At 36.7% G+C, this 144,179-nt stretch overlaps 6 protein-coding genes across 9 annotated transcripts; 2 read left to right on the top strand and 4 right to left on the bottom strand.

The window, feature by feature from the left end:
* Nucleotides 1-46,705: 46,705 nt before the first annotated feature.
* colec11 (collectin sub-family member 11) lies at nt 46,706-49,991 on the bottom strand. Of its 2 annotated transcripts, none has more exons than XM_060880244.1 (7): nt 49,834-49,991; nt 49,081-49,229; nt 48,740-48,811; nt 48,280-48,351; nt 48,143-48,196; nt 47,948-48,043; nt 46,706-47,439 (listed from the first exon to the last, which is right to left on the bottom strand). In XM_060880244.1, the coding sequence occupies exons 2-7, from the start codon at nt 49,208-49,210 to the stop codon at nt 47,030-47,032; spliced, it is 834 nt and encodes a 277-aa protein (XP_060736227.1). In that variant the 5' UTR covers nt 49,211-49,229; nt 49,834-49,991; the 3' UTR covers nt 46,706-47,029. The 2 variants fall into 2 exon arrangements, with proteins under 2 accessions (XP_060736227.1, XP_060736229.1); XM_060880246.1 differs by having other exon boundaries at nt 46,706-47,421.
* A 12,584-nt stretch (nt 49,992-62,575) lies between these two features.
* On the top strand, nt 62,576-64,726 carry htr1b (5-hydroxytryptamine (serotonin) receptor 1B). Its single transcript, XM_060879192.1, has one exon. The coding sequence runs from the start codon at nt 62,953-62,955 to the stop codon at nt 64,072-64,074; it is 1,122 nt and encodes a 373-aa protein (XP_060735175.1). The 5' UTR covers nt 62,576-62,952; the 3' UTR covers nt 64,075-64,726.
* A 9,753-nt stretch (nt 64,727-74,479) lies between these two features.
* On the top strand, nt 74,480-91,156 carry impg1b (interphotoreceptor matrix proteoglycan 1b). The gene is given in 17 exon segments (XM_060880011.1): nt 74,480-74,546; nt 76,957-77,178; nt 77,581-77,747; nt 77,846-77,874; nt 79,069-79,100; nt 79,197-79,240; nt 79,336-79,464; nt 79,945-80,003; nt 80,708-81,205; nt 81,377-82,100; nt 82,555-82,641; nt 86,368-86,578; nt 86,675-86,885; nt 88,013-88,198; nt 88,319-88,502; nt 89,448-89,531; nt 90,719-91,156. Coding segments are annotated over 17 exon segments (3,000 nt in total). The 3' UTR covers nt 90,785-91,156.
* myo6b (myosin VIb) lies at nt 91,154-124,617 on the bottom strand. Its single transcript, XM_060880010.1, has 32 exons — nt 124,522-124,617; nt 120,175-120,316; nt 118,594-118,663; nt 118,419-118,492; nt 116,941-117,070; nt 116,729-116,834; nt 116,515-116,570; nt 116,343-116,440; nt 114,865-115,029; nt 114,056-114,136; nt 112,462-112,642; nt 111,045-111,189; nt 107,624-107,781; nt 107,271-107,362; nt 106,984-107,056; nt 105,023-105,150; nt 104,740-104,835; nt 104,257-104,427; nt 103,330-103,368; nt 102,992-103,085; nt 102,295-102,425; nt 102,132-102,209; nt 101,857-101,986; nt 101,356-101,446; nt 101,079-101,229; nt 99,693-99,901; nt 99,156-99,234; nt 97,850-98,010; nt 95,291-95,394; nt 94,911-95,042; nt 94,057-94,275; nt 91,154-92,513 (listed from the first exon to the last, which is right to left on the bottom strand). Exons 2-32 carry the CDS (start codon nt 120,289-120,291, stop codon nt 92,314-92,316), a joined length of 3,759 nt encoding a protein of 1,252 aa, XP_060735993.1. The 5' UTR covers nt 120,292-120,316; nt 124,522-124,617; the 3' UTR covers nt 91,154-92,313.
* Nucleotides 124,618-125,895: 1,278 nt separating this feature from the next.
* Nucleotides 125,896-132,220, bottom strand: senp6b (SUMO specific peptidase 6b). 3 transcript variants are annotated; one of them, XM_060879423.1, is made up of 18 exons: nt 132,179-132,220; nt 131,534-131,683; nt 131,383-131,444; nt 131,077-131,180; nt 130,768-130,923; nt 130,436-130,469; nt 130,026-130,184; nt 129,564-129,766; nt 129,230-129,369; nt 129,025-129,141; nt 128,832-128,954; nt 128,654-128,746; nt 128,363-128,553; nt 127,852-127,910; nt 127,717-127,769; nt 127,511-127,579; nt 126,374-126,524; nt 125,896-126,191 (listed from the first exon to the last, which is right to left on the bottom strand). In XM_060879423.1, the coding sequence occupies exons 2-18, from the start codon at nt 131,665-131,667 to the stop codon at nt 126,054-126,056; spliced, it is 1,986 nt and encodes a 661-aa protein (XP_060735406.1). In that variant the 5' UTR covers nt 131,668-131,683; nt 132,179-132,220; the 3' UTR covers nt 125,896-126,053. The 3 variants fall into 3 exon arrangements, with proteins under 3 accessions (XP_060735406.1, XP_060735405.1, XP_060735407.1); XM_060879422.1 differs by lacking the exon at nt 132,179-132,220 and adding an exon at nt 131,973-132,106; XM_060879424.1 differs by lacking the exon at nt 132,179-132,220 and adding an exon at nt 131,973-132,106 and having other exon boundaries at nt 129,564-129,742.
* A 3,016-nt stretch (nt 132,221-135,236) lies between these two features.
* Nucleotides 135,237-142,187, bottom strand: mapre3a (microtubule-associated protein, RP/EB family, member 3a). The gene is made up of 7 exons (XM_060880137.1): nt 142,047-142,187; nt 140,237-140,359; nt 139,898-140,043; nt 139,484-139,640; nt 138,537-138,673; nt 138,024-138,176; nt 135,237-136,613 (listed from the first exon to the last, which is right to left on the bottom strand). Exons 2-7 carry the CDS (start codon nt 140,355-140,357, stop codon nt 136,545-136,547), a joined length of 783 nt encoding a protein of 260 aa, XP_060736120.1. The 5' UTR covers nt 140,358-140,359; nt 142,047-142,187; the 3' UTR covers nt 135,237-136,544.
* Nucleotides 142,188-144,179: the final 1,992 nt, after the last annotated feature.

The raw sequence follows: 144,179 nt of genomic DNA, 5'->3' as shown, positions 1-144,179 counted from the left end.
TATCCTTCAAATTTTGGTATTTGAACCTCACTAAGCATAACTGCACTTCACTAAGCATAACTGGATATGTGTGTTTTGATCAAATAAGATCAAGACTGAACTTTCTAGCCATGCACATCAGATAGCATGATAAATCATTATTCTTCCATAACAGAATGATTCAATGCAATGCTTCAGATGCATTAAGGATCTTCAATAGAAGTATCAGGGACATTTTCTTAATCTCATTAAAGCTTTAGCTTTGAGTTTATCATAGCCAAGTAAAATTATCTACTGAATAGTGAATGAGATTTAATTAAAATGTTTTCAACAAGTATCATTAGACTATCTAAGTAAGACCATCCACATCCTTCTTTAGGGTATGCATGTGGTACCATCTACATCAATCTCACAGCAAACTTTAGGCTAACTATGTTCCTTCCAGAATAATACATTACATGCAATAATTCATACAATTCATACAAGCAATAGGATAAACATTTTTTTTTCAATAATTGCAAGTTATTGACCTGCACAAATCTGTAATGAATATTAATAAGACCAGAACAATACATGTCTGAAACATTTGAAAATGTGATATATACATAAGATAAATGGATGGTGAAGAAGAGAAAGGCGGAATATTTATAAGCTTTTTGCACATTTTCATGAAGTGCCAATAACTCTGAAGGGCACTCTATATTTATTTTAATTACACTAGCACTATACAGTGACAATTGAGTTACAGGGTCTTTGCCAGTGCTTATTAGTCTAATTGTTATTTCCTTCTTCTCAGGTTGCAGCCGTGTCCGTAGTATTACATAATAACATGTTGAAACACGTTTCTTAACATAACCATTTGGAAGACGTAAATCATGTTCTCATCAGATTGAGAGCTGCTGCCTCTTAAGCACAGGCACTCGTTATATGGACAATAGCTGAAATATCACTACCTAAATTGCTTATGTGAGGTCATACAGGTGAAAGGCACATGTGGACTAATGATCCATATTGGCTTTTAAGGCTATGATATTCATTTCTGGCATCGCTCACTCCCTTATGCAGCTCAGGTCAAAACTGATTGACCTTCCGTCAAGGAAAATGAATTATATGTACTTCTTATTTTATTTGTCATGGAAAAAACATTGCATTGCTAGTGAAACATTTCTGCACATGTCAGCATTTTCCTTTACTTTCATGAACCTAAATGCATGTGAGTCTTTTTTTTAATTCCAGATGTGTTTTGTTCCATTTCATGTAATACCCATTAACCAGTGACAAAATGAACCTGATTTCAGCAATATTTGTGAAAGGTAATCAACACACAATTTGCTAAGTTTACAAAAGTATTTTATTTTTGTTAGCATGGCATATTTGGGAAGTAAATATTCCATCATACAGTATCTATGGGTTTCTCTAAAACCCAAGAGACCTTTCTGTAAACAGCAACGTCTATAGAAATTGCCGGTTTACTGAGAAATGAATAAAATGTCCATTTTATTACTGATTTCCATCAGATTAAGCCTGTTTCTTAATTTGCAAATAAATCTTTCAGTAAGATCGTTCTCTCACTAACACTCAACACCACCTTGCAATTCATTTCGTGTGTACGCTTTTATAACGTATCTTCAAAGCACCTAATGAAGTTGAGTCATATCCACACAACACCACGAATGTCTACTGATTTGGTCCAGAGAAGTGTTCTATGACAAACTGCAGCTTTCTTCCTCCCCACTGAGGGAATTCTGACATATGAGGTGTACCACATTTAGTGAAGCTAATGAAAGTGTTGGCTACACCATTAACCTCCAAGATGAAGGAAGAGGCTGTTTGGTGCAGTCAGATTGGCAATGGCCAATATTTCACCATGGCACACACATTACAAAATGAATAATTAAAATATTTAACTTAATGGTCATATTGGAAATAAAGAGAGGAAATGTGGAAGGGAAGGGTGGCAATAATTCTGTAATCGATTGTCTTAAAAACTAATCCACAGATATTACACTACTCCCTGTAGATAAAACATTGAAACAAATAGGTTTTTGATGGCAGCGCCAAAGTAGTTACGGCCATTAGGTTGGAGAACTCTTGTGATGGAAGTGGCATCCTGCAGAGAAAAGATCATTAAAATTTAAGTGGGAAATTTATACCAGAAATCCACTGACAGGAGAGGGGACATATGTGCTTTTGATATCAGGAACACTAAAAATTAACTGTGAAAAACAAATGTTTGTAGACTGAGAGCTGCTAAAAAGCTTTTACAATCTTAAGGTTATTATAAAGAAATTAAATCCTGTGCAATGGCTCATGATGCCATTTCTATTGAATTCCATATAAGTCTAATAAATCGTGCATCAAATAAAAAGCTGTTACCAATATTATGTCATTAAAATGTCAACTCAACTACACAAGCTATGACCCCATTGAAACATACTGAAAATCCACTGAAAATGACTTAACGACATTAAGGTTTCATGAGAATCCATCAAATAATTACATCTGCTAAGCTACAAAGCTCCATTCTCATTTTCATGGAAATAAAGGCTAAAACATCCATCCATCCTTCCATTTTCTGTAGTTTATCCTACACAGGGTCACAGGGAACCTGAGGTTTATTCCAGGGAGCTCTGGACACAAGTTGTTAGACACCCTGGACATGGTGCCAAATCATCAATGGATAAAATCCTACATTATGGTCAGTTTAAATTCAAATTCAATTTATTTGTATAGCCCTTTTAACAATTCCCATTGTCTCAAAGAATATTTTTTCAGAGAAAAAAAAATACTAAGGAGTAGAAAAAATAAGGATAAAATAAATAAATTAATATACATAATTAAAGTTTAAAATTCATTTAAAAATATTAACTTAAAATTTAAAATACTATATATCTATCCTTTTCCCTAATGAGCAAGCTTGAGGCGACGACAGCAAGGAAATACTCCTTGAGATGATATGAGGAAGAAACCTTGAGAATAACCAGGCTCAGAAGAGATCCCGTCCTCATTTGGGTGACACTGGACAGTAAATAATGTAAATGTAAATAATGTCCTTTCTACAGTACAACAGTTTATAATAGTGAAACGGAGAGCTCCTGAGGAACTAATGGGTCATTTAAAGATGGCATTCAGCCAACAACACATGTCTTTGTAATTAGGGAAGAAACTGGAGCACCGGGAGAAGATGTGCAGCAGCAGGAACTGAACCCCCAACCCCAGAGGTGTTAGGCAGACATGCTAACCACTAACCATGTTAAAACATAAAAGCATAACCTGTTGCACTATAGTCCACTATAAGGGTCTGTTAACTTGTTTGTTAACTACTTTTTGCCAAATGTGGTATTTCTATGTCTTATGGCTTAACTACAAGAAAGCTGGCACAAATGTAACATGGTATCAGTTACAATATTTACATGTATATACAAGTGCATCACTTCTCTTTATCCTCTGACTAAAAAAGTCCACTCTTGCTTGTGGAAAACTAATTTTTTTGCGCCATTTATGTGAAGTGTGAAACCTGTCACATCACGAGTTCCATTTTTGACAGGACAACAAGCATGGCCACACCAGACTCAACTTCCCAGAATCCACCTGCAATTTTATTGTATTCACCTGTGTTTAATAATTATGTTGTGTTTGGCACTGTTTACAAGCTCTCTTTCCTTTGTTACTTTAAGTTCTAGCAATCGCTGTGTTCTTTGTGTCTGTGATGTCAGCGAGCTTACCTTTGAAATAGATATTCCTGACTTCAATTTATGATCAGTGTGCATACTGTGTATTTTCCACTTCTCTGTATCTGTTTTTTCTTTAATTAATTCTTTTCAGAGAAGTTGTGGCATATCAGAGTTGTATCTGCGCCCTCTGTTTGTGAGATGGGTGTAATCTGCGGTACAGGTAACATCTATTACTGTGAGAATTAGTAAAAAGTGATAGCAATGAAACAGAATGGATACACATACTCATTTCCAGGCATGGAATAATGAATATAATACAAAAATTAAAAATATATTATTAGTAGTAACAATTTTGCTAATAATAATAATAATAATAATAATAATAATAATAATAATAATAATAATAATAATAATAATAAATAAATAATAAAATTGAAATGGTTCTTATCTGCACTTGCTCTGTCTGCCTTGAGCATGTCTATAACATATTGCATGTTTGTTTGGTGTACACTCCCTTACTGGTAATCCCTCTGTTTATGAAATATTAAACACTCTGAAGCATTCAGTTATCGTCCCCTTAAAAAAAACATCCTCGAGAGAGTGTGACTCTTAGCAATTATGTGAAAACAAGGCACCGATATACATATGTACAGAACTGAGGTGAACACAGACTGTTTTATGAAAGCGTAAGCAAAAGAAAAAAGAATGCAAGCAGCTGTTGAGCAAAATGGAAAGCACATGTGAGAATGCCATTGCTCTTGTTTCCACTTGGATAATCAGGAGCAGTGTGTGCAGCCACTCGGTAAACACTGGCACAGGACGGAAGTAACTAATTGCAATGCTTTATTGAGTTCAGCCTTGGGATGATAAAAATGCAGCATTGAGATGTGTGTTTATTCCTGTACACTGAAGACTGGGGCTTAAAAAGTCAAATTTGAATTACTTTATATAACAAGCAAGCAGGGCCTTGGATGTGTGAATATATGCTCTCTGAGGTATGATTTTTTTTAACGCTATCTCAGACACTGATTTGATGTCCCCCAAGGCATCATGCTGCTTTGATATTAAATGGAAGGGTGCAGTCAGTGAAGCTCTGGATTAGGTTTGAGCATATGCTGCTTTTTCTGGTTTCACATGGTGTAAAAACCTGTAAAACATCAGTACAGCAATCAGTTACATGTGAAAAAAGGCATTAAATTTAGTTTTTGACTCTTATATTTCTTATATTTTATATATTTTTTTAAATCTCCAGGTTATTATACACTTATTATTGATTATTTAGTACTTTCTAGAATTTATTTAGGAACTACAGTGAAACTAATAGGAAATATATACATACTATATAGATACATACTGTAACAACAGTAAAGTCTGGACACATTAAAACATTGGAAAATAATTGATTTATTTATGTTTTTAGTGCTTATTTTCCAATAAACCAAGATCCAAAATGTTTTGTTCCTTTAAGACAATAGCAATTTTCCAATGTTTAGCATTATTTTATTTATTAATAAACAACTTTAAACAATAAGTCTTTTTCTTCTTAGATTTTCATGTTACAGAGAAACCACGAAGAATGAAGTCTTCTGTCCTGAAAACTATCCTGAGCCAAAATTCTGTGGCTGAATGTATAGGTTTATATTTTAAATAAATATATCAAATTAGTCTAACCACCTATTCATTTATCTAATTTAATCTAAAAAACAAAACTTAACACATTCATCAGAGTGATAAATTTGACATTTTGGTACAATTTGGTACAATGAATGACATTCACATTCACACATTCATGACTCTCAGCAACACAGCGACCAGAGACCGTTCATTTTCCGTGAGAGCTGCCGACTTCCAGTGACGTGAACGACTGCGACCATTAAAAACTAGATGTGGGTGTGTCCAAAAAGTTTAACTTTTTGCTACCAACAACCAATGGGATTAAAGACAGTATAGTGCACATGATCTGTCAAGTGGAAAGTTCTGCCATCCGCTGATAAATGTTATTACTATGGCAACGAGTAGAGAGTAGAGAACACCTACTGACCACTTCATACAGCGAGTTGCAGAGATAAAATCACTGTATGTGTGAACGATTAAGAGTGTGCAGGTGGGGTGCAGAAATGATTTTCAATCAGTGCTATACTGTATGCTTTACTACTCATTCAGTTCTATACACATTTGTTTATCATGCCATTTTACTACTCTTGACATATTACCACTACAAGGTAGATATGAATAAAGACTCTTCTGTGTTCTGGCATCGAGGTGGTTTTAATTTTAACTCTAAAGACCTGCCTTTTCCTAAAACACTTAAACGACCACTAAAAAGCAAGTTGCGTATGCATTTGTTTATAAAATAAGTTTTTCCACCGATCTGACTGATCTAGTCTTAGTCCATAACCTAATGTACCAGTATCAATGTTTATAACAGTTTGAGTACAGTAATTAAGTATATCCTATATATTATATGTGCATATATTTGCTACAAAAGATACTGGATAGCGGTTTTAAGTGTTGTTTTTATAGTATTATTTAAATAGATGTACAGATATGCACATCACATGCATGATGATTGTCTTTAACAAAATGGGTTTCTTTCATCCAAGAAAAAACAAAAATTAATTATTTAGTTTTCTTATAGTTCAGCCAAAACAGGCTGAACATCTGCAATTTACAGGCAACATATACTTTCTTTTAATTACTATTTAATTATCTCAAATTGTTTATTCGTTAGCCAGCTTATAATCACAGATCATCATTTACATTTATTCAGCTGAGCCGTGAAACAACATTTTAATGCCTTCAAGAGCTAACACATATAGTTAAGGTTGTAAAATAAAAAAATAATAAAAAAAAAAAAATAAACAATAATAATTAGCACTCTCCAGAATTGAGCCAAGTTTCAAATTACATCTGGCGGAGGTCAAGATCTGTAGGGCTCAAGGTCTGTGACACAGCTAAAGGGAGCATGTGCACTTGTCTTTGACATTGGTGCCTTCAGCTTGATCTGGACAAATTCCGCCTGGTTGAACAGGTGTTCCTCTTAAACTAGGCCATTAATCTGTCCACAGCTGTCTCTGTGGGATTCAGGGTTAATTATCATTAAATAATCCATTAGAAAGTGTTGGGAAAGGAAAGGGGAAGGTAAACAGGATATGAACAGGGGATAGTGAATGCTGGTGCACTGATGAAGCTAGGCAAGTTTTACTCACACTGTCACATTAACTAGGTTAAGAACTCAACCTGTAATAATATTATAATAAAAGTAGTGCACTACGTCTGTACTGGAGATCTAATCCAGTTATTAATTTATTCCCTTTCCATATATTTTCCCAACACAGTGTTGCCACTTTCACACCCACAACATGTAAAAGCATGAACATTTCACAGCCTTATATATGACACCTATACCTGTGCCTGGATCTATGCAGCATCGGTGAATACTTTAAGGAGCCAATTACAAGCCAGCTCACCCACAGAATCAAAGTAAGCTCTGGAAGTAATGGGCTCAGCAATTATCTGAATCGCCTTCAAACAGTGTTTATGGTGCAGTACAGGAGCCTTATAGTGACTTTCACCATTTTTATATAATTAGTCTGAATAATGAGCTAATAAATGGACAAGTGTGTGTGTGTGTGTGTGTGTGTGTGTGTGTGTGTGTGTGTGTGTGTGTGTGTGTGTGCGTGTGTGTTTGTGTGTGTGTGTGATTATATTAAAAACTACAAGAAGCAGCTATTTTGTTCATTATTATCACATTGATCATGTTGATGGAGGTAATAATGTCATTTTTAGTGTACTGTAAAAAGCAATTTTACAAGTTAGATAGATACACACAGTGTGTCCAAGCCACTCAGTCTATATAAGACTTATTTGTGACTACCTTTTCTTTACTTTTTTACTTAACATATTTATAAAAGTGTCTGTAATTTAGAATATGTTTGATGTATGTATGATGGATGCTTACATGTCTGCATGAATAAATTATAACGGATTAACAAGACCTCATATTAACTTTTAAGATAACAGGGCTAAAGGGTAGGTTTTTTTTGGTTATATGTTAGATTCTTTTTTTTTTTGTAGTTGTTGTTTGTTTATTGCTTGATGTTGACAATGTATTCTTATGGAATATGGAACTCTGGGTAGTCTCTAAAGTTTCACATCTTCTCCCAATGTCCTTTTGGTTTAGGTGACTTTAAATTGTTCTGTGTATTGCATGCATTAATTCCTGAGACGCTTTGGATGCACCATGTATCTGACCAAGTTAAAGATGTTCCTGAAGATGTGTGAACAAATGTGTTGACAAAACATTACAAATGATTTTCTGATATAATCTAGTTACCTTCTGTCTTGTCTTAAAATTGCTGATTTGCAATACTTTAACTCTCCATCCAGAACTTTCAAACTTTCAAACCCTTCTCAAATCTTCATCATTTGTAAACTCCTACTCATTCAGATAAGGCTGAGACATGAAAGACCAATTTTCATAAATTGTCCAGCGTCACACAGGCTTGATCAGTACACAATGCGCCTCCCTGTCAAAATCAGAACCATTTTCAAATTTTGGGTTTGGGGGAAAATAAAATGTCTGGGTAGGGCACTATTATTATGGCAATCATTTCTCTTTGCTATACTTACTGCTTTAAATATGTCTCTAAAGCTCGGCTGGACATTTCCAAAACCACTATCATCTCACACATACTGTGAGACATGCAATCTTCATCTTGCTGGACATGTGTACTGTAGGAGTAGAAAATATTACGGTGTGTGTGTGTGTGTGTGTGTGTGTGTGTGTGTGTGTGTGTGTGTGTGTGTGTGTGTGTGTGTGCTTTGTAAAACCAGTGCTCTGCACCTGGAACAGCTAAGCATATGAAAAGTGTGGGCAAGTACCAAAACACATGGAATGGAGGCATAAATGAGGGCCGTATATTATACCTTGCAGACTTCAGAGTCCAATAATCATCATTGTTATCAGTGTCATTTCAGTTATTACTACAGTATCATCTGGTAAAGTCATCTCAGGTTTATATGACTAACCAACGCGATCACATTATTTGGAAATATAATGCATATGACTAGAAGAGATCCAGGTCTATATCCCATGTGGGATTTTTGTTTTTATTTTATTAGAAATATAAGCAATTTTTATGAGAAAGACAGACATAGCATGAATGTACTTGGTGATCCTTCTAAAGACACTGCAATAGTAGCTGTATTGTAAAGATGGGGTATTTTTTAAAGATGGAATTTTGACTTCGGTTCTTTTGAGACCTTTCCATTAGAGCTTTAATATAAAAACTAATAGTAATACTAAAATATTGAGTTTTAATGTTCTTTAGAGAAACTGGACAAAATACATGAAGTTTAATATTAGAAATATTATTTTCACAAAACATTTAAAATGGCTTGTTTTAACCTGAACAGAACATAAGGGGTCTACAATTATATAAAAGCAATTATAATTAACATTTCCTCTTCAAATAGAAAACATAAAGTGAGCTCAATGGATACACTTCAGTCCATCTTCAATTACTGCCCTATTCTCCAAGCTATTTACAGAGCCTAGGTGCAGAGCTCTTATTTCTTACAACGATACAGCCATCCCTGCCTAGCATGCAGCTTTGATCAGGAACATTATTAGCCTTAAAAGCTGAACCCATCACACTCCTCGTGATCTTTTGTACTGTTTCTTTTTCCAGTCCTAATCTAGAGATGCACAGATGGATACTGTTTTGCCTTGAATTCACCTGTTTCCTGGTTTGCCATTAATGTGCCATTGATGCTGAATGAGCATCCATCCCCCTCTTGTGGTGACTCTTAATATAATTCATTTCCAAACTTTGGCAGCGGTCACTCATTCATTGTCAGACCCATCCCCCTTCCGCTTTGCTGAACACCAGGGGTCACCGTCCATCATTAACATATAGAGTCTTTATTTAAATCCCATTCACTCTGCCATCCATTTTAAAGAGCGATGCTGCCAGGCAAAAAAGGCGGCGTGGCGTGTGGGCCGAGTGCGCCCTAATTTGATCATTTGATCCGATTGTGGAGTAAACAGTCGGGTGATGGATACCATCTCATTACAATGGGAAAGTGAGAGTTTAATTTCCTGTATGTGTTCGATCTTTATTAATGTCAGGAACAGCGGGTTGTCAATTGCATTACGGCTCAGCTCGCTTGCTAGGGATCCTGCATGACACAAACAAGGTCTTCTCACTGAGGTTAGACAACTTGAACAGCAATGCAGCAGCTGTCACTCTCTTTCTCTCTGCCAGAACACCGCGCATTACAGTTGTTCCCTCTGCCTGGGCTAATATAAAGTTTTACTGAAATGTTGAGGAGGAAATCCTCTTCGTCTTCATGTACTGACTAAGATGATTTCATCTTCAACAAAGACAAACATGATTTCATATCATTTCTTCTTTCAATCATCTTTGTCTGTATGTACAGACTGATTAATGGACTGGAATTCTGTTATACTGTACTATCTACACCAACAAAGGTGGTCTTAGACTCTTAGAAATCTAAGAGTTCACAAGCTAAATCTGCATCTAGAAAAATAAAAACTAGTTCATTCTGATAATAACTACATTACACACCCAAAAGTATGTGGACCATCTGCTTATTCTAATCCCTGTGCATTAACACAGTGTTGGTCCGCAAATTTATGAAATTACACTCTTTTGGGAAGGCCTTCCACTAGATTTTGAAGTGTGGCTGTACAGTAGGGGTTTGTGCTTATTCAATTGTGCTTATTTCATCGCAAAGGTGTTCATTGAGGTTGAGTTCAGGGTTTGCAAGGCAAAGATATGTTTTTGATCCATCATGAAACATTGGGCCTTTCGGTTCCAGTGAATCTGTGATTCAGAAATGTGCTGTGTAGCAGAGGTGGGAGTAAGTGACACATGTGCAAGTCACAAGTAAGTCTCAAGTCTTAACCTTCACGTCTCAAGCAAGTCCGAGACAATTTTTGAGAGAGTCAAGTCAAGTCACTGCTTTATGTCAAGCAATTCAAGTCAAGTCGTAGCTTGAGTCAAGCAAGTCACTGGCAAGTCATACATATGTTTGATGATTTAACTAAATGTATATATTAAACAAAGTTAAATCTACAGTATTTATGGACTTTGAGAGTTTTATTTGCAACAAAAAATGATTATATGCATTTATTTTTAAAAGGTGTCCATATCCAGGTGAGTTGTAAATACAATAAAAATCTAAAAATGAATAAAAATCAAAACTACAAAGCAGGGTAGAGGTGTGCATCAGGACTAGGATCCTGTGGGACCCAACAAAAAGGTTAGGATTTAGTTTCATGAAGATAAAAGCAAGTGGTTAGATATGAACTTTGCCGAACAAAATAAAAGGCCACATTCATTAATTCATTCATGCATTTACAGTATTTATTTGTTCATTATAGTTGCATGGTTAGAAACACTGGGCTTGAAATGATCCAAATGCGTTTGTTAGAAAACTTTTTCAAGAAGGTTCAAACAAAAATAATAACTGAATTTGTCAAAATTACCAATATTCTCATGACTTTCAGGAGTAGGCTAGAGTGGAATTAAGAAAACAAAACTATGTGCACAACTCTAGTGTTGAACACACTGAGTACTGTTGATAGCATTCGTCATGCAATAAAATTCTTAGCAGCTGCTGCAGCAATGTAAGCAAACCCATCAAACTGTTCTACTCATCAAATTATACAATTTTGCAGGGCTTGTGTTTGCACTTTAATGTCAAGGATGCACCTGTAGAAGAAGAACGTTAGCAAGTAATCAGTGCTGCCTTGCATGAAAGCTAAGCTTCTGCACTGTTTCCGGGAAAAATACACAAAGATCCATCTAAACATATTTGTTGTTAGTAAATAGCTTAAGGGGGATCTTTTTTACTTTGGGACCAGGAACAATAGCAGCACTGTTTATTTGTGCAATGACCATAAGTGAAAATAAACACAATAGAATAGTGTGAACTAGAGACAGGGGCTATTTTCTTTCTAGCCCAGACTTACATTTAGTGACATACCTCCTAGACTTTGTGTGAACTGGGGTTAATTTATTTAAGCAACACCCACATCTGTAAAACCGTAGAATCATTAGCATTGATTCACAGAGAAAACAGTAGGGGCTGTAATAAACATGAACGAAGGTTACCTTCTTGATCACTCGTTTCTCAAATCCAGGTGGAGGAGAAACTTGAAGTGAGCAAGTGAGTCTCTATGATGAAGCTCTTTGCTATAATACTCAAACAAACCATGGTTTCACAATAGTGACCAGATTTCAAATGACTGAACATAAAACAATAACTTATAGAGTACATCTTCAGGAGATATTAAGTACACAATTAAAGAAATACAATAAATGATCAATGTCCTACAGATGGTAAAAGGTTTAGAATAGCACAGCCTCCTCAATATACGAATTTTCTGAATGAATCTCTTCAGCAAGCAAATAAAACACTTAATTTCACACATAAAGCACATAAAGTCTCCTCTGTTCGATGATATATCATTGTACTGCAGAACATTTACTTCATGCACTTGTAATGCTGATCTCACCGTCTCAAGAAAGATCAAGGTTTTAGGTGCAGGGAATTTGTTTTCCTGATACAAATCCCACAAGATACAGACAGCGGCAGAGAGAAGAAATAATATGAGAAAGAGTAAGAAGTCGTTCCTCTTCAGTGGCTGAGCAAGCCAGGGCCAAAGCTTTGCTCAGCTGGTCTCCAGAGTTATACCCAGAGTGCATGATCATTACCATGCTAAATTTATATTGATTGCAGGAGCCTAAGAGCTAAATGTGAGCTTTTCCCTGGACACAGACACAATATATGGTCTGAAGTGATCTGCTAATCCAACTGAAACATGTGCAGCACGTTCGTCATTGCAGGGTACATTTTAGTCCACGGTATACGATCAGCATCTCCCTTTGCGCGCTGTGCTTAAGTGAACAATTTGCTAAGCTCAGAGGTGTCTATTTAGACCATGTGTTAGGGTGGGGGTGTTGTACAAGTGTAACTTTTTTCCCTGTCTGACTTGTGTGGGCATTACTTGTTACGTGTATAGTTTATACAATTACTCTTGCCATTATGGGTAGTATGATGAATCCCTGAGGCTATTTGGACTCTGGCCCGAGTTCTCATGCAGAGAGGACTCTCTGAAATGCAAGTTGCTTGCTGCTTTTGCTGCTTTTTTGCTTTTTTTAGAGACATTACTGATTAAAGCTCTCATTTCACCACATATCATTTTTATAAAATGGCTCCTATATGTTCAGGGTAGCGTTAATTTTAGCATTAAAGTGGAAAGGCCAATATTAAGAATTTAATATGCACAATATATTTTTAAAAAATAATAAAATAATAATAATATAATAAAAATACACTTCTGATTGTGCTCCTAATGACATAATGAAATTATCTTTCCACATGCATTGCTAATCTTGCAACTGAGAGCTTTATTATAGTCTTCATCAAGACATCCTGCAAGTCAAATTAAGCACTGAAGGTTCTTAAATAATCATTCGAGTCCTCTTGAGGCAAGAACCTCCCAATGTATATTCCAGCTTCAAAAAGCTATATGATATATAGAGATGGATTATAGCTGTGCTTCAGAGTGGGAGCTACTTGCAAGGATGCCTTTGAGATGACAGTTATTGATTTCATGCTCAATGAGTGCAGGCGTACAAGAAGTCTAGCACATGAAAGGATTATATACAAGACTCAGCAAACAGATGTGCTTTAAATATGCTGGAAATAAACGGTAGACAGATGCTGTAAAAAGCTACTCCAGATTCAGATACAGTATCATCAGGTGATGTGCTTCTTCATTTTTTACTTATTTATCTCGTGAAAAGTATTTTGCATTTTTTTTTATTTGTGTATTATTATTATTTTTATTATTTTATTATTTTTTTATTAAGTTTCTCATATGGTCTCAATGTTTTATTTGCACATTTTAGCAAACCTTATCAGAAACCTAAAAGTATAAATGTATTAAAAATGTCATATTTTATACCAAATATGAGTATATTGGGTATTTTTTATCAGCTAGTAGCTTATAACTCTAAGGTTTCCATATTGTGATGCATTTTATATATCAAAGATGTCACCAAAATAAAGATGTATTTATTTTTTTATATAATGCCTACTCCTATTATGATGATCTTATATGAAGCTAGGACAATATTTGTTAAATACCCTTTACATCAGTTAGTAAGCCAAAAAATTGGTTCCCACTCTTTGTAGCTGAAAAAGGTCGGATAGCTCAGTGTGCCGATGTCATAGCTTAGAGAGGATGCCATGCCATAATGCTACCAGGCCAGCTGACCTCATCATCCTTGACATTTAGCACAGTACACAGCACTGCATTTGTCCTCTCTTCCTATAGCTCGACCCTGATTCCTATCAACTGTGTAACAGCACTTAAAGTCTGGGACTTTGTGCTCACAGCAGCAGGAAAGCCGATCCGAGCGCACTGCAATCTATCCTGGGTATCTGAGACTAATCTCTGAGGAAGGCTGTCAAGTCCATGCACGTAACGCTCTGATGGAACGGAGCGGTAAATGCTTCATAAAGCTTTCATAAATATGTAATCGGTTGGCTAATGGCTGTTGCTGAAACCTGTTTCAGCCCCGCTGGGAGTTTCGGTGGAACAGGGGGCTGGGGAATAACTTTAACGTTTGCCTCTGTTGAATTCAACCCTGCTTTGATCTAGTGCCAAACTAAACTACGAAGAGCAAAGCAATTTACAGAAAATTGGGCCAGGTTTTGTACAGAGCTGCAACTTTTATATGGAACAAAATACAGGAAAACAAAGAGATAAATCACAAGCCAAATGAAACCAATTAACCTTCACATTTTGTTCTTTCCTTAGTGCTGGATGTGCCATAGTTCCGATGCAATTCAATTCTAATAATTTTCAATCATGCACAAACACTCATCACAAGGTTTAGATTGTAGTCCAAGCATCCATCTGTGATTTTGTCTGTGCATGGCCTGTATAAAACACACAGTAGATCTATGTGCCCTTGGTTATCAGAGAGTAATGTTCATCCAAATGGCTGTATTTATCCAAAAACCTTAAGTCTCACACACAGTGAGAAATGGTGAGATAAGGGCCCAGAGAACATTTCTCTTGACATTTGCGACAGCAAGCCCATCAGTCATGCTGTCAGAGCCAGTGGCCTGGGCTGGTTTAGGATTTATGAGGAATAATGATGGGTTGAAAATAACAGTAAAGCCTTGCTCATACTTCTGCTTTGGGGCGTTATTACTTTGGTTTAGAACTGCTGTGGGCTAAAATGGGCCTGGCTTGAGATGCTTTTTCTTTTGACAACTGACTTTTAACATATTGTATGCCACAATATTGTGAGTTATCATAGCTAGGAGTGTATAACATATTTAAGACAACACAATTTTCTTTTAATGTGATTGTTTCAAGAAAATGTGACCGTGTTGCATAGAAATGAAAAAATATTTCAGAATACAATATAAATGGAAAAGAAGGCAAATATTTTGGTTGCTTCTGGGGAATTTCTCAAGCTAATAGTAAAGCCTAAATGAACCCATCCATCTATCTATTCATCCACCCATCTATCCATCCATCCATCCATTCATCCATCTATCTATTCATTCATCTATCTACCCATCCATCCATCCATCCATTTATCCATCCATCCAGCCATCCATTTTTGGTAGTGTTTTCCTATACAGGGACAAGAGGAGCCTGGAATCTATCCTAGGGGAGTCAGGGCACAGGGCACAGGGGACATCCTGTACAGAGGGCCAACCCATCTCAGGGCACAATCAGACACACATTTACACATAATGAATAATTAAGCGATTCCACCTAAATGAATCACCATGAGGAAAATATGAAGAATAGGGGAAAAAATTGTAAGTAATTTGTAAGTAATTATTTATTTTTATTTTATATTTATATATTTTATATTTATTGTCATAGTGTATGTACGTACTGTATATAAATGCTGCAGGTGCAGGTGATTTCATGCAGCTTTCTTTCAAAATCTCAAATATTCAAAAATTTCAAAATTGGCAATCGTAAACAAATTGTAATTGTAAAATTACAAGCATAGGATTCTTCTTTTAAGCTACTGCATTAAGACATATGTAATTAATTTCTATGATAGCTGCGCTCATGTTCGATGCATGTGAATTGAAGTGATTGTTTTGGCAAAATGCATGTTACAGTATAATAATGTCACACAACATGCCATGGCCCAAATCTTCAGAAATCTGCAGTAATTTTGAAAAACAACACTTTTTGAAGACAGACAATTTTATATAAGGTATATACTGTAGGATGATAAACAATGTGTAAGATGATATAAAATACATACTGTGTATATACAATATATAATACAACCTACCACCATATGTGACATTCTGAGTAACATTACTGTGTATTCAACTGCCCATGTAAAGTTTGATACTGCAATATTAAAATTTGTCTTCTACATACTTGGCATTGATGATCTGAAACATTAAAGTGTGACAAAAGTGTAAAAAATAAATAAATAAATAAAAATCAGTAAGGAGGCCAACACTTTTTCACACCACTGTACATTACAGCACAGTTTGTATCTCCGAAATTTGGGAGTTGGGGTCAAAGCACAGGGTCAGCCATGATACAGCACCCCTGGAGCAGTGAGGGTTTAGGGCCCTGATCAGGGGTCCAACAGTGGCAGCTTGAGCACCAATCCTCTAATCACAGCCAGAGCCTTAACCACTTGAGCCACCATTGCCCTAAAAGTGTTGAGTTTTATAATATTATTGTATTCGGTATATTTATTTTGATTTTGATTTTGATTTTAGTTTGGGCAGTCATGGCCTAATGTTTAGAGAGTTTGACTCCTAACCCTAAGGTTGTGGGTTCAAGTCTCCGGCCAGCCACGACTGAAGTGCCCTTGAGCAATGCACCGAACCTCAAAACCCCCCCCACCCATAATATGATGTACACAAGTTCTACACAATTCAGTAGCCATGTAATAGAGGCATGTATTAAAGGCAAGCTTCCTTAAAATATAAAACTTTTCCAGTAGCTCTGAGTTCCCATTCACTCAAATTGAAATAGCACTGTCACCTTGCTGAAGTCAGATGAGGGGCTTATCCGATTTCCCTGGCAGTAGTATGGTTCACTATGCAATAAAAAACAAAAGCTTATATTTTCATTCACCATGTGCAATATTTTTTTGCAGACAAAATAGCATAAAAATTCAAGGCAAACCCAGACAGATGGGCTGCTTCCATGGATTTGATAAAGGACTTGTCAGAGAGACTAATAAATCCACACTATCTAAACACTCTTATTGAAGCCTTGTTGCTTGCTTGTGCTGCAGTTTTCTCGGAGTTCAGCGACACCACGTTGTCCGGCGCAAACTAACCTTAAGAGCCAGTTGACAGATCTTGGTTCAAGCACACGGCAGACTCCCCTTTGCCTTTAGAGCAGGAAGTACACAGGAGAGAGCGGCATTTTCAATGCATTTAGATGAGACCTTTAACAAAAGGTCTCTAATGCAGATATCAATGATTCCTGAGAGAGGCTATCAGAGTGAATTTGGCTGACAGCGATGTCACTGCTTGCATGAAAAATGATGGATCCTATTTTTCCACTCCCATGCTCCATTTCTGCAGGCATTACTACGTGCCTGTGCTGGCGGTCATTAAAGGAAGAAGGATACATCTAACTCCTTCAATTGCCACTTTATCTGCTGTTTCATTTGGCTGCCAGGGAGGAAAAGTGGAGGAGTTTAGAGTGTCAGTGATGACAACCTTGTAGCAAAATGCTGGAAAATAATAACGACCTTTTGGTGTTTCATCTAGTCTAGGTTGGTCTTGTTCTCTAAAGGGCAAAAGAATGTATGACAAATAACCTGTAATACAGCTTGTGCCCCTAAACAATTTCCCGTAATACTGTGCCATATACAGCCCTCGTGCACTAAGAGCACAATTTGGCAAGAGGTTTGTTTCCTCGTCTAGTTGATGGAGTGCAATCATCCAGCATCTTTAAGGCCACAAAAAAGTGGAAAACAAGGTTGAGTTTCTTGTTTCATTTCTTGGAAACAACTGACAGAAGCCTGCAAACTGGCCCTAATGTCTATGAAGAAGGGCTCTATGCTGACATGGGGCTTTGCTTAATGAAGTAGCTTTAGGAGGTACACCGTGATGTAGTGCTCAGTGTACCACCCTAGAGGGGAAAGGTAAATTTGCTAAGTTAATCACTTAATGAGGCCAATTAAACACGGAGAGCTCAGGTGAAATGAGTGCCACCTCTGCTCTGAGCCTGCAGCAAATGAGCGTGATTTCTCTCTGTGGGCAAGAAGCACATGGCCGGACATAATCTGTTATCTGCTCCCAGGGCTAGCCACTTAGGTCGTTTAGACACAGAGATGATAAGTGCCATGTAATCCGTGCCAATATTCTCTGTATAACAATAAAACAGCAATGAATGTAATAAACAAATGAAAGATCAACATTTAAGTCTAGGTTTATGAAGCAGAAAAGAACACAAAACATTTATGACAGCTCTGTATTCCTCAAATAATAATATTCTGCCTACCGATACTATACTCTCATGTACTTCCTTTTTATCATTTTACAACACTGATATTCTGTTTTATATCAAACTCACTGTCATATTCTGTTTTGGTAAACAATCCAGTTGTAGTTTCTCCTAAGATCTGTTGGAAATATCATAATTACAGGGTGAGCTCCTTAAGGACTTCAAGGTATGTCAATAAAAAAAGTCATTGCAGAATGTGTCTGTCTTTATAAATGCCTTTAGACAAGTGAAGGAAACTGGAGTAGCCGGAGCAAACCCCAGAAGCGCAATACAAACCTCCAAACCCATACAGCATTAGATCCTACTCAGTTATATTATACAGATGCCCTAGCACTTTGTGTTTTTTTACTCATAGATTAATTTGTGTGTGTTCTCCTGTTATTCAGTTGTCTGTGATTATTCTGAAGACTTCTAATTTGGATGTTTCCTTGACTCATGGACGATCTCATTGGAGCCACCAGTTTAATGTACATTTCTCTCGTCTTAGCTGAATTAACCTTGCTCGCCCTTACACCCAATAATAATCTTCATCAGCATTACAGACTTTTAATCAGTACCTGTTGTTCGTGGCTCATAATATTTTAATATTAATAATTAATAGCAAATGTATGCTACAGTAATTGCAGCATCACTGGTGTCATAAGCGAAATCATTTGGATATGTAAATTATAAAAGTTAGAAAACGAAACCTTTTAAAATCTTTTAAATGAATGTAACTTTTATTTTACACAATTATTCCTAACATTTTGACTATTAAACAGCGCTGTGAGCTCAATCATGGATCACATGTACCATCCTTCTAGACATCTTTAGTATCATATCACCGAACTCAACAAACTCCATCTCCCAGGATACACTGCAAACATGACACACTCTATTCCGCATGACACACAGTTCCTCATTCACAGTCACCCACCTACTGATAGCACATACCTGTACTTAATCAGCCACTACACTCACAGCACAGTTTAAAAGGACTCGCAGTCACTCTGTTCACAGTGATGTATAAGGTCTGTTGTTTATCACCAGACAATACCAAGCCTTGTTACTGCGTTTGATTGCCCGCTGTGACCTTGTTTCTTTAGTTTTCTATTTGTGCATTTTGCCTAACCATCATATTGCTGTTTGTTCATCACCTGACCTGTGCTTGGCACTGTCTTGTCTGTCTTGTCTGTCTTGTCCTGCACTGTTTGCACCAGGTTGCACAGTTGCACTTTATGTGGCTAGGACTACTTACTAAGTCTTTAGCCCTTTCTTTGTTTTATGTAGCACCACAATCCTGGAGAAACGTTGTCTCATTTCACTGTGTACTGCAACAGCTATATATGGTTGAAATGACAATAAACGCTTCTTGACTTGACTTGACTCTTGAACTTTTTTGTTGATCTTTTTTGTTGCCTTGTATGAAATTGCATATTCTCAGACTTTTCTTACCTGACACTTAGCTCACAATGACAATACTGTATTTATTATTGAATATAAAAATATATAACATATTCTTGCTTGTGTGAAACACTTAATAGTAACTTTTATGTTTTGTTCATGGCTTTTTTTGGGATGTAGAAAAGGGTCAAGGGATATTAACAGTTCTGAATTTAACCCTTAAATTAATTTAAATATATTTCTATGTCTCAGAACATTGTGCAAAATAGTCTATTTCCATTTTAAGATGAAACACTGCTTGCTCTCTTTTCCTTTTTTCTGAAACCTTCTCACAATAACTTTAAACAAAATAATAATGCTAATATTATACACAATACAGCACATTAAAATATTCACACATACCTTATCATGAAATGGCATCTGATTTTTTTTTTTGCCTGCGATTAAAGTATAGTTGAAATTAGACCTCCTTTGTCACTTTTATAACATTCAGACAACTTTAGTGAACATGTTCCAACAGTGACCCCACAAAATCTAATATCTTCTCATTAAACAGACGAGAATGAAGCTCCAATCATCACCAAGACTTTGACCAGCGACCATAAGCCAGAGCACTAAAATTATGTTCTCTTTAATCAATTACAGTCACCTTTGGAGTCATATATCCAGCAGGAACGTGACAGGAACAGATAAAGGACAATATTCCTTCTGCATGTTCTGATTGAGACAAAGTTAATCACAGCAGCGAGTCTCCGGCAGGCATTTCTGAGAATGTCATGCCTTCAATGGATTTACAAAGGCATTAAACAAAGCAGATGCAGTTGGCATCTTCTCTGGATCAAAGGCATCACTCAGGTTATAGGAGATTTATTAGAACATGATCACAGCTAAAATCCTCTAAAGAGAGTTACATGTGTGGCAGGTAAATGATGGTCTTCATAAAATTTTATAGCATGGCAATGAAACAACATAAATCTTTCATAAAGACACTGGGACTTCTTTCTATTCTAAGCAGATATTGCTTTGGGGAAATATTAAGAAGGATAACTGAATTTGGACTTGTACTGTATAGAAAAGCATCATCATCATCGTCATCATTACAACCACAAATACACTATAGTTTTCTTTTTTACTTACATTTTCTTTAAAGCTGTACAAGTAAGAAAGAAACTGGAAATAATTTTGAGTTGTTACAAGGGTTTCTAAACAAAACCATTTTTCAGCTAATATTAACTTTTATAACTGTTTAGCTGTCATCTAAAGACAAAGCTTGGATGTTTTTTTAATATGTAAAATATACAAAAAAAATATTGGCAAAATTCCACTGATATTGTTTTGTGTTTAAAAAATATCTCTTGACTCAACATAAGGCACTGATTCATGTAGGGCTTTATCTACAGTAGCTTTAGCAAACTGTTAGCAATTTTATAAAAAACAACAACAAAAAAAAATGTATGATCCCAATATGATTTGAACCCAAACTGACCACAGAATCAGGAAATACTTTTTTTTATTCAGTCACGTTCACTGTATTGCATTATGTACATGTATTAGGACAAATTTTCTGTAATTTCCAAAAACCATTTAATAATTCCTACGTTTCTCGTTAGGCTCTAACGTTAGGTTTTGTTAATGTTTAAAACACCATCATCTGGCATTTCTAAGGATTGATTTCATTACAAAAATCAACACTTTTTTTTTTAAGTTGCCTGGCGTTCCATTCAAAATCCATGTTTTCATTCAGCATAAACAAATGAATTATTTTATGGTCGCAAGTCCATAAAATTAATAAGGACACTGTTGGATTTTAGTGTGAGACTTTTTAACAAATACATTTTTTTCAAATAGTGAAAGAAGGAGAAGGAAGGAATAAATGTCCTGAAAAAAATGATCTTGCAATGTCTCAGCACATATCTTACTAATACTTCTGATAAATAATTCAGTGACATAAACTGTCAAAATAATGAAATGCAATTACAAATACATACATTCATTCATTCATCTTCTACCGCTTATCCGAACTACCTCGGGTCACGGGGAGCCTGTGCCTATCTCAGGCGTCATCGGGCATCAAGGCAGGTTACACCCTGGACGGAGTGCCAACCCATCGCAGGGCACACACACACTCTCATTCACTCACACACTAGGGACAATTTTCCAGAGATGCCAATCAACCTACCATGCATGTCTTTGGACCGGGGGAGGAAACCGGAGTACCCGGAGGAAACCCCCGAGGCACGGGGAGAACATGCAAACTCCACACACACAAGGTGGAGGCGGGAATCGAACCCCGACCCTGGAGGTGTGAGGCGAACGTGCTAACCACTAAGCCACCGTGCCTCCCCAAATACATACAATAATACATTAAATAGAGATGTGTTATGTTAAATTTGGAGAGTAAATTTGATGAGTGTCAGGGTCAGATGATGAGGGTCGGGGTCAAAACAGGCACCGGACTACAGCACTCACGTCACATGTCCCAATTGTCCTCACCTGTGTCCAGTTCCACCATGATGAGCATGGAACTTTGTCTTATTTTGTTTCTTTACCTTGCCTTCTAAAGCTTTGCTCATAGCCTATATTTTTAAATGTGCTGGTTTATGTTCACTGTTTATTTATTCTTCACTTTTTTTAGACTTCACGTATGCACTTCTGCACGTCTTCACCTCCAATCCATGACACTGAGAAAACAGAACCTTGACCTAGGAATCAAATACATTAAAAACCTGGAACTTTTCATGCATCCTCACTGTGTTCCCATTTTCCATATTAAGCATTGTTCAAGTGACATATTTTTAGATCATGTATTTGTGTCAGCATTTGTGAATACTTCAGGAAAATAACTTGATCTGATGCAATTGCCAAATGCAATTTTCAGGTCACAAAGCCATATTTAATATTTCAAAAAGTGATGCTGAGCTTCTCAAAACAGAGCCAGTACAGTTGAAAAAACATGTTACATCAGATGCGAAACTTGATTCTAGTCAATGTGACTGCAGGATGGTAATCATCACAAGCCTCTAAGCTCAGATAGGGAAGAATAAGAGAAGTGCATGCTAATGGGAAGGTTTTTTCCCCTGAGGAAATGTTCTGACTTGGTGTTGAGTCACTGAACCCACTACCCTCATCGGCTCACCATTTTCACACATCACCATATCAATTCTCTTTCTCTCTCTCTCTCTCTCTCTCTCTCTCTATCTCTAGTATTGAAATTAAACTAAGGGACAAGTTACTGGTTCCCATTGCTGTGCTAAACACTGCTTGCTAATTAAACTATAAGAAGAAAGAAATTTTAAGATTCAAGTCTCTCTGGACAATCAAATTAAAGCAAAATTTTGGTCAAATTTAAGCAAGAATCTTATTTTTACTTAATAGTTATGCCTTGATTATTCATCCCAATATGCTGAAGTACTGAGCTACACCTACAGTAAGAGCTACTTTAGAGACCTTGGTATCATCAAGAGTTCATTTCAGTTTTTCAGTTGATTTTTAGACCCTAGTACAGGGTAAATCTATTTTTCTTAATTGATAAATATAAAGAGGGGTGAATGCAGGATAATAGCAAACCAGGTAATAAAGGGTTAATAATGACAATTTTTTTTTTCTGCATGATTTTCTGTGTGAATAATCTCAGTACCTTTTAACTCAACATACAGTACATGTTCATTTAGATCATCTATAGCTGCTTTAGCAACTTAAAATCAGAATTTTATCAAAAAAAAAGGATGATCCTGGAGGTTAATGGATTTATTGAATTTAAAACTACTTTATGCTACCAACTTATATAAAATTCCTGATATTTAAGGTTAAGATGAAGTTAATAGTTGTAGTTTTTTTCTCTTATTATTATTCTATTATTTTAGAATCCTTTATTGTCACTTTCTTTCTTCATTCTTTCTTCACATATTACAAAAAGCAGCAGCTCTGGAGCAGTGAGGGTTAAGGGCCTCTCTCAAGGGCCCAACAGTGGAAGTTTGGCAGTGCTGGGGCTTGTACCTTGACTTGAGCCACCACTGCACCTCTTGAGCCAGTAATTACACACACACAGAATGTCCGGATATATTCAAAGTTAAAATGCAGATTGTAAATAAACCATGGCATGCAGTTCAAAGCCTAGCCATCATTTTACATAGTAAAGCGTCTAGTTGGTAAACAGTAAGTTTAATTTGTTGATCCACTTGGCCATAGCCAATGTTGTTAGATGATTCTATTGGCTTTAATCAGCAGTATCTACTCCAGGGATAACAAGCCTCTCTGTAGAGCAGTTACCATCCTTCACGTGGCGCTTGCTGATTTAGCAGAATGTCAAGACCTCCCCTCCTCGAAAAAGTTCATCAGATTAAAAAAGAAACACATAAAATAATGTATGCTTAATAATTAATAAGTGCCACAGCGAAACCCATCCAAACCCTTTGCTTCTTAATAATTAATTTCTGCAATTAGGCAGCTTAGTGTGAGCTGAGTGTAAGAGCTCATGCAATATTCATAGCAATTCATATGCAGTATATTCCTTATGGAGAAAATTCTATCCACAGCAGGATTCAATAGAAAGACATTTTTTATTTGGTTTATAGCACTCTTTCATTTCCTAAAAACAGTGGGTGGGAGCGTTTCTATGTCCTCTTTGTCTACTGTATAGTGACACATTATGCCTGTGATGTAATTTCTGTGGAGTAATGGAAAATGCATTCTGATGACTTTTACAGTGTGCGATTTGCAACAAAAGGGAAACATTGTGAAGGTTGATCATAAAGTCTATAAGTAGAAGAAACAGATGGAGGGGGAGGAAGAAAAAGTCTATGTGTGTTTTGTGATAAATTATACATTATGTTCATTCTAGCCTGGAAAGCTGTCAATGGAGACTAGAGAAGATGGGACATCACTGCTACTCTGGACACATACACTCACACACACATTTGGCTTTCATCTTCAGACATGATTCAAAACTGGCAGGGAACAAAGCAATCTGGCAATCAAAGCTAATGTGTAACTGGGCAGTGACAACTTCACAAGGCCCATAGTGAGATCAGCAGCTTAGATCATATACAGACAGTGCAGTCTCATCAGTCTGTTAGAGCAGATACTCCATACAATGTATCTAGAACATAATTTGCTAGATATCAGAAGCTTGGAGCAACCCCAATGCCCTTTAATCAGTTTTTCCAGATCCTGTTTTTCATCCATCCGTTCATCCATTTTCTGTACCAACTTGGCTTAAGACACCCTGGACAGGGTGCAAACCCATTGCAGGAGAAAACATCACACACATTCACACACTACGGACAATTTACCGTTGCCAATCTGGAAGAAAACAGATTTTGGAGAGTGGAATTTAAAAAATGAAGTTCCCCAACTGTATGTTGTCTAAAAATGATTGTTGTATAAAATTTGCCTTTAGCTGTAAGGTAGACTTGATCTGTGGCTCATCTTAGAACGCTTAAATATCCTGTTCAACCCTAGGCCTAGTTTTGAGTCTCTTGCTTAAAAACGACATGTTCAGAATAAAACTACAAGGTGTATTTGAATAATTCTGGTACTTAGAATAAGTATACTGTATATATATATTACCATGTGACAGTAAGAGAAGATGGAACACAGCAAAAATGCTGGTTAATAAAAATAAAGGTGGTTAATATAGCTCAGCTTCTTTCCATAGGTCTGGTTTGCTGCATGTGTAGATTACACACATAGTGTACATTCAGGCTTTGTATGCTTAAGAACTTTATAATTTATAAATTTATAATTTTTTTTTTCACACCCAGTAATGGGAGCACTAGGCTGGAAGGAGCTATGGAATAATACATGATATTCTGAATATGTTTCTGAAGTTTGAAATACACTCTTTTCTTCAGTAATTCATCTCCAGTAACTGTTTTTCACACATTCATACATGCATCCAAACCTATGGGCAATTTAGCCTATTCACCTACTTCTGCTTTTCTTGGATAAACTGAAGAACTCAGATGAACCCCACATGAACATGGGGAGAACATGCAAAACTCACAGTACCTCAAGCTCAGAGTCAAACCCAATACATTAGAGCTGTGAAGCATCAATTTCAAGGTGAATACTTGTTTCACTCTCTCTGAAATAAATAAAGATTAATGGAGCAATGAATAAAACATGAATAGTTGTAGTGTAAAATTATTAATGGATTATTGGGAGTTGACAATAAATTACTCAAAGAAAATGAAAGCTTTGAATAAATTCAGGAGAGAAGTTGCACTAATCAAATGTCTAAATGCATTGGGTTCACATATGGACGTAATATAAACAGCCATTTATTAATAGTACATAATGTACAGATTAATATTTTAGGGACTACACAGATGAGTCATAAACATAAACATAACAGCCTAACAGCTATAAATCATGCACTGTACCCCTTTCACCAATGCTTAAAAAAGCAATTTGTCAAATGTTTATTTGATGAAGAAATCGTTAAGCGTCACATTACAGCAGAAACAATGTAATACATGATATGAACAGCAGTCTTACCACAGGACTAAAAAGCTTTATTTTCTTCCACATTTTCTTCTTTCTACGCTGACTAGGAGAACACATAATATGACCACTGTTCAAATTATCAATATGTTTTTGAAGAAACCTGAACAGTACAAATCCCATAATAACGTACAAAATGATCCTGGACCTGGCACCAGTCAAAACACCTAGGAAACATGGATGGAGAAAATGTCTCCAGTGAAGCTTCCACGTTTTAAACAAATACTAGGCTAGAATACTGTTTTAATTGAAGATGTCTTTCTTTCTGACATATTTACATTAAAATAGGACACAGATGAATTATGAAAGCAACCTCAAAACATGCCTTGTGTTATATCCCCCTAAAAAGGACTAACAAACCATGCTAACAAACATCTAGCATCTAACAAACCATGCTAATGTACACTTTTTAAAAATATGTATTACATAATAATAGTAAATTATCCAGGATACAAAGCAATGGCAATTTCAATATACCATTTCAGCAGGACTCTTCATAGCCAGGAGCTAAAGTCCATAAATTGCATGCTTCAACCGTTCCAGGTGCGTGACAGCCCCAAAGTCCATCCAATTGAGCTGAAATATGGGAGAGGATGAGGAAAATATGGCTAATGGCAGTTCTGAAATACAGAAATCAGTCAAGATATTGTAGCATGCTGTGAGCCTTATACAAGTCTTATATGAGTGGCGACGTCTATCTGAGAGAGCGGAACTGCCTCACTTACACTACCCTGTGGAATTCAGCTTGGACAATAGCCATGGGCAGCGCTAATAACCTTCTTATCTACACACAGTTGTAACCTATTAGGAAAAAATTGCTAATACAAGATGCAAGGCACAAAGCTTAGCAGTGGTTTTCACTATCATACAGAGGAACAGGTCTATTAGTAATGAGATCCGAGCTAGAAAATTCACGTTAATGAAGCAATCCACAATTTCTCAATGGTGTGTCATTATTCGAAATGAATAGTCAGACCAAACAGGAGATATGTTAATATAACTATATATAATATAATATAACTTTCAGACACAAGGGAACATAGGTTTAATGTGTAGCCTAGGTGAATTTAACACATACAGTAGAGATTTAGAAGGTACTAGATGGTATCTATAATGAATGGAAGCTCACTCACATTTCACCCATTAGATTAAGTTGTGGAGACATGCAAAAAAGACAGGCTAAGGTTGTTCAGAGAGTATATGAGGTCTCTTTATTGCTTTATCCTATTCAGCTCCTTGGATCTACCCTTGAAATGCTCTGTGGCATCTCTGACCATAGTCCATACAGCCAACCCATATTCATTATAAACATAACATTGCATAAATGTATACATCAAATTACATTTCAGTACAGCATGTTCCTCATTCACTGAACTTGTCTAGTTTCCAGTGTTGTAATGTAACGGAGTACAAATACTTCGTTACTGTACTTAAGTAGAAATTTCACGTATCTGTACTTTACTTCGCTATTTAAATTTATGTCAACTTTCACTTTTACTCCACTACATTTCCTAGATAAAATGTATACTTTTACTCCGCTATATTTCCACTAAGCATCATCGTTACTCGTTACTACAAAATAAAATGAGAAGAAATGTGTGCGACTGCAATAAGGGAGGTTTGGCGAATTACTGCTCCTAGATCGTATTGCATGCGCAGTCAGAGCTGGAGGCATTTATCTATAACGTTAATCGGCTGAAAGCCGCAAATACGGCAACCAAAAGCAGTGAAATTTCACTATTCTTATTACCATAGTTGTAGCACAAACAAAATATTAATGCAAACAATGTCTTGTGAATATTTTTTTTATTAAGGACTGCATTCATTGGACACACTGTTTGTCGTGAATGCACACATACATAAGCTGATTTGATTCAAGACTGGCATCATTACATCATGCATAAAATTTTGGTGTCCACTTTTGCCATTTTAAATAATACCATAACTTTTGGCTTACTATGTAGTCATATAATATATAATATAAAACTATTCTTGTTTAAAATTCTCACTGAGCGCTAAAACCCCCTAAAAATGAAACTCTAGAACCGTCCCTGCTCTTATGCCTACCGAAAAATCACAGAAATTTTACTTTTTACTTTTACTTCAAATACTTAAGTACATTAAATATCAGAACATTACTTTTGATACTTAAGTACATTAAATATCAGATATTTAAAACTTTTACTTGAGTAATATTCTAAAAGGTAACTTTCACTTCTACCAAAGTCTTTTTCTAGTACAATACTTGTACTTTTACTCAAGTATTGCTTTCTAATACTTTATACAACACTGCTAGTTTCACCTTAAAATCAGATTATGGGATAGAACTCCTTTTTCAAGCGTCTTAAATACAATATGAATCAGTATTCTATCTTGCATAAATAATTTTTTATATTTTTTCCCTTTTTTATGCTTACCATGACATTTGGATTTCCCTTTTCTCGTAAATAAGTGCCAGAGACATTTTGTTCCACCTTACAAAAACCTGTGTAAACATTTTTTCATGTAACATATAACATATACTGTGTTTAAATTATGAATATTACAAAGACTTAAGTTTGGAGTACAAAATACAATGAAAAGGCTTATCAAGGGTGAACATATACTGTAGCTTAAGCGTCTGTGAAACATGAAGCATAGATAGATGGGCTATGTTGTCGTAAGTGGTTCAATGGTCCATTGAGGAAATCTGTGTGTCTCAGACTGATTAATGACTATCCTCTCTTTAATAAACAGTAATTGAATGGTAGAAGCTGTATCTACTTTGGGTGGGTGGGGGATGAGTGGGTGCACCCATCTCTGGGGTTGATTATACTTGACCTTGCGTGTAAAACAGCTAGCCTAAGCTGGGCAACTATAGCCAGAAAAAAAACAAGATAAATGAGCAGATATTGTATTGGCATAGAAAAAGGCAATCAATGGAGTAATCAATATGTATTTGATTTTTTTATCACAAAACTCTGTGGAGGAGGATGCTGATTGATCCAACGTGAGTGGACACATCGACATATATAGCAATATTAATTAAGAATTAATTAATTGTTTAGGTGACTGATAAATCATCCAGTACCTCTCTCTCTTTTTCTCATAATATCTATCTATCTATATATTGATAGATGAGAGCTAACTCTAGTTTTCTAGAGGCTGCATTTTTGTAATAACAGATTCATGCATAATTGATATAAGTAGATATATTAACCACACAACTTTATTTGGAGCTATATGTCACTGTAGTACAAAGTGCCATAAGCAAATATGTCTGCTATGCAATAACTCACAAAGACTCCACACTAATGCCACAATGTACATATTACTGTCAAAGTGCTGAAACATAGATCTATTCTCAGACCATAGTCATGTATTACAATGCTGGATAATAAACATGGTTAGAAAGGCACAGAGTATTGTTCAGCCAATATGTGAGCATGGGGAATACACGGCTTCAACAAGAGAATATTTATTAAGCATTGCAGAATGTCAGGCAAACACATGTAATGGTTATTATTCCACACTCCCTATGTGTGCGCCCTACTTGATTAGTCCTTGCATGTCTTTAGTGGATTGAATGAGTGTGACCACTGCAGCTATCTAAAGGCCAACCCCATCTGCCACTAAATCAAATATTGTTTTGAGCCACAATGATGAGGCTGCCAATTAGCTGGCTGAGGAGTGAAGGGAATTGCCACTATTATACCCTTGCCATTCAGCAGATCTATAGCACCTCTGATTCAGCCATCTGTGTATGTGTGTAAATGTGATAAGTAATGAATATGACTATTGATGAGGCCTTTAACAAGGTAATAACTATAGTCCCCAGTCAATAATTATTTCAATAAGAATATCTTTATTATAAAAATGCAGAACACAGCAAAAATTACCAACCAAAACAATACCCAGTAGTGTAATTGTCTTTGTCTGGAATTATAGTTTTCATTAAATAGAATGCTGCATGTTATTGATTGTTTAAATAAGACTCAATATAACCCTCTAATTCAACGTGGTGTGAAATTGCATGGTATTGTAATATTCATTCTTTTGTATGTCTATTAATGTTAGGAGATACGCGCTGTTGAAACATACTGGATAAAATGACCAGACCAGAATAGATGAACCCAGAATCCAGAATCACATGAATACTGCAGACTATGAAGGATTGTAGAGAATGTATTTAACACTATATGTAAGTTTAAAAGCATAACCATTCCAGTAAATTCAATAACTTGCCTTCATAAGACCCAGATTTGGCTCTGAGGTAAGCATCTTTTCCTGATTTGCATACAGCAGTTTTGATGTCTTTCAGAAAAGAGAGACACATTTCACTCAGAACCTATTAGTTCTGGAGGACAAAGCATCGGTTTGATGCTCACTAGGATCCTACAAGTCTGTTGTTGGCTAGACAACCTGTATCTATGGCTTTTTGCATGGCATAATAAGGATGGGTTTAAAAATATAAAACATAATAATAGTCCCTTTAATTTCATTCAAACACCTTGGCTTTCATTTTTTATAACGCACGCATAAGAATGTGCAGTGTTTACCCTCCTCGCCTGATCTATAAGTAGATCCATGTTTGAAATCCTCTCCAACCTCATTTGCTCTGACTGTTTCCTTCCTTTTGTCTTTGGCTCAGATGTCGTTGTCCTCTGAGGTGGATAATTAATCACAGTTACGTTTGGCTCTGCGGATTCTGCCATTCTATGCTATCTCACCTTCTTTTTCAAGCAGAGGTAAATGTGATCAATGCCCCTGTCAAACTGATTATTTGTGTAGAACCTAAACAAGGAGAGTGGCTATTGAAACATTTGTTTCCCTGATGATGCTCTGTGAAGTTCATTTGAAAGTCAATGTTCATGCCATGTTACATTTTTTGAAAGTCTAGGATTTCAGTTTCAAAATAAAATAAGACAAAGTAAGAATCTGTATCAGGAGGGTTAAAAACTTAAATAATAATAATAACAAAATAAAAAGTTAAATAATATGATTGACTGAATTAATGTTTTAAGTAGATAGCATTGAATTGTTTTGTTTCACTTGTGAAAAGACTGAATTGACAAAATGTCCTTTTGTCAAAAGATAATTTATTATATTTACATAAAATGCAGGTGGAGCTGTTAATAGTATAGCAACCCCTAAGTAATGATATAAAACATGCATCCATGCTTGAATATGTACAGTACAGCTACAATACAAGTATTTGTTGGTACCTTTATTTCTGAAAGTGCATTTTAGTTCATGCAATAGACATGTTTTTTCTTGAAATGCAAACTAAATTCTTTACTGCTCCTGACATTCAAAGGTAAGACAATCTCTTCTAATGATAGGCTGCCAAGAGATGCACTCCTCCTGCTACTGGTAACGTCAACAGCACTCACAAACATGGCACACTTTATTACCCCTCTGCAGCAACTGCTGTACTTAACAACAGGCCTCTGCTTCGTGTTTTTTTCTTTCACTTTGTGCCATTAGTAAGGGCATTATGAGAATGCATTGCCACATGGGATGATCATGTGTCCAGAGGACGAGCTGGAGTTCAGAAAGGAGCGCTTTTATTACTGCAGACATCCCTGCCGGTACTAATGTGAGCTCAGGGTGGTTGAGGGAAATTCGACTCCATCACCAGGACTGCTGGCTCCACTCTTATGCGTGAAATGATGGTGGGTTTGACGCGGCTGCAATTACACACTGAATGACCTCATAGGATTTGAGCTAGGTGATGCAAAGAAATGCTTATGAATTTCCTCTATGTCATTAGTGTTGTCAAACAGAACAAAACACAGGAAGGAGTATTTACTAGAAAAAAATATTTCATTGTTATGTCATGTTATCAAAGAGCATACATAAAAATCTAATGAATTTAGTGTTTCACATAATTGTTATTCCTGTTGATTAAACTTATACAGCTTTATTTTTGTCATTTTGTAAGTTTCATTTCAGCCTTCTTTGCTATTTATATAATGATTTCAATATACGTTATTTGATTTCCACAAAACCACAACAATTTCTATGCCAGTAAATACAGTATAGCTACATCCAGTGTCTAGTGTATGAACTGTAGAATACTAGTAGCTTCATAAATTGAGCACTAACAATTTTGACTAATCTGAAATATAAGCCATTTTCCCGTCGATGGCAAATGACATCAAATGCGCATAATGTAACAACACATAAATAAGTGTGAATAAATGAATTTTCAGTGTGAACTCACTATTCACACTATTTATATTCTAAAATACAGTCAAATAGTGCATAAATATGCGATCTTGGTTAAACCTTGTTTTATTCCTGATGTAGGAGCTTATTTAAAATTAGGGTGTCTTAGAAGGCCAAAAATCTTTTCCAGAATCATTTTGTATCCTGTTCACAACACTTTGGTCAGATTATTAAAAGAAGACAGAACTGAAGTTTTCAGTTTTGTACGAATCCTTAAATTTAATTTTTCATTTTATCCTTAAATAGTGTATTTGCTCTTTCTTGCTCATTGTTGTTTTTTAGTAAATATTTATCATTGTATTTTAATTTGCATTTAAATACTTTGTGTGTGTGTGTGTGTGTGTGTGTGTGTGTGTGTGTGTGTGTGTGTGTGTGTGTGTGTTTCCTGTTCTCTAGTTGACTGTGTAGCTTTGCTCTGGGTTATCCAGATTCATTCCACCTCCAGAAAACACACAGGTTGGTGGATTGGGAACTCTAAAATTGCCCCATGCTTGGATGAGTATGTGATTTCCACAATTCCAGGATTTTCAGATTCACCAAACCACCTGACCAGCATAAAGTAGCTACTGAAGATTAATGAATCAATTATTTACATTTATTTGTATTTTAATCTGAATGTTTTGTATTTTCCTTTGTTTCTTGTTCATTGTCTCTGTATGGAATTGTAGCATTGCTGCCTCACAGCTCCAAGCACCAAGTTCAATCCTGAACTCAGCTTACTGTCTGTGTGGAGTTTCCTATGATCTCTCCTTTACATGTCTGTTTCTGGTTTCCTCCCAACTCTCAAAACATACCAGTACTCTAAATTGTCCCTAGGTGTGAATGAATGTGTGAATCTGTGTGCAGTGTGTATTCCCTACTGATATCCAGTTTTACTGAGTTAGACTCTAGATTCTCCTTCAACTGTATGAGTTTAAAGTCATCTCTGAAGATGACTAAATGCATTTCATGTCATATTACTCTATTCCATTTTTTTTTAAAATATCAGTCAGTGTACTATCAAAGAATGGAATCAATATCAATTAACTGACTGTAATCTCCACTACGTGCCCCTGACACATGTAAGCTCTCTCTCTCTCTCTCTCTCTCTCTCTCTCTCTCTCTCTCTCTCTCTCTCTCTCTCTCTCTCTCTCTCTCTCACACACACACACACACACACACACACACACACACACACACATACTTTTGTATGAATTGATCATATTCATTTTATTACTTAGTAGCAAGTAAAGAGGTTTATGGGGAAAATATGAACTGTCAGAAAAACACAAACGCACACACACACACACACACACACACACAAGCACACACACAAACACACAATGCAGTAAAAAGTTTTCACCCACATATCTTCTGTTTGGCTTTATGTAGTCTGGAATTGAAGTGGAAGTTTGCATTGACATCAGGTAACCAGCAAATCAACCAGATCAACTTCAAACCAAAGTCCACAACTTTTAATTAGAGGTACTATGCCACTGTTTGTCCAGCTCTAATTCAAAAAGCCTTTTTCTTTTTGCAACTTACTCTAGTTATCCCTCTTTCTTCTTTCGTTATATTTTCTATTGACCTCAATATTTCACATGTTGAAATTCTTTGTGGCTTCCCAGTGACTTATGTTGTATTGAATTTGTCTGGTTTCAATACTTCCTGTGCACAAGCTATCAATCACTAGAGGGTTCAGCAAACTGATCATTTATTAATGAAAAAAGAACAGCCATGAATTTCTAACTGCATTCGCCTAGTTTTCTTATTTATCATAGCAGATCAAACAATGGGAGTCAAAACAGGCTTAAAAGGGGAGGCGGTTACAGTGAATAACTTATTCGTAGGCAGACAGTGGAAGGTTATTAATGAAAAGGAAAAGACTAGGGGACGTGAACGGAGAAAGTGAGAGAGAGCTCAGTAGGGAGAGAAGTTATTGGGAGAATGATGCTTTGACAGCAGGATGCATGTCTGCATTAATGTTCCCACAAAAGCCAATTTCCCTCCAGCTGGCAGCGCATATCCACCATAGGTAGCAAGGTGAGCTGTTTTTGTCCCGAGCGAGGGGAAGAGAAGACTTAATGTATTATTTTTTCTGTAGCTCAGCTGCTGTTAGTTGACTCCATAGAGAGGCTGCTCTGGGGCACTTCACTGATCTTCGGCTTCCACTAGAATGCACTCCAGGCTGTGGAGTTTGCAAACCCACTAACACAGGGTCTGGGGAATAGCTGAATATTTGGTTCCCTCTGCACTGGTGGGCAAGAAAGAAATAAAACAACAGTCTAACAGATAATTCAACAGAAATATCGGGCTTATCTAAGTTCAACAAAAGTTCATCAAACACTTCCTGACTGAACAAACAAGAAAAAAAACAAGGCTCTAGCAATTGCTTTAATCCAATACTTGCAGGTGTAGAGAGGAAAATTTTCACATGTGAATAAAGCAAAGCGGTAAACAGATACAGTGATATTGGTGATTTTTATTGATTAAATTATTGATTCTCAATATTGATCAATTAAGGATTTATTTGAAAGGAGCAATATCTTGAATGAAACTACAGCCCACACATGTTAGACACAAGTTATTTAGACTATGAAGTTGTAGGGTGAATATGGTTTGAGCCCTGTAGGCATCATGTGTGTTCCTGTCAAAACTGTCTAATCACTGAGAGGCTCAGACTGACAGAGCATCAGTCGATCTTCTTCAGCTGCAGGGGCACTCTCAGCAGCCTGGATGATGCAACAGAATTTACACATAGGATGCCAACTTGGCAATAGTTAAGCAATCATAAAGGGATTTCTGTTACCAGAAAGCACTAATGGTGTTTTCCCACTTCATCACTATTTAAACACAACTAAACAATGTTATTTGGTACCAAAAATTACACCAATTTTAGTCATCACCTTCATGAAGACAGCACTGGAATACACCATAAACTGGATCGATGCTGACACACACACCAACACACATATGCATGCACACATACAGTACAGTACAATTAAACCCACACACACTCTTAGACATGCACACATTGTTCTGTTGGCATAGTCATTAAATTTTCAAATTAAAGCTGTACTTTCTTTTTAAAAAGAAAAGAAAAGATAAAAAACAGAAAAAAAGAAGAAAAAAGAAAAAGGTTTTCCAAATAGCTTTTGCATGTTTTGAACACCCAAATGTCTTCACATGGAAAAGATCTTTGTGAACAACAAGGACAATGTCCTTATAAGGAATTTGGTTCCTGACAGTAGCAAATTATAGTGTCTAAAGAAAACCCACCTGAAACCACAGAAGCCCAGGAACAAGTCCTGGATAATGAGAAACCAAAAGAAGCCACCATGCCACAAACTTTAAAGATATTTATAAGTGGTTCTTATAATCACAGTATTTTTTAATTTTAAGAAAACATCATTATATCCAAATCTTTTCACACTTTAAATTGTTCAGTTCTGCATTTCTTTTTTCCATCAGGATCAGGATTAGGCTGCTCAGGTACTTGTTCAGTCTCTTGTCATTTCTAGACTGGATTACTGCAACACACTGCTGGCAGGTCTACCTATGAACGCAATCCGCCCTGTGCAAATGATCCAAAATGCAGCTGCACGGCTTGTTTTCAACCTGCCAAAGTTCTCGCATACCACCCCGCTGCTGCGATCCCTCCACTGGCTTCCGGTAGCTGCACGCATCATATTCAAAACACTGATGCTGGCCTACAAAGCCAAAAATGGACCAGGTCCGTCTTACCTCAAAGCCCTCCGATCTACCAGCACTGCTCGACTGGTTTCACCATCTCTCAGGGTAAGAGGCAAGTATACTACAAGACTCTTCTCTGTACTGGCACCAAGGTGGTGGAACGAACTTCCCCTAGAGGTCCAGACAGCTGAGTCACTGGCTATTTTCAAGCGGCGGTTGAAGACCTACTTATTCAGGAAACACTTCAACTAGCACTTCTTTCCCTATCTTTTGCATTTAAAAAAAAAAAAAAAAAAAAAAAACAACCTTTGACACTTTTTCATTGTAACTCTGAAAAAATGTTTTAAACTCATGGTATCTTAAGTATGTAACCTAGTGAGCCAGCATTAATGATTCAATGCTAGAGATTTAAGCACTTATGTACAGTACGTCGCTCTGGATAAGGGTGTGTGCCAAATGCTGTAAATTTAAATGTAAATGTGTGGGAGTGATGCAGGTGACAGTAGCTCTGAGACCCAGGAAGCTCCTGCTGTAGCACTGAGCAATTCCCTCCGCTTAACCACCCCAGCCTGGCAGGAGGCACCCAGATGAGCATCACCACCAACCCACCCAACCCAGGAGGCTCCACAAACACAGGAGGCTTCTGTTGAACAGTCTGAAAAAGGCAGGACATAGGCACTAGAAATGCTATAGCTTTCAGTAATACTAAATTGGCTTGGCCTATATAACGAGAGCGGACGTCATGAATATGTGTCAGAGAAAGCTCCATTTAATATGATTGCACTTTACTTTCCCCTCTAGTTCAAGTTCCATTAGTTCAATCATTCAACATTTCTAATGGCAATGAAATAACACACACACAATGCTACTGCTTTCATCTGCTTCCCCAATGCCACCTTCACCTTCACCCAGTCATTCAACCAGTACCACTGAAAAACGTACAGTAAGTACAGTCAAATAACTGAATCCATATATTTCAAAAGCACTGCATTCTTACATTTACAGCATTTAGCAGACACTCTTATCCAGAGTGACTTACATTTTTTTTATTTCATTTTATACACCTGAGCAATTGAGGGTTAAGGTAGCTTGGTGGACCTTGGATTCGAACCAATGACCTTCCAATCAGTAGTTGAACACCTTAACCACTGAGCTACCACATCCCCACATTCTTGATACTAAGAAGCAAGCAAATATTTTAGCAATATAACAGCTAGGTGGCACACTGTTTATAACAGCACTGTAGAATATATGTAGAACATGACATCATTGGATGATGTAAGGGGCTGGAGAAAGAGAGAAATGCATGTAAGGTGTTATTTGGTAGGGGCAAACAGGAGAAGCAAAGGTTGAGATGCTGTCTCCCTCTGGTGGTTGCCAGAGCAATGTTGATTTATGAAAGGTGCACTGTAAACCTGGATTAGAGTGTCATAGTGTATGAATATTTTACACATCTTAATGTGAGTGCATTTCTCAGTGTCTAAGATATAAACTTTACTATGCCGTGCATGAGAATGCAGTCAGAAACACTGTCAAACACTGTGACTGAAAATGCTTGCTCTAGGAATTGCATTGTAATTAAATGTATCAGGGAATAATGCAATTACATAAAGGGTCGACAGAAGAGTAGACTAATGCCTTCTGCATAGAAGTGATGAGGGATCCTTTCCCAGTATTACACCATGAATGGAACACAACTCCATCTCAGGGTTATGCACGCACACACACACACACACACAAACACACACACACACACAGACACACCCCTAGGGACAATTTTGCATAGCCAACCCACCTCTCAGCAAGTTTGTTTGTATTTTTGGGAAAGGAACCAGAAAATACAGAGGAATCCCACATTAACATGAGGAAGAACACACAAACAGTAGCTCAAGGTCAGGATCAAACTAAGAGCTGGGTGGTGGCAATGCAACCCACTCATTCGTAAAGAAAATATGTTTTAAATTACACAGAATATCAGTTCAGATTCAAAAGGACTGAATTGCAGTTCATTAAACTGTGAATAGATCTTTTCTATTCTGAATGAATACAGGTAAATTTAGAGAGATAATGCAGCCAAACATTTGCGCCTTAATGACAGTTTAATGAGACTTTGATGGCTCTTCTATCTTCATTCTACCAAAGATAATTTGCCACTTTCTCCAAATTATTTCCTCTTCTCAATCAAATTGATGATGCATGAGAAGTCTATTAGAAAGCAACACCTATGGAGCAACCACAAGAGCTTTCTCGCCACCGCATCAAATGGCAAACACAATGCCTTCATTTTTCATGCTTAGAATAAACAGATGTCACACACTGTTCTATGAAGCAGTCCCAAACCACACACTGCTGAGGGAGCACTATTTCTCCGACTCCTATTTGTGAGGTCTTATCTTAGTGCGGACTGTCCTAAAGCGCCAAGTGCATACTTACACCCACAACTCTATCACAAACCAATTTATCCTCATTGTGTAGGAGTGAAGGAGGGTTTCAGTGTGCTCCCTTGACGAGAGTGCTCAGCCCGAAAAGCTGGTTGCACTTGATCAAGTGGAGCATGCTTGGAGCTTTGGGACTGCTGGATCGAGATGGAGCTGAGAGGAACTCAATGCCTCCTAGAGACAGTGATTGATGAAGGGAATCTCCCTGACTGCAAGTCCTACTGCCACGGATTGGACTGATTGGAGATGTTATTGAGATTCTGGAAGAGTAATATGTCTTTCATCTAACTGATGCTCCATACGCTTGAACTGCAAAGAACAGAAATCTTGTCCATGCATGCTTTTTCTTTCTGTCTAAGTAAAAGGGTAAAAGAATGTTGGGTGCATTGTAGGTTAGGTAGTAGTATGGTGAGAGTACATTTTACTAAGTATGATCTGAGCTAGATCTCTAAAACGTTTGGAGATGATTTCATACTTCTGGATTATTTTTCTCCTTAACTAAATATCTTTCCATTAATATTGGAGATTTTATCCACTTCCATAGTTCCTTTCATGTTTTCTTCCTTGTGGCGTCTAAGGAAGTTTTTCCTTTGCCACTTGATTTCTATAAAGCAGCTTTGTGACAATCGATTGTTTAAATGTTATGTAAATAACAGTGAATTGAATTGAATTGAATTGATCGCTGCTTTCAGTAACCTCTTCAGGCATCATCACCTTCATAAATGGGAGTGCAGCAGACAGGAAACATTATAATTGACTTTCCCTCCCTCAAAAAACTTTAATCTGTTCATGCACTGTGTCAATCCCGGTAATCCAGCATGTCACAATATTTTTAAGTGCAAGATTTCTATATGTTATACTTAAGACGTTAGTTAAGTTCTGGTGTATCACTTCCTGTCACATTTTAGTGTTTTCCCTTCTCTAACTCACCCAGTTCATTAACATGTTAATTAGCATGAAACTGAATATGAAGCAAGAAAAATAACAGTATGTACAATGCAGTAATACTCCAAAACCAGGATAGAGAAACCCTTACTTAATGGAAATGGAAAGATCTGTAGCTTATATATCATATACATTTGTATAAATATTCTCCTTAAATTGAAATCTCTTATGCATCACTGAGGTCTCTGATTATGTCTTTGTTTGGGAAACAAGACACACAGAGGAATCTGTCAGCTTCTATACTGTAGATGTGTACTTCTGCTTGTTCTTTAGGTTTGGTGTTCTATGTAACAGAATGCATATACTGTAGCATGCACAATGTCCAAGAGGATTCCTAGTTCTGTAATCCCACGTACAGTACAGGTCCCTTTCAAATCCTCATGTGATAATAAATATGTTTAATAAATCCCACCTGTGTCACAGCTGCAGCATGAAGCTGAAATTTCTCTACTGACTACAACAGTGAGTACATTTAATGAGCTGGTGAGTGTGGATTTTGGGAATATCTGAGCTGGATGAATATCTCAACTGGTAAACACACTCTAGTAAACTGATCAGATTCTGAATTCAGAAAGAACACTTTAGAATTTGTATTATTTAAAAAAGATCCTTTGATATTGAATAATGTGAATAATTATGTGCTCAGTGCAAGAATGAAAACAGCAAATGATGTTCTGACTTAGAGTTTACCAAAAGAGCTACGCATTCACTTTTGCCTTAGGGTTTGCCATTAAAACATTCCAACAGGGAGGACACTGAAATTAAAACTCACTTGATGGTGCACGGCTCATTAATGTGTTTCCTCCAGTGTGCCAGGACAATTATTTTGCTGTGAACCACAGGTCAAATCTGTGATGGAGACAAAATGAACAGCTCCCTGCTGAGCGTCCGTTGGACATATTGAGCTGTCATTCATTTAGAGATTTGACATATTTCTGCCATTTTGAAGCTCTAATGGGCAAGCTTTCTTATTTGTGGTTCAGGCATTAAGCAGCCATAAAAAACATAAAAGGTGACCAAGAGTAAGACTGAACCTTCATGCAGAATCAATCATAATTACAGAGAGAATTATTCCATGCACCGTTAATTCTGGCCACATAAATTTAGGTGGAAAAATCATAAAAATACTCTGAAGCATGAAAGACTAAAGGTACCTAGAAAACCAATTTGCATTTACAACTTTTCCCTAAGAGAACAACAGGTGATAAACACCGTCGCAGACCACATTTCATTATGTGATAAACAGACGATAAACAACATTACAGACCACTTTCATTATGTGCACTATTATAAACAGACGACAATTATTCCACTCGAGGCTACACAGCGTTGTCAATAGACTTGTTTGCCTTTTTTCAGCGCTACTCTTATAGGTATGAAGTCAGTCAAGCTCTGCAGTGGTCACACACAACATCGTAATTCATTTACAGGAGTGTATTGATCTGAGAAAGAGAGCCATTTACAAATGCAAGCTATGAATCTTCTTATAATAGTGCTCTGACAGACCAAATCATATTGCAACACTGTTATGGCTATCTGACGCTGAAATCTGTTAGTTATGTTTACAACACTGGCACAAAAATGATCTTTTTTTAAGCAGCATTTCTCTGAAAGACCCTGAAATACTACAGCTATGAGTTTTCCACTGGAAATCATATACAGTGCCTTTCCTCTAATAAGCTGATGCAATTTTAAAAGAACACAGAAAGTTACCAATAATATAGTAATACCTTTTTTTTTTTGTTTTCAAGTTATTTTTTAAGTTTAGCAGAGCATTATTGAGCCCCTTGCACCAGTTTGTAATATAATCACAAGTTTATATTTCTTTCTTCGTGGTATTTTTGTTGCATATGCCAACTGCTGTTAAAAAGAATTTGAGAGAAGTTATAAACTCCTGGGTTTAGCAGATAAGTGTTTATGATGGGTAATTGGTTTTACAGGAGATAAAGATCATTAGAACTATTTGAACATCTAACCTTGTTGATTTTACGTTGATTTTACTTTACAAGCTTTACTAAAGGTTATACAGTACCTAGGTGCAGCTGGTATAACTGAGCTAGCATGGCTAAGCCTGATAGTATTTCACACTTAAAAAGCCTGATAGTATTTCACACATTAAAAAACAGCACAAAGTTTAATTTTTTTGCCTGCCACATTGCAATATTTGCTGTTAACAAATGCAGGATCATTTGTGAAACCAAGCACAACAACAGTAGTATGAAGAAACAAGGCTAAGGCTGAAGCAGAGTCTAGATTCATGCAGATGATCAGTGATAGTTGTTTAAGGTTCTTACTCAGAGTGAAACATATTTTTGAGCCCCAGTCTCTCATACATCATCATCATCAGTGAATGAGATCATGTGAACTACATTCACAGGTGTAATGAATGTGAACAAGGTGGACTATTTAGTGTGTGTGTGTGTTGTAGCAGTAGTAGTAGTAGGCCATGAGATTCCCTAAAGTCACACATTGACAAATATACTAGTGCACTCATATAGTAGGCAGTAGACTGATTTTGAAAAAAACTCACTTAAGTCCAGTCCTGTCTAAAGGTAACACAGAATGTAGGAGAAAGTAGAAGCCAGTGTCCTGTAAGGATATCCTTTTCGGTAACCACAGTGTAAATTAGCCATGTCCAGTTTGCAGACTTAAGCTGTTCCACTGAAAACCAGCCGAGCAGAAAAAACTGTGTAAGTTTGAAACCACACAAGATGTGCTAATATAATAGTCTCCTCTCTATACAGTACATTTTTAAACCACATTAAAAGGTTTTTAATAAAAGTTTCATTTTGCAATTTTGCAAACTGCAAACTAGAATTTTGATAATCAAGTAGACTTTCACACCACAGCTATGTCAAATTTAAGCACGTGTAATTAATTTCTAGCTAACTCCGATTTAATTAAATGCATAATTAACTGTGACATAAACATAGGTGTTTCTAGGATGTGGTATTAATTATTCAAATAAAGATTTGATCAAGGCCTAAGATTACTTGCACATTGTAGAATAGCATAATAAGTTACAAGATGCAACTACAGGTGATGGAGAAAATATACATAAAGCAATATATTAATATAAAATAATATGTTAATACTGTTAGTATAATAATAAAAAGGTAACCATTAACATCCAGGGATGAATTAAAGCGATCTCTTCTTTGCAGTTTGAATTCAACTTTAGGATCAGTGATGTTTAAATCTGGTGATTGAGGAGGCAATGGAAGGAACATGACTCAATTCTAGTGTTTATTAAACCATTCTTGTATCATTATGTATAGAGACATTATAATCCTGGAGTATCTCCAGGAGTGTTTGCACTATAGCATGGCCTTTTAATATATATCCACGTGATGATTGCCCAAATTATTATGGCTCTTCCAATATATTTAGCAGCTGACAGTTGACATGTGGGTTGAATGCATTTGTTGGTTTTACGAAATTCATATGATGAAAGTTGACTTTTCACCAAGTTATATTTCTTGGTTTTCCAGTTTTTGTGGTTGATGCAGGTGGCAGTGGTCAAGCATCAGCTGTGGGTGGAGAGTCTAACTGGCAGGAAACGCATGAAATTTCTTTTAAATAAATAAATAAATAAATAATATTTTATTTTATTTCCAGTGTGTGAGATGAGCAGTACAGCGTTGTGTGTAAATGGAAAATAAAAGCACTGAAAACTGAGAGTAAAAATAAAGAAAAAAAGAAAAAAAACTGTTTGAGATGTCCCAAGCCTGCCTCCCATCTCCTCCTTCCCAGCCCACCTCAGAAACATGTAACACTGCACCTGCAACTTGTGCAGCCACTATTTGGCTTTTTTGCAAGTGCTAATTGTAAGACATTTTTTAATAGCTGTTAGATGTCAGAAATCAACCTAATGTAACTCCAGAGATTCTTCTAGAGCAGGTATCATCATTTCCAGTCTAGAAGGACTGGTTTTTGGATCAGTCTGATGCTTTTCTTGCTCCTAAACTCTTACTAAGCCTGTTAATTAATAGTTAAACAGGTGCTTTTATACAAGGAAGCCATCAAACCATGTTCATTTTTGAAGCATCCAGTCTATTACACACCTGCAGCCTTCAGATTTCAAAGAAGTAAACTATTTTGTTTTGGGTTTTTTGGTGCCCTGAAAAGGAAGCAATCTGCAGCTCTGAATTCATAGGCCTGTAGTGCTATACAGCCAATTTAGCTGTAAATTTTAGATTCACTGAGAGCTTTGGGAAGCACTGGGAAGCTATAACCATTATTATCTATAACCATTGTAATCTTCGTTTATAGCCAAAATATTAAACTGTAATGTCTGACAATGAATTATGTGATTAGGGATTATAGAAGTTAAACTGGAAAATTACACTAGGTTATGAGTTTGCTGAGTTACATTATGGTTCCCTGAGAAGGGAATGAGACACTGTGTCATTTGGAGAGGACCAATTCACCATAGCACAAATATCCTGGACAAAAATGACCCTAGCCAGAATGCTGGACATGGCAATACATTTAGTGGTGTGAGCCCTAATCCCTATTGTCGAAGCCACACAACACATCTCATAGGCCTAGAAGATGGCTCCCACTTCCCAGCACAATGCACTGCTTAGAGACCAGATTGCATTTGTTGAGGCCACCAAAGCAGACGAAAAAGGAAGAGGACTTCTCACATGCTCGACCAATCATCGTAAGTGCAGAGAACCTTGAACTGGGCATAGCAGGTGCAGTCTCTTCTGCTTCGACAGCTCGTGGGGGAGAGTGCAGAAGGCCCGCAGAAAGACCAGATGACCAGCCATAATGGGTTTTTTTGGGACTGTACTCATCCTGAGATCCAGGGTGAGCTTGAATTTGCCAGGAACAGACCCTAGACAGAAGGGGGTGACTGACAGAACCTGCAGAACTCCTAACATTCTTATGGAGGCCAAGACTAATAGCACAGCCAATTCCAGGGTCAGAAACTCCTTGACCTGGCCAAGAGGCTCTAAATCTCGAAGCAGGGGTGGAAAATCACCCTCTGTGCCTGAGAGAGGAGGTTCATCCTGATGGGATTCTCTGGAGAAGCTCAGTAGAGAAGGGAAATATAGGTCTGCAAGCCAGACGCAGATGGACCTGGTCTTGGCATCCAGCCCCAAAGATCTGAGGAAAGAGAAACCCACAGGGGATAGTGGGTCGACTCCTCTAATGCGAACAAAGCCATTTCTGCTGAGTCAAAGATATGCATTATGCCATATGCATTTCACCACCTATGGTAATACCTGCTTCCCGATTATGCTATCTGTAGTGTAAATCATGTTTAACAAGAGAAATACGCTCTCTAAATAGGGCAAAATCTGGTTTGCAAACCTGAATAGTGGGCACATACACAGACCACCCTAATGATTGATGTAGGGGACCAGCAATGGTAACCCCTGAGTTTCAGTGGTAGCCCCAAGACCCCCAACTCCCAAACTGTGTGCGATGAGAGACAGGCACCCTCCCAAATGCCATGGATGGGGCTGTATCCCAAACTACCCCAAGAAGGTGGTTCTTAGAGAACACACTTCCCTGGGTTAAGCTTGAGGCCTAGGGACCTCATATTGGCAAATACTGCATCTCAATGCCTGGCTGCCACATCCCTCGACTGAGCCAGGATGAGCCAGTCATCTGAATAATTTAGTACATGGATGCCCTGGAGTGCAATGATGCCAGAGCTGCCTCCATGCACTTTGTGAGAATGAGCGATAAAACTAGGCCAAAAGGGAGAACCTGGCAGTGGTACACTGGTACGCCCCGGAAAGTGAACCAGAATTATAAACCAGTCCTTGGACCTGAGCTTATAACAGGGCATGAAATTGCCTTCACTAGCACCAACGCCAATTTAGTGGTATACCGCTCATCATTACCCACATCGAGCTCCTCATAGTCTGATGAAGACAATAATAATTCCTTGTTCTGGACGGGAGAAATCGCAAAGCGACCTCCCGGAGCCAAAGTCTGGAAATCTGAGTTGAGAAAAGAGTCTCTTGTCTCTTGTTTCACCTCTGCTAACCCAGCCTGCAAGATTTAAGATCCATGATCTAACTCAGCAGGCTGCCTCAGCAGACATGGGGCCCAAGCTACGAGGCACAGGTGCTTGGTTAAGAAAACAGCCAAGCCGGAGTGGAGCTAACGGAGAATAAAAGTTTTGCAATGCATATAGGTGGCACCCCCGAGAGCCACACGTGCACAGTCCTTTTGAACACTTTGAATCCACACACTTTCGGAACTGTTTGTGTGTGTGTGTGTGTGTGTGTGTGTGTGTGTGTGTGTGTGAGAGAGAGAGAGAGATAGAGAGATTCTCTGTATTTGGTGCATGCCCTTGTTGCTTTACTGACACTGTGTACTTGAGTTGGCCTGAAATCCACAGGTGCAAAATATGTGATCCATTTCATATCAAATCCATTAGAGTGTTGTCTAAGCACATGCTTTAATAAAAGTAATTAGATGTGCAGTTACAGAGCAGTTAACATGATCAATATCACACATTTACAGGCATTTAAATTTGGATCTAAGAATAGTACAGATATTCATTCATTCATTCATTCATTCATTCATTCATTTTCTACCGCTTATTCGAACTACCTCGGGTCACGGGGAGCCTGTGCCTATCTCAGGTGTCATTGGGCATCAAGGCAGGATACACCCTGGACGGAGTGCCAACCCATCGCAGGGCACACACACACACTCTTATTCACTCACACACTCCCACACTACAGACAATTTTCCAGAGATGCCAATCAACCTACCATGCAGGTCTTTGGACCAGGGGAGGAAACCGGAGTACCCGAAGGAAACCCCCGAGGCACGGGGAGAACATGCAAACGCCACACACACAAGGCAGAGGCGGGAATCGAACCCGGAGGTGTGAGGCAAACGTGCTAACCACTAAGCCACGGTGTCCCCAGTACAGATATTTAAGATGCAAATATTAAAGATAATGGACATTTCTTTGTTTTAAAATAATTCAAATGACTAAAACCCTTTTATTTATTTCCCATTATAAATAGAATATTGTACCCCACTGTATATATTTTGTTTATTGGGTTGGTTGTTGTTTAACATCAATTTAAATTTAAACAATTTTGATGTAATACATAAGAGAAATGTGTTACAAATTCACTCTTTAATCATTTTTCTTTAATAATATATTTGACAGTAGGATATTTAGTGTGATATGTTTTATAGTGTGTTTTTTTAATAAAAAAAAATCTAAAAATGTCTAAAAAAAATCTAAAATTCATTCAGTTCTCGCATATGGCCGCTAGAGGGCAGTACAGTAACGTACTGCTTAGTTTCCTTTACGTTATTCCTCCCTAAATCAACAAAAATTGTAATTGTAATGATATAGTTTTATTTATAGCTTAATATATACAAATGAATAGTAAAACATGATAAAGGGCAGTCTATAAAGTCCATAGCAAATGGAAAATATTAGCAATATATTTTTTACAAATGTAATTCCAAAATGTAAGTCAAATGTAAGTCTTGAAAACATGTTACAGAAAAATGTCTACACCATTAGTCTAGAAAAGAAAAAACAATATAAGGAGGTAAACCCTTTTTCACACATCAGAACTGGATCATCTCAAAAATCATACTCTTTCACTGCAAGGCTTCAAAACCCATTAATATAATCCTTCTCTCCAGGGTGAAGTTACTCAAATCTGGTCTTTGTCAAACTCACACACAAAGTACATGGTTAAAGAGCAGGCCACATCAACCCACTCCCCTGAGGAAACGAGCTCCACACAATCCTCATCTTCATAAGCATTATTAGGCTCTCCTTCCCGCCACTTAGTAAAGGTGCTCATAGGTGAGTGCTCCACATACACAAAATGGCCCTCACGCTCCAGGTCGTTAATGCCAATGTACACTCTGCTCAGGCCAGCTTCTGTTATGTAGCCAGCAATGGCCCTGTTTGCACTGGCATCTTTGGGCATGGCCAAGTGCCCACCCCTGCCCTGGCAGTAGATCTCGGCATCTCTGTAACGTTTCTCCTCCTTCACCAGCAGGTACACCTTACCGTCCATCTCTTTAATGCCAGCGACAGCTGCAGGGGAGGGCAGTGCTGAAAAGTGAGCACTGGTATTTCTGTAATCACACTTCAACAGCCAGTACATACAAAAATATGTTGTTCACATAAATATAAAACTGTTACTGATTTTTCTTTAATCAGTCTGAGATCAGGATATTGTTGGTATCGAGTCATTTATGTAACTGACTTTTATTAAAAGAAAAAACTCTTATTATGAGGGAAATATTATAAAAACAAATCCTTTGACTCTTTCCTTTAATGGTTACCATTTGATAGTTTCTGACATATGGCACAGCTGAGAGTAAAAAAAAAATGATTTCATGCTATTTTTATAATAACAAGACGGGCTTTCGTAGTAATAAAAAGCTTTTCCTGTTACAGCATGATGCTTATAGGAGTTTTTTTTCTTCATTGTTTTCATTCATAGTACTTTTATGCAGCTGAGCGTTAAAGCAGAAAAAGCATTAACATAGGAGTATGGCCTGTGTGCCCTGTATAATTTCAGAGATAGGATTCATTCTTTTTCATTACAAGGACATACCTTTTTTAATAAACTTCAGTTCACTTGTTAACTGTGCCACTTGATTATCCATTTCACCAATCATCTTTCGCAAGGGACCACACTCACAGGGGAGCCCTGGTGCAACAAACCAAATGCCACATCACAAATTTATCTAAACTGATGTAATGTCTAAATATTTGTACAATTAAACTACGCTTAAAATTAAAATATCACCTGGGTCTCCATTTTCACCTTTGGGGCCTGGTTCTCCCATATCCCCTTTTAAACCTATAAACAGGTTGTTAGCATTTGTATTAAGACCTTCCAAGTTCAAAAACGAATCACTATTTGAATTTGCTAGCCTACTCCACCTTTTAATCCAGGGGGACCCATTTTTCCATAACGTCCCATGATACCCTTTTGTCCTTTAAGTCCAGGAGGTCCTATTAAGAAAAACAAAAAACTTTCAGCATCAAAATACAAAAAAAAAGTTTATGATTAGATTAATGCAAAAGCTATGAATACCATCAACCTTTTTTTACTGAATAATCACTTAATCTTCATTAAAAGCTGTGGTAAACACTTGTCATCATTACCACATTCTAGCCTTTGCAGTGCGATGACATTTGAACTCATTGAACATTCTGCAATTCTGCACTCCGTAAATGTCATGAAAGCCAGCAAAAACTTTTGTACATATGTTACATCAGACGAATTGCAGTGTCTCCTGTGAACTTAAGTTCTTTCACCAACTGTAATTATCTTATATGTACTGTTATATAATGATTTGCATACATTTTACATTTTCACTAGCAGTCAGTCACACAGTACCTGTCTCTCCAGGTGGCCCCACTCTACCAGGTCTCCCAGGCACCCCTTTCTCCCCCTTCTCCCCGATTTCCCCTGTAACACACACATTTCACTTGAAAAAGGACCCATTATATTTTCTTATCATTATATTGCATTAACCCTGTTCCAACCCTGAAACAGCAATTTACATTAAAATCATTTAGCTGACACGTTTTCCCAAAGGTACAGACATTATCCACATTATTTATTATCCCTGAAGAAGAATTATATAATAGAATAATGCTACAAAAAGAAAACTAGCTATTTTCTGGGCTGGTCGTGTTTTAGTGTTTAGCAATGTTTTGCAGTGTAGTGTAGTGCACCTTTAAGTCCTGGAACAAGGATTTGGACTGAGCAGGGCTCCTCTGCAATATGCTGACCATGAGCTGACTCCAGGAACATCAGACTCAACAGCGTGACCAACACACACATCCCCAAGCTTTCTCCACTCATAATGGAAGTACTATTGCTGCTATAAAATGTATGAACAGTAGTAATGTTTAAATTCTACAATATGTAAATAAATACACTTCCAAATGAGTGATTCAGGATAAAGAAATGGATATAGGTTTAAAGGTTCCATGTGGCATGAAACCACACTAAAAATAACATTAACTTTAGCCTGCATTATATACAAGAAAGTAGTATTAACTCACATTAACAGTGTCATTAAGCAGAATGATCTATTTTGTTTCAGCCAGCAGTGGAAAAGCAAATAATCCTACTAAATGATAGTACTATTTTTTTTTTTTGCTTTTAGCGTGCAAACAAAAGGCCATAGATGGAATAATAACACCTACGCTGACTGGTCACAGAGAGGGACACTGTATTTGCCAGGCAAATATATAAACTCCTCAACAGCTTATGCCATTTCTCTTGCTGTAATCTACCCTCATTTACATGCAGACCAGGTATCAAATGCCCATGAAATAAAAATGTAGGACCTGAAGGTCCATTACCTCAAACAAAAAGTGGTTACTGATACCATAGGATTTATTAAGTCTAATCTGTTCATTAAACCTAAATAAATATACCTTGAATCACAAAAGCAGGACATATTATTTTAAAGAACTTACCACGCATGAGAAACTCTCGTTCAGTGTGTGTTGGTGCAGCACTGCCGTCTTCACATTGCCAGAGCGATGCTTGTGGTCAGCTTGACATGTCTTGTCTCTCACGTCTGCAGCAAGAAGCAAGCCAGAGAGTGAGTTTGTATGTATAAACACACAGATAAGACTAGCTCTGTTTCACTTCTCTCTGATAAGAGCATGCTAAAGCAGTGGGGTCATTGGCAGTGCTGTTCTCAACAGATAGCCCTCAACTCAAACTGAGCCAACATTCTCTGAATTCATTAACTTTCACAGTGCTAGCATGGAACTGAGGGAAGACGTGGTGGGAATGCTTGAGCTTTATTTAATGCATTGGCTAACAACTTCACTAATTCCCCCGAAGTAATATTAAAGTTGATTAAATATTAAATATTACTTGATGCGTGTTAAATAATTAACAAAATAATCCAAATGATCATAATCTAGCTGTTCATTCCTAGCATTGAGTAAAAATCCTCCACTGACTAATATGAACCAACCTATTAATGAACCTTAATCCGTAATTCTTTTAATTTACGTTGATTTGTGTTCATGGTCTGAATAAACATTACTCAGGGCTGGTGTGTGTCATTAACATTTAAACAAATCAATTAATCAATAAATACAGCATGACTTATTCATTTTGAAGTTTTATTATTTGTTAATGTTAACTAATGCAGTAAGTAACGATAGTTAATGGAACTTTAATGTAACACATTACTGATATTGTTAATGCACGAGAGTCCTTGTTAATGGCAAAGGAAAACGTGGTTATAAGGGATCTCACATCTACTATAGATTATTGATGATTGAAAAGGCTGCAGTGTATTTTGTCTCCCACACGGTGACACCAGATGTATGGGGTCCATTTACTCTGTATATTTCATTCTGTATATTTCATATGAACCTAATGAAAAACGGTTGCTTGCACTGAACCTCTCTGCATCTAATAGCATCTCGGTGTGGGGTCTGGGGCTATGGCCATTATGTGGCAACAATCATCTTTCATGTGAAAAAGTATAACTTGAAGATGAAGTAGCTGGTCAGATCATGTTGCCTACAGCATCAATGCATCGAATGGCATCATAACGCTGACAGGGGAAACGTACGATGAAAGAGAAACACAGCAGTAATTTTCCAATGTATGAAGACAAATAGAGAGCAAAGTCACAGTGTAATGATTAAAAGGAGAATTAATTTTGTCACTTAATCCATTTAATACATGCTTAGAAAATGAAGAATGATGTAAGTATTCCTGGCTTATAATGTATATATATGGTGCATACTGTATAATATCTATCAGCTGTTCAAACAGGGTGAATGACTGCAGTTTTCTTTCTCTGTTACAAGTACCACAACCCTCTCTCTCTCTCTCTCTCTCTCTCTCTCTCTCTCTCTCTCTCTCTCTCTCTCTCTCTCTCTCTCTCACACACACACACACACACACACACACACACACACACATACACACACCAGTGCCCAAAGTCTCATGGTCAGTAATTGTATACCAATATGGTCAGTGTATCAGACAAATTGACCATTAACAAAGTCTAGATTAAAAAGTAATTTTTTATTCATGGTAGACTACTTCTATACATATTACATCCAGCAAGTTAATTGGTACTTTATTACACTTGTTGGTCAATTAAAACAAAACTTGTTTAATTAATCTGTTGGTCATTATTCCTGTTACATGAGTACAACTGGTGCCCGAGTCATTACAGCTTCAAGTACATTTGAAAAAGTCAATTTCGCACCTTTTTGCAGCCAACCTAATTTCATCTCTTAGGGTACTTGTGCCATGTTTATTGATCCTATAAATCTCATCCTCCTCACTAAACACTCCAGTATTCGGGTTTTATCTGACAGATCATGAAATTGTTCACAGAAGCATTTACACATATTTACAAATAAGGTGACTAATACTGTAGATGTAAAGCTGAATTGATTTTCAAATCTTATTTTTTGCATGGATTACTGTACATTTATATGTGTTTTGCACTGTCAGGTTTTATATTTGCAGCATTTACAGATTCCTTTATTCAGAGCACTCATAGACGTGCATTCTAATTTCTAACAAAAACACATCCTCGTGCTAGATCACTAGGTCAGGGACTATGAATCCCATCAAATATTTGTAAAATCCATTCATTTTCGATTACTGGCATTTATTAAAGTATATAAAAAAAAATAATAAGGCAAGCCAACAAAACAAAGATAAATTTCTGACAAATAAGACAAATGAGTTGGTTATTACATAACAAATGCTGCAGAATAAATGGAGGACAGAAGATTTAGCGCATATGAGCGCATATAAAGGAAAGGAAGATTAAAGGCTGATATACTATTTCATTTTTTTTTTTTTGTAATATCTCTTTTTTGACGATTTTGACCTTTGCAGGTGCTGTTACACTGCTAAATACCTATTACTGTCATAAAGTGAGCTGAAATAAATTTCACTTCTACCTGTCTGCTTTGTTTCTTTCAGCATTTAGTAGTCATTTTGTGTTTTTCCTGCACATGTGCTTTACCTTATATAGAGTTTTGTGGGCAACACTGAATGTAAACAAGCTGTGTCAGGAAGCTGCTTTGCACTGTGTAGGTGATCAACATGAGAGTATGAAGAAAATAAAATACAAAATCTATGGAAACCTTGCAGACATTTTTGGCTCGGTTATGCTTACGCAAACCTTTACATAGAACTTTAATACAATATTAATAAATGAGACCCATTATGTGCAAGTGCCCTGATTTGTGTAGCTGACCTATTCAAACCAGGCACACGGTGTGATGTGTTTATCATCGGTTTTTAAAAAACATTGTCATAGGCGCTGATGCTTTATTAAAGCACAGGCACTGACATGTTGCAAATGTTATATTAGCTGAATTGCACAACACAGATTAAACCTTTAATAATGATTATTCGTGTCATTAGATGACTATCAGAGCACTATTGTTATACAGAGAACAATAAAAATGTTTCTAGGATGTTCATGAGGGTTAGAATAATTCTGTGATTTAGTGTAACACAGCAAGCAATTTAGCAACCAACATAGAAAATTGTAGGGAAAAAGCTTTGTATGACTTTAATCAAGAAAGTAAAGCAAACTTAATCAAGAAAATAAAGCAAACTAATTCTTTTGTAATGTGGTAAAAATGCAAATTTAGCACAAAGGGTCAAAAGTACTAAGTGTTTATAGACTATATTGTCATTCACAGTGATGCTTCCTGCTGCATTGTGTAGATCCAACACCTTGGCAGGACACAACATGTCTACTAGTGCATTAAATCAAATGACCTCTTCCTAACCCAAAGGTCACCTTTATAGGGAAGTGACACATCAGATTAAAAGCTAATCAGACACCTTTCTCATTATCAAGGTAAGTTTTAAATAAAAATATAGCACTTTATATTATATTATATATAATATTATATATTATTGACATGTTTACATTCCGTTACACTTTAATACCTTCTCGTTATATACAAATTCCTGTTTGACTATTGTGCAATAACATATTTATCTACATATTTACCTATATAGTTCTATCTATATAAATATTTACATACTTATTTATACCTGTACATCATTCACGATAACTGACTTATTTATTACTACTGCCTTGATTGCAATTGTGGATTGTTGTTTTATTTCAATTCTTAAAATTGTAGCTTGCACCACATTATGTGAATTGTACTGTAAAGGCTGCTTTAATTTCAGGGAACTCACTCAGTATAGTGACAATAATATAATCTTAAACCTTTTAAAGTCTATCCAAACAATTAAGTGTCATTAAATTCACTGTAATAAACAGATTAGTTAAATACCGGTATTTCAATTGCATCATAAACTAACTACGGATAAAGATTACAGCAAACATGAATAAATAAATTACAGTTATCAGAGAAATGAAAAATTCTGGGCCAATTACTGCACAATAATTAGCTCCAAGCAAAGTGCCAGTCTGGTAATAACTGCTTCTCAGTGTCAGGCTCATCTGGTTTATTCTTTTTACTTATACACAACAGAATGACTCTGACTGAGAGTATTTAGAGATATCTGGCACCTGCAGTTAGTATCGCAATTAGACTACTTGATTAACTGCACATTAACACACCATAACTTCCAATATGATTAAACAGTAAGTTACATTTAAAAACTAAATAATATTAAATTATTTTTTTATGTTAAAGAGCTTCATCACCAATGTTTGTACCATCCAGGATTACAAATAAATCCTCATAATGTTAGAGATATGATTTTAGAGATATATTTGCATAAACTAAATTATAACCTTTATAAATATTGATAATCAACTGAGCTTTAAAATATATTACATTTTTTTTTTTTACTTTTATCCACCAATTGACCTATTATTGATGTAACAAATAACAAATTGTTTGATACTGGTATTTATCTTTCAGACTGTGTGGTTGTGTCAGGGATCAGCGCGGACTTTTGGACACGTGCGATTGTTTGTTTGTTTTTGTCACGTGGCTGCCCCGCCTTCGTCTGCTGTCTGATTTTCTTCGTCCCTGTCTCCACACCTGTTCCCCATTGTATGATTGACTTGTCTGTGTATAAATGTGAGCCACGTTGCCGATGGCAGGGCGGATTCATAAGTTACGTTTGACCCTTAGTTACGTTTTGGCCTTTGTATGGTCTTCATTATTTATTAAATCCCTATCATTTGAAGCTATCCTGCATACGGGTCTGTTTCCTTCCTTCTGGGGTGTGACAGGTTGGTTATTTTCAAAAAGAAAATATTAATTAAAAATAAAAAGTGTTGACGTTCATGGACCGTCACCGTTAAGGAACATCAGAAATATACGTTGAGGGAACCTTAATGTCAAGCGTTAACAATGCATTCAACTCAGCACATTATCCCAATGAGTTATGTGAGATAATTATGCACTCATCCACGTGCATAAAATAGATCCAAAGCACTTAAAACTCACATTTGCTGTAATGTCTCTGATATTGATTTGTTGGCTTATGCCATTATTTATTTATTTATTTATTTACTCATTTAATCCCTTACACAATAAGTGTGTTCTGTATTGAAAATGACAAATCAAAGTGAAAGAGAGAGAGAGAGAGAGAGAGAGAGAGAGAGAGAGAGAGAGAGAGAGAGAGAGCGTGTGTGTGTGAGTGAACTGTCTGGAATAAAATAGCCAGATTTTGTGTAAATAGCTATGAAGCTATATGAAACTGAAATGGTGAAAGCATTTCTTTGTGTTATTAAGGTTAATGTTTTCACTATGTTTATGATTCAGTTTAAAATGTTTATTCTATATATAATCATGTCTATAAATTTTTGGACATTGACAAAGTTTTTGTTACTGTATAAGTTAAACTGAGGCTACAGCTGAACCTTCACTGTCATTTCTATTGAAAACTGTCTAGTCATAAGCCTTCATCTGTGATCCCCTGAGAAGCAGATGCAACACAGCAGCTAGACATTTAGCACATTCTCTTCTGAAATATGTCACTCTGATGACACTCTCTCTCTTTCTATCTCTCTCTACTTTTTCTCTGTGATGTCTGCCAATGCAATGGCTGACTGAACTGATGTGACCTCAAGGATCAGGACCAACAAAAGAGACACCATCAGAGATTACATCCATACAGTAGAGAGTATATCTTACACACATACAGTATTTAATGTATATAATCCTAGGTTCTAAAAACTCAAAACAAACTCAAACTGTGTGTGTGTGTGGTGTGTGGTATGTGTGTGTGTGTGTGCGCACTCTGGCATGTTTCATTTGTTTGTTTCTTTGTAAGTGGATGTGATTACACACAGGATGGATTTTCATGTGGTTCAGACACCCTGGCAAAAGTCCTCAGAATATCAATGAACCCATCCCATATTTCACAAACAGCAATGCATACCATTAGCCACTACATGTTTGTACACAATGTTATTTTCTTTTGATGAAATGGCAAGCTTTCATTTAAGCACAAAGCTTTATCTCTACAATCAAGTCACAAAAACCTGCAATCCAAGGAATCCAGCATTTTCAGGCAGCATGTAATAGGTGGGATCTGTATTTGAATGTCTGATGATTCATTATTTTATACATTAATAAACCTTTTGCAAAAGGAGAGGTACATTTTCCCTACATTGTGTGTGTGTGTGTGTGTGTGTGTGTGTGTGTGTGTGTGTGTGTGTGTGTGTGTGTGTTTGTGTGTGAGCAGAAGACAGCAAGCAGGAAGAGCTCTAAGGTAATACAACTCCATCGGTTCTCTCATGAACCCACCATAAAATTTGAACAGAAGAATTGATTTTTTTGAAGGGAAAGAAGGGGAAGAGAAACTGACAGAAGGGGGAAACCCTAAACTGAGATGAAGGAGATCATTGTCTCTCCTAATGACTCCAGGATCACTGCCAACTCCAAAACAATTATATATTCCCCTTAAGACAGCACTGATAAAGATGATCAGTCATTTTTGATGATGATGCTGGTGCAAAATCAGTAAGATGAATCTACACTGTTCTGTATTGATAACTATCCAGAAAAAAAACATTTGGAACATTTGTTCTCCACACAAAGCATTAATGGAAGATACGGCCTGTCAAACAGATCGATATTAAAATCTCTCCTTTTACACAATTAGATAAGCAGCAAACCAGGGTGCTATCAACTCTCAATCTCCATCTTTCACATCTAAAATGTCCTGTCCTCTCTTTCAGAAGTGATAATTTTAGCATGGGGGATGGAATGGACCTGAGCAACTGACCTAGAATCAGCTGCTTTCAGCTGCTCTGACTCAAGTGCCAATACATGTCCAATTAGAAACTTGTGCTATATCAACCTCGATTATCACTTTTCAGATGTATAAACACATTTCTAAACTTATTTGTATGTTAATATTTAATTTTTTTTTTAATTTACAGTTATGTAAACCATTTATTAGACCATTTTGTCCAAAGAGGCTTATTGAATACAGAGCAAGATTATCTGTAGTAGAAATGCTGAAATAAAGATGTTATTTATAGTAGGAATAATAAAGGAAATGATCTTATTTAAAACTTTTATTGCCTGATATGCAGTGAAACATCTGAGATGAAAGTAATGAGATCTAGTTTTGATAGTTGGCCAACACAGTTTCATAAAAAGAGCAGCAGGGAACAAGAGGCACTAATGGAACCCATACAGAAACACTTAGGTTATGTAGGTCACTTCCCTTTAGGTCAGCTGTTAAAATCACATGAGGACAAACTAACATATACTGTAGAGCAGTCAGAAAACAAATATAAATGTATAATGTTTACAAAATGCCTCTGTCTATCACAAACGCACTTAGTGAAGTGCAGAGTTGACATATACAAGGACAAGTGCAAGACTCATGTAAAGTGTTTTGATTACTCTGTTTCAAGCAGTTCCAGCCAGACACATAGCCTGAGTATAGATTATATGTGCTGTGCCGTTCTGCCTGGCTTGCAGCATAGTGAGAGAGAAAGAGAAGTTTAGAGGGAGGTGAATGGACATGGGAGTATGCTGAATGGCCTGCGGGGCTATAGGATTTTTCTCTCAAGCTACACACTGGTGAGGGGTTCAAAGAGCACAAACAGTTCCACATTCTGGGCTCGGAGCAAGGTCTTGACCTCAAAATGCTACAGAATTTAACTGGGATTGAAATATACCACAGCATTATAATGAAAAAGTGTCCTTTTAAAAGGTAGCAAACTGTTAGAAAACATTGGATGGTAAGAATACTGATGCCATGCATGATTGCCATGAGTATTATGACTCTTGACTACTGGGGAACAAAACAACAGTTTTTAATATTTAATGAAGTGACTGATCTCCAAACGTTTCTTGTTTCTATGAATTGGTAGGTCTTTCAGGCATCATCTGCTGTTCCAAACAACTTTATCAGATATGATGAGAATCTGTCAATATAAGAGATCAAGAATGAACATGTGCAGTCGCTCCGTGGAGGTTAGCTAGTCTGCTGTAATATAATTCCAATCTCTGAACAATGTTAGAGCTAGGAGCAGATCGGACTTCCATCTGATCATTTCGAGGATAAATCAGTTAGCGCTATCTCATTCTTGGGAGTTTTGCTCACTCTACAGAGAGTACTCTCCTCCCATTACCTCAGCCATAAGAGGATTAAATGTTGATGGATCACAATTTTACTGACAGAGGGCTCTATTGAGTCAAATGGAAAAATATTGCTCACAGCAAATTAGCGTCAGTTTCTTTGTGTGTGTATGAATAAATTCAGAAAATGAGCCCAATAAATAAGCTTTATAGTTGTTTTATTACTGAACACAGTAAAGAAAGCAAAGCTTTCAGTATGAATTTGTTGTATTAGTGCTATTACAGCCTCTCTGCAGCATAACATTACTTTTTGCTTTTTATATGTTATTTGGAATGTTCGCGGACACTATATCTATATTTCCAGATATCACTGACATCCAGAACCGGCAGCCTGAAGATCAAACTGAAGACGATGCTAAAATGGATCCTCCGGCTGATTTCTGAATAATTACAGAATTGATTGTAATAACACTGCATTAGACTGTACATTCTTCTGCACTATTGTAGGAACACCATCGATTTCTAAGGCAATAATGTTCAATTTCAAAAATATATAACATCGTTGTACCATTGATGTCAGCAACACGAGGATAAAAACAGACCCAAATGTAAAAACACAAAACAGGGACACAGACTAGGACACTAGATGACACAAGACGACAACGACGAACGACAAGGATTCCGCGCTGCCATAGGCGATGCGGAACGGTTATATACACATGACAATTGAACACATGAGGAACAGTACTTTGGACTTGTTTTGGCAATGATTTCAGCAAATAATTCAATGAAAAATACAACTTAGGATTGGCTACGTAACAAAGTTCAACTATATTCAATGTTTTTTTAATATTATTATTAACTTGAAGACATTAGAGTTTAACATTTCTTTCTAAAGCCAATCCATATAAATTACTATGGAGAAGCCTATGTTTGAATTTAATATAATTTTAATGAAAGGAAATTAAATGAACCCTGAAACGACTAATTAAGTCATAGAATACTACAGTATTTAAGGACAAGTACAACTATTTCAGAATTTTTTTTTTGCACCCTTCATAAACATTTTCATCCTGAATATGTGTGGAAACAATGTATGTCTTGCTTTTTAAAATTACTGCCACCCGCACAATCAATATTTAATGAATCCACCACTAGACACAATAACATGATTCCGCTTCTATCGCTAATGTTGAAGGCTCTTGTAGATAGATCTTGGACACTCCTTCATGTACGAAATTTCAAGTGATTCTGTATTCTTACGGTTGTAAATGAGCTCAGGCTTTCAACTGGCTTCAAATCCTGTAATTGAGATGGCCATCACTAATCACTCATTTCCTCAGACTAGTTCTGTGTTTTGAAATGATTTTCAGTAATTTGGCACATATTTCTGAGTTTAAATGGCATTTTCATTATGATTGTTTTTGCAAGAAGAGAAATGTGTTTTCTTTGTTTGAGCAGATTTTTTTTAATCAATGTTTATTAGATTTGTTTAAACAAGTGCCAATAATTCTGGCGATGATTTTACACCAAAAAGGTAATTGTGTTACTAATTCACTACGGAGCTGTGTTCTTGATGCAGATATCATATCCGATTTCTCCATAAAGACTGAGTTATTGATGAAACGTAATAACAATATTTGATATTGTTGTATACTGTAATGTGTTTAAATACATAAAATGTAATAAAATGCAATGATTCAAAGCCCACTTCAAGAATCACAGAGATGAATCTATTTAAATTTATCAATCAACATTAAAAATGATTACACACTTATACAGTAGCTGCAGAATAGCTGCAGAGGCACACTGCAATAATCTGCAACCAAATCATAAAAACGCCACAAGCAAATATTACTTTTTAAGCATTTTGTCATATGTGTGCTGTGTTTCTCTGCAGAAGTCTGCTAGTTAATCCAAGCTTGCAGTTTTCTTACTCCGAATCAGAAACACATTCATGCACAGGTTCTCTGACACAGAATGGCTGCATGATTAAATCCTTAAAAATAGTGCTCAGGTTAGACAGCTAAAGGCCCTTTAAAATGGTCACAGAGCACAGAACTCCTGCTGAACATCCAATTTGTATATTTTTGGGCTATTATAATAAGCGTTTGCATTCACTCCTTTAGAGCAAAACAGCACTCTGTGAAGGTCTTTAAAATTCATCGTCCTGGCAGGCAGAGAGCAGACAGCTTGCTATTCAGCCATTATACAGCTCCATCTACCATGCAGACACAGTAGCATTTAGAAAGACAAACTGATCAAATATTTTCTAATTTTTAAACTGCTTGCCCCAAAGCTGATTTTTTTAAGATCCTCTCACCTTTGAATTTGTGTTTAAGCCCTGATAAAGTATATTTGCATAGACAGACAAACCTCAGACATTAAAGGTTAACATAACAAAGCAGTGTACTTGAAATTAATTTAGTTTGTGCTATTTTAGCTAATCAGATTATCTTTATTATCTACATAATTTAGCAATGGGTCACTGAACTGCAATTATTCATATCTCTGGTGAAAAACGTCCTAAATGTGTGCATGAGGTCTTTGTACATGTTCTCTGTACATGCAGGCTGCATGATGATTTTTCTTTTCAGTATAATTAGTTCTGAAATTGTTTGGCAGACAAACTATGTAGAGGGATTTATGTCATATAAAAGAATGTAGAAAGTATGCGACTGGACAGAGCCGGATGGTGACTGCGTAGTTTATTCCCTGACCTGCATGACATTCTCAGGAGACAACGGCTCACTCAGCCCAGATGGTAAGCTTAATTAACATTCACTGTTGTCTTTTGAGTATGTGACAGTGGACACTATAACCTCCTAACACGTCTACAGAACAAGCTTTTACCACAACCTAGAGCTGATTCATGACGGCAAGTAGATTATGGTAAAGGCCTAATGTTTTTTTGCATGTTGTCGCAAACAACACTGGGTTCTCCTTGTCTATGGAACAGGGGACATCGTAATTATCATAATAAACATCATAGTTAATACACACATGGGTGATTACAAGAAGGGCCTGAATGAGATCCAAAATAATTGTTGATTTGATTTTTTTGATTTTTTTGCATTACAAAATAAATATGCCTTTAAGTCTGTATAAATGAACAGATTTTCTGCTGATAAAGAAAATAATCATATGAAATCAAATGACAACAGACATGTTCATTCATTGATTCATTCATCTTCTACCGCTTATCCGAACTACTTCGGGTCATGGGGAGCCTGTGACTATCTCAGGCGTCATTGGGCATAAAGGCAGGATACACCCTGGACGGAGTGCCAACCCATCGCAGGGCACACACACTCTCATTCACTCACGCAATCACACACTACAGACAGTTTTCCAGAGATGCCAATCAACCTACCATGCATGTCTTTGGTCCAGGGGAGGAAACCGGAGTACCCGGAGGAAACCCCCGAGGCACGAGGAGAACATGCAAACTCCACACACACAAGGCGGAGGCAGGAATCGAACCCCCAACCCTGGAGGTGTGAGGCGAACGTGCTAACCACTAAGCCACTGTGCCCCCCTGTATTTCATTTACTGACCTTTAAATCCTTAAATCAGCAGCAGCAACTCCATCTGATGCTCTATGCTCCATGCTCCAAAGTATCTATAAATATTAAAAGGAAAAAGCAGAAATACACAAATAGATAAGGGATCATCTGATGAACAGGGGTCCACATAATGGCACACATTTTATTCTAAATCATATTATGTCAAAAATCTCTGTGAACGGTATGATTGTCTAATGCTCATTTAGTCTGAACCAGGATTATGGCTAAAACAGATTATGCACTTTAATATATTATAATATTATATTATGCAGTGCAATATAATTGTATTATTGTCACTAGTATTTTGTGCCCATGGCAAATAAACTTTAAACCAGACAAAGTGCTATTACTAGTAAAATTGACAGTTTAGTGAGAAGTCTGTCTTAAAACTGAAATAGAGTAAGGTTTTATTTGAAATTAACATATGGCTTGCAAACCAATAACCCTTCAAATGGCTTAACAAATAGTAGTAAAATTTATATTACATGCCCCACATTGTCTTCAACAATAAAATCAAATGCCACAATGTTCGCTTTTAGGGCGTTGGGTTTGAAGGGGTGAAAATAAAAGTTTTTTAAATGTTGTTTTGGCCGAAATGTTTTTCCCTGCATATGTATGTATTATATGTAGTTTTTCCTATATATCGCCCATCCTTTTGATAGTTCAATCCACTTGCATACTGTATTTGCATATTATTTGTAGTATGCAATTTCCTCTGTAAGTAACTGTTATGGGGCTAAAAATCCATACAGGCTAAATAATGCTGTTTTTCTTTCATTATTAATTAAATATTGCAGATTCACTTCAATTCTAATTACAGTTCTATTATATATGACCTCAAAATTAGTCTATTAAATATGGCACTGTGATGCTGTGATCTAATGCTGGATTATAAAAATGTAAAAACTGCTATCTTGTAACCTTTATAATAAATATCTGATGAGCTGAAATTGTTGCTTTGGAGCAGTAAAGCATTAAATGGTGCAGTGAGAATCAGCATGTCTTACTTCTATAGATTTAAGGACGCTAAGACCCAGCAGTGCCTCTTCTCCCACACTGAGGGCTACAGTCATCATCAGCTCTAAGTTCTCCATCAGAGACGGCTGTGGAGAGGCAGGACGCGGACGCACAGGTTTAGTGACACCAGTACACACACTTCTGGGGGGGGAAATGACATTCTGAAACAGGATCAAGAAGAACACTGACCATGGATGCTATTCTGTCGTGTTTGCGAAACTTTTCGGATATTTTATTGTTTATATCTGCACTAACCTGCAGTAACTTGCATGATATATATTTTTTCTCTATTTTTTCATTTACAGAAACATGTTTCTGAAACAAATTGACTGACCATATTTTTTTCGAGATGGTTTACGACCTTGGACGCATCACGCAAGCATGTTTTGTTGTTAAAGCAATATGAGGATAGAAAAGTGGTCCAGGCTGATATGAGAATTAAATATAAAAAGCACCAGTCCGTGTGCCGATGTCTGCTATGGAGCACTTCAATCCTCCTCCAACAAATTATGACTTGGACTCGAATGTCTCCACCAACGCTTCAGATGCGTCAAAAACTGCCGCAAAAGAGCCAAGTATGGCTTTCCAGGCGACTGTAGGCTCTGTTCTCGGTGCCATTACGCTCGCCACGACTCTCTCCAACGCGTTCGTGATCGCGACCATTTCCCGCTCGAGGAAACTGCACACGCCTGCAAACTTCCTGATCGCATCCCTGGCTCTCACCGACCTCCTTGTGTCCGTGCTGGTGATGCCCGTGAGTGCGCTCTACACAGTGAGCCACACGTGGACGCTGGGCCAAGTCGTGTGCGACATCTGGCTGTCGTCGGACATCACCTGTTGCACGGCGTCTATACTTCACCTGTGCGTAATCGCCTTGGATCGCTACTGGGCAATCACGGACGCGGTGGAGTACGCGAAAAGACGCACGACAAGTCGCGCAGCAGCCATGGTGGCCACAGCCTGGGTGATCGCCATCTCCATCAGTTTGCCACCGTTTTTTTGGCGCCAGGTGAAAGCTGGAGAAGTGACGAGCTGCGAGGTAAACACGGATCACCTCTTTTACACCATCTACTCCACGTTCGGCGCTTTCTACATCCCTACACTTTTACTCATCGCTCTGTACGGGAGGATCTACGTGGAGGCCAGGCGGCGGATCTTAAGACAGTCGCCCAAAAAGTTTGGGAAGCGACTCACCTCGGCGCAGCTGGTCTCAAACTCACCAGGATCGGCGTCTTTGACCTCGGCACGGCAGGACGACGCCGGCTCGGTGGCCAGCGACAGCCAGATCAAAATCACAGTTTCCGACTCGCTTTTGGAGAAAAAGAGGATTTCTGCGGCCAGAGAAAGGAAAGCCACGAAAACCCTGGGCATCATATTAGGAGCGTATATAGTTTGCTGGCTGCCGTTCTTTATCTACACCCTGCTGGTGCCCCTGTGCCCTTCATGCCCTGCGTACCCAGAGTTATTCGACTTCTTTACTTGGCTCGGCTACCTCAACTCTCTCATCAATCCCATCATATACACAATGGCGAACGATGAATTTAAAACGGCTTTCCAAAAGCTCATAAGCTTTCGATGTTGTGTGTCCTGATGTGAAAATTCAGGCGGAAAAAAAAGAGAAAAAAAAAAACACTGATGCTGGATTAAATCAACATTTACATAGTCAAAGACTCAGGCGTCTTCTTGTCCGACTTATGCATCATCCAGTGCAAACAGTATACAGCAAAGCATGCAGCAGTATTGTGTGTGTGTGTGTGTGTGTGTGTGTGTGTGTGTGTGTGTGTGTGTGTGTGTGTGTGTGTTGCACTGTGGTCATTTTGCATTTTAAAAAATCACGGTAAATAACTATTATATCATTGCTGCTAAGCAACCGGCGAATATTGAATTGAAACAAATCACTGACCGCTGAATCATCGGTGCAGCTACAATGCAGTGTAATATTTTACTCCATCTTTTCATCCATCCTTGTTTTCCAGTGTCCTTGCTTGATACATTTCTAATTGCTAAATATCTGAACAGTTCAATAAAATATGTCTAGTGGCAAATAAGACAATGTGAAGAAGAGAATTCACATCAGGATGTGTAACGACCTTTGGTGAGAAAAAAATATGAATTCATAACTCAAGTAAACTGTTTTCCCATCTGTAAACAATGTTTGTCATATGTGTGTTGATTCAGTTTGGCCTGTGTGTATTGAATTAAAATGTCAGCAAATCAGTTTAATTCAATGAAAAGTCATATTATCCCAGACAGTCCTCAACAATGTAATATCAAGACTATGGTCTTCAATCTTAAGACACCAGAAAAGGGATGCATGTTGTATACAATACATGTATCAGTGAAGTAAACCATACATAATTCCTATTCAGAAATTACACTCATATTGTATGCAAGGAAAATGAGATCCTTGTTTCTGAAAAAAAAAAGTTTATTCTATTTATTAAAATTGGGATTGGATAAATAAATTATTGCATTTATTTATTATAGATTCAGTTAACCGGCTGTGAAATCTCACTTGGCAAATGACACCACAGTTTAAGCTGTTGCAGATGTGCCAAACAAATGGAAATCGACCGAAAATCCTTGATGTAATTGTTGTTATTTAAGCCATTCCTTGAAGCTTTTTCTGATGTGGATTGAGCAAAAGGTTGCAGAGCTGAGCTCGTGTTTCAGACTCCTGCTGTTATATATAGGCTCAGTGCATTGCAATATTGAACTATTAAGCTTTCTGCTATAAGTGAACAAGAAGAAAGCAATCTAAAGAGGCTAAGTCATTAAAGTTCTATTTTCTTTACAAATATACCAGATTTTGCCAAATTAAAAAGTATTAATGTGTTTATTATGGGAATTGGGGTAGTCCTTCAAGAGCTTTGACCTGTGAAAGGATGTGCTGATGTGACCAATGTGGCCATTGTCCCAGGATAGCCTTTAGAGGCATGCCTAATAGTTGTTATTTATACATATATAAAAAACTGTGGTCCAGTGGAAAGAGACCTTCACTGGCCAGATAATATTTGGATGAGGTCTACTTTCAGCATATTGGTGACACTGACATCATGGTACTATGTGTGTGTGGCAATGTTACAGATGCAGCATTGCTTGCATTTTTACACACTTCACCACTAGTTTGAACACAGTTCACCACTGTATACCTCTTCTGAGAATTAGTCATTTCAATCAGAGTAACTGTTGCTGTCTTCATGTTAATCATGTCAATAAATTGCTCCAGCCAATTATCCAGTATAAACACTTTGGCCTTGGGATTTTCCATTTGGTTTTGTTTGAGTAGCACATGCACAAGCACACTCCTCATCTTTATCCACCTTGCAAACAATAAACTAAAAGGCCTTGAATGAATATGCACAGGGACAGCTTTATTCATGGTGCACAGCAATGACACAATAGCACAAAGAGTCTTAAGTCTTATATCAAAAATATAGGTAAATTATGTTCTACACAGCTGTGGACTCCTTAAAATCTAAAAAAGGTGGAATCATTGCTATTTGGATATGCTTCCTTTGGCATACTTATTTTTTTAACGCTACGTTAGTTCCAATAAAAACAACTTCACATAAATTTCAGTAATATTGCTGGAAGGAAAAATCATCCAAGCAAGACTTGTCACAAAAATATTTTAATTATATGAATTTGTCTCTCACAATAAGTACATACCTGATTTGAATGTATAATCAGGAATATTTCTGTGCCCTGTGCCAATTTATCTTATCAAATTTTGTGGGGTTTTTTCTGCATAAGTTTCAGTAATTCCTTCTGACAAGATACTCATGTGTCTTTAATAGCATTCTACCTTGGAATAATTAATCAGAAAACACATGCTGTAACTATGTGTGGTGGTTACTATCACATGCATAGGACATTTGGGCCAATTTCACAAATTACATATGATATGTGTAGGTCCTCTATAAGTCCATACTCCGGTCAATTCCGTAAAAATACCAGAAATATGTATTTGCTGAAGGCAGTTTGTCTCACAATTTAACAAATAATGACCAGTCATGTCCAGTCTATTTACTTCAGGGCTTTCATCAGTTTAATGGCTATGTTTATGTCTTCCTTGCAGCTCTATACACAATATATAGTATTCACTCACAAGAAATACTCATGTGCAAAAATGACACTTTATAAATCAGCTGTAAATCATCAAACTACAGGCCTGTTATATATTGCATTTTAAGTCCAGTCTACTGTACAAAGAGTACTGTACTGTATCATAAGATTGGTGTATTGATAGATTAAGTTTTATGTTTTTGTCATTTTGTTTAATTATTTTTAACTATATATTATATATTGACATATTATTTCAGTAACATTTGTCTCTGTGTTCCACTGACTGCATCTACATGGCAATTGTCCAAATGTCCCTGTTATGAAAGAAAAGCAGGACTTGAAATTTTGGTAATTGTTTAGCTTTATTAATCATAGTAACATCAGCCAGTGATGGGTGAGCTCGTGTATGTGAAAGAGGGCAGAAAGCGCTTTTTTATGCATGTATTCTGCTTCTATGTAAAGCAGGATGGAGCACAACAGTTCAAAAAGACATCTGGTTTCATATGTCATGGAGAAACTATATCTAACACTTCTCACAACCTGTCCACAATTCTTCAGTGAATCATTAAGATTCTCCTCCCTGCATTCTATTATCTCTATGTGTTTTTGTCCTGTCATTTTTGAGCTGTCTTGCACATCAATTACATATTACCGCATTTTGCCAAGCTAAATATCCACAAGAGGACAGATAAACCCTATAGAGAATTACATGTCCAGTTACAAGAAAAGACAGCCAAAGAACAGATAATTCATGTGAATAAATTTGCCCATGGTGGCTCAGTGTGACAGGTGGGTAGCTTTGCTGCTTCACAGCTCCAGGGTTTCTGGTTTAATCCCGAGCTTGGGTTACTGTCTGTGCTGTCAAATGTATCTATTGAATAGTACTTATTATAATATTACAATAAACTAAATATATGTCTATAAAACAAATTTCTTGACTTTATTACTAAATACAAGCTTAAATAGTTTTGTTGTATTGGCAGATTAAATAAATAACATTTAACATTTGATTTGTCTTGAAGTAAGTTTAATAATCTTATGTTTAGTTTACTGAAATCTTATAATAGGAAATAGTAGATTAGATTCAAGATATTTCACTTGTTTGTGTGGTGTTTTGCATGTTTTCTACATTATTCTCTTGTTTCCTCTCAATTCTCATGCTGTCGAATTGCCCCTAGGTGTGAATAGATGTGCAAATGTGTGCATACCTGGTGTTCTATGATGAACTGTTGTCATGTATCATGTCAGCATCATCTGCTGCTCTTATGAAAGTTTGTCTTCCATCGAACAATTAAAACATTTGTTTAATTATTATGTGTATATTAACATTATTATTATTATTATTATTATTATTATTATTATTATTATTATTATTTGTAGTAGTAGTAGTAGTAGTAGTAGTAGTAGTAGTATTAGTAGTATTAGTATTATTATGTATTTAGGCAAACCCAAAAAAAATTTTCATTTGAATCACACTCTAAACATGGCCCATTTGATCACAGTGACACAGATGCCCAAGTGTAACAACCCCATACTTACAGAATGACACACTGAGATTTCACTCAACATTTTGCTGTCATCATTATAATATATTTTTTTTAAGGCTTGGCTTTTAAGATGTCTACAGTGAACACTATCAGACAAAGCATCCAATCACCCACTTTACCTCTGGTACACTAAAAAGAGAGGAGACATAATAAGATTGTTTTTTCATCTTTAATATCATGCTACACTCTCATGCTGTAGGTGCTGTTAGTGACACTGATTCGCTCCACTTGTCTGTCACCTTCTGTTGTTCCAGACAGGTTCTTTTTCAGCACCTCTGGTGCTAATCACCTGTTATCAGAGCAGAGCTTGCTATCTTGTTTCGTTCTTCACACGGTACTGCCGCTGTGTGACTCTTTGAACAGCAGCTTGGGGATCAGCACTGTGAGGCAGGCTGTTAGACTTAAGGCCAACTCTTAGGGATTAGCAAATCTACATAAACAGCTCTCACCAAACATCCAACTCAAATGTCACAAGTGTAAAATAAAGCAAACAAATAAAACAAGTCCCAAAAATGCGTTATGTGTTTTGGGTATTTTTCTTTTTTGTTTTATTAATTACTAAGCACCTGTATGCTTTACCTAAATAGGAAATATAAAAATATGGCTATGATGGAATTCGCCTGTCTGTGTAGACTGTATTATAAAAAACATTTTACATTTGTATTAATGTGTGCATCTGTATATCATACCATTCATTAAATATTCTGCTTCATACGTCACCCTTTATGGTTATAAAAAAATTATATGTTACAGTTTCTTTTTACACAAAACCTTCAATAACATTTGTTAGCTAAACATTTGCCGCTAACATTTGAAATATTCTACAAGTTACATGTTCAACAGGACGCTTGCCTTATATACATTTCCTGGAGATTGTGGGAAGTAGGACTTCCCATTCTTTTTTTGTATTTTTGAAGATATAGGTATATTATCTAACAATGTCTCTTTTAAAGAATAATCTTATTACCAAAATTATACATGTAATGCATTTTATTAATTTTGGTGGGGAAAAAAAGCTTTTGTTTGGTTTGTTGACAGTGTGGACTCTCATAGTCCCTGCTAGCAGTCTATACACAATGAACATTATTTGATCATGTAGAACATATATAGAAGGGACATTTTTGATCTGGAGATTTTGATCTTTCTTCCCAAGGTCATCCATCACAGGAAGTTTGTCCTTGCCAATGAATTGGTGTAAATTCATACATTACAATTTATATTTAGTATTTATTAAGCTACTTTATAGCAAATACTAAAAGCTCTAAACAAATAAAATTGAACTGACTTAATTAAATTATAAAAATGTCCTTTCTCATGTATGAATGCTGACTAACCACAGTTAATGTTTTTATTAATTCTATAAATGATATACTTTTATTTACAACACTGTTGTGCATTTAAGAGTAAAATACAGCATGAGAAGATTTAACAGATTTTTGAGTGGATTGCGGGTTGTCTTAAATTCATTGATTGTTTTAAATGTTACTAGAGGCTAAATACACAACAGTTTAAATTTTAAAGCAGATTAAAAACAGTTAAAGGAATGATCCTAATCATAACTAACATATACAAACCTCTATTGCACATTGAATCAAAAATAATTTTAGTCACAATGATAACCACTGTGATTACAATATTAATATTTGTTACAGAGTTTAAATATTTCCATGTGAACATAAGCTACATTTAATAGACATTTCAGGAACTGTACATTAAATGAATCCAATGTTTTATACGTGGCAATGAAACAGACTGTACTTCTTGTGTTTTGTAGATTATTATAAAATATCCTGTTTCATCCTGGTGTATGTTTCATAATGTATATGTGTGAATCACTTAGAAATCCCATCACAAGCCTTTTTCTGTGATATATATATATATATATATATATATATATATATATATATATATATATATATATATATATATATATATATATAAAACAAAAGTAAGCTTATTATATTTATTAAATATTCCATTTCATGTTCACTGAAGGACAATGATTACCTCAAAACAACTATTATTTTTATTTCATAATTTTATTTAAATTTTATTTGCATTTAACATAAATAAAATATATATAAATTAACAATTAATACGAACATTGTGAAATATTTATAGGCCTTTCAAATATTTCCAGCTATATTATAAATATTAAAGTCCTTTCCATACAGAAGTCATTACATAAATTGTATAAAACTATGCAACTACAGATTGGTAAAAATCATTGCATTTACTAAATAACTATTTTAGAAGTCCTTTATAACAACTCTATTGTCTTCTCTCCATTACTTCAGTTGGCCCTATATTCACTCAGCTAATACACACCTCATTCTACATTTTTAAATTAATAAGCTACATATGTAAAACAACATTACTGACACTTTTTAAAAAAATGTGGACTCTACAATGTGGAGTGTGTTTCACTTTTATTACTAATCAGGGATAAAGGTAAAATCAATAGACAAACCTCATCATCACTCAACTCACTCTCTTGTCTGCTCTTGTAGTTGAGGCCAGTTGGTTTTAAACAAAATGACTAAAGATATTCTATATCAGTTTCAAAAGACCATACATTATAATAGCATAAATTTATTTTAGGAAGTCAGATATGTTGGTTGATACCAAAGGACATCTTAATACAATTAAGTAGAGACTTATTTCATGAAATTTAATTAATATTCTTTCTTATAGAGCACCTTTTGTTGAGTTTACTCCTATCTGTTAGTTAATGCATTAACTAACAGACATGTAATAACATGCGCTCAGTCTTCTCAAGGTCAAACCGTCTCAACATTACCAACATTTTTTTTTAATTTTTAAAAATGTGGAGTGTATAATGTGGAGTGTGTTTTCAATTTTATTACTAATCACCTGAGGTAAAATTATTTGACAAACCCAGCCTTCGTTATCACTCAACTCACCTGATTTCTTCCTGCTCTTGCAGTTGAGCCCAGTTGTGGTCGTAGCTCTATTTATCAGTTAGTGATTGGTACATGCCTTAACTCATCGTTAGTTCATATTTAAGTGAGTATTAATTCAGCTATTAGTGCGTGATTAAAGTCTTATCATAGTGTGCTAAACTGGCTACTTAACCAGTGTGATCAAAAACATTTTTGTGTTTTGCTAAAATATGTTTATGTTTCCTTAAAGTACAAATGTCAAATAATATTGTTAGAAAAGAATTTTGTCCAAACCCCATTGGGCTGGTTGCTTGAATTGAGCCACATCATCCTTATCCTAAACACATATTGTCCAGTGCTGTGAGTGTGAGCTCCAGGCTGCTTGACCGTGACACTCCAGAGGGCAGTGAAAGAACAGCCTCTGGTGGGCAGAGTGTCCATTTTCACACTGCACTCTTAAAGCAGTTTTCCACTCTCGCTAGTAGTACAATAAATTTTGGATTCTGTTGTGTGTGTCACTGTGAGTGTAAGTGGCATATCTCATTGTGTAAAAACAGCAGCGTTATACAGTATATCATAATATTATGTAAAAGGCATGGTTTTACAATTCTATTGTTGCTACTGCCTCATATAACTCATTATAAACTTCTAATTGGTAGAAGAATGTAATTATATGTTGTTATGTAATCCTCTTTAGAATCTCTTTAGAGACAAAGGCTATCGTTTACAGTTTTTCTCATGCACTAATATAAAAGGACAGATTAGATCTTTTTAAATCTGGAAAGATAAGCAAACTTTTGTTATGTAATAATACTTCACCCCCTGGTGTTTTCAGAGCATCCCATTTGTGAATCTGCAAAGTCATCAACTCAGATCCAATGAAAGATTTCAACTTTTTCTTTTCTTTTTTCTTATAATTCTTACCTAGAAATAAATGAAAAAGAAAAGAATATATTATAAACTGAATTTAATGAGCTGTTGCCTTCATGAAGTCCAGTAGAGTGAATACTCTCCATCTAATAACAAAGATCACCTACTGCAACAACAAAGATCACCTACTGGTGTGGTCGAGAACAAGGAGACAATTTACAAAAGCATTACATACAATTACTGTATGTTCCCGCTGCTAGAGCTGATCATTATCATTAGAGAGGTTTTTTCACCTGTAAGATATCTGGAATAAAGATATGCGTTTAGTGGTTAAGGTGTTGGACTACTAATCAGAAGGTTGTGAGGTCAAATCCCAGGTCCACCAAGTTGCCACTGCTGGGCCCCTGAGCAAGGCCTTAAGGGCGTCTACCAAATGGTCTGGTAACCATGCACTGTACTTTGCACCAGTTTTCTAAATCACAAAGATAAAAGACAAAAGATATCTTTTGGTTATCATACCATAATTATTTAGAATGAGTTGAGCAAACTCTAAAATGAAGGACGATATTAACTGTATCTTGTTATACACTGCAGAAGTTCTTGCTTAGTAGTCTCTGGGCACCACTGGGAATGTTTATTCATGCGTTCATTCATTTACCTATGTATGTACATATCTATCTATCTATCTATCTATCTATCTATCTATCTATCTATCTATCTAATATTGCATTAATATTGGTCAGTATTAGCAAAACATGCATAGGAACAAACGTTTCAGTAAAACATTACAAATTGCATTTAATATAAAATCCATATTCAATGTTGTCTCTCTCTCTCTCTCTCTGTCACTCTTGCTCTCTCTCGCTCTCTCTTCCTCTTACTCTCTTCCATCAGAATTATTTACCTTACTGTTGGAGCAGGCCCTTTTTTTTTGGCTGGTGCTTCGTTATAAGAAGAAAGATCAAATATCAAATCTCAACAGCAGCAAAACAATTCAAGGTCAAAGAAGAGCCTGTTCATGACTTTTGAATGCAAATGGCACTGCTACATACACAGTACTTGAGTTTTACAAACATTTCATAATTGTGCAAGATAGCTAAGAAGAAAAATTACCAAAAGTGACATGATGTACAGTGAGTTTTAGAGAGACATCCTAATAGGCTTTGCCATTTTGATGAGCAAATTAGACCCACAGGGAGTCTTGCTGTTCTAGATGGGGGTTTTGTACCTCCTACTGCACATTGAAATCCAAGCTATCTTGGGCTGGATGGAGGGATTTACCAGTAAGCTAATGCAATCCATGTTGTCATGGGTTTTTGTTCAGTGGGTATCATGCTCACTCGGTTAGAGCTGCTTTTTAGAGGTTGGCTAAGGCCTTTAACGCCATTCATTAATGCTACCTAATGAGCACTGGAAACAACAGAAAGAAACACGTGATGTAACCTACATGCTGACCAGCACATCAGGGTGAGCACACCATTATGCTATCCTTCATTTGCTGTGTGAAACCATGACCAGGGTGAAAGATAAGGTCTAGTTGGAAAGAGTTTTCTTGCTAATCAGCTTACCTTTGACCATAAACAAGAATAAACCTTTCAGTTTCTAGGATTTACTGGCAGGACCAGACTTTATACTCTTCCCATTCATAACTACATTTTACATTTAATTTACTGTAATTATTTATAGGGAACTGAATTATATGTAGAGGATTTAAGGGGTGAAATATGGGTGAAACATACTCTGTTAAAATAACAGTAAGCTCTGTTTTCTACCATAAAATGATCACACATTGCATATTTTACATTTTACAATCATGAAATGATGCATTGTTATATGTAATGTAAACTCATTCATGTAGATGAACCCATAAAGTATTAGAATTCTGTGTGAATGTCAATTTTAGCCAGATTCTTGTAGCAAACGATTGTTTAATAGTGGATATACAATTACACACACAGACACACACACAAACACACACACACACACACACACACACACACACACACACACACACACACACACACACACATATAATGTCCAGTCTCTATCAGAGAGACAGCACACTGTCACATGACACAGAGATCTCACCTCCTCTTAGCTGCAGGAGAGTTTGAGAGTTTGGCATACAGCAAAACGCAAGAAAGAGGAAGACAGACAATACAAAAGAGGCAGGAGAGCTTGCACTGGTCTGGTTAGGAATGAAAGTGCTTTGCTTGACTAAGAGGATGAAGATGAAGATTGTCACATGCAAGCTAATGTAATTTGGATCAAGTGGATGGTACACAGTGGATGGTACACATGACTACCAAACAAGAGTCAGTATTAACCTTCTCACTTCTTCTGATCAATCTTCTACACACAAATATTTATTTTCACACACAGACCGGGTTAGGACTTACATTGCTGATGCCCTCAAGGATCAAATCTTCACACAGGAATCTGCACTCCTCGATCAACTTTCCCTCAATCAACAATTTCCATGGAAAAACCTTGACACTATGTTTGTGGAAACGTTCATTTTGCACTTTGTGGATATAAAATAAGTCACAACATCCTGCATTGTAACGATAACTGGCTTTGAGTCTAAAAGAAAATCGAGACCTACACGATGGCCTTGAAAAGTGGTCTATTCATCACCTTGTTCTTGTTTACCCTCCAAGCCAGTGGAATCAAAGGTAAGCTAGCAGTCAAGAGGAAGGTGTAAAGCTGTTTGCAGAATGGTGTTTGCTTGGTTTATTTGCACCCTGTCGCAAACTTTAATAGAAGCCTGGGAACTGTGCTCCCAGTCCATAAAAGATATAGTGCTACATATAGATATAGAGTTTTTGAGCCATTTATTACTGTACATATGCTGTTATCATCCTTCCTGTTTACAACCATATAGCTTCGCTTCCATTCTTTTTTGTGTTCATTCAAGGTAAAACATTTTTCTACATGTTGTGATTTTTGTAATTTTGTCTCCTTTCACAGACACTCTATCTCACATATAGTGAAAATTGTGCCATATGGATAATTTAATAAGTTGACCCCAGGACAAGTCCAGATATTGTCATCTCCTAACTACGTACAGTATCTTTTCTATTAGTCTCATTGTAGGTATCGAATAATTCATATTCAACATTACTGAATAATGTGCCTGAGGATGAATATTTTAATAATAAGCCAGGTGTTTAAGGAATAGATATATATATATATTCAGAATATGGAGAAATGTTTTTTGAAGAAAAGAAATGAAATGAAGACTTTTCAGAACACAACAATTTAAATGACAGTAGCCCTTACACTAAACATTTGGTTTATAAGACCGTGTAAGCAGCTAAAATTGTAGGAACTATACTGAATGTGTTAAATATTGTGCCTACATGGTTCTGCCATTATTTTTGGGCATTCCATTCATTAGCAGAGTAAAACAATAGGCTACAGTATTTGTTTGGAGTTGTGTGAGACGCTAATCTTTTCTGGCTTGTAGCTGTAGTATGAGGCATTCAAAGCATTCCCAGGGATTAAGAACATTTAATGCAAGAGTGGCTACAGTAGGGTTTTCAATTAAAATATGTAAAGTTTCAGTTACATAAAACTACAAAACTGACAGGATTGAACTTGTACCACAATTGATTGTGTATTTGATATAGCTATGTATAGAAATGTATGTCTGCAACTGGTGAACCAGTACATTAACCATAGATTGTGTAACTGATTCTCTACTTGCGCTTATTCAATCACATGCATTTATGTCAATTATTTACATCAGAGCAGAGACTACAGAATACATGGCTGGAACAAGGGCAGAATAATAAGAATTTTCAGATAGCAATCCCAGATTTTCCTTTTCTGTTTAACAAAAAAAAAAAATCTAATAAAGTTTATGTTTTATATATAAAAAATGATCAACATAGACGTGGGGACTGGGTCCATATTTACACCATTAAATAAATGAGTGTCATGAAATTCTTTTTCTTTTCTTTACACTGTACAAGGTACTGCCATGTTCACAAGCATACTGCCTTAGCCATTAGAAAGCAAAATTGTTTAGTGACTTTGAGGAGAGGGCTTCCACTTGGCTTAAAAGGTCTGGTTTATGAAAGTAAAGTTCACATTTCTCAGGTTCTTTAATGTCAGGAGATCTTATGTAGTGAATCTAATTTCAAAATGACATTTTAGAATAATATGTCTGTATCTGATCTCACGCTAATGCTACTAAGCTTAGATCTGAAGGTGCTTTTTGCTAAGCAGGGTTTAATGCTTTAAGTAGGTTTCTGTTTCTGTTTGGCAGCTGATATTATAATGCAACACTGTAGAGACCCAGTTTTGAATGAATGAACTGTTCCTTTAGTTACTCCACAATATGGCACCTCTATGAGAGGTGAAAGAGATCTAAGAATGGATTTTGTGTCACAGAATAAATAAAGCTATGACCTAATTTGTTAAGCATATTTCTATTATTTTTTAATTCTATTTATTCAATAAAAGCATTAACAAGAAAAGGTACAAGTTAGAATCTGTTTTCTATGAGGTAGCTGTATTGTTTTTCTCCTGAGCAGTGTCTATTATGCTAACATGATTTTTCCTGCAAAACTGTATAAGCACAAAACACTAATTATAATTAAATGGCATCAATTTGCTTACTAATCAGATCAGTCATCAATCAATAAACTAAAAGGATGCTTCTGCTTTATGGTACATATATCATTCTAAGCATCTTACATTATTGCTAATGAATTTTTACTCTCCAGTAACCATCTCTTTATAACAACTTCCAATCCAAGCACAGATTTATACCATGTAACAACTATGACAGTTAAGCTGAACACACTTAGTACTGTTAGACTTTATTGTGTACAATTATAGAAGCAATGAATCATAATTTCACTATCGGGTGTCAATAAAGGTCTATTTTCTTTTTGAAGATTTCTTCTTAATTTCATCTCAGGGAGTATTTCTTAACCACTGTTGCCGCTGGATTGCACACTATGGATCTACATATAAATCAGTATGCAGATTTCTGTACAACTGCTTTGTAACTGTGTCTATATGCAAATTAATTTGAACTAAACTGAATTGAAAAAAGTTTTTTCTTGTCTTTAGATGTCAGTAGGGACCATTTATCAGGGAACAGGAATGTCAAATACAAGAATTTTTATGAGGCCTCACAAGCAACCAGACATCTGTCAGCTGTCCAAGATTCACTTGTCCTGTATAGGCTTCGAGTGAAGAGATCACCACTATTCAGTACGGGGGTCAGAGCATGTCCTCAGGAGAACATGGCAGAGGTCATCGCCAGACACAAATCATACTACAAACTGAGAGGTTGGACATCACATTTTGCAAGCTGTGAGAGGGACAGAACCAAAAGTTAGGGCTAAATTTGTCTCCAGCAAAGCATCCCTTCATAAATCATATTTACCGTACCTGTCATCCGAAGCCTTCCGGGACAGGAAGCTGCATTAACCAAGGCCAAAACAGCAACTGAGTACCAAGAGAGTTAAAAGTAGATTTTTAATGAGTTGATCTTTGTCGCTTTTTTGCTTTTAAAATCTTTTTATATTCCTTTGGGTCAGAGTTTAGTATAGAGTAAGAAACAAATGCTGGAGAATAACAAAGGGAAGTTAATTATTGTAAATGATATTATTAAGCAAATACACAAAACTCACACGAATATTATCAAAGTGTTTTTTGCCATGTCTTAATATTATTAAATGCATATCACAGTCTGCCAGGATGTTGTGTGGGAAGCCTTCCAAATTTTCCTGGACAGAGTACCGGACATGACAGAGTTCCAGCAGTGGGTACATGCCTGCCAGACAGACTCATTGTGTGTAGAGGACTTGGCCCATAATTTCAGCAGCTCCCAGGAACACCTTGACATAGTGGCCAGAGTGAGGACATTCAGATAGCAAACACGCATTAACACTTAAAATATTTCAAATCAAAAACATAAATATTTATTGGAATAATTTTTTTGTGTTATGCGCAGAGATTGAGCATACAAAATGACCAAGAGCAGTAAGTATCCTATATTTATATATATTATATCTATATCTTTATCATATATATATATATATATATATATATATATATATATATATATATATATATATATATATATATATATATATATATATATATCAGACGCTCACTTGTTCTGTATAAAATGATGACACTACATATTTAAAAGAAAAATTGGTGCAAATTCTATAATAAAGTGCTTAGCATGTTCATTAAACCAGATCATTAATAAGAGTAACAGGTGTAGCCAAATGTGAAAATGTGTTGGGAGATTGTGTTGGGTGTTCTACTAACCCAAAAAAAAGACAAAAGGCAAACACATTTTACAGCATTTATAGGTTAATAGCTAACACTTGTGATTGTTTTTGTAACAACAAGGCCATGATATTACTAAATTCAAAACAGGGTTGGAGCTGGAAAGGAGTTCACTGTAAAGAGGTCAACAACCATCTGGGAAATAGGCATAGGGATTTGAAGAAAAAATTATAATCCAGTCAGAACTTCCAATTATTTTCTAAACAGTCTGCCTACCAAAAAAATAACACATAATAAATTATCGTTTACAGTAACAGAACAGTTATGGTTAAGGTTATGCTAACAGTGTAGCCAGATTTGGAAAGGGATGGGGAGATTGTGTGTATGTCGTTCTACTAACCCCAAAAAAAAAGAAAAAACAGCAAGTCCGCCATTCAATTTCATTAGTATTTTGAAATTGATCTCAGGTTTAGATCCTGCATGGTTCTCTGACCATAAGCATTCACAGATTAAATATTCATAGATGAATATTTAAATAATTTATATATTTTGGGGACAAAAAAAGCCAACACTTTCCTTGAAAAGGTGCTAAACTGTACAACATAGGGTACAAAGAGTGTATGTCTCTCATTATCTGAGAAAATCTATCTAGGATCTATTTTTGTCCAAATGAACCAAATAAAATGAAATCATAATTCTCTAGTATTTTCATAACCATTCAATTCAATTCAATTCAAGTTTATTTGTATAGCGCTTTTTACAATTAACAATTAAAGCTGTCTCAAAGCAGCTTTACAGAACATAAAAATAGAACAGAAGGTTATTATAAAGAATAATATAAAGATTAATAGAATACAAAATCCAAGATTAATATTAGATATATTTAAATTTGTGTGTGGTTGATTTGATTTCAAACATGTTGATTTTTTTTTTCAGTGCCAAGACCACATCTGTAGCGGATGAGAAATGTACGCTCTTATTATTATGCTCTTATTTATAGAACATTTGCTGATATTTAATATCTGATGATGGTATTACTTAAATGATATACATGGAAATTTCAGGTTCAAAAACTCCTGAGGGAAAATTTGCCATGGATTCAGAAAAGGTATGAACACCATTGTATTTATTTTTGTATGTAGTTTAAACACTGGTTAGCATACATTTTAAACAAACTGTAGCCTGATTTTTGATTGCCTGAAGACCAAGGTTTCAGCTGTGCAGCACATAATAGAGTTCAGTGTGACTGTGAAGGACCCAGAATATATTCAGCTACAGAGAGACCCTGGCTATGTGCAATATCATGATGCCTCCCACAGTCTTCATGAACAGGTAAGGTCAAACATTTAGCTTTTTTGCATCCATGTGCTGTGTCTCAAACAGTGAGTTGTGTTTTTCACAGATAACTTCCTCCAACATCTCTTTTATTTTACAGTAATTGGTTCATAATTCAACATCCTTTATTTCTGTCAAGCACATTTTACAGTGTTTATGGGTTAATAGCTAATACACGTGATTTATTATTGTGGTTGCAAGGGTATGGTACGTATTACTAAATCCAAAACAAGCTTGGAGCTGGAAAGGAGCTCTCAGTAAAGAGGTCACTAACCTGCTGGGAAATATCAACTAGGGATTTGTAGAAATAAATAATCCAGTATAATCCAGTCATAACATCAAATTCTGTTCCAGACAGTGAAAAAGAACACTTTATAAGCGATTCTATGTAATGGAATGTAATAGTATCTATGCTCACTTATGGTTATGGCTATGCTATAATACTTTTGTGTTCAAGTTGTGTTTGTACTCTTGCAGATGCTGCAAACATTCAAAAATCTTGCTGGGTTTAAGGAAATTCAACTGCTGGGAATTCAGTGAGTAGGTTTTTTGAGTTTGAACTCATCCAGAATTTAAACATGAAAATTGCGCTTTTGATTCCCTTTTCTTTCTCTTTCTGTTAAATATGTAAGTACAGAGCAATTTGAATTCTGAAGCCCTGAGCTCTAATTATGCAATCTTAATAAAATGATAAATGAGCTAATTCAATTATTGTTATTATGAACCACATGCTAACTCTGTATTAGCCACTGTTTAAACGGCAGTAAAGAAATTTGTAATATGTACATGGTTATAGTCCAGTCTAAGTTGTTACTATTATAAATATACAGTCAAGTGCAAACACATTCTGTAATGACAACATTTAAAAAATGAAGAAGAAAATTTTATAGCAATAAAACATTTTGCAGATGCTCCTGAAATTAGAATATATTAAGATATTAAGAGAAGAAAAAATTTTAGTCTAAAAGCAGTTCCTTTTTTAAATTTCACATAGTGTTTATATTTACTCCAGTAATATCTGTCCTTGCCTTCATAACTGTTTTCAGTCTTTTTTGCTAACAAATTTGTAATATTCACCTTCTTCATAGCCAGAAGAACTTAGCAATCTACATTTTCTGATGATTTCTTGTGGCAACTATAAAATAGAGGTGTACGTATGTAATATAATAACTATGGTGTGAATAATAACAGTACTAAAGATGAATTAAGAAATGATTAAATTAATCAATTTCCCCCTTAGACAAATGCGGAGCCCTGAAAGTATTGCAGTGCACTATGCCATGGTGTTTGAAACAGAAGTAGACTCTACAAGAATAGGAACCAAAGGGACAGAATCTAACACAGAAATAGCCCTCAAGGATATGATATTAAAGGCCCTGAGGGAGGATCCAGCCCTGCCTTTGTATATTCGTTCTCTCAGCTTTGAAACAACTAAACAAAATCATTTAAAAGACCTACCAGTGGACAGACCAAGACATCTACCTAGGGTTATTAGTACACAAGCGACATTGGCCAACTCTGAGGACACTACAGAGTCAATTAACATCTCAGAGGAAGAGGCAGCTCCTAATGGAACTCAAGGGAGGGATGAGGAGGGAATAGAGAGCACATTTCCTACACAGGAAACAAGTGAGTATTTGCCTACTGTAACTACATTGGTGAACATTACAAGGTCATCTCCACCTGAACCGAGTGGTGGCCCCAAGCTAAATTAAGCTGAACAAAATCTAATCACTAAGGCTGAATTTAATGACTTGTTTATGTCTAAAATAAAACTACAATGGAACTTACGGGGCACAGCCTGTGTGTAAACAAATCAAACCATTTATTACATGCAAACTTTTTTCAAGATATTCACTGTACACAATCTTATGTATGTTAATAGCCACTTTCTTATATTATTGCTTTGTTTTGAAGCATATAAGAACACTTCTTTGGACTCCCTATCAAAGGTGTCTGAAGTGGAACAAGCTCTTGGAAATGAAATTGCTGCCATGCCCACTAAACTAAACTTGAACTCCATGAAAGATGTAAGAGCATCTACTTCAAATCAGTATTCAGAGAGTGAAGTGGGTGTATCAGATGCTTTATTTAAAGAGGAAATATCATCTATGCCATACTTTACCCCAACTGAGATGCCTAAAGCAGAGGGCACAGCAGGCAATGACACAGTGACTATGGATGGCATTTCTGAAACTCCTGAAGCCAGCAGTTTTACAGAGAGTTCAGAGGTACCTAGTACAAATCAACCTATAGAGTTAATAAGGCTCTCTTTAATACCCAGGACTGAAGGTACCATCCAGCATATGCATTCTGCCTCAATTCCAAAAACTCTATCTTCTGTAGACATACCTCATGCATCTTTGCCCTCAGAACTTCCCGGAAATCTCCTCAATAAGAAAGAACAGCCTATCCAAACCTTTTCTTCTCATCAGGCTAAAGTATGTGACAAGGAGGCCTTTATTAAAGGTTTGCCATCTGAGACGGACATTTCACAATCCTCAGCCCCTTCTCTAGACAAAGATGTCGGGGTGTTTTTTACTCTACAGATTACCAACCTGATCTTTTCAGAGGATCTCTTAAATAGTAGCTCACCTGGATACAAGTCCCTGGAGGATACATTCCTTGAACTAGTAGGTAGTCTCACTTTTTTCAGTGTTTATTGTCTTTAGAACTTACCTATATAGTTTCAGGTTTTCATGATTGCTTACTGTGTATTTATTTTGTCAGTGGGCATTAAAAGATTATAGATTTAAAATTACATTGCTCTTAAATCATTTCTGTCTTTCTTTTTTAAGATCTGGATTGTTTTGTGTTAATACTTTAACTAATGTTACCTAATTACTGTAGTTATAGCTGGAAAAAAAAAATGGAAAAAGGACAGACCTTCAGATTGTTGCTATTGTGTTGTCACATACACTGTATCTATATCCTCAAACACACAAGCTACTGTAGCTATGAGTTTAAAAGAACGGATAATTGAAGATCAGATAATTAAATAGAACAAACAAACCTTCCAGATTAGGTCCAGAAGCATACATTTCTGAAAAGATTACTGTACATTGATTATTATCACCTTTTTTTTAGAGACAATCTTCTGAGTCCAGTAACCTGCCAGACACAGAGTCTTCCAGTAAAAAAAATAAGGAACAGCGGACATTAGCTTCAATACCGGTATCAGTAAACTTTGAGTCATTTATCTCATATTCACTGTTGCTAACAATTGAAAGTAACCTAACCTTAAGACTAACTAACTAACTGGACTGAACTGTTGATTTGTTACCATTAATAAAAGCCAATAAAGTATAAATGGTTAAACAACAAACAATAATGTAACAACAACCTAAAAAAAATACATACCTTATTTCAAGCAGGTGCTTTTTAGTTGTGTGTCTCTATATTGTATATTGTATTCAAGCAAAGACTTTCATTGTTTCATCTTTTGAGATTCCATCCATCAAATTTTGATCAAAGTGTAGTACAGTTGTTTATTTCATGAAAATATGATAAAGAGCATAACAGAAAGCCAATGGTTGGACCAAAACTAGAGCAGAGGAAAAACTAATTTAGCTAATGACATTTTGATCATGAGTGCAATGTTTTCTTATAAATCATAAATAAAAATTATAATTAAAGTCTGTTATAGTGCCAAAAACTCACAGTTTCAAAAAATAGTACTTTGTCTTTTTTTGATAATGATGTATTTGCATTAGAAACATGTATTTTATGAAAGTTCATTCACCTCCTGTAAATCCTCCTGTTAATTCATAATTAACAAAAGTCAGAGTTCAAGTTAAGTCCAAATAATCAAGTTAAAGACAAGGTAAACAATACAAAATAGTGCAATTGTATTGTAAACAGTAATAACACCTAGCAAGTAGCTATAACATGCTTTAACTTACCTTAAATTCCTCAGCAGTTTCAAACTCACTTTACTTCAACTATTCATTTTGTCTAACTACACACACTCCATGTAATAACTGAATTGGCTAAATAGGCTGCTTTATGATACAAATTCATCTATGACTTTAAGGTACTGATTCCTGTATAACATTCTTCATAAAATAAAAATACATGTTGTCAAAAATGTTTTAACCTGTTAAAAGTTTTAACCTTGTTTACTCATACAGTACAACTAACTGCTGCATTGTGCTGGCATTTTTTAAGAAATCCATACTTGATGTTTTTTAATTATTTTATGTCATCGAACTCAACATAAATATGGTGCTGCTATTGATTGGTCTGTCTCACCAAAATGAAACATGCTCTCACAATCCACTTATAAAGAACACCTGTACACATGCACATTCATTCCATTGTCTCATCAGTTAATCTAGTGGCGGCAGCATAATGCAAATAAAATTATATGGATACAGGTCTTCAAACATCAGAATGAAGAAACGTTCATTTTGCTGTTCACTTTCGTTCAGCGTCTTTTGTTGTTGGTGGTATCAAATGTGCTGGTTTGAGTATTTTATCAACTTACTGAACTGCTAATGTTACACACAACAGTCTCTTGAGTTATAAACCAAAATTTTTTGTTGATTAAAGAGGTTAGGGGTAGGGTTTCAGGAAAAGGAAGAATGCATGAAAAAGTACATAATTTGACATTAAATTTTTAGTAAATTCATTTCATCTACACTCTGTACATGTGTCAGGACTCAGCCGAGACTTTTGTCCATGTGCTTCTGTTTATGTTCCGTGCCACATGTCTGCCCCGCCCTTGTTTACTCCTAACCGTCTCTGCACACCTGTTCCCTTCCTGTATGTGTTCATTGTCCTGTCTATTTAATCATCGTCAGTGTATTGTCAATGTAACATCAGTGTACCCTCGTCCTTTGTCCTGTTTAGTTTTTGTCTTTGTACCTGTTCTGTATTATTTATTAAACCCTGTTCAGTTGAAGCTATCCTGTATCTGGGTCTGTCTTTCTCCTCCCGGTGTGACAACATGTAGAAAAACTTTCCTTATTCAGAGGGTTAGCAAAGTAGCAGCACTGTATCATGTTTTGGTTACTGATGTGTGAAGAATAAGGCTGACTATATGAAATGCAAATGATGTGGTATTCTAACGTTGATATCCATAAGTATCATTGCCTACAGTGTATTTGTTTATACTGAACAAAATTGCATTGCATGGTAATACATAAATCCCCACATTTGTTTCTCACCGATTGGTAATTATTGGTTTATTCTGTAGCCTATTATCATTAAGTAAAAATATAAATAATAAATTAAAATAAAGATTATAATAGTTTACTTGCAAAGATTTGATGAACAATACAGAGACAGCGATTTGATATCACTGTTTCTATTCTTCATTTCTTAGAACTTGCAACTTCTTACATCTTCTATCTTCTCTTTTCTAACTGCGAAGCAATCGCCATTCTCTGTTCTTCCTCAATATCTGTGAATCACTAACATTTACATTGACTAATCACACTGCAAACAGGGGCAGAAATAATTGTATTCAATTGTTCTTGATTACAACTGTATAATCATATTATGTTGGGATATTTATAATTTACCTGAGTATTGTTATTAAGGACAACTTACCGTTATGTAATTACAGTACAATTCTAAGAATAAACAAGCTTGTATCTCCTTACATTATTAGACATTCAAGCTATTCATTACACATGATGTAGGTCTCTTCTTCTTTCAGTCCATGACTATATGCTATATACATATATGCTATACACATTTAAATTTACATTTCAGGTTAAAGCAAGAAATCATGTTTAGCAATTTTGGAAAAACTATAATAAATCAATGCTATAGATATTTGTTTGTGTCAGAATATGAATAAGGCATATTAAGGATGAGTACCCCTCACTATACCTCATATAAATGTTTTAAAATGAAGTGTCTCCTTTGCCTGCATGAGCATGAACTCATTTTATTTGAAAAGCATACTGAGGTAGGTTTAGCTAATTTGCTAATATTGGCAGTATTTAAAGTTAGCATGTTTGCTTTGCTATTGAAAGAGTAGATTACCATTGATCCCCGTAGCTAATATTATTGCCTCAGCTGCAGTCAAATTCTAGGTAATCGTGTATATATGGTATAATGAAAAATTAGTAGTAGTTTATTATTTTATTAAATTACATAGTTGTACATTTGATCAAACACCTTATAGAGAGTAAATGATGTTTAAACAAAATGGCATAAGGTTATAAAAAAGAAATGATAGATAGATAGATGGATAGATAGATAGATAGATAGATAGATAGATAGATAGATAGATAGATAGATAGATAGATAGATAGATAGATAGATCACCTTATCAATCTAAAATTAATGAATAAAACAGAAAATGATTTAAACCTAATCAAAATTACATTGTTTTTACTATTTTAATGTAATATTGTACTTTCATATAAGTATATAAGAATATTTCTTTTAGCCCCGATACAGAATCAGTGGTAAGTAAGTGATATACAGTATATGGTGAGCATTTAACATTAAAATGCCAGCCTATAATATAGACATAAACATTTCTATTTGAGAAACAATAGGTCTCAAATGTACAAAAGCTAAAATGTGTCCCTAGCTCCCTTTGGGCGAGAATGCAAACTCATTTGCACAGGTGTAATTTCATCCTCTCTCCAACAACTCATTTTAACTCAAGAGAGCTGTAGACAGAATGATGCAGAAGTACTAATCAAATGCAAACACCTACAATAATTGCTTAGAGGTTTTCGTACCAACTGACAAAAAAATAACACTTTATCTCCAAGCATGAAATTACTAGTCAGTCAGATTATAATTAACTTCTATTTAGCTCATAGAAAAACCAAAGAATGAGTATTTGTTGCCATTTTAGAAAAATTAAAGTATATTTGAGTGTATATACAATTGATTCATGATCCTGCTGATGGATTTGCTATGTCCATTCTTCAGCTGCTCCAATTTCTACAATCCGATCTGATTGGATTTAAGGAGCTACATATCCTCAACTTCCGAAATGGCAGTGTGGTAGTAAACAAAAAGATGAAGTTATCCAAACCAGTGGAGGATAATCTCACCAAGCCTGTGCATTGCATTCTTGACAATTTGATGACTAGTAATGCTGCCTCAAAGAAAAAGGATCGTGAAACTGACAGTCATTCAGGTAAGGAGGTTGAGGATCTCTGTGTTACCAATAAATCTTAAATGGCTATGTGATATTAGTACAACAACAATGATCCACCTTCTTTGTCCTCTCCAGCTGATCATGTTGATCCATGCAAGTACATGAACTGTAATGAGTTTTCTCACTGTGTGGTGAACATGCTAAACAAAGAGGCTGAGTGTTTGTGTGATCCAGGCTACAGCACAGTGGATGGTCTACACTGTCAGAGCATCTGCAACCTCCAGCCCAATTATTGCCTCAATGGGGGACTATGTGAGAACATACCAGGACATGGAGCCAGCTGCAGGTACCTCAAAACCTCAAAAAAGCTCTGAAGGCTCTAAGAAGATGCTTTTTAAAAATAATATATTTATTTACTGTGTGAAGTAGATCTAGGCAACCGGGTTGAAGCTGAGTGGTGACAATGTAGTAGTTACTATTTGATAAAATATCACAACAGATCACGATAGAGTACATTTAGAGTCACAGTGAAATCCAGTACTGTTCAGCAGTAATCAGTTTATTCATGTGTTTTTCGACAAGATTGTCCTCTAATTTCATGGCCTATAATAAAGCCACTTGAAATTAAGCCTGGAAAATGTAGTTATTTGTTGCATGTAAATGTTTATTAAGTTATATGTTCATTCGACAAGGGTATTTGAAAAACCCAACAAAAAATTTATAGTGGACTAGTTAGATATGTTTAAGAATACGAATATATCATACTTTCTGTAGCAGAGATAATGTGTAGTGAATAGAAAACAACTGGGAATTCAGCCTCACAGTGTCAGTTTAAGTATTAAGTTTTAAAATAAAACTAAAAATCCAGTTTGAATTTATTGGCTTTAGATGTTCAAATTTACATTGTTCTTTCAATTAAAGAGGAAATACATTGTAATTATATGACTTCTTTTATTTTGGGTCTTTTTTATGTTTAATCTGATTACTGCTTTTTCTGAAATTTACATTCTGCTCTATTTAAGTATTTTTCTCTACTATTGTTATGACAAGATTTGGATGAGAACTTGTGATTACTTGTGTTTTTGGATTATTACTTTTTTTAGTAGTAGTACTTTTACCTGAGTAAGGTTTATAGCTCCCCACCTCCATTCATGAGCAGCAGTGACATTACTAATTGTCCTGCACAGTCTTTTGTCTTGCACTGTTTGCACCAGGTTGCACGGACACATTTTATGTAGCTAGGATTACTTACTAAGTCCTTAGCTCTAACTTTGTTTTACAGTATGTAGCACCACAGTCCTAGAGAAACTCTGTCTCATTTCACTGTGTACTGCAACAGCTATATATCCTTAAAATGACAATAAATGCTTCTTGATTTGACTTGACTAATAAGAAACCTTATTACTGAATGTAGTTTTTTGTTACTCTTTACTTGTTTTACTCTAACATGTTTAACACAATCTCTGTTTCTAGATGTCCTTCAGGTAAATATTGGTACTATGATGGCGAGCACTGCAGTGAGCTGGTGTCTGTGCCAATTGGCCCAGTGATATTTGTACTCTGTCTGATGGGAAGTCTCACAGTGGTGTGTGCTGTAATAGGCCTGTTAGTGTTTATCAACAGGAGTTGTATACAGACAAGGAAGACAGTGGCACTCGTGTAAGACCTGTCTGTCTGCCTGTCTGTCTGTCTGTCTGACTATCTATAATTATTTATTGCACTGGTGCAGCCTGTCCCTGTTCTGATTTTTTGGTGTTAAATTTCTTTGGTGTATTACAGGCATTCACATTCTCACCTCTCTATGGAGGGAATTATGAGAGTGAATCCAGTCTTTGAGAATGATGATGGTATCTTGACTCACGTGTCTAGCATCAGCTATCCCACAATCACTGACTCGGGGTCAGCTGAACCCTCTGACCAAGGCTCATTTTACTCATTAGAAAACATGCAACTTAGCATTGAGGTAAAGTGCAAAGTGCCAAAAATGTCTTAACTCGATAACTTGACCTTTCAACTAAACAATACACAAGATGCACTAATTATTGCTTTTTTCTTTATCTTAAATGAACTAACCAAGTGCAAAAATTTCAAATTGTAGTAATGCTGGTGTTCACATCATACAATCCTTATTGTAGTTAATGTATTATAACCAGAATGGTTGCTATTTGGTATAGATGTATAATATTGAATAATATCTCACTTTAATGCAGATTAGTGTAAACGAGTAAGTCATTTAAAGACAGAAATGCCTGTAGACTGATAGGTGGAAGATAAATATTTTGATATGTAGTGCAAGTTCTCAGAACTTATAGAAGCACATGCTTTAAAAAAATTCTCAGACAGGTTATATTCTTGTTTAAGCACTGACAGCGCAGCAAGTGAGCATTTCTGACTGCAAAGTGAGCTTATTACATATACGGATGTTTGTAGGAGGTTAATTATTTGAAGCAGAATGAACAGGAAATGAAATATTACCAGTTGTTGTGTGTCCTTGGTTATCTGAAGAGAGTCTAATGTAAGGAAACAGTGTATCCTCACCATTAAATTTAGAGACATTATGAGCACAGTCAGATACAAGGATGGATATTAATGCATGTTTAACATTATCTTTATTTTTTGCATTAAAATCATTGCCCTTAATGAACTCAAATGTTAAAACTATCAAAACCTTAATTTTGTCATAATATGAAGTACCATAATAATTATCAAGTGCACTGTATTGCATCTTTGTTTCCATTTATATCTGTAACTTACGTCTACAAATGATTGTTAACAGCCATTTTGCAGCATGTCATGTCTGTCTAGACTCGTTTCTTGTTTTAGTAGCCTGTACAATTACTTTCCATCTTGCCTATTAATACATATTCTGTAAATGTGTAATCATGGCAGCCTATGATTATTTTCACAGATTCCCAGGCAACTCTACACAACAAGGTCAGAAAAGTTAGTATCAGAAATAGTTGGATTCCACCACTGTATTCCACATGTTCAGGTAAGCTCCCAGTAACAAACCATGGAATTACCAATGAATATTTCAGACAAAATGGCAGAGAAAAGGTTTCCATGCTGATGAGAGTTGCTCAGGATGACAGTACACTAGTGATAAACACTTAAAATATGGACCAGCAATTGTTCAGCTGTTTAGCAACAGTGAACAGCTGCACAAAGGAATGCCACTAACACAATTTTTTCCATTTGGTGTTCTGATGAACTGCCACCTTGAGTTGTTCTTGTATGTATACTCACTAGGGATTATGAGTACATATATAAAATCATGGCCACATAAACCATGTCATGTCAGCAGCTCTGTATAATGCAGTACATAGGGTTATTAGAAAGTCTAAATAACACTTAGATTGGAAGTAGAAAGCCGTGTGGGACTCGGCCTTTATATAATATTAATCATAAATACGTTAGCGGGTATTAACTATATTACCTGTGCTGGAATTATTAAAACATTTTCTTGTTCTGATCATCCTGATAAAAAAAAAAAATTCAACTCAAGTAGTGGGTTAGCTGTGGTGAAAGGGAGCAAACGAAGGTCACTTCTTCTCTGCTCTTCTCTTCACTGCTCATTAGAGAGAAGTGGTCTTATGTATGGAAGCTTCCCTGCATGCTCACCTCACTTCTTTCTACTCACCTACAGTTCTTTGCTCTCTCAATTCATGATATTCAACCTCCGTTCGAGAAGCACACATTGTTCTTATTTCTCAGATTTCTAATCACTGATAAATCCCTAATTAAAAGCTTTCATTTTATTAAAATGAATAGATAAATGCCAGCTAACTGTATAGACAGTATATCTCATTTAAAAAGAAAAAAGTGCTCCTTGGTTTAGCATTGGTCATTGGAATCCACAGCTATGTTGATTTGAATCCACATGCTGAACATGGAATAGAAGAGATCCTGACTTAATGAGGAGGAATTCTGAAAACTGCCTTTCTGTATGAATACAATGTAAGGTGTTATAGTAACAAATAAAAAAGTTGGAAAAGCTGTAAATACAAGACAAATGCGGATAATTTCAAGGACATCAGATAAAAGTTCTCCTAACTGTAAAAGTACAGTGACTGAGTTGTATAATATATTGTGTCTCGATGACAACAATGTTGAATGTTACATTTCAATTCATAAAAAAACATGCATTGTTATAATGTCATTCTCAATCTTTTTTTCCAGACATGGAGCCTGTATAATGAACACAGAGGATCTGACAGTGATGGGTTTGAGGTGACTGTGTTATGACTGTTATTTTTTTAGCCAGTCATAGCGTCTGTGCTGAAACTGGTAACAAATGTCAAGAAAGCATTGTTTAGACATATAATATGATATGTACCCTTTTTAAAGGCGCTTTTTCCCCTCACAGTGAGGTATTTATTTACAAATAGATACATTTGGCATCGTTATTGCTATTAATACTTTATTGTTCAGACACTAAATATATCTCCAGAGTCCAAACAATGTCCCAACAATGTTCAATGTCATTTTAGCTTCTACTGAAATTTTTAGATCTTAGATCTCATAAACTTATATAGGAAAAAAGTCTAGCTTTGCATGTATAAATGTTTCTCACCAATTGTTAGTGTGTTGATCTCAAGACCACAACACACAGGATGAGGATTATTTAATTTTATTATTCACTTTTACAGACAATGAAACAAAAATAAAAATTAAAAAACTGGGCTTCCATTCCAGTTAATTGCTCGGGTTACAGATCTGACTTTTGGTTTATTTAACTTGTTTTTTTTTCTTAATATCACCCAACCAACAGGTGTAAAATATATACAGACTGTACTAACATTTTTGTACGGATTTATTCAAATCCAAAAAAAAAATCAAACTAGTAAAAGTATTTTACGTCTATTGAGTCACTGAAGATATGCTGTTAGAGGACACACGTCAGACTGAATTTACAAGCAATAGTTCTTTAAATACCAATAAGTTACACATCTTTTTAACATTCTAAAGTGTTTATTAATTTTCACATTAATAAATGTGTTATTGTTGTCCTATCAACAGCAGTGATGTGTTATTGTTGTCCTATCAACAGCGGCAATATTTTGATTTGTATTAAGAATAATATCTTAACATCTCAAAAAATGACCTGAAGCATACTGGAATTATTTCTAACATCCAATAAAACGCTTTTAATAAAAGCACTCTAACATGTAAAGCACTATATTTTTCTTGTTCTTTCCTTCGAAGAGCTCAGGAGTTGTCTGTGAAATTCCCCAGTGTGAAAAAGGTCTTGGTTTGATATTACAGTAATATTAACAATGATGTACAAAATGAATGTACTGAAAATCTACTCCAGGAATGAAAAGATTTGCAAGCACAATACTTTACTAAAGAAGTGAACAGAGTAAAATTATAACACCCACAATTTTTAACAATAACAATGGAAAAGACACAGTGATGATGTAAATAAGTAAAGTAAATGAAAAAGATCAAACTCAGTAACCAGCAAAATAGCCCTTAAAATAATAGACAAAACTTTAAGGCATTGCACAGCTCATATTTGCACATTTGAACATGCATCAAAAATGCTAATTATCACAGCAAAATTCATACCAACCCAAAAGAACTGATTTGACAGAATGGATATCAACTCAAAAAAAAAATCTACATTGGTCATAAACTCATTACATACATGAGCATGTAGATACTCAGTGAGACAGAGAGGTGCTGGTCCTTGTGATTAAGATCTGGTGCACTAATTTGTCTGTATACACAGTAAGGACTGATAGAGAGCTACAAAGGACTGAAGCTGCTCTTCATTTGAGCAGGTTCTGGAGCATTGCTGTGGCATAGGTGGGCCGAGCCTGCTTGCTCTCGATGGCGTTCCTTAGATACTGGATCCCCCCGCAGCGCTCCCAAATCTCCTCAAACTGTCGAGGTAGAATCTCTGCTCCACGTTTCCGTGTCAGACCTGTCTCCTCCAGACTCAGCTCACACATCTCCATATCATCCTTTCCTAACAACACAGCACATAACACATTTTTGTACACTTGTTCTATAAAAAAAAGTACAATTTATTCACTATTACAATTTATTCACTATTTATCACTATGTATACCTCATTAATGGCATATTCAAGCATTTTACAACCGATCCAACTTAAATTTAGAATTAGATGTTAACCTCTTTTAAGGTACGTATACACCAGTATTATAAAGTTGCACCATATGTTTTACCACACAAACCACAACAACTCGTAGCAGTAAGAATCAGAAACCAGACTGGAATTCACAAAGAAATAGAGGGATGAGCCACAAAAGTTCTGGAACATAGATTAACCTCTATCAATTAGTTAAAATGAAGAACCTGCTCATGACACAAAACATGCACGCATGGGTCAAGCAGACTGGTGACATGTCTACTTTAATTTACTTTAAGCCGTGTTCCTTTGGCCTACCACCAAAATGCAGGGTTGTATGTAGATTAACACATTTAGTAAACATCTTAAATTCTCAGCTATCATCTCATGTACATGGCTTCAGTGTTTAGCAAATAATAAAGATAAAAAGAAATTGGCCTTGCCACTCCAATACTTTCAGAGATGTTCTATGTGATCATCATACACAACATACATGCTTCCCATTCACTCAAAACTTATTTGTTATATAACTCTAAGGCTAACTGCAATCAGTGTGTGCAGTGCCATTAATAAAGACTCACACAAAACAGGTTTGTAGAGCCCTTCCACAAATTTTCAGTCTGAGTTATATGTAAATTAAGCTCTTAATTTGTGTACATCATCCTTTCAGAGTTCTTTTTCCACAGGGTTTGTGCATTTGGGTAATCATTGCAAAAACAAAAACACAGCTCTTTAATAAATACCCCAAAAACTTTATAGAAAGCATAAGTTGCCAAAAATTAGTTTTAATAAAATTGTTCCTGTTTTAAAATTGGATACAACTGCATAAATGAGACAATATGCATTACATTAGATACTATTCCATGTCTACCTCATCCTAAGCCTTTTATTGCTAATCTTTAATGATACAGACAGCTCCAGAATTATTGTCAACATGGATAATAATGGGTTGAAAAACTGTCTTGAAGTTTCATTTATGTAGTTCAGTATTAGGCAAAACACCACCACGCTGCAAATGCATGACATTAAGTACTGACTGTTGACTTTCTGATTAATATATATTAATACAAGTGCCACTGTAACAAGATATCCCTTTACTTTAAATAGTATGACTGGTAAGTGTATGGTAATGTAAAGAGTCTTCAAAAGGCTTTCTTATAGTATCTCTTCTAAACAGTATATTGAAAGTGGTGTCTAATTGTAGATTTATAGACATGATGACCCCAAGACAGCACCATGTTCTGCAAATCTACAGTAGTGATCCTTAGAGAAATGTTCACATCTTTAGCCTCACTCCTCATACTTCAGACACGGTCTTTCTCACAAACTTGATTTATTTCAAAACGATATCTAGATTATATCTAGAGCTCAGGATTAAAAATGCTTGATTATTCCTCTAAGCATGGGAATCCTTGACTACCTGCTACCAGTAGAATAGGCTGTTTGTCTGGGTGCAGCTCCATTTGCCTTGCAATCCAGGGGCCGTCAAAATGAGCATACCACCAGCCCTTCTTCTTATTCTGTGGGTCTTTATACTGGTCCGCAGGGCGGATGAAAGGGATGCGAAAGTAGCGCTGTTGCCTATTCACGGCAATCTCCTGCTGCCGAGCAGGAACGGGAGGAGCTGGGTTCTGCTGGGCTGGAATGACATTACAAATAAATTTGAAAGTTATTTCAAGCAAGACAAAGTAGAATGCCATAAAAAATAAAAAATCTACTGGTTCAAATCACTATTTGAAGTGTCCTTTATGAATAACAGATTCAAAAAAGAGTAATGACTAACAGCAAGTCAGCACCTGATTCAATCATCCAAAATACTGTTTGAAGTAAGACTGAGAATGTGAGGATATGCATGTGAGCAAGAACAACAAAGGACACATGTTTTGTTTTATGTAGGTGAACACACTTTTCACCAGTAGGAAGTCATTTTCATAGAAGAAAACAGGGCATTATGCCTTTTTAAGATGAAATATCACACCAAAGTTTAATTCCGTGGAAACACTTGTATATTCTGTGAGAGCTGCATCTAGCTTTGTGCTTAAACGTACCAGAAAAACTAATCAAAAGTTAAGAGGCCCGTTAAAACCTAATAAGGATGCACAATACATACATACACAACATCCTCACCTGCTGTGTACTACAGAAATGCTTTCACAAAGGAAATTCTGAGAAACTCCCAATGAGTGAACAGAATCATGCCATCATTCAGAGAATATTGACCGACATGCTGTATCCACTGTGTATTCACTGTGTTCAACTGTTTTATAGTATTACCATAGTCGGTGACGGATTTGGGAGCTCTCTGATCAGTTTCTGTGTTGCGCTTCTTGTTCTTTGACTTCCAGGCATGGTAGACCTTTAAACGTCGATGAAACTCCTCTCTGCATGCTGCCAATAGTTCAATATCTACAAAAAGTGTGACATTTGGATTAAACAAAAAGATACAGTATTTAGTGCTTTTCTAACACTCTAATTCTACCAATAAATACAATAGAAATAAAAAAAACAACAAACCATATGATTATAGTTTTATATTGAATAAGAAAATACAATCTCTAGAAATCTCACACCACATCAAAATGTATTTTTCAAAAAAAATCTCTGCTGGCAGTAAAAATGTGAGAGAAGCAATCAGAAAGCTTCCGCGTTCTTACCACAGGAGGTGTTGATAGCATCTCGAAGCTCTGCATATTTCCATTTGCTCAAGTCATACTTCTTCACCCCGATGGCTGCTTTGCTTGCTTGTACTTGCGGACCTCTGAAAGCACAAAATCGTTCTCATTTACACAGTAAAACAGACAAATGAACTGCTTCTTCACAGGAAATGTATAAAGCAACACTGATCAAATTAACTAGGCGCCGATCGGAAAAGGCCTCACAATTTGAATTTTTAAAATAAAGCTACAGTTTTCTGTCATTAGAAATTACAGAAAGAACAAATCAATATGGCACTGAGAAAATTAGAGCATGCCTTTGCAAATGATGGGCTAGTAGAAGTGCTAGGGGAAGGAAAGTATAAGAAAGTTGTGAGATCAAAGAGAAAGCATGTAAATGCATGGGATTTAGCAATAATGTAAGAATCATGCCAGTCCTTTCTGACAGCTCAATCAATGTAAGAATTTACTGCTGCTCTCAGTTCAAACAGGTTCTATGACACACAGATTCATAATCCCATTCATCTTACTATACCTGGCCTCTGGAGAATCTGTCAGTGGAACAGTTAGGAGATTATGTCCAAAGAGTCAGTAAGTCAATAAGGAAAAGTGAAACAGATGGGCATATAATATAAGCAGGGAATGGTGTTCTTGGTGCTGTGCTCTGATCATTTCTGAGGTATAGGTTAAACCAGAAAGTTTCTAAGATGGTGCTTTCAATTGGCATACTACCATTATGCTATGTAATATAGACCAGTGAACATAAAAACCCAGAGATTAAAAAAAGTATAAATTATGAGTCATTTTTTGGGAGATAAATAGGGATCGATTAGTTTACAATGTAAATGAAGGTAAATGAAGGTCCTTCAGAAGGTTTCGTTAAACCAATTTTTAAATGAGTGTCTTAAGAATTTAGGAGCAACATTCTATTTAGGGGATCAAATCTTTGGATATGAAAAATAACACCACTTTCTAAAAATAATATATAGCATTTTATGTTGTTTTAATGCACTCATAAAAAGTCATATAAAAACAAGAAAGTAATAGTCTGTGTTGCACTGTTTGTTTATATGAGTATGTTGCAAAAAAAGCTGACATACACACATACAGTTTTGTGGACACTCCTTTTGACTCTTGACAGCTGTTAGTAGCAAAGATGCTTAGCTTAGCCTGTCCCACTGTTTAAACCACATAGGTGTCAGCAGGTGTCATGCACAAATGCACATGCACAAACAATTTTACGAGTAGATGACTGAGCACCTCATGCGCCAGCTCTGGAAAAGCAATACCAGACTAGAAGTTTAAATGTCACTGAAGTAATGGCATAAGCTATGATGCTCCACAAAGCTTGGGCTTATAAAACAAGCTGTTTCAGTTTAGGATTGCAAAATTAAGAGCCAAGCTCAGAAGTAGTGCACTTGTAGATTGTACTTTTGTATAGCAGCATACTGAGGTATTAACAGTATTGCCAATGTTAAATATATAACCTAAATGATCAAGGGGGGGCACGGTGGCTTAGTGGTTAGCACGTTCGCCTCACACCTCCAGGGTTGGGGGTTCGATTCCCGCCTCTGCCTTGTGTGTGTGGAGTTTGCATGTTCCCCCCGTGCCTCGGGGGTTTCCTCCCCCGGTCCAAAGACATGCATGGTAGGTTGATTGGCATCTCTGGAAAATTGTCTGTAGTGTGTGACTGCGTGAGTGAATGAGAGTGTGTGTGTGTGTGTGCCCTGCGATGGGTTGGCACTCCGTCCAGGGTGTATCCTGCCTTGATGCCCGATGACGCCTGAGATAGGCACAGGCTCCCCATGACCCGAGGTAGTTCAGATAAGCGGTAGAAAATGAATGAATGAATGAATGAATGAATGAATGAATGAATGAATGAATGAATGAAGGACATATTTAGGTTCATATGAACCAACAATTTGCCCACTGTTTATTGTTGCTTTGTAGCAGAAGGTTTCAGTCTAGGTTGGTGAAAGATTTGGAGGAGACTGGGAAACTAATGAGTAGGCTTTGTCAGAGTGTGTTGTGGTCAGGAGAAGGAGCATTTTGCATTTGTGCTAATCATCACTTCATGTGGACAAAGCAATGCCTGTCAAACCATCACTGGAAATAAAAGAATGAGAAAAAAAAAAGTTGTCTGGTTACCTGGGACCAAAGTGAAAAAGTATTGAATTCTGTCTTTCATTTCTTTAGCAGAAGATAAAATATGAAGCCCTCTGTGCAACCTGTTTAGCTTCATTCATCACATACCTTCACAATGAATACCTACTCTGTAGGTCCATGTGGCAATTGAGAAAGCAATAGGATCTCGGGGGGTGGACACAATGTTCATTTGAATCACAAAGCCTGTTTCCTATCACAAAGCTGTTTACTTGGCTGCAGTTTTGATTTTTTTATGCTGTTTCACAAAAGCAGCACAGCAGCAGGCCTTTTTCATATGGAAATCTCGGTCTGAGAACATCAGCAATCAGTAGAATTTTTGTGGATGTAACATTGCCCGACACTAACTTCAGCAGTGACAGGAAGCTGCGGCTGTGAGTTTGCATATGGTTGTACCTGCGTAAGCTGAGGTCTATCTGAGCCTCATCCTGGATGAGTTCAGTTTCATTCTGAGCTATCCTCATGGCCAGCTCTCTGTCCCTCCTTTCCTGCTCCAGTACAGCTTGCCTTTGAACCTCCTCCTCCCGCTCTAGAGCCAACTGAAGGTCCAGTTCTACCTGCAGCACAGCATACACACACACACAAACAAACACAAACACACATATAATGGCTAAAGTGGCCAGTATCTAGGCACAGAGTCTGGAATATTCATTCAGGTCTGTCACAGAGCCATGGCAGAGACACTGAACAAAGCCCTTACTGCAGTGATATCATATGCCTTTGACTTTTAGGCCTATGACTTTTTAAGGTGACTGAATAAAATGTCTTCCAAATTATATATTCAGTAATTAAAACACACCGGTGTGTGTGTGTGTGTGTGTGTGTGTGTGTGTGTATGTGCCATGTGCGTGTGATGTCTAACAAGCTTGGACTCCAAGGATCTTATTATCACAAATCCTATTATCAGCAGGATTTAAACCGAGACAAACATACATAGAAATATAAAACAAAGCCAACAAACAAATCAGTCATTATGTATCTGTATTTGGAGTAATTATCTGTTCCCAAATATTCACCTTCAACTTGGTTTTCAGCAACATTAATTCATATTGTACAGTGGTTAGCAGTTTTTAATGTGTTAATCATGCTTCCAAATATTTTTTAATTATTTCTGTTGGGAGTAAGTAATTAATTCACTCTGTATAATGTTTATTGTATTCAAATAATTTTGCTTCTTTTGTGAATTTGACTATGTTCCTATTTACAATCATCTCAGGTTTCCCTGAACTTTTCTTTCTGAACTTTCTGAATCTCAAGAAATGACCTCTCACTAGTAGGAAATCTGCAGAGGTTCCTATAAAACAGAAAGCTTCAACAACACACTGTTATAGTTTTAAAGAAGAGCTTGTAAGAAATGGTCTGCATGACTGCTTCGGTGGGAGCTGACCCAGTGGGGCTGACAAGATTTAGACCTCATCTATAAATTGAGCTTGCAACATTTTTCGACTACCTTCAGCATTTCATCAAATTCTGGAATTCAGCTGGTGAAAAACAAAGAAAGTGTTTGACATCCATGACCAAAACAGTATTCAGGCTGAAGTGTTAGCTCAAAACACAATGCAGTTCTATGGAAGTGAACAGCATATGTAACATGCTCTAGACACACCTGAATGCTGAAGGGAACAATAGGGAGCAATATAAGCTGTCAAAAGAAAAATAAAATCTAAAATAAAAATGTATTAAAAAGGTAAATATTTAATACGTGTAGGATTCGTTCATCCTCTTCCCGCTTCTTCCTCTCTTCCTCTTCCTGCTTCCTCTTGTGCTCCATCTCTGATTTCCTGTAGTAATACAGAATATGGAAGAATCTTATGACAATAAAAAAGCAAACAGCAAAATAAAAATTTTCTCAGGTTAAAAAATTATTAGTATTTCATTATAATCGCCCTGTTCAGTAGAGAGACCCACTGTCACATAGTAACATATGTGAATTTAATTAAATAATTTATTAATTAACCATTTATTAAGGCAAATAAATTGTGGTTTCCTTAAAAAAGTCAATGTTTTTTTTTTAATCAGTAAAGCAGTTCCATGGAAATATCACTTGAAGTAAGAGTGAAGAGTAAGAAATAGGTCAACAGTGAAGGTAGATAAATGATGCCAGTGCACTGTTTCAAATGAAAACCATCCAAAAAAGTTCTCCTAAGATCCCTGCTTTAAGGGACACGAAAACTTAAGTTATATAAAATTATAGTGCTGAGTAAAACTCATCTAGAAGATGAGAGTTGGTGAGACTTACATGCGTCGGTCATCTTCCTCCTGTTTGCGTAACTGTGCCTCTTCTTCTCGTCGCTTCCTCTCTCTATCCATTTCTTCCTGAATGTGCTTTAGCCGCTCCATCTCCTCCTCTTCTTGCTTCTTCTTTTGCATAGAGGAAAGCAGCTGCTCTGAGCGCTTCACCAGGTCCTCATACTCCTGTTCAATCTCTGTGCGGCTCATCACTGTAGTCTGAGTGATACAGAACACAAAGACAAACAAATATACCTAGCATCCCTCATCAGTTTGGAGTAAACAGTGATGGCAAAAACACAATTCAGAAACCAGATACCACGAATATTCATTAAACAGCTCTTAAGTTTAATTATACTGTATGCATGCTTTTAGATTCCCAGTAGCCTAAACGACTGCAAATCAACAGGGGAAAGTAACTTCCCCACCCAAACTCCTGGCCATGAAATTCTCAATTCACTCTTTCAGCAAAAGAAGTCAACATGGCAGATTGTGTCAGTAAGGAGGTTAGCTTGCTTTCATATCCTGCAGGTCCTCATTAATCCATAACATCACCTTAGTACTGTCTGGCAGAGGGGCAGAGAAGTACCAAAGGCTTGTTGTTTTTACAGAGCCAACTGAAGCAACAAAGTGGAAAAGATTCAGCTCTAGTGTCAATCAGTTAATCACTGAGATGGTGAGGAGGGCATGGTGTCTGAACCGTACTGCCTATAGCATGCATTTGGCCTGAAATCTGTGTTCAATCAGAGTGAGAGAGAAAATGTTTGGACAGCAAAAAGTCCATTCTAACAAAAAGCCTTAAGGGTTTGGAGTGTGCAAAGACTAGTAATAGAGAGAAGATACAGCAAGATTAGGATAATCATAGCCATGTAATTTATAACAATTGAAGGCCAGTGAAAATATCCCAGGGTTCCATCATGTTCAGTGGAACCAGTCACGCACTGATTTGGTCAATGTGTAGTGTTATGCCCATAGATTAAATTAAAAATGCAACCTGAGTCTGACCAACATCCGATTACTGCTTTTTTGCTTTGATAAATTATTGTAATATATTTTATGCTCTGCTTAGGAGAAGTTAACTGGAGTAAAACACAGAGCTCTGCTGTGGTCTGAGTTCTATTTTGCACTGTAAAGTAATACATGCACAAAGATAAGAAAACTGCAGCAGCAGCTTGAGACAACAATTCATGCACAACATCTTTAGTTTATCTTCACCAGTCCATGGAATGACTGGCGCCTGTTGTATTATGAATGGCAAACTGACACCAGGCCTCCAAGTCACTAAAAGACAAAAGGTCTCACCACAATGTGCCTTGTCCTAGATTAAAAGATTTCATCAATCTTGTATTCACTTAATGTAGTATTTTCTAGAGCACAATGTTCAAATCAACCTCACCTTAATCTTGGTCATGAGGGAGTTGATGGAGTTTGCCAGCTCCTGAATCTGCTTGCTCATCTCCAACTTGCCCTCTTTCAGACCGCTCACAGCCTCATTAAACTTCTCCATTCTCTTCTTCAGATTCTGAACCTTTACCAAACCATCAACACTGCAATGCAAAGAAAATTCAGATCAGGATGGATGTAAACCTACAAATTCTTCTACTGGTACATACGGTTCATGAGTAAATGGGAGATACTGTAAGTATTTTAAAAGCATAAAGACCGGCACCCACCGAGGCTTATGTCTCCTCTTGCACAACCACATGCGGACCGTTTTCTGAATTTTAATGCAGGCGCAGGCCCTGTACTTGATTTTATTCTTCACTGCAGGAGAAGGGGGAAAGAACAGGGAGAATATATTTTCTCATTTAGAAGGACAATTAGGGAGCAGAGGCAAGTCTTTTACTTCACAAATTCCCCGTTGAGTGTTCATGACAAGCAAGAAATGATCAATAAAAAGCCATGTTTCTAAGGTTGTAACATTTTCAAGAACACAGAACCTTTTTCGGGAACTCAGGAGATTAAAATGTGTTTCTACCAGAAGACCTAGGGGTGATTTTATTACGTTACGAACCAAAAACCTTTTAGGTTTCTTACCCTTTTGTGCCTTTTTTAAAAACCTGCTGATAGCTAACAAGCAATTACTACAGATTGTTTTTATCACCAATGGTGCATGACCGGCAAATGTATCTAAGGATTATTTTGTAATACAAGCAGCAACAGTGAAAACTCACATTTAATGACAGACAGTCCACACCACTGGACCTTTTTCCAGCGGCTGCACACCAGCCACTTGTTGACCCGCTGGACCAGCTCTGCCAAGTGCTCTGGGTCAGACCTCATGATCTGGTCAAACTCTGCAAACTGAGATGCACACAGCAGTCACCTTTGTGTTAATACTACAGTCTCTGCTGTCTCTTATTTAATCTATTCTTCAAAAAAATAATTCAAAGACAACTGAAGTGTTAGCTTTGACTATTTATTCCAGCCCTATACAGAGGATGCTCACCTTTCCAGGGCGAAAAAACACCTTTGTCAGTCCAAACTTGTAATCACTGTCATTAAGCCCCAGTGCTTTAAAGAGAGCCTGCAGTGGACATGTGAAATGGTTAGAGACAGAAACTATGTAGAGAAAGAATAAAGCAAATGTAGAATTAAGGAGAAAGACTTACCTTACAGAATAGGCGAGGGTCGAGTCTGGCAAGCTTGCCTGGCAGGTATTGCTTGTACATATTATATAGCTCATGAAAAGGGGCTCGGGAAGGAAACCCACCCTGCATCAGATCTAGTACGGAAACCATTCCTGTGAAGAAGTTAATATCTTGTTCACAAAATGTTTTTTTCCTATACTATATGCTTACTTATGTTAAAAGGAAGCCAAAGTAAATATTCCACATTTTGAATTGAATCGGAAGCATTTTTGCATAAGGTTAGTGAAGGAAATGAGCCTCTGCATACTGTATGCACATCTACTTCTAGCTTGTTGGCCACAATCATTCTCTAGAGCTATTTCATGAGGGTCTTAAGTGCACCAACCATTATTGCTTGCTAAGAAAGACCAAGTGTTGCAAAAGCAGGCTATGACATGTGAAAAAGCTCATTAACAAAGCCCTTCCAGGCTAAAACCACCCCAGGAAGATAATGAAAAACAATCACTGCTCTTCACATTTAATGCATCTACTCAGTGGGCAATGCATATGTTCTGAAAAACAAGTGTTTAGATTGATGAGCTGTCTTTAGTGGTGCCATATATTTGAAGTGATACATTTGAAGCTACACTGACAATATGGAGAAAAAATAATGGATGTTTAATTTGATCAGGACACTGTGTGTTGCATGTGTTTCTGGATACACACAAAGCACTCATACCAGAACACTGCAGCTGGGACAGAATTTGAGCTCCTTCAAACTGGTGGCTCACCATCTTCAGATTGGGCTTCACACAGCGGATGAAGCTGGATCCCTTTGTACACATTATCAAAGTGACAAGTTGGATAATGGTTAGCTTATGCACTGTGTATGAGATGTGTGTTCTGAATATACTATTATCCAACTTCTGAATTCTATTAGGAAGTAAATCTCTTTAACCTGGGATGTTTCACCCAGTCTTAGCCAAAGATTAATGACGATGTAAATAAAAGACTTGACATCATGCACTGTTGGTTGCCAGTGGACAGCATTTTAACAGAATATTTAAAGATACTCACTGTGCTGCAAAGCTTTTCTAGCAGAAGAATCAACTGAGTCTAAAAAAAAAATTGACAGAAAAATGACTCAGCATTTTGTAGTGAGTATACTATACACAATGGGTTTTCTCCCATGCAAATTACATGCAAAAACAGCAGGCATATAAAGCAAGAGTGAAACATGCATAGTGCTAGTGAGCTTACATGTGAATATCTCACTCCTGTGTTACAACAGAACCATACCAATAATGTAAATAGAGAGCTAGTATATGAGAATACATCACAGTGAGAATCTCTGGTGTGTTGTATGTTTACACAGAATTAGAATTGGTGTAAATGTATTCCAGTTTCCTTAAGGCCATGAAAATGAAAGAATGTCATTAACACTATGAATTCAGCACTAGAGTGACAATGCAAAACCAATCCAGACATCATGGAGCTCTCACACAAACAGGAAGGTGAAGCGAGAGCAGAATGAGAGAGCAGTGGTGGTGGCTGGAGTATGTGACTGGGTTTAGACTTGTAATGGCTGGGTGAGACATGGTAAGCTACACCCTTCCCTGGGTTGGAGTTTCACAGGCCAGTCTTACCCAGTTACAAGTTTGAGCCTTTCTCCATCATCTTCTTGTTCTGCCATTTTATCTTTATATTTAAGACATACAAGTTTTTCTCAAGCATGGAGTTAAAAAAAAAAAAAAAAAAAACAGGAGAAGGTCTAAGGAGGTAAGAAGAAGAGGAGAAAGGGGACAGGGGGGAGAAATAGAGAACCAGGTTAAAAGTCAGGAAGTCAAGTTCACATTGTCTTCCACTGAAGCTTATACTTCACTAAAAAGTGAAGGAAAACTCTAGCAGAAACAATTGTCTGCATTTGTGAAGGACAAATATCTATATTCTATAGCCTTATATATAAACCTGGTTGTTTTCTGATAGTTTGAAAAGCAGATTTACCTTGAACTTGTTTCCTACGCTGATGAAGCTGAGTTTGCCCGCCTTCTGCTTAGAGTCCTTTGAGTTTGAGTTGTTCTCAAAGAGATCCCGAACAAACTTGTCCTTCGACTCGCACACAAGGCTCTCCAAGGACATGTGGAGGGCATCATTATTCTTCTCCACAAAACGGGTCTGGTCACATACATACTCAGCATCAGGCAAAGAATGAGGCCACACACATACATTCAATTTCAATCTATCATGGTACATTATCACTTAATACACTTTTTGCTATATATGATTTTCACCATTTCAACCAAGGTTCAAACATTAAAAAGGGTTGAAATGCTGAATAAAAATGGGTATGTAAAACTGAAAGGAAAGGTAAAATGTAAAAGCATAAAGAAATGTTATATTTTATATTAATAAAATACATGCCCCTTGTATCACAATGGTATATTTCAAATAGATAAATGTTAATAATACAAGACCAAGTATACATACAGTCTCATAACACACAGCTCCTGCAAAGTGCCTGATAATGAATCCTTCGTCATCCCTTAGGTTCCTGTGGATTGCTAGTTTGGACTTTCTTGGAATCTATTAAAAAATAATTTATAATTCAAGCTTGGTTTCAATCAACCAACATAATGTACTTCATAGGTCTATATAAGCATTTACTGTATGTGGACTACATATGACATAAATGCAGATGTTAATTAACATCAGTCCACATATTTAAAATCAGTTTTCATGTTTAAAATGAGTTGTTTTAACAATAGTTAACTGTAAGGCGGAAGTGTTCTTTGTGCTTAGTATGAACAGCTTCAGCAAAGTGCTGGTCACTGGGCTGTGGTAGCCGGTTCTCCTCATCAAGGATGTCCAGAATTCCTACCAGTTTTGCCTCAATAAGGTCTACAGCAGGAGAAAAAAAACAGAATTATAAAATGCAGCATGTAGCAGAGACAGCACACCACATTAGCATTCGCTGACCCGGCTGATCAACCATTATCCAGAGCATATCCGTCCCAAACAAATTTAATGGAATGAAGGCAAAGCTGAGGAGCGCTTGGCTATATTTGGTATTCAGACAAGGGTATCTATGGGGTGCATTATGCATCAGCAATACATGCAGGTTACTGAGGACTAGACACAGGAACATTCATGTATTTGCATGAGCAGACACCTGTGCTTAAATGAGAGTTGATTGATGAGGGGAAATAGAGTAGAGCTCCTGCGTGTCCATTTGCAAGTCACTAGGATGTGCAATAGGCTGCATTATTAATGGAAGCATTAGCATGGGCTGAGCCTCTGAATGGAAAGTGTCTGTAAGCGCTTTGCCAAATGCCGAGTCCTGTTAGATACAGAGCTGTTATCTAGGACACAGCTGAATACTGTGAAGTGATGAAAATATTGGTAAGCAATATTTCTTTAATCTCTGCAAAACCATTTATGAAAGCCCTACATGACATATCAGTTACTATGAACTAAATAGTACAGGTGTGGGTGGGTGGCTGGGAGTGTTTCACCAAATACAACATGGAGATAACAGGAGAGCTGATTCAGTTTCTTGATTCTGTTGCCTTTAAATCATAGTCGTGGCATGGAAGCTCTCCGTAAAAGTTTTAATAAGCCCCTGGAAACACTGCAGTAGTGACAGTGTACCAAAAGAATAGGTTATTCCTATGTCTATGAAAATGCCAACTTTTGTGCCAGAGTCAGCACAAAAAGAAACAGCAACACAAGAAGAAGAATTAGGGCTATATGTACAGTTAGTTACTTTATGGTACCTTGCAGTGATGTGCAAGCAATTTTATAAATGTAGTTAAGCTGCAAGTTGCTGTATAGACAATGTACAGCCATATTAAAAATGTCTTTCAGAGATTTGTAGCTAGCTATACTACAGGACAAAAAGAAGATTAACTACATTGTTACATGAACAATTGAGCTCATCTCTTCAGTTAGAATATTTGCTATTTGCTATTATTATTATTATTATTATTATTGTGTTGTTGCTGTTGTTTCTGTATCAGTTCTATGGAACTGATATTTCATTACTTCTCTGTTTAGGATTATTTATTCTGCTGGTAAATATGATTTCAGCTGACCTACAGCTATACCTGCTATTGATGCTCAGTCATTTCTATGAATTACACATTCATTCATTCATTCATTCATTTTCTACCGCTTATCCGAACTACCTCGGGTCACGGGGAGCCTGTGCCTATCTCAGGCGTCATCGGGCATCAAGGCAGGATACACCCTGGACGGAGTGCCAACCCATCGCAGGGCACACACACACACTCATTCACTCACGCAATCACACACTACAGACAATTTTTCCAGAGATGCCAATCAACCTACCATGCATGTCTTAGGACCAGGGGAGGAAACCGGAGGACCCGGGGGAAACCCCTGAGGCACGGGGAGAACATGCAAACTCCACACACACAAGGCGGAGGCGGGAATCGAACCCCCAACCCTGGAGGTGTGAGGCGAACGTGCTAACCACTAAGCCACCGTGCCCCCTGAATTACACATTATCCAGAAAAATACCATTAAACCAGTCCTTATACAGTTTGTGGTGTAGGTTAAGCAGGTGACACTATTCATCAGTAAAACTGATCAGTAAACTTCTAAAATTGAACAACTGCTACTGCTCAAAACTGACACCTGTTTTATGCATGATAAAGTGTTGTAGAAAATGGCAGGCAAGTGAAGAGCATATGTAGGCTGAATGATACTGACCTATGCAATCCTGATTATCAACATAATGAACTTCATTCACTCCCAAGCCCTCTTTCTGATACAGTTCTTGTTCCTGGTAAAAATCAGAAAGAATTAAAAAATGGACAATAGCAGTAGCAGCTTTCACAAATCATGGAAGAAGTTAAAATTTCATGGATACAAAAAAATGAATCTAATATATATTAGACTAACAAATATATTCAACACCATTTTTTTTGCTCAAAATTACCCAAATCAATTCCATTATTTCTAATAATACAAATAACCGAGCTTATTGTAAAACTGACCTCTTTCAGTATGCGCTCATTGAAAAACTGTTGCAACTTCTCATTACAGTAGTTGATGCAGAACTGTTCAAAGCTGTTGTGCTCAAAATACTCTAGAAGGGAACAGAGTGAAATCATTAATAGTACCTGAAACCATCCCATAAAAAAGAAGAATATTAATTATATGGTCGGTGAATGTAACGCAGTTATGATTATTCCAGTTTCTTGTTCTTGTACTAAAATCATTAAGCAAAAGCTTACAACAGCTCTTACATTTCCTTTAACACCAAATTGGCAGACAGATAAATAAGTAGTGCTGTGCACCTACTGTCACTATCATGTACAAACACCGTCGCTGCTCTACACAAACTCACCAAATCCAGCGATGTCCAGCACTCCAATGAAGTTTGAGGAGGTCTCGAAAGGGAAGCACCGGTTGACCCGTGTGACCACATGATCGAAGAGGCGGCTGTAAATGGCCTTGGCTAGTGCATCACGTGCATTGTTGGCCTGCTCCACCTTCAGTGGCACCCTGGAGAATGGCAAAGTGGGCCAGGAGGAGTCAAAAACTGGGCCAGAACTCCTGTTAATGTAAACTCATCAATATATGTCACTTTAGCTTTACTTCAACCCATCTCAAAAGCTGTCAGCCGCTTCTCCCTCAAAGCTGTTTTATTACTGTTAGATAGATAGGCCAATTTTAAAACGCGAATGAATACAAAAATAATACAAAAAACAAAACCTTATAATAAAACAATTTGAATATTTTCTCTGAACACTATTTTGAAGTGGAGAGCTTGTGTCATTGTGCTGAAACTCTTTTCTATTCTTGACTCTCTTATTTCACCTCCTGAGACCTGGATTGAAGTTATTATAAAGTGTAAAAACTCGATTTTAAGAGTGTTCTTCTTCTTAGCATATCTACTACTTTCTATGAGCCTATTATGCTTTAGGCTCCCACATATAGACAGTCCCAGTTTAAAAGACAGTTCCAGTCCACTTTACAGTTTGAAACACTTTCTAAAGTAATGTTAGTGATCATCATTAGTGGACATGGCAAACAAAATGTTATAATAATAAGAAGCAGAAAGTAAGTGAGTTGAAGTTGAGAAGGAAGAAAGACCAATTTCAGTGGAAACACCTTTAACAGGAATGTACAAATCAAAGTGAGCTAGCTAGCCAACTATGAGATAAAGAGAGTGTAGCTTCTTTGAGGTCTGTTTCTGTTAGAGAAGACTAAATAGAACAATTGGCCATTTTGTGTCTGACATGCATCTTGCTCAATATTACATTCTTGTTTATAGAACTGTTGTGTAAAAGCAGCAGCCCTGTGGGCTCATGTCTGCACTGAATCACATCTGTGCCAATATTCTGTATAACTGCACTCTTCCCTCTTGCACGTTGTTTAATTAGTTTCCAGGGTGATCAAAACAGAAGATTAGGAAATACAGAAAAGTCTGTGGATTATAAAGCAAAATATTTATTAGAATTATCATCTATGTTGAGAGATATATATATACATATATATATATATATATATATATATATATATATATATATATATATATATATATCAGCTGTCTAGCTGTCAAAAAATCTAATTAAATATCTAACTTCTAACTTTTAATTTGTGTTTTTTCATGATCTATGTTTATCAAATAATATTAGTTATTTTCACTCTCCTGTGTAACTACCCTGAATGTTAATGGGAGTTTTGTCGTATGAATGGTAAAGAACGGAGCAGGGTGATAAATCAGATCATAAGTTATAAAGTCTACACTGTTTTAATTAAATCATCACTGGAGTTTAACACCAAATGGCTGTTTAACACTTTGTTTTTATTTAGTTAATCCAGTGTGTTTTTATTCACCATGTTGGTTTTTATTAAATCCATTTGAATCAATTAATTTCTATTATTTCAACTTCTTGTTATGATCATTATAATATGCAATTATAATTAACAATACTACATTTTCAGAAATAAGAGAAGTAAAAATAAAAGGATCTGATTTTTTTTTTTTTAAATACAAGACAGCTTTAAACAGAATGTTTAAAGCCCTGCATCTGTCAGACCAGTGATTTTTAACTTGTTGGCCTTTGCCTCTATATCTTTTTTCATAGTGCCATAAGGGGCAGTGGCAGATCTCAGATCTTTTGGTTTAACTGTTCCACTGCTATAACATGAAAGAAAAAAATGAAAGTAAGAGAAATGCTTCACCATATGGCTAAATGACCATTGTGAAATGCTTCACAATATTAATTGATAATATTTTAAGTCGCAAACTGGAATCCGTCACTTCACTGCTGCAGGAAAACTGCCACACTGTTCACAGAATATGATATAAACACAAAATGGCAGTGCATTTGTTCTCAGCAAAATGAGAGAATATGATATATGCTTGTGAAACTCTAGACCTTCTTTCAGACACCTTATGTCTGAGGTATGTCCTTATGTCTTAATAGCCTAGCTTCAGCACAACGTTCAACCAACAGTTGGTCAAAGGACAAGAAAGTTTTGATATTTACACCCTCGTTCAGCACTTAAACATAGCACACTTACTCCTGTAAGACACTGAAGTAAAGAAGGTTAGGATAAGCTCTGGATCTACAAAAGACCCGTTAAGGAACAAATATACTCGGACTTTAAACAGCCTTTCTTTTTCAATGAACAAAAATGAATCTGCTTATATACAACAGAATGATTTTAAATGACAACAAGACCATTAGGTTATATGGGTTCTGGGAGTGACTACACCCCTCCTCCAGGCTGATATTGGTTATTTTTTGAACCCCTGCTCAGACCAATTACAGCAAGAGGATTTAATAAGAAGATGTGGATCAGGATGAACTGATGAAAGGTAATGCTAGAGGACATTCACATCACAGGGGAGCGAGCTGTGATGAATATGCTGCAGGAGCCTGTTAGGTTTGAGTGGAGCTCTCAGCACAGGATACAGCACACCACTGCTCGTCATTTGAAGTACCTTAATGCGAACAGACACTTCAGAAAATCAAAACGCAAAATCAGCCTGGTTCTGGATCTGCTGCTGAGTGACTTCATGCACGGAAAAGGCTTACTTTAATATATAAAAATAGATATGTCAACAAGTTTCTCAGACAGATATGACCTCAATACAAGACCAAAGATCTGATAAATGTCATACTGTATGTAAAACTGCCTGCAAGGAAAAAGATATAATTGGCAAATATCAACACAATCTAGTTGTGAGGAGAGAAAAATCTGAGCTACGTTACAATGGAGTCTGGTCACATTTTGATGACCACGGTAACATCCTGTTTGGAATCACATGTTAAAATATATGTTTGCCAGCAGGCAAAAATGAGCCAAGTTCATTTTATTCAAGCTGTTTGTTATTAGGACATTATGTGACATTTTCTTTTCCACAGGTTCAGCAGTAAAGGGTGTGAGGACTGAATGACAGACAGAGAGAAACGAGGTTGAAAGAGTTATAAAGTCAATGACTCAAATAGTATTAATGTACACCAAAGAACACGTACAAGCTCTGATATTAATTTAGATATGGAATGGTTTCTAGTAAATGTATTATTATAATTTCTTTAATATTGTAAAATTTCCCAGTCCCAATATAATTCACTGCAAACACTATGGTTGCCAATACCATATAACCAGTCATCGCAGTCTCAGGGAAAAATTGGTCCTGTTCCCCAATGATTATAATTCCAGGTCAGGATGAAGTACTTATATGATTCTGTGTGTGTGTGTGTGTGTGTGTGTGTGTGAGAGAGAGAGTGTGCACACAAAGTGACTCATACTTGATCACTGTGCCTTTTGTGCCCCCTGAAGTGGTGAGCATGACCCTAGTGGTAAGGCTGACTCTCAGGTCATCCTCATCCAGGCCCAGAAGCTCAGCGCAGTACTGCAAAGTCTGATTCGACTGGTTCTTCAAAACACAGCCACCTGCCAGTCAACACAAAAAGAACATTAATAAAACATTTATTGTACAATACACTGTATTAATTACTCAGTATATAATCAGATATAAACCACGATAACTCAAATCTGATAACCTGTTATAGTTTCTATAGTAGTGGCACAGACACAAGGAATTTTACATGGATACTCGCTGTATATTCAGGCTAATAATAAACAGAATAACCACACCATGTTGTTTAAGGTAAACAAATAATGATTGATGTGGTGACTTTTTAGGAGATATTTATTTAACATTTATGGAATTCACAGTTGTTAGTTTTGTAATAGTCAACATTTCCCAGCTGAGGAAATCAGGGAAGTGGAGATTACATGCTTTCACTTTAAAATGATAGACCACATTTTTAGAAAAAAAAGAAAGAGAGAGAGAGAGAGAGAGAGAGGCTGATGTGTATTGATTGCAGCTTATGTATCTCATAAGTACATAAGTAATATCCTAAGAACAGGAACGTTCTCATTAATTACAACTCTAAGCTGTTAATACGCACACTGTTTTATTCATTAATAAATAATCTTTTTATACAAATAATGTATAATAAAAATTGGCTATACAAATTGCCATTTTCTATACAAATTATGACTAAATGCATCAACAGTAAACAGTTTATTTTATTTTATGATGTTCACTACACCATAAATAGTATTAATCAGACTTAAGAGTTAAATAAAGGATGAAAGCCTTTCTATTTATCAAAGAAGATTGAGTCTCTGGGAAAAAACTCAAAAAAAAGACTAGTGCAATTACATTACATAACATTAAATAACAGTTTTCATCTTTCCTCGGAGAAGCATGTGAAAAACAAGAGTACACAAGGCTCAAGACAAAGGCTATGTATTCATTTACTCTTTTGTAAAACGGCTTGGTAAAAAATTATGCCTTTTAAAAGATGAAAAAAAAATAGCTGATGCTGTCTGGCAACAATTGAAAAAAAAATCTACACACTAATGAGCCCTGTTGAGGTGAAGTGTTAGATGAGTGGGTGAAGGTGTGTATGTGTGCATGTGTCTAACAACAGATCATTAGCTGAATAAGGAAAACAACAGTGTTACATGTCAATAACATTGGTGCCTGCTTAATAGCATTTACAAGTCTCTAATCGAGACATATTATTATATACATATGTGTAAATTTATATTAAAACATGTATTACAGATTTATACAAATAACAAAGAATATAATAAAGAAACCCTTGCTTTTTTATACAGAAAGGCATGAATATAAAAAATGTAAAGATCTACCAGAGGTGCTTCCAGTTTCTTCAAAGTCTACGTTGCCAAGATGTAGGACTCCTGCCACCACTCTGAAGAGATTGAGCTTCTCTGTGTCGTCAAGACCGATCTTCTTCATGGCCACGCACATCCTATTAAAATCCCCCACATCATCCAACTGAAAGTCTTTCAGAGCTCCTACTTTCATTTGCTACCGAAACATGTCAGGAAAAATCCAGAATTAAAATTCAGCCAAGTTAATTGTGTTCCAGTCTCTATTTTGCTCCAGATTTCTAAAATTGATTTTAAATAAAGCTAACAGTTATAGCAAATGCTAAAACACACAAACCCACAGCATAAACACACTTCATTCTGTGTAGATGTAAAGACAAGTATGTTAACAAATAGTGAATCAGTGTCAAATCTGCAGTTCAGTCAGGCAGCTATCCATTCTACTTTAGCATAACCCTGAGTTGCACTAAAACCAACCATCAGGAATACCAGGGATGTCAAATTACATTCGCCGAGGGCCTCCACACAACATAGTTTAGTGTTATCCTTGGTCTAATACACAGAATCAATTCATGGTAAGTATTTCAGGTTCCAGTTCAAGTGTGATAAAGAACACAACCTTGCGGTATAGTGGCCCTTGAAGAATGTAGAAGCGTGCAAGAGGTAATACATTTCAAATAACCTGACCTATGTATGAAAGTTTACAAGCATGCAGTTTTATCACAACAAACTCAACCGCAAACTCAAAAAACAGCATTGTACTCAGATCACCTTTTTGTCCTGGGTTTTAAATGAGAACAAAGAGAGAGTAATAAGTTATTGTTCTTTTATAATCACAGTGTAAGAATATATAATAGCTACTAAATTATTTATTAATGACCGCTTCTGAAGCCATTTAGCTTCATAACACAAGGGAGTCATATGTGGGAAGGCCTGTTGAGTTTGTAATAGAAATCAAACCCTACTTTGTTGACCTTGCTAGGATCTTAGTATAGCTAATCTAAATGAGCTGCATTTCCATGCCGAGTCTTCAGAAAACTGACTTAAAATGTGTAATGCAAAATTTCTTATTGTCTATATATATAGATATAGACATAGATACAGAAAAAGAGGGGTTTTGATTACGCCTGGATTATTTTTAAGGTTATCTGGTTGACAGTAAAAGCATTTGGATGCTATTGTTAGATCATTTCTCATAATCTACACAGTTGAGGAGGAAAGATGATTTTTACTAAATGCTTCTGATAACAAGAATGTAAAGTGCTTCATAGTAAAAATCCCTTCAGGGAGGTTCATCTACAGACACAATACCAGTGCTGGGATTTAACAAGTAATCAAGCCCAGAACTAATTTTAAGCACAAAGAATTAATTTAAAAAATCGTTTGGATACAAAAATGCACCTATACAGTATTACTCTGTGGTGACAGTCCACATATTAGAGTGGTTATAACAAACAGCCTAAATTGATTTGAGCCAAAATGTAGAAAACAAATCACAATATTAATGACACAATCTTCATGCATTCAGAAGCAATCAGAAAAACTGTTTTAGAAAAACAGGATCAAATAACAGTTAGCTGAAACACTAAGGCAGCGTAGACATGTGACATACCTCAGGACTTTTCCGGTTCTGCATGATCTGTTTATCTGAGTCTTTGCTTGCAAAGTATCTTGTGCAGCCACGATTCAAATACTGAATAAAAAAATGATTTTATGGGTAAGATGTTAAAACTTTGTACCATATGAAAGTAATTTTGTACTGTCAAGTGTCATACTAGCTGTGCTAAAACTAAACACTTAAGCAAATATGCCATCTAGTGGCATCACTGACACGTCGAGCAAAACCAACAACAAAACATTCTAAATAAATAAATAAACTAAAATCTTAAAAAAAAGAAAGAAAAAGAAACGCAAGCAAACGCTATTTTCTTGAAATAAATGTACAGTAGCTTCTTACACAGAGCTGTACTGTGGCTCATTTTCTAAAGTGGATAATAATAATTAATATTATTATTATTATAATCTTGGTTAAATGAGGCATATAAACATGCTTAGCTGTAGATGAAACTTAAAACTTGATTAATTGTGTTTTATATAATAAATTGAGAAAGTTGTTTTGTGCGTGTGTGCGTGTGTAAAAGGAAGAAAGAGATACAAAGACAAACTGAGGGAGAGAGAGAGTGAGTGAGAGAGAGAGAGAGAGAGAGAGAGAGAGAGAGAGAGAGAGAGAGAGAGAGAGAGAGAGAGAGAGAGAGAGAGGGAGAGAGAGAGAAAGGCTGATGTGTATTGATTGCAGCTATCTCATAAGTACATAAGTAATAACCTAAGAACAGGAACATTCCCATTAATTACAACTCTAAGCTGTTAATACGCACAATGTTTTAATCATTAATAAATAATCTTTTATTTGAAGAGACTTACCCGGAAATTGTCAGGTGAGTTTAAGTGCAAAATATTCTTGATGTCTTCAGAGGCACCAGCGCAGAGGCGGTAGAATATGTGATAATTACGCTCATCTGAACTCTGCATGCAGATGCGAGACTTCTCTAACAGATAGTGTGAGACAAATCCTCCTACAACTGCATTCTGCATACAACAGAACAAAATATACATTCAAAATAAAGATATACATTCACTTTCCACTTTATTAGACTGCAGATTTATACAGTTATCCAATCATCAAATAATCACCCAATCACCAGATCTATGCATAAATATTCACATCAAAGAAAGGAATAAAGAAAATGTCTGATCTCTGTAACTTTGACTGTGATATAGAACCAGATAAGCTGGTTTATATATTTTCAGAAACTGTTGGAATTTCACACATAACATCTTGTGAGCAGAGGGTTTGCAGGCTGAAAACGTTTGTTGTTGAGAAAATAGAAAAGACCAGCTGTCCACATCTGTGCCCACTGTAGCCTCAGATTCCTTCTACTGGCTGTCTTATGCTGAAATGCATGCTGAGATGCTTTTCTACCCACCACATTTGTAAAGAGTGACTACTTCATTTGTACATGTTTGTATGTTGGTACTGGATGCTTGAATTTCCTTCAGGATCAAATAAAGTACCTACCTACCTACCTACCTACCACACTCACCCAGCCCCAACCTACCTACCTACCTTCCTACATGCATGTGTTACTATATCCTACCTGACACGTCAAACCAATCTGGCCATTTTCCTTTGACCCTCACTTATCAACAAGGCATTTAGACCATCAGAAATTCTGTGTAAACTCTAGAAAATGCTCTGTGTAAAAACCCCAGCAGTTTCTGAAATACTTAAACCAGCCCATCTGGTACCAACATCCACAGTCATTCTGATGTTTGATGTAAACATTAACTGAAGCTTTTGAACTGTATCTGCATGACTGTAGGCACGGTGTTCCTGCTACATGACTTGCTATTTAAAGAACAGCCTGAATGTGTAGATGTATCTGTGATCCTAATAAAATGGTAAGTAAGGGTACACATTATATGACAAATGTAAACCATCACACCCATATGTGGACCTTCCCCAAAATGCTGTAACAAATTTGGGAGTACACAGCTCCAAAACCTAGTGAAATACCTTCCCAGAAGTCTATAACAGCAAAGGAGGGACTAAATCTGATATAAGATGCCTAAAAGGCACGTGTGTGTGATGGTCAGGTGTCAACAAACTTTTGGCCATATATTTTATATAAAACAGCAAAATAAGTTTAGTTAGAAACACTTCTAAACTCACTGATCTTCAATCAATACAATTAAAAAGCAGCAAATGACTATGATTAAACAAACAATGACAAAGTTTTTGATTTGCATCCATACATTGCATCAAGAATTGTAATTAAAACTGTATAAACTCAAGGTTCACATATACATCAAATCAGAAAGGTTATCATTAAATGTTATACCTTTTCATTAAAATGAATTTCCACAAATTTTCCAAAACGGCTACTGTTGTTGTTCCTGACAGTCTTTGCGTTTCCGAATGCTTCAAGTAGTGGGTTTGCTGCAACACATTATATGAGTGTCATAGTTATCTGTACCTATGAAGAAGCTTAAAGCATACTTAATCTGACTTACCCTCAACTATCCTCTCATCAATATCTTGACCAGTACCATATGACATGGTTAAATACCTGAAGAAGAGAGAAAATCATTCACCACACAAGGAACTAAAAACCTCCCATGGTTACTCTCAGTGTAGCCAACATTGAAATTATTGAGTTTTGATATGTTTTGTAATCCAACCTTTCTTCTCATGCAATTACATTACATTTGAGCCTATGTACCAGACCTGAGAACAAACTTGGTGTTTTCAGTTTTTCCAGCACCAGATTCACCAGACACAATGATGGACTGACTCATCTTCAACACCTTCATGTCTCGATATGCCTTATCAGCTGGGATGAAAAGATACAATCGGAAAGGGAAAGAGACTGATTAAAAACAGAAAGTTGAAAAAGTCAATTCTCAATTTCAAGAATTTTTATGATAGCAAGTACTGACCAATAGCATAAACATGAGGTGGGAGAGTTCCTAAAGAACGTCCCTGATAGCTCTTGATGGTCTCGGGAGCGTAGAGTTTAGGAATGTCATAGTAAGGGTTCACAGCAATCAGGATGTTAGCCACAAATGTCTGGAAAAAATAAAACATAGTGAAGAGCAGTATAAACTAGAATGTACATGTCCTGAAGAAAATGTGAATCGTGCTTGCACGTGGCAAGTTCCCCTCATCGGGCTGAGTGTTTTGATATATGACATGTCCATGTTGTGCTAACTTTTTGATTTCGCTTATTTTTGGGGTGGGGCTACACGTGACATCACGTGACGTCATCAAAATACACATGAGGAAGTTCCCCTCATTGTTGTGAGTGTTTTGATATGTCACATGTCCATGTTGTAAAAAGTTTTTTGATTTTGCATATTTTGGGGGCGGGACTGCGGCACAACCGAAAGGCCATTTGGTACACCAATTTAAAAGTTTGTTCAGAGTATCACCCTAAAGGAGCTGGCCGAGTTTGGTGTAGATAGTTCGAAAGCTTGCCGAGTTATAAACCTCCAAAGTTTATAATGGGAGTCTATGGGAAAAAAGGCCATTTTGAGACCCGGTACCGGAAGTACCGGTACTCGAATCGCTTATAAATGTCATAACACACCTCTCCTCAATGAGCCAGTCGATTTGACATGTCATTCATGGGTCTAGGACAAAAGCTGCGGGACAAGTTACGCGCCGAAGTTTTGTCCGGCACAATAGTAATGCTTGCTTTGCTTTGCAAGCACCATTAATGAGGTGCAAGCAAAGGGATGCTGTATACACTGTAGGAGAAGAAAGCCTACTGACTAGCTGACATTTTCTGTACAACAGTCTGGAATTTGGAGAACAATTAAGTGACCACTGTAATGGCTTCCCTTGGCTGCCCATTAGCATAGTCTTCACAAACAGGCTCCTCTCCACCTGCTGCCGTTCAGCCTTGCCACGCTGTTTAATGCTACCTCATTGGATCTAATTAAGTGCAACAGACAACCCGATACCGTCTGGGCAGGATTAGCCAGGTCATCTGAGATGGGCAGCCACAGCAGGGCAAAGCCTCTACACTAAACATGACACACACAGCATTGACAGCAGGTCTGTGGGCTATGAAGAGGCCATTCTGATGAGGAAAAGCTGGACCACAAGCCGATCTTCAACAACACAGATGTCTGCTACTCACAAATGGCCACCCTAAGCAAACATTTATCTGCCAGAGACATAAAACCTGTCACTGTATTTTATTACAGCAATTGCATTCCTAATAAAACAGATTATTTAGTGAAAGATACAAGTGCAAAAAGTATTTGCGTACTACTGAATCAAAAATAATAAGACACTTAATGTATACCAAAATGCAGAAGTTTCTATATATTACTGGAGATTTAGACCAGGATTTGGTGGACAGAAGAGGTGAGAGCTACCAGAGAAGGCAAGTGAAAGTAATCCGACTTACATAGATCAAGTCTTTACTGTAACGAACCCGTACATTGTTCAGAAGGGTGGCTTCATTTAAGTACATAAGAGAACCTAAAAATAAACCAAAAAATGATGAAACGTGCAATCATATTAATGCATTAATTATGGCATATGTCATAATTCACTTCAGTAACCTGAATTTCACAACTTACAGTTGTCCTCTACATGTTTGTTGACATCATCCTCTGCTGGGAAGACTTGACTAATGGGAGCCAGGAAAGTCTGGAAATTCAGACAGAACATCTTTTATTACCCTGCCCCTCTATAGTAAAATGCTCTCATGAACTACTAATGGTTTGGTAACTTCCCAGATTAACTTACGTGACATTAACTGAACAAGCACACAGAAAAAGACTGCTTCTTAGAACAACTGCAATAAATATAGTGCATTTTCTACTTATATAAAGCAAACTTCTACAACATTGGTTTTATAAAATGCCACCAATGGTCTCCTGAGTGGCACAAAATAAAAGGGAATTAATGCCCTGCTCTGTGGATGGAAAGTTGGAGTTTCAGTCCCCATACCAAACAGACATTCTGCATTGGTGAGCTCACATACATACACAACAGGGCAGATAGCATTCTTCTCTAAGAGCAAGAGCAAAAGAAACATCTTTAGAGAAGCACAAGTCTTGAAGGAAATAGGTATGTTAGCCCTCATTATCCCTGACTGGTAGCAGTAACAGCTAGCTAGTGGTAGAATATAGTTCTGAAAAGAATTGAAAAAAAATGTGGGTTGATGGATGGATGGATGGATGGATGGATGGATGGATGGATGGATGGATGGATGGATGGATGGATGGATGGATGGATGGATGGATGGATGGATGGATGGATGGATGGATGGATGGATGGATGGATGGATCAATAGATTTAATGGATCTTTGTTTAATAAACAGCACCATAATAAGAATTGAAGAGATCTGTGCCAAATTGTGGTGAATATCTGAGAGGAAAATTAGTGTGAGGTTAAAGTTCTGAGAGAGAATCTTTAAGGTATATCACAGGGTTCATATCACACATACAGTTTGTATGTATAAATACTTGTGCTCAACCCATTTTTAGTAAACAGTTTTCCCTTCCACCAAGCACCGTCACAGTCCTATCTCATAGATCTGACAAAAACATTATTACGCAGATTATAAAACTGCTTGAAATCACTGCATTAGCAGGGCTACATGAAAGATAAAAAATTCTAAATATCTGATAGAACTGAGGCATAACTACAAAAGTGTAATCGGTTTTATGTCTGTTAGTTTATACTAAAGCCTTTTCCTGCAGCGCAGCAGTATAGGCTGATTCTCTAAGGGGTGGCTAAAACCCAGATGGCTTACTCTTCTAATGAACCCAACCTGAGTGTAATATGAGCTGCACACCTGCTACAGGTAGGAGTCATTACTTATTAACTACCTCTGCAAGTGACACCCTTACACAGCACAGAGCTGGATATGTTTGCTCATTTGACTTGTTCCTTTATTCTAGATACTTCCTTAATAAATACAAACAATTATAGAATTATAGATGGTTCATGAATGTTTCTGTAATGAAAACTGCCCTCTATGGTATAGATGAGCAGTATATAATTAATTTCATGTAACACATAACATCTGATTGTTCACTGACTTATTCCTAAACATTTATTTCAGATTTACGTTATTCTGTGCACTGCACGTCCATAATAAGCTATTTAACGATCAATTAACCATGCTATATGTTTTTGTTTGCAGACTCACCTTGCCTCTGTGACTGAGTGGTTCAATAGTTAATGTGTCAGCACCGATGTCTACTATCATCCCCAGCTGGAACCCATCAGTTGGATGGGGTGCCCACACAGGCTTCCCATCATCCATAGCGCTCCACAGCTAGACACTAGCTCTACAGAGCATAGAAAGGGAGGGGAAAAAATGTTTTTTATAAGATAATTTCATAAGACAATTTTGTGTCAGATAAAATGCAAGAAGTTCATTTGGATTACTTTAACATGGGATACAAAAAGTACCTTTTTGATATAATAATAAAGATGCACCTCACCAGGCAGTAGAAATAAAATAATGAAAGCACTATAAAAAGAATTGCCAAATATTGTGGAACTGCAAGAAAATGACATATTCTACAAGCACTATAATGAAAAGTCTACCAGAAAGTAGACTCCAGAAACCAAAATTATACAATCCCTTGTGAATGATATCCACAGGGAATATGTTAGTGAGGTGCCTGTATCGCAGAGGTCAGGTGTGCACTAGAGGCCAGGTTGATCAATGCTCTTGTTTCAGTCCACAGCAAATGTTTCCCCTCATCCACACTCAGTATCCATGCTAGAGGCTTTTACCACGTCCTCAAAGATTCCCATGGCTCAGTTCTCAATTTGTTAGGCATCATTTCACTCAGCATGTTAAATGACCTCATTGTCTGCTCTGCATAAACTGCATCTGTGCTAATGGACTGAACCCTACACAAGCCCAGAGGAACAAAAGGCTTCCAGAAAGCCTCTGTTCTTCCCTATATGCCTCAGCAAAACAAAGTAATTTTGAGCAAACAGACAGAGAGACAAGACACCTGAAAAAATAATTGGTTCATCATTTGTTATATGAACTAAGCTAACATAATAATGAGCATGTAAATGCAGTTTTTAAGATACTGTTACAGACAATAATACTGCCAACATTTTTTCTCTGAAAAACAGTGGATTCCAAAAATGAATTCAAAATAACTGGAAACATAAATACATAGTACAGCATTAAATATAATCTAAAGTACATAATGGGACCTTAAGGACCTGTTTTAACCATATAGTTTAAGAGACACTGTTGTGGAAGTTCTGAGGTTTGAGACATTTAAAGTATCACACTGGTAGACACGGGCAAGAGTAATAAATGATTCACAATTTATTGTGTTCAGCTGCGCAGCAGGACCCAACACTCCACATATAGCATGAGAGATGAAGGGCCACGATCATTGATTACTGTACATCAAGATTTTATAGACAAACTCAAGTAAAGAAGATATGTAAAAGCAAAACATCATCAATCATTGGCTCAAAATAACCGCATACTGAAAGTTGTTTATGCCTAATTCCCGACAACTCGTCTCCAGTCCTTACTGCCCTTGTCATAATCTTAAGAAAACAACCGATGACAATGTCAGTCTCTGGTCACTACAGATACAAGGTAAGCATAGAAGGACAAGGCCTTATAAATATCTTTAGATTAGAAATTTCCACCACAACACCACTTACACCTTCCCAGGTAAAAGATACATACTGAAGGAATAAACCATGCACCCAGATGGTAACACCCAAAAAAAAAAAAAAAGAAATGTACATTTTAATATCTTAAATTTCATTATTTTATTTGCATTACATTACTTTATTTTGCATTACAAATTAGATTACTTTATCTGGACGGACTGTGAGGACATTTATATCGAATTCCATCTAAAGACAGCTAGAATCGTAACAGATGGAAGTAGGTACAGTAACAGACAGTAGGTTTCTTTGAAGGTGCTCAGAGACAAGATGGGTTCAAAGTTCACCAAGCAATAGGCAATGTGTAAAAGAGAACGAACCATGTTCAACCTAAAGAGACTTGAGTTAAATCCAGCTAACTGACAGCTGAAAGTTTTCCTACAACATATTAAAATTCATCCTTACAGGCAGTATTTACAAGCAGTAAAATTTAATTCAAATGATTCCTCTGTATCATTTGACTGTGAATATGCCTGGGGAAATAAGCAACTAAGCAACTGTTGAGGACTAGGAAACATGAATCATTCCAAAATATTTGCATATATATTTTCTTTATTTATGTTTTTGTGTATTTAACTTGGTAATTTGCCTTTGTAGCAGGATATGTGCTCATACAATAAATAAAAGCAGCACGTGATGTTTTATGGCTGAATGCCTTATAACTAGAGACAAGGAGTCTAGTCTCTAGACTGGGCCAAAGACTAATGTCCCATCCAGGATGTACAGCATTAGCTCTGGATTTACTGTAACCCTGACCCTGAGGATATAGTAGTTATTAAGATGTGAGTGAGTGAGTGAGTGAGTGAGTGTGTGTTTGAGTGATTGTGTGTATGAGTGAGTGTGTGTATGAGTGAGTGTGTGTATGAGTGAGTGTGTGTATGAGTGAGTTAGTGAGTTTGTGTATGAGTGAGTGAGTGAGTGAGTGTGTGTATGAGTGAGTGAGTGTGAGTATGAGTGAGTGAGCGTCTGTGAGTGAGTGAGTGAGTGAGTGTGTGAGTGAGAGAGTGTGTGTATGAGTGAGTGAGCGTCTGTGAGTGAGTGAGTGAGTGAGTGTGTGAGTGTGTGTATGAGTGAGTGAGCGTCTGTGAGTGAGTGAGTGAGTGAGTGTGTGAGTGAGAGAGTGTGTGTATGAGTGAGTGAGAGTCTGTGAGTGAGTGAGTGAGTGAGTGAGTGAGTGAGTGATTGATTGTGTGAGTGAGAGAGTGTGTGTGTGAGTGAGATGCTTTATTGTGGTAATGGTCACTGTGGTTTAAGTTACTAATTTGTTTATACTGTGGAAATAGAACCAAATCAGTTTGCTATGGAGGTGAGTATAAACAAAAAAACAAAACTTGAGGAACACTTAGTCAAGAGTGCCTGTGAAAGTGGGTGTTTTTGGTCAGAATTCTTCTAAGAGTGGGCTGGAGAGGAATAAACAGCATACCTCCAAACCATACTTTTAAAAATAAGCGCCTATATGGCCTTACAGGCTGAAACTTATTATGCAAAGCTAACAAGTCTCAGTGGACCAAACAGACAACAACGCTTTTAAATTTCCATAAAAGTTTTTCCACACAAATGTTTTGCAGCATTTTTAAACCATCTTGAACTATGTAGTAATAATTACAGGGCTTTTTACTTCACCACTTGCCAAATGCTCCATTAAAGCACAAGCATCTGAATGTGAACTATTTTGTGTTCTTTTATATTGTATATTATCCTGGTATGTGTTTAGATACACATTCATCAGTGTATTTTTTTTTTTTAATAAGCAGCAGCCCTGTTTAACACACTTTAACCAAAATAATGTACTATCTGATTAACTGTCCATCTTAGCCGCAGTTTTTCCATTTACAGAGGACCAACAGAGGTGAAAGAAAACCGGTATTGTCAGACATAAAGCAACACAGTGGGAAAAAAAAGCTACAATCCATGTTTGACAGCTCATGCGGAAATTGTGCTTGGACAGTTGTGCATTAAACAGCTTACTTCAGCTTCAGCAATTAAACCTGTCAGCAAGCTAAGGTGAGATATTCTTCTGTGCTTTATTATGGTTAATGGGATGAGATTCATGACCAGGAACGGGAAAAGAGCTTGAAGGTTCCCTGCTGGATACAATGCAGCGGTTGCTAATGGAGACAGCGTGGGGTGAAAGGGCAGGAAGAAGTTTCCTGTCCACACACACATAAAGCATCCTCTCCTCCACCCCCTCCCTAACTTCCTGGGGATATGGAAAACACATTGTGATATTTGCACTAACCCAACAGGATGCACAGCTTTCAAGTCTTTCTTATTCCTTTCTATATATATGTAGTAATAAATAGGTGTCAGTGATGATACAGAATTATGAATCAGATTAAAAGAACCTCACATGTAATCCAATAAAACGAGTTAATAGTCGCACTAGCATCACACCACTGAGACTGACATGAATACAAACAGACTCTTATAGCACATCAGACTTAGATTTGAGAGCTTGCTTTTCTATAAATAACAGTTTGGTTCTTCTTCACTCTAATATCCACTATAACTAATCTGTTATGTTACATTATTTAGCGCACGCGCTGATCTAAACAACAACAACAACAACAAGAGGTTACAATAACACCTTTGGCAGATCCTCAAGTCTCTATCAGAAGTCATCCCTAGCCGTTTAGTTATCTTGTATTAGTCGTCTCGTGTTATACACACGGCTTTCTTTTTCCACAAACTTTACATTTCGGCAAAGTAGCGGGCAAATCATCATATTAGCATGTTAGCTCCTTTCATAGAGAAGTATAATGAAATATTAGCAAACCAGGTGTCTTTAAAGGGCACAAGAACAGACGAGAAAGAGCATTAAAAACAGCGTACTCACAATACAGCGTTGGGATGCGCTTTTGTGCGGTAAAAGGGGTTAAGTCCTGCTGACAGAGCTCTCCTGTGTCTGTGTCTGTGTCTGTGTGTGTGTGTCTCTCTCTCTCTCTCTCTCTCTCTCTGGATTGAACTGAACCTTGGTGACGTCAGTGAGAAGCGCGCGCGCGGCCCCGTCAGCAGCACAACACCGGCAAGCGTTAAAACATCTAAAGCGCAGTGCAATCAGGAAATAACTTCATTCTTACTACTACTACTACTACTACTACTACTAGTCATAGCTATAAACGACACTCTGTTCGACTATACTCAAATATGTCATTCTGGATTAAGTCGTCCCATCGGTTTTCAGTAAGACTTCAGCGCGTGGAGGGTGACAGGGCAAAAGTGTTAGGCATCATCAGTTCAGCTGAAGTTGTGCCACAAAATGCAAATGCGCCCATGAATTTTTAAGATGGTTGACATTTAAAACTTTTAGAAGTATTCCTGAAGTAGAAATCCGATACTCTATTCAATAGCAACTCTGTAGATCTAATTAGGACACCTGATACTTGCCTCCATTTGCAACTAGCCTCAGGTTACTGAGCAATGGGTGGCTGAAAAAACTCCTTTACGCGTTTACTCTGGACCTTGTTTTTCAATGCTGCACGCTTCTCCCATTGGCGCTCAATACAAAACATATCTCAGGCTGTTATTATACACATAGTGCATTACTCAAACTGAAGTACCAGTATCTGTGTTAATGTCTGACCTTCATGATCTTGGGCAAATTTAACACAACTGTAGAACTCATGCTTTCTTTCCCATTATTTAACTACACCCTGATTTTCTTACATTACAGCCAGTAAATGAATACTGAGGATGATTATAACAAGGAAGGTGAGCTGATCAGGCATAAACGGTTTTCCAGACAAGCATTCAAACCTACAGGATAATTAACAACCTTCAACCCGGCTTTAATGGCACTGATATTTATAATGTATCACCTTACAACAAATGTCAAATGGTCTAAGAGGATACAAATTAAGGACATTATTAACTCATCATGTAATATTGTAACCGTACACGACTGAGGTTACAATGCAAGAACATCATAATGAACATTCACATGCATCTGCTGGTAAAAAAAATAAATAAATAACATGGAATACTGTACACAGTAAATCCTGGCTGATGCATTAGGGTCAAGTTACCACATATTCAATTTTTGTCTACTTATAAAGCAGATGGTTAACTCTAAAGAGGCTATGAATAATAATTACTGATTTAAATCCTAGTTAGAAAGTTTTTGTTAAGTACAACAATGAGTACCACACCAGAAAAATGAACTAAGGTAGAAGGATAATGTGAAATTATATAAGCAACAAACAAAAGACTGAATTAAATACTTTATTTTGCTATATGCTTTTAGAGAATCTTACAAACAAAATTGTTCTTTGTCTAAATACAGGAAACAAAATCATTTAATCTATATAGCCTTTTGAAAGTTTAGCTAACAGAATTGAGGTTAGATTGAAGATAATCTCTAGGTGGCATTCATTTTCCGAGGTCAGCTTTCTGTTCCTGGTGCAGTCTAAAAATAAGCCTTTTGATTCTTTCCCGCTTTTTTTTCACAAGTGTCTGTGAAAACCAGTCCCTCAGATCCATGGCAGGGTGAAAAGCCCTTGGAGGGTTCTAGAAAAAATATATTCAAAAAGAAGAAAAGAAAAAACCAGGATTGAGTTATGCCATAACCTATAGCACAGTGTTATTCTTTCAAGATATATTTTGCTCACTGAGTCTACATGTCACATCTTTAATAATTTAGCTGCTCTCTACCAAATGAACAAAGATACAACCATGTGTTGCACACTCACTGTGATGAAGCTTTCCACATACTGCAAAACATAAACCCCACAGTCGGTATGATTATCCTGCTGTGGGACCTGCACACTCCATCCATTCATGGCTTGATTCCCAAAACTCCACGATGAGCTCTTCCTCACTCGCCACTCCATCTCCAAATACCTTTGAATTTATGATACACAATTACACAGGCATGCATCATACCAATACACATGCAAATAATTTGTATATTTACACTCAGCATTTACATTATTAGGAACACCTGCACATTCTTGCAGTTATCTCATCAGTCAATATTGTAGCAGCAGCTTAATACTAAAGAAATCATGCAGATCTGAATATTCAAAAACTTCTGAATGAAGAAAAAAATGTCATCTTTGTAATGGGTTGTTGGTGTCAGAAGGGTTGCTTGAGTATTTACGAAACTGCTGTTTTGAAATGTTCAGACAAACATGAGCATGATCAGAGGAGCTGACAGGAAGACTATACAGTACAGTAGTAACTCAAAAAAGCACTCTACAAACATGGTGAAAAGAAAAGCATCTCAGCATGCACAACAAATAAAATATTGAGGTGGATGGGCTACAACAGTAGAAGACCACAGTCTATTCAATCCTGCCAGTCAAGAATAGGAATCTCATGAGCACAGCACAGTATAACGCATTGTTAGAGTATATGAGGTACTATATCCTTGGCAGCTCAAACCAATCTGGCCGTTTTCTACTGATCTCTCATCCCCAAGGTGTTTCCACCCACAGAGCTGTCTCTCATGCTTTTTGTTTCTTTGCACCATTCTTTTTAAACTCTAGAGACTGTTGTGTGTGAAAATCCCAAGAGATCAGCAGTTTCTGAAATACTCAAACAAGCCCATATGGCACCAACAACCCTAACCCTAGTGGACAGTGTGTGTACATGCACATGATGCTAGAGGAGTGCTACGATACTGGGATACAAAGTGACCCTACAAAATATTTTGGTAGCAGTTTATTTATGCTGCCATGTAGTTGCAAAAAGATATTAAGGCAGATGAGTTAGACTGCTCACTTGTGAACTTTTAATATGTTCAATAAACATCTTTTGCAAGGACACGAGCTGATTTAAAAAAAAAACCATTTTAGTAACTGATTAGATTATTTGCATATACGTACTCTTGTAGTGTTTTCACTACTGTTGGTTTGTCACTACAGTTGAGTGAGTCCATAATGAGAATGCAGGGCCTAGGTGTACATAAAAATACAAAATAAGGTGACTAGAATGACAAAAAGAAACCGTGTTTGAGAAAAGAGAATATTGCTTTGTACTGTAACTGATAGGTACTCCATAGACAGACAAGAGATCAGAGTGTTGTACTCACTGTTCAGAAGCAGTATCACTTATTTTGCATGCATATCTGCTGGATCCGGTATACTAAAAAAAGTATTAAAAATATACTAATAGCACTGCTCTCTTATTAGTTCACATATCTATAGAACCAAGATGACCAAATTACCTGAAATTCGTCATCTAGGTCATCATCTGAAACAAAGCAGAACCCCTCATCCATCTCACCTATAACAAGCACCATGTAATGATTGGGAAGAGTATAATGTTTCACCAAATATCTTTTTTATTTTTCTGTTGGTTTTGAGTCACCTTTTGATTTATACTATTATCAGTTTGAAAGCACCAGCTCAGATGTGTTTTTTTAATTTTTTTTTTTTAAAAATTAAAAATAATACATACATTTGTTTTTTCCAATTTTCAGTCACTGGAAATAAACTCAGTCATGCTTGGGATATGCCTTCCACCCTATTTTTATTATTTATATATCTATATAAGTTAATGAACAGATAATTGGTTAACATGTTGTGAGATAGGAAATAATGCATTTTACTATGGCGTTATCACGTTCCATTGCATTAAACATGCTGAGTGTGCAGGGTCATTTCTGGCTGTTCAGACACACTGTGAACATCTCTAATAGTGATTAAATAACCAATCAGCACTGAGTTTATTGGTACCTTGAGATGCACTCCACTTTGAAACCTGCTTAGGTGTTTGGAGTTTGTAGAAAAGTGACATGGGGTTTGAAAATGGTGAGCTGGGAGAAAGCACTATAGAGTTCTCCTCATTCTTGTTCTCATAAGGATCCATAATGAAGCAGTCTGATGCTTGGCCCAGGAAGCAGATAACAGCCAGGTACCAGTGAGCGCTGAGATCAACAGAATTAATTAATATTTAATAATGACTGACACAAATATTAAACATGAAAATTTACTTATGAAAAAAAAAAATAATAAATCAGAACTCACGACTGGTTAATCGGGACAAAGATAAAGTCCTTCTTGAAAAGATCCAAATGCCTGGTCCATGTTTTCACCCGATTATGCCTCCTCTCTTGAATGCTGTGTGTAAGTTGACCAGCATAATATTATGTGAATACATAAACATCAAGTAATTGTATGGACAAATGATTTTTAAGATACTTACGATAAACCTGTGCTGTCCAGATCGTCTATCAGGTCATTCTGAGTGAGACTCTTGTAAAAGAAGGAGCTGAATACATGATACTTGTTGGCATCCTCCTTCTGTAACTTCTCACAGACCAAATATCTGAGACACATAAAAACAGAAAATGAAATTTAATCTTCTTTAGAATATAAATAAATAAATAAATACTTACTTTAAATAGAAATCCATTATCACATCATTTAGGTATTCGCCCTCATTGAGACAACTAAGGTCTTCTTCAGTGATAGAAAAGCCACCCTTTGCTGGGGGAGGTGGATACATGACCAGTCTGTAAAAACAAAAATCTCTATACTGTAGCTGCTACCAAAAAGAACAAGTAGTAGTAATAATACCGACTAAAATGTAATACCGCTCACGTTTTGGCTAATTGATTGTGTGAGGATGGACACACTTTCAGGTCGTCATCATCATCATCCTCCACATCGCTTTCTGAGACACTCAGGATTGTTACGTCACTCTGAACTTTAGTGGGAGAAAAGGGATCTGAATACAACTCCTACCACAAAGCACAAATAAAAGAGAGACACTGTATATAAACCTCCTGTTATCAAAGATGTCTAAGGTTCCATTATAATACAGACTTCAGACTAAAACTTCTCACTCTGTTACTGTACTAATAACAGCTCCTGTTGACCAAAAGAACGGAATCAATTCTTTAAATAGCAAATTTACACTTCCATGACAACTCACCTTCTGTAAATGTTTACGTGCCATTAGTCTGTCACTGGCTTCCTTACATGTGAGCTTGACATAAAAGTTACTCAAATTCTTATGTCTTCCAATTTTGGTAAAGATTTCTTCTAGTGTGGCCTCCTCCAGCACTGTTGGAACACTCTCAAAGATAATGCTGAGGTACTTTTCTTGTTCATCTGTCAGAGGGAAGCAGGAATTTCCTAAAACGGTCATAAATACACTGATTTTGACCAAGTGGCTATTTTGGTTTTAAAGAAATGCTTCAGTGTTTTTAAGCTAAATCACCTGCTACTGCATCTTAGAAACTGAGAAAAAATTGAAAATCAATGTAGTCAAAACCCAATTAACTGAGCTCTAATTGCATTTTTCTTTTCTGTCTCAAAAAATTGTCATTTCAGAATAAGGTAGGAGAAAAAATGCAGTAGCAACTGAAATGTGAAAAGACTTTTAGCTACTAACTTTCACTCAGACAGCCATCCCACATCCTTATATCTGTAGACATGGCAAACTGCTCTCTCAGTTGCCGTTGTGCTGCATCACTCATTTGCAGAAACAAAGTCAGCTGCTTACATCCCCTGCACCATTCACAGCTGGTGAGCTCTAACGCCTCAATTCGCACTTGAGAGACACACACAAGTGGCTACAAAAATAACCTTGGTGAATTTTAAACAGGAGGCTACACAAGTAACAGATTTACTTGATATATAATATTAAATAACTTGATTTTATATCAATTATTACATTAATTCAAGGGCAGAGCTGATGAGGGGGAAATGTACTTAATACCAATTGATAAAATCTATAATTTTCCTTAACTGCCTAAATAGATTAACCAATACCATTACACAAAACCATAATGTGGTTCGTACCTCCATTTGTAATCTCAATATAATCCACTGACAACTGGGGGAAAAACAGACTAGTTAGTGGTTGGTCTTTTTTTGCACCAAATAAAAACACCTACTAGCTGAATAAACATGAATTAATTCATACACTACATTTCATTACACACAGAAAGACACGCATATTAACACATAGCTGCAATTTAGTTTAGCCATTCCTGCTGCCAAGATGTTTTCAGGAGGTGAGAGGAAGCCAGAGGAACCCAAAAGAAACCCATACAGACACTGATTGTGCACAGAAATTCCAGGATGGTGCTCTGAGAATTCAGTGAAACCTTAAAAACAGGCCAAAGACTCACTGTGACAAAACCTCTGAAAATCATGTTTAGTTTTCCAAGTTTAAGACTTCTGACACTGAGCACAAGCTTGCTACACGCTGACATGTGTGATGCAAGTAACCATGAGGTAGAGGCTGGTGCCCTTTCCATATATTTGTTTGCCAAAAGGTATCCATACTGCAAAGAAACACAGACACTTTCGCCACAATACAGATAACACGACATAAGATGCAAATAAAATGACCAAAATGAAATCAACAATAATGACTCTTGCTTGAACGTAGCAACAAACAATGCATTCTAAAGTCATTTTGCATTTTTTTGTAGTACCTGATCCCTCATACGATACTTTTGTGGAACTCTAAGCAGAGGCTGCACATCCGGATACGATGTCAGTTCTTCCGAGTTGGAACTTTTAGGTTTAACAGCTGGGTCTATTTCATAAAAGGTCACTGTTATTTAGATATTTGACATATCCGTAGTCTTCACTATAATCCTCAAATACATTACAAACTCTTGATAAGACACTTGTCACACTTTCCAAACGGTACCCTACAGAGCAGGACCATAAAAATGAACAGAAAATGTAAACATCACTAGACATGGGCCTGCTCATCACAAAATAGACAAACTTACCAACTTTACTCAAGAGTAGTAACTCGTTTGTCTCTGGATTATCTCTCTCATTGCTGCCCATCCTGCAGGCGGTAAGCCAGAGAGAAATAGTAGGTTCCTGTTTCATTTGAAACAAATTGTTACACATTCCTAAATACATTATACAACCAACCTTCTTGCTTTTTTACTCCTAGAAGACAGAAGAGCATGCAGGAAGTGGCGCTTTTTAAGCACAATGCCTTGAGATGGAGATGTGCACTGGTTAAAGGATGATGGAAATCTGTTACTCTCCAGGTTTTGTGGCATGCTTAATGAAGACTTACTGAGGGACAAAAGAAAAACATGTTTTAAGGAAACACACACACACACACACACACACACACACACACACACACACACACACACACACACACACACACACACATTCATTTAGAGAGCTGATAGAATGTAATTCAATTGTTGTTGGGGAGGTTCCAATTTATTGTCCTAATAAAATTCAATTGTATTTATTATATCTTAATGAAGAAGAAATTGGTTAATAAACAATTTCCAACCCATTTCTGAGCTAGTGTATTTCAACTAGCATTAATTTTGAAAAAATAACTTGTTACCTTCTTAACACAAACCGTTTTTGATCAAACCATTAATTTGGTAATATTTACAACGCTACTTTAATACTCAACAGGACGAAAACAACCGTTTACGAGGATTACTATTCGTCTGTGGTTGATGCGCATGCGCAAAACGCATTTAGCACCTTAGGTTGTTCCGCATGCGCAATAGGCACTTTCTTTAAAGATTCTACGTCGATACATACGTTATGTACTGGTAATCAATGGAGTCGATTCTATGGCTCTGACGTTATGTACTGGTAATCAATGGAGTCGATTCTATGGCTCTGACGTTATGTACTGGTAATCAGTGGAGTCGATTCTATGGCTCTGACGGTATGTAGTGGTAATCAATGGAGTCGATTCTATGGCTCTGACGTTATGTACTGGTAATCAGTGGAGTCGATTCTATGGCTCTGACGGTATGTAGTGGTAATCAATGGAGTCGATTCATTTTGAATGCCGTCCATGATACAGTTTCGAAATGCTGCTATGAGTTTCAAACAGAACAGAAAACTAAATAAATTATTAATTGTTATAGTAAGTCGTACTGTACAATAGGCAGTAAAATATTCATTATTGTTGTTAATTGCGTCTTTAACTGGTCATTTGAGTAACATGGCTTTAACCCAAATATAAATAATGTAACGTAAGTGTTGATGGACGTTTCAGGAATAAAAAAAATCTATACTGCGTCAAATTTAAGCAGTTTGTCACTCGACATTTAAATAATTCGTTTAATTTAAACAAATTGAATTGGTCTAAATCGATTTTGCAAAATCGCTTTCCCTCCATGAATGATTGCAGACACCACTGCTCGCCTGTAGAGGGCAATCGTGGGCCATTTATATGTTATAGTCCGGAAAAGTATTTTCAGATGGTATTGAACAGACCAGAATACAGTCGCTGCTTTCCAGTTTGTTTTTAGTATAAATGTGTGCAGTATTCCATGTTTTAACCTTATATGTTTACATTTCTGGTATTAAGCAGACACCTTTATCCAGAGTGACTTTATTTCAATTAATAAAACTGAGCAATTGAGAGTTAAAGCCTTGTTCAGGGGCCCAGCAGTGGCAGATTGGTTGGAATTGAACTCATGACCTTCTGACTTACAATTGGTCTGATCCTAATAATTGCATGAATGTGTAGGTATACAGTGTTCATAACGTATTACGCAGTATATATACACTATATATAATGTACAGTTCGTGGTGTCAACTGCTCATCAAGTATTTTGACAGTGGCTAATATCCTATAGACACCAAATGTCTTAATCAGGTTACCTATATTTTTATGTAGAGCAGATTGCACTGTATCCATACATGCAAGGAATAAATTTACATTACAGCATTATCCATAGCAACTTACATTGCCACTGCAACTTAGCAACTACATGTGCCACTACATCCATAGCAACTTACATGTGCCATTGCCACAGCTCTCCACTTAGCCCTCACCCACCTGGACAATAAAGACACTTATGTACGGATGCTGTTCATAGACTTTAGTTCAGCATTCGATACAATCATCCCTCAGCACCTGATTGGGAAGCTGAGCCTGCTGGGACTAAACACCTCCCTCTGCAACTGGATCCTGGACTTCCTGACTGGGAGACCTCAGTCTCCCAGTCTCCATGTAAAAAAATTAATAGAAATAATAGTCACAAAATATGGTATGTAGGGTAGTGAAATAAGATGATACACACTGACTGATATACTGTACACTGTTAAAGCTTCAGCAGATGGACTGTTCTGTTGGCAGCAAATTCTGACTCTACCATCTAAGTGCCTCAGCAGAATCAAGAAAAAATAATCAAGATTCATCAGACCAGGCTACATTTTTCCAGCATCTCCAGCACCACCACACTGAACACTGGAGCTCCTCAAGGCTGCGTGCTCAGTCCACTGCTGTTCACTCTGCTGACTCACGACTGTGCAGCAACGCACAGATCGAATCATTTTATCAAGTTCGCCGATGACACGACCGTGGTGGGTCTCATCAACAAGAACGACGAGTCAGCATACAGGGAGGAGACAACTAACAACTAACTGCCTGGTGTAGAGCCAACAACCTTTCTCTGAATGTGGATAAAACTAAGATGGTTGTGGACTTCAGGAGAGCACGGAGTGACTACTCTCCGCTGAACATCGACGGATCATCTGTAGAGATCGTCAAGAGCACCAAATTTCTTGGTGTTCATCTAGCGGAGAACCTCACCTGGTCACTCAACACCAGCGCCATCACCAGGAAAGCCCAGCAGCGTCTCTACTTCCTACGAAGGCTGAGGAAGGCACATCTCCCTCCCCCCATCCTGACCATGTTCTACAGAGGGACCATTGAGAGCATCCTGAGCAGCTGCATCACTGTCTGGTTCGGGAACTGCACCATCTCAGATCGCAAGACCCTGCAGCGGATTGTGAGGACAGCGGAGAAGATCATTGGGGTCTCTCTTCCCTCTATCACAGACACTAACACCACACGCTGCATCCGCAAAGCCAACAGCATTGTGGATGACCCCACACACCCCTCACACACACTCTTCACCCTCCTGCCATCTGGAAAAAGGTACCGAAGCATTCGGGCCCTCACGACCAGACTGTGTAACAGTTTCTTCCCACAAGCCATCAGACTTCTCAACAACTGAAATGTACTGCACTGAGCACAACATACACACACATCATCTGTATGGACTGCATAGACCCTCACAAAACACACACACTGACACAACATACTGTTTACATGCTGCTTACAATCCAGCAAACTGTTTACATGCTGTTTTGCACACCTTTTCTGCTGTTTTTGCACAAACTGTCCCAACATTTCAGCCGTTTTTGCACATATTGTACAATATCTCAGCCATTTCGCACATACTATATTAACACATACAGTATTAACACTGGTCGGTCGGCGCTGTTTCTGTTACTGTTTACTATTTATTGTCTTTTGTGTACTGCATTTTTTGTACTTTTTGTATTGTCTTGTAACTTTTGTCCTGCACTGTCTTGTTTGTCTTGTCCCGCACTGTTTGCACCAGGTTGCACAGTTGCACTTTATGTGGCTAAGACTACTTACAAGTCTTTAGCCCTGTCTTTGTTTTTATGTAGCTCGATCCTGGAGAAACGTTGTCTCATTTCACTATGTACTGCAACAGCTATATATGGTTGAAATGACAATAAAAGCTTCTTGACTTGACTTGACTTGACATTTTTATCTAATTTTTATACAACTGAGCAATTGAGGGTTGAGGGCCTTGCTAATGGGCCCAGCAGTGGCAGCTTTGTGGACCTGAGAACCTTCTTTGGTCTTTATGAAACTGTGTAACAACAATGGAAACACACATTTTTACAACTGTTTATTTACTCAATAAAATGCAAAACTATTTATGCAAACACTATCATGTCCACTTTTAAATGTAGACAAAAAGTGTGAGTGAGACAGTCCCGATGCAGATGGGTGAGGATTCAGACTGTAAAGGCAGCACAATGCTTCTAGCAAATAGCATTCAGTTCCTTCACATCTGGGCCTTAACTCCTAAAATAAAATACAGTCACAAAAACACTAGCTCATGCTATTCAATAGCAGAATAAATTATAAATGAAATAAAATACACAAATGCAGTATAATTAGCAGCAAAAACTCAATTAAATGCCATTTGATCAGTAGTGTCAATGTTCTGATTTGATTAGTATCAAATACCACTTTCCATTTCAACAGTTGTTTCATTATTTGATACTGTATTTGAGCAATATCCAATCAATCTGAATCAAAGCTCTGTTAAAAAAAATACAAATATATCAGTCATTCACTATACATATATAACATTCACATGCTCCCATTAGTTACAGTAACTAACTAAATTGTAAAAGGACAATCTGTTACATTCTTTGTGTTTGGTTTCTTAATTATTTTTCATCATAAAATGTCCCTTTTTGTCTTCCTACATTTCCTTTATTGTATCTTTGTAATTGCTTTATCCAAAGAAGACCCCAAATAGCAAATCTAAATGTGGCAGGTTGATAAAAATTTTCACAGTATTTTTCATTGTTCTTGTGCTAGCTTGTCAGAAACAAAGATTTTTAAGAATAACCCTAGCGAACAGAGCAAGTACGGAGCGATGATGCAAAATGCAGGAGATCTAAGGCAAATAACTGCATTCCAGGCAGCATACTTTTTTGCATCTTTCTTCAAAAATACTTTCTCATCACATAACATTTACTGTGTTAAGTTCATTGTGCTACCCTCAACGTCTGATGCCTTGTTCATTATTCAATGTCGTAATGTAAAACATGCTGAGATGACTAGGATATATCACTGCTGTTGCTATTGTCTGGGGTGAAGCGGGTAGTACTGGGCCTCTGAGGTGTAGTGCATGAACTGTAGTAGGAGTAGACAAACAGACACTTAGTACATATGGCGCATCCATAGATACAGAGGTAATGGAGGAAATATCAACAGCGTGCAATGGAGGAATAATTCCAAAATGAAAGTCAGGGGGGTTTAGCAGGGCAGGAAAATGGGGGCGTGGAAAGGGAGGAAGGGAGGGAGAGACAGGACAGGAAGGGAAGGGAGAACTCAGTATTCATCCTGGTCCAAATGGGCCTGCTCATCTATGTCCTCATCTTCTGGTGCTGCAAAGCCTTCCTGCATTCCAAGAAACATGACATTTATTTATTGAGTTTGATTACATCTCTCTCATTTTCTAACCTTACGGTCACACTAGCAAGCAACAAGTTGCTTGTTTTGCTTATGGTTTGTCTCTTGTAGGCATGTAGTGAATGCTATGGTTGTCGCTTGTTGGTGTGAACTTTTACAGCATTTATGCTGTTATGAGAGACAGTAGTAATAGTGCAAGCTAATTGTACCAGCTACTGTACATACACTCAACAGAGACAATAGCATCTCTGTTACTTAGTTCCATGCTTTTGCTTTGTAATGTCTCTATACACATGTAACGAGAGTCATATATGATAGGATAAGATAAAACCAGAGTTTTTTTTTCTTACATCAGTCTGGAAATGGGTTATACAGGTTATAGTTACAAGTTGTGAGCAGGAAACCAGAGAAATGTTAGACTACACACATTTATGGCATTTAGCAGATAACTGAGAAATTGAGGGCCTTGCTCTGGACTTGCTGGTCCAACAGTGGCACCTTGGTGGACCTGGGTTTTGAACCCATGACCATTTGATCAGTAGTCCAACACCTTAAAGGTGGGGTCTCCGTTGTTTGAAAGCCAATGTTGACATTTGAAATCACCAACAAACACGCCCCTAACCCAAATGGGTCCCACCCCTGTTTTGAAAGCTTCGCCCACACATACCCCAGACAAGTATAACCCAAGTATAACCCAGACAAGTATTATGGCGGAACCTGTTGGGGCAGCTGGCCAAGGGTATATTTTTATCAATAAAAGAACTCAATGAGTAATACTATGGTAATACAAATGTGTTTTTGTAGCACTGTGTGTTGTACCGTGAAAGGTTTAGCTCCGTTTCATGCGGAAGACGTTCGGTTCTCTCCAGCGCTGGAAAGCTGATCCTATATTAACACGTCCTACTTCTTGCCTTATCGTAAGCCTTTCTTCGCTTTCTTTCTTTGTTTTTATACGCCATGTCAATGTTAAAACTGCTTTCTGCTAATGTCACACATGCACACTGAACACTCTCTCCGCCCATATTGACAAGTCATGCCCCTTTCTGCTCATTGGCTACATGTTAGTTTTGTTTTTGTTTTGTTTGGCGGCCCAAAGCAGTTTTCTGAAGCATTTCTCAAACAACGGAGACCCCACCTTTAACCACTGAGCTACCACATACCGGTGTGCACACACAACACAGGGTTGGTCAGAGGAAACATTCAAGCCAATTGCTTGGGTTGCTGCACAATTTGCATGAAATCTGATTTCACACTATTGCTGTTATGACAATCACAGCTCTGTCATGTTATGCGCATATGTTGAAAACTAACATTTGTCTGTTTTGCCTTGCTAGTGTGACCAAATCATTATCCACTCATTTATCCTTTCTCATTTGGGGTTGGAACAGATGGTTGTACCTCTGTGGCATAAAGGATGTCGATTATCCTACTGAGGACGGGGTTGTTCTCGCTCTCATGTTCCTGGCAGATCAGCTCAATGTCTCGAAGTTTGCTGAAGTAGAAATCTCTTTCCTTCTCCAGACCATCTACAGTTAACTTCAGTTCCATTAACTTTGCAAAGGAAATGGAAGAAAAAAAACAGAAAAGGACGACTTTTCTTACTACTGAGAGAGGGCATGCATAGGTAGATCTATTCTGAGGAATATAGGTCATTATAAACCGGATAAAAACAGTTCAGCTGTGAAGTTATAATAGGAATACGGTACATGCTCTATTGGATGTATTGTAATCACTATTACTATAGTAAGAGTTCACTCATCCGTACAAGCAGTAGGCTGAGTACCAGTAAGAAAGATAAAGTGTGTGAAAAAACAAACAAACAAGCAAAAAAAAAAACAATTATACATCACCCAACTCATGTGAAACACTGGAAGGCAGATTAAGATGTCCTTACCCTCCCAGTGACTCTACCTGTTGATTAAGCTCCATGATCTCAGCATCACCACCTCCGTTCCGAGCGAGACTGGGGTTCTTCCTGATAGTAGTGTTCATCGCCCTCTGTGGCGTGGGCATGTTTTTGGGTACTGTCGGTGACGTTCTCTGTGGCCCTAAAATTAAAACAACTTCAGTGTTGAGTGATAGTCTTATCACCACCAAGCTATACAAAGAGAAACATGTTTCATGCAGTAAGCTGATGTAATTTAAATATGCAGAAATAGCAACGTTCAATGAGGTGCTAAGGCTTCAAGATCAGCCTTCTAGTCTATAGCCGTTGCATGGATAGTTAGTTAATTCTGTAACATTGGTTAAACATGAATGGGAATAGAAACTCTGTAAAACATGATCATTTTTGCTCATGTTTAACCAAAGTCATGTCATTATAAATAGATGTTAATAGAATTGTGGACACATTTCAAGTCCAGCCCAATGACATCACAGCAAATGTCAATTGTTAACCATTTTTAATTAAGTTTTAGATTTCTTGTCTTGTTATTAACATCAGAATAGAATAATATATATACAGATTAATTCAAATATTTCCTTTTTTGATTGTATTTTTCAGATTGGGTAACAAAAACAAGTCAAAAAAAAAGAATATCCTTGCCTTGCATGAGAATCACTTGAGTTCAGTATGTAATTTAAACCATTAGCCCAAGTCATCACTGTGAACCTTTGGTTGTTAGTTACATGTTTGCACTGAGAGTTTCCTCAATGGCACTGAGCTGAATATTTCACGACAAAATGCGATTTCACACTTGTTCACATTTATGGAAGCTTCAGCATGGAGCGATCATTCCCAAGGCCGTGCACAAACCGGCCACTTGCAGGGTAGAAGCTCAGCGATGGATGCAGCAGAGGTGCAGTAGAATCATGGTTACCTGGACCAGTTCTCTTGGGTTTGTGGGAAAAGTGTTCACCTGGATTTGGGGGAGGAGCCATGTCTTGACCCTGTCTAGCTTGAAGAGGATCATACTCTTTTCCATCATAGTTGGCATCAAAGAATTTCTTGAACCACTGGACGAATTCAAAGTTGTCCTGGAACTTTCCCTTTACAAGCTTTTCCACTGGGATTATCTGATCGGTTATAAACGGGAAAAATAAACACAAATAGACATTCAGGTCATTTTGAAACTCTCACAATATTGAGTTAAACATGAAGACAAAAATTGATAACAAAATATAAAATTTGAATAGAGTTGTAGACAATGTACAGACACTTCTGTCTTAGCGTATAACTTCAATTTCAATACATTATAAGACATATAGTGCTGAATTTATATTATCATTTATATTATAGTGCAAAATGTTTAAAACATCAAAAACAGACTAACTTTGTCCACAGTCATCCTCTTGAAAGCCGCCTGAAGAACTTTGAAATTGTGTATATACTCATGTTCCAGCTTTGCTTGGAATTTCACCTTCTTTAAAAAAATACACCCTGGGAATAACATGTCCATGAACTGACAATATGCTGCACCTAGAGATAAAACAAATACACAAAAAAACATATTTACCATATTCATTATGATTATAAGTTATTATGATTAAATAATTACTGTCATGTTGATATGGTGAACAATCAGAATCAGTCAGATACAAATGAGTTTGTAAAACTCAGGGGAAACAATAACCAGGACAGTGAATGTTGCTAAGGTGAAATTGACACTCACCTGAACATAACTGCTCTATTTTGGTGTAGCTGAGCTGGAGAGAATCATTCACCCATGCCAGCATGTCATGTCGGCTCAGGTTCTCATTGGTGACAGACGTGGAGTATACATTCACCGCCATTCCTTACATGGAGAAAATGATGTAACAACAGTTATTATTACATCTAGCTAGACTTTAAATCATTGAAATTTGACCAGACATTGACAAGGCTATTCCAAACACAGAAAATCAATAGATCTTTAGCACAGGCAGGAGAACCTGCACTTGAAATGTAATTTTAATGTAATTAAAACTGATCAATCATGTCCCGTTTAATTCAGCCCTAGGGGATTTGGTAGCCTAGTGGTTAAGATGTTGGCCTACTGATTGGAAAGTTGTGAGTTCAAATCCCAGATCCACCAAGGTACCACTGCTGGGGCCGCTGAGCAGGGCCCATAACCCCCAATTGTATAAAATGAAATGAATTATAAGTTGCTTTGCATAAGGTTTTTTTTTCTTTTAATTTAAAGTGGTGGAAATCCAACCTGTTCTCAATCCCAGCATGTCAAATACTGAAGCCTAGAACCCATTAGCATCACTGTACATACATAGATGGGTGCCTTTGGCTTCGCTATAAAGACATGCTTTGTAATTTTGTGGATAGTAATGAAAACTAATTTGTTTTAGCTCCCTGATGCAAATAGCGAACACATTTATTGGCATTGCAGATGAACCTTGTGCTTCAAAGGTGAATAAATGAAGTCTATAACAAAGAATAACACTTCTGTGGTTTTCTATTTGTGTTCTGTTGGAAATCACAACCCATTATTATAAAATGTATTATAGTTACAAGCCTGTTTGATCGTTCACTTGAACTGAATGGCTTTAATCAAACCGTCAACAATTAAACAGCCAGGAAAATGTCACCTTGGGCTTAAATGTGTTTGTTAGGTGGAAAGTTTAGAACACTAATGAATAGACAAAATATTACTGTACATATTTCAACAGATCATGAACTCTATGTGGACTGTTAAAGGTGAACTGTTTGGTGACAAAGCTTGAGAAGCCAATCTCTGTCCAGTCATCAGACTCTGTCAGAATGTGTTGCACTGAGGTGAATTTCCTAAAAGCATCACGACCTTTATAACACGCGCGCACTACGATTATGCACGCGCACTACGATTCTCTCGTTGACTGTGGTTTATTTATGAAATAAATAGTTAGAGAAGGTAAAAGTATGTAATTAATATTAAATTGCCGTCCCGAGCTTTAACGTTATCTGTACAGTATTTATGCATGGCTCCTAATTCTCCAGCGCTTTATTAAAAGCCCGCGTGCATATTTATTCTAAATAAAAACAACATACTGTGCCAGATTATATATCTATATCGTTGTAGATTTATCATACCTGTGGTAGATTATTAAAACAACAACTTGCTGAGTCAGTAAACGTCCACATTGACAGAGCAGACAGCAGTGTGAAACATTACACTTTGCATCTCCTTCACAGAGCCCACAGGCCCTCAGAACACCAGCCCACACCGTCATTGTCGTCTGGAAGGTTTCACAGTGCTGTGATTTAAATGCTAACTTTCACTTTTACGACGTTGATTGGATTAAATGTCATGCTGGCTCACTAACAAAAAAACATCTTAATCGTGACAGGCCGCGCTCGCGCACTGCACACTGTCCCTGTAACGGTCGTTTTCTCTGACTGGACACTCAGAGACACAACAGAGCCAAAAAGGCCCAAACACGAACAAAGGCCAAGCGCTTTCTGTTCAAAAACATAACAAAAAAAGATCAAATACGTGGTTTTTAATCACTTACTGTATTATCTTTCGCCTGGGTTCCCGATGTAACGCCTCCTGTCAAAATCCAAGAGTAGCTCTACTGGGATAGCGGTTACAGCGCGGTGCAGTGGTTTGTAACGGCCGCCCCCGCCGCTACTGCGCATGCGCGAAATAGTAGCTCGCCCCGCCCCTGCCGTTCATATGCCCAAATGTATGTTTTAATATTTTCACAAATACAATCGAAGTGCATTAATTATTCAATTCATTATATTGAATATTGCGTTTTTAAAAATTTCCCATTGTCTCAAAGCAGCTTTACAGAAGTCTGGAAACACAAGAGAGAGAAAGAATATATAATAAATATATAATAATATAATAATAATAATAATAATAATAATAATAAGAAGAAGAAGAAGAAGAAGAAGAAGAAGAAGAAGAAGAAGAAGAAGAAGAAATTAAAAATGAATATATGTATATATAATATAATATATATATATATATATATATATATATATATATATATATATATATATATATATATATATATACTGTATAATGTGTAATATAAAATAAAGAAATAAAATAAATAAGTGAATATATATACAATTAAAATTGAAAATTAATTAAAAAAAGATTGTTAAAATTTAAAATACTATATATCTATCCCTATATTATGATAGATACCATGTAATAAGTATAAGAATGCACTGTTGTTAGTGTTATTATTGCGTAAGCTGTAATTTTGTGGTGTGAGTAAAAAGAAAAAAACGGTAGTCCTGTTGTATTCTTGAGTCTGATTGGTCTGAAGTTGATTAATTTTCTATAACAACAGCTCACAAGTTTGTATTAAAGCACTAGGTATAGTAACAGGGACAGGTAAAGCTGTAACTTTTTAAGTTTTTAGTAGGGAGCGTTTTCAGGTTTCAAGATAAAATACACAATATGCTCAGTTTTTGTTTAATTACTTTTAAAAGAAAGAGAAATAAAAAAAAAAGTGGTTAGGGAATATTTATAGCTGTGTCAGAAATCCACCAACATGATCTCATTGTGCAGATAAATAAAAACTCAGCATTGACAAAGTGTTGTGAAGGAATCAAACACTTCAATACAAGATTGTTATTGGAATAAATCAGCTTTGTGCAAACCATTGTTGATCATTTTTCTATAACAGTAGACCCTGTTCGGTTTTTTATAGTTCTGGCTTTTTTCTTTGGCATGCAGCTACATAGCAGACAAAATAAATTCATCAAGTCGTCAGTGTGTTTGAGAGATTTTCTGAGACAGTCATTGAATCTGTGTCAAGTTTATCCTGAAGACCAAATACAAACATTGTCTGTATGTTTAATTTGTAACAATTGATAGTTATTAAGAAAATTTAACAACTAAGATGTAAGAACTTCTACTTTAAAGATAGCATACTATGTCCTTGTCTAGTAAAGAGACAATTGAGACTCTTTTGTGCAACAAAATCTGAAAGCCACTAAGAACAATCTAATTATACTGTAACCATGTGCAGTACTACGTTATTACTCTTATTGCTAGTGTGTAGTTGCACACATCTTGTCACAAGGGCACCAGTAGGGAACCTGGTCCTTCTGCTTCAAAGGAATGGATCATTTTATGGTTCCCCTGCTGTGTCGCTTACACGTATTATGTTTATCTTCATAGATCATTCTACGTCCTCAGCAGATCTACCCAATTTTTTGAAATCAGGCCCTCCAGGAGTTTTTTTGCTGTGTTTACTGTGGCCAAAAATGTTAGATGTTTTGTACCTTTTTTGCAGCAAACTGCTTGAACTGCGAATTTGTAAGCACAGGATTCTTACTTTAAACTACTACAACTGAAAAAACATATAATTATTTTCTATGGTAGCAGTATATACGTGAATGGAAGAGGGCTTTGGCTGTAGACAAATTGTGATGATGTCAAATGATGCATCGTGCCCCAAAATCTCAGCAAAATTTGCTGTAATTATGAAAAATTGCAAAACTTTCTATATATTGAAGTTCTGCAATCCTGGAGGAACTGTGTGATGCATTGAGAATTTATTGGCCGTTTTTTTTTTTTTTTTGGTGCTGTTCACTGTTCCTAACAAGAAGGTTTATTCACATAAATTAACAATGTTTCTGAGCATTTTATTTTCATTCCGATATTTTAAGTCATTCGGTTA

The sequence above is a fragment of the Tachysurus vachellii genome, chromosome 10, assembly GCF_030014155.1.
Source record: "Tachysurus vachellii isolate PV-2020 chromosome 10, HZAU_Pvac_v1, whole genome shotgun sequence".
NCBI classification, from domain to species: Eukaryota; Metazoa; Chordata; class Actinopteri; order Siluriformes; family Bagridae; genus Tachysurus; species Tachysurus vachellii.
This window is presented reverse-complemented; position numbering and strand designations above follow the sequence as displayed.

What these genes read in the sequence shown, in the direction of transcription:
- myo6b (XM_060880010.1), bottom strand. Translation starts at nt 120,291, where the DNA reads ATGGATGATGGGAAGCCTGTGTGGGCACCCCATCCAACTGATGGGTTC. An exon ending in ACTCACCTGACAATTTCCGG is followed by an intron (nt 114,137 to 114,864) that starts GTAAGTCTCTTC and finishes TTTTTTATTCAG; the next exon opens with TATTTGAATCGTGGCTGCAC. An exon ending in ACAAAAGGCACAGTGATCAA is followed by an intron (nt 107,782 to 111,044) that starts GTATGAGTCACT and finishes GCCATTCTCCAG; the next exon opens with GGTGCCACTGAAGGTGGAGC.
- htr1b (XM_060879192.1), top strand. Translation starts at nt 62,953, where the DNA reads ATGTCTGCTATGGAGCACTTCAATCCTCCTCCAACAAATTATGACTTG.
- mapre3a (XM_060880137.1), bottom strand. Translation starts at nt 140,357, where the DNA reads ATGGCGGTGAATGTATACTCCACGTCTGTCACCAATGAGAACCTGAGC. An exon ending in AATAGAGCAGTTATGTTCAG is followed by an intron (nt 140,044 to 140,236) that starts GTGAGTGTCAAT and finishes TTTTATCTCTAG; the next exon opens with GTGCAGCATATTGTCAGTTC. An exon ending in AGAGGATGACTGTGGACAAA is followed by an intron (nt 139,641 to 139,897) that starts GTTAGTCTGTTT and finishes ATAACCGATCAG; the next exon opens with ATAATCCCAGTGGAAAAGCT.
- colec11 (XM_060880244.1), bottom strand. Translation starts at nt 49,210, where the DNA reads ATGAGTGGAGAAAGCTTGGGGATGTGTGTGTTGGTCACGCTGTTGAGT. An exon ending in GGGGCCACCTGGAGAGACAG is followed by an intron (nt 48,352 to 48,739) that starts GTACTGTGTGAC and finishes TTTTCTTAATAG; the next exon opens with GACCTCCTGGACTTAAAGGA. An exon ending in ACTGAAGTTTATTAAAAAAG is followed by an intron (nt 47,440 to 47,947) that starts GTATGTCCTTGT and finishes CTCACTTTTCAG; the next exon opens with CACTGCCCTCCCCTGCAGCT.
- senp6b (XM_060879423.1), bottom strand. Translation starts at nt 131,667, where the DNA reads ATGCCACAAAACCTGGAGAGTAACAGATTTCCATCATCCTTTAACCAG. An exon ending in AGGAGTAAAAAAGCAAGAAG is followed by an intron (nt 131,445 to 131,533) that starts GTTGGTTGTATA and finishes TACCGCCTGCAG; the next exon opens with GATGGGCAGCAATGAGAGAG. An exon ending in GTAGTGAAAACACTACAAGA is followed by an intron (nt 126,525 to 127,510) that starts GTACGTATATGC and finishes ATAAATTCAAAG; the next exon opens with GTATTTGGAGATGGAGTGGC.